This window comes from Euleptes europaea, chromosome 15, assembly GCF_029931775.1.
Source record: "Euleptes europaea isolate rEulEur1 chromosome 15, rEulEur1.hap1, whole genome shotgun sequence".
Taxonomy (NCBI): Eukaryota; Metazoa; Chordata; class Lepidosauria; order Squamata; family Sphaerodactylidae; genus Euleptes; species Euleptes europaea.
Window position 1 is genome coordinate 47,426,617 of NC_079326.1, and position 144,179 is coordinate 47,570,795.

Here is a 144,179-nt window from a genome sequence, read left to right on the forward strand (position 1 = left end):
AGAGGGCTATCCGTGGCTACTAGTCAACATGGATACTAGTCATGATGCACGCCTATTCTCTCCAGTATCAGAGGAGCAGGCCTATTATATTAGATGCTGTGGAACACAGGCAGGATGGTGCTGCTGTAGTCGTCTTGTTGTGGGCTTCCTAGAGGCACCTGGTTGGCCACTGTGTGAACAGACACAGGATAAATTGAACACATGAAGCTGCCTTCTACTGAATCAGACCATTGGTCCATCAAAGTCAGTATTACTCAGACTGGCAGCGGCTCTCCAGGGTCTCAGGCTGAGGTCTTTCACATCACCTACTTGCCTAGTCCCTTTAACTGGAGATGCTGGGGATTGAACCTAGGACCTTCTGCATGCCAAGTAGAGGCTGTACCACTGAGCCACAGCTTCTCCCCAGTAGCATCTTAGAGCCCAGGGTGTAAGCTTAGTAATCCAGTAGCACCTTGGAGTCCAGGGTATAAGCTTTCGAGAGTCAAAGCTCCCCTCCACAGACACAGGGAAAGAATGGTTGCAATCACCTGTGAAGGAACCTGACTCTAGTGACCATCAGTGGAAATTATTATGCTTTCTAATGCTGCCACCTAGTGTTTAAGCATTGGCTGCCCCCCCCCTCCATCTGCACGCAACACTTACCGCTGGACCATTATAGTCTCTTCCCATTAGGATAGGATGATGGATGGCCGCATTTCCAAGCAGCGTCTCTGTAGTGCTGATGGTAACTGTTAATGCTGCCGTTCTGAAAGTAATGGACAGCCGATGGGCAGTACTCTTGAGGATAGGATACGCTTTGTCTGCTAAGACTAATGTGCTGAACTAGTGATGTTACTGGTCCCGGTTGTCCTCTGCAAAAGCAAAGTGGGGATCGCTGAGCGAGTATCAGGTGAAATATGGCCACCCACAGACAAGGGATCTGCTGGGAGACTTCTTCTGTAGAAAAATAACGTTTTCCAATTTTAAAAAAGGAGCTCTCTTCCCCTTCTCAAACAGCTTGATGGAGACAGAATGATGAGCTGGCAAGCAGATGCAAAGTCACCATAAGCCGGTTGGGCATAATCAGAGACACAGGACTCTACTGTAGGGTTGCCAGCCTCCAGGTAGTAGCTGGAGATCTCCTGCTATTACAACTGATTGCCAGCCGATAGAGATAGGTTCACCTGGAGAAAATGGACACTTTGGCCATTGGACTCTATGGCATTGAAGTCCCTCCCCAACCCCGCCCTCCTCAGGCTCCACCCCAAAAACCTCCCGCCGGTGGCAAAGAGGGACCTGGCAACCCTACTCTCCCGCATTGCTGCAACTCCCCACAACAAACTTCTCTGAGGTTCAAGAACAAACATTACCAACTCCTACTGTGGGAATGTGGTCAGATGAAGATAGAATCAGAGTTGGAAGGGACCACCAGGGTCATCTAGTCCAACCCCCTGCACAAAGCAAGAAACTCACAACTACCTCCCCCACACACTCCCAGTGACCCCCACTCCATGCCCAGAAGATGGCCAAGATGCCCTTCCTCTCATCATCTGCTTAAGGTCATAGAATCAGCATTGTTGACAGATGGCCATCTAGCCTCTGCTTAAAAACCTCCAGGGAAGGAGAGCTCACCACCTCCCGAGGAAGCCTGTTCCACTGAGGAACTGCTCTGTTAGAAAATTCTTCCTAATGTCTAGACGGAAACTCTTTTGATTTAATTTCAACCCGTTGGTTCTGGTCCGACCTTCTGGGGCAACAGAAAACAACTTGGCACCCTCCTCTATATGATAGCCCTTCCAAATACTTGAAGATGGTTATCATATCCCCTCTCAGTCTTCTCTTCAGGCTAAACATACCCAGCTCCTTCAACCTTGGTCTCCAGACCCCTCACCGTCTTTGTTGCCCTCCTCTGGACATGTTCCAGCTTGTCTACATCTTTCTTAAATTGTCTGGGCAAATTCCACCAAAAACCTTTAGGAAGAAGCCAAACTACAGCACATGCACCGGAATCCTCCATGGACCAAAGACAACCTTTTCAACATCCCGGAGTGCTTTGGAGATGGCAAAGGAAATAAAAGCAGTAAAAGACAGCAGATACCATTTAATTACTTTATTTCTTCATCCCCCACCCCATCTGTATACAGTTTAGTAGTCCAAGTAACCAAGGTAATTCCATCTTAAATAGTTGAACATCTCAGGATCATTAAAAAAATACATCCAACACGCAAGATAGGATAGAAATATACACACTATATACATTAAATAAGTGCTTTGACATGGTTTAAGCCTGGTCTGCAGTATTTTAACAGGGTTGATCCTCGTAGTTCCCATTATGCGGCACCCCCCTCCTTCTGACCTCAAAAGGAAACTTGGGAGGGAGCACATTGTGTGAGGAGCACAGGCTCCCAGCTGAGCTATACAAACACAGAAAACACAAAAATATATTGGCATTTTCCATAATTAGCCCAAAACCCACCCAGCCCATGAAAAACACTTATCGAAGCGTGTCTGCTCCACAATTGTAAAAACTTCCTTACTCTATATACAACTCACACATGGTTTATCTGTACAGCAAAATTAAAAAGAAACACATTGCGCTGACTGGAACATGAACACTGTCTGCATTGTGTGCTTCTAGAATACTGCGTTAGCACCTAACTTCTACCGAGCGGGGTCAGGAACTACCGCACAACCTGTCTGGTTTGGGTGCCTGCCGCTACAGGTTTCGGATGTCAGCCGCTCTGATCACTTATTGCTTCCTAGAAAGTGGAGTAAGTTAGTATTGAAGCATCATATATGAAAGGGCAATATTAAATGTTAGCCATCCAGCGGAGAAAATGCATAGCAAAACGTGCTTTGAGTCAGGCTGTTACCGCACTAGGTATTCCCAGCGATGTATTAAGAGATTGAAAATGTTATAAAAAATACTGTTCGCACTTTGTTTGGCCCCTTTAGCTGTGAAGACGTCTTCCAACCATTTTTTAGCCGTAGCATCCAAAAACCCTTTTAAAGCGATGTTTTTTATAACATTTCCAAACTCTTGATACATCGCTGGGAATACCTAGTGCGGTAACAGCCTCAGTTTCCTTGGTGAAAAGCCCCAACTCCTACCCTTTCGGTAGCATCTACAATGTACAAAGGTAGGCTGTTTAACAAGAAAAAGAAGAAGCATTTTCCTACCCTAAACTTAACATTTCCAGGGCCGATTCTACTGTCCACCCATCTCAAGCCCATATACAGACATCCATCACACAGGGAGGGGCCGTGGCTCAGTGGTAGAGCAACTGCTTGACATGCAGAAGGTCCCAGGTTCAATCCCCGGCATCTCCAGTTAAAGGAACTAGCCAAATTGGTGATGGGAAAGACCTGAGAGCCGCTGCCTGTCTAAGTAGACAATACTGACTTTGATGGACCGAGGGTCTGATTCAGTATAAGGCGGCTTCATGTGTTTGATTTATCCTGGAAACAAATCCCTGCTGGTTTCAGTACTGTCACTTATGTTAAAGGAACAAAATATGCTGCAACATACAGCCAAATGCAATGGGAACGAAGTGGTAGAATGAAATAAACCACAAGGGGGGGGGGGAATAATTTCTAATTGTTCTTTCTACCTGCCTGCAAGCAGAGATCAGGGGAAGAGGGGCTTTGTGCTCTCTTCCCCAACAGGTTTGGGGAGAGGAGGGTTGTTGCAGAGTTTTTTTACATGAGGAGATATTGAAAAATGTCATTCCCTCACCCTCAGTTTGAAGTGTTACAATCCATTCTACTACTCGCAAATCCGTCCACCTCATTCCACCGCCTCCCGTCAACCTGCCCTGAAAATCTGCATCTTGTTTTGAATATACGGAACTTTCAAGTCTGAAATTGTACACAACACAATTATTGGCCAACAAGTGAAAAAATGAGCAAACAATGCTTCAGCAACAGCGACTGTCTTTTCCAAAGCACGCTGCGAGCATTTGCAAGCGAGGAGACTTTGAGAGAAGAAGAACCGGTCATGAAATGTCTCAGTGGCCTTCTGGATGGCTGAGTTAAGGCTACAGAATTTTTTTTAAAAGAGAGGCTTAAGTGCCTCAAGGTGAAGGATTTTTGCATCTAGGAAATCATCTGTGCAGCCATTTCCAAGGCACAGGAGACAAGTTACTCTCCTGCTAACTACCCAGGACACCCAAGCCTGAAATACAAGCATATAGGTAGGGCCCCGAGTTGTAGAAATCAAGGCTGCTTCTTCCAGGATCCTTTCCAGTTGCCATGCATGCAGTTTGAAAGAAAAAAGCTATGGTTTTATACCTACGTGCTCCTTTCAGAATCAGTGCTGAACACAAGCATTTCACCTTCAAGTATTTGAAACTATTTCCAGAAATCTCATAAGCAGCAATTCTAGGGAAAGCAGCATAATATCGCACCTCCCTTCTCAAATACGTGCAGGGAATCTGTTACGATCCATACTTTAAATCAGCCAAAGGTTAAACACTGCTGTTCTAAAGACATTCCTTAATTAAGGGGTGCGTCAATCGTGCTGAAAATAAAAGGAATAAATGCTAGGGGGCAAAGATCAGCTGCAACACCAGACTGAGACCGATCATCTCGTTTCACATTTAAAAAACTCAAACACTGCAGCTCTGAATGGACTAAAATAATAGGACTCTGGTTGAAGGCAAATACTTGAACTTTCCCATGTATACACTGAAAAGTATGACCAAACTGCACTCCTGATACAATGACTTGGCCGCTTATACGATGAATTTCAAACGCCTCCAAGTCAGGAATAAATATCTAGCTTTGCAAGTCTCTCGGTTCATGCTGGACGGGGCCCAACGTGCCCCACCTGGCCCGAGAAATATCAAAACAGCATCTCAGTTTTCAACAGAAAGCTCCACCCATTTTAAATACTACGATGGTGCTGCGTCTGCAGAGGTGGAGGATTATGGCAAGGGAGCATGATCGCAGGGCCGTCGTTGAGTGCTCGGAATGGGACAGTTTACGCCCCATTCAGGCTGAAGGCCCCCCCCCCCCTTGAAGAGCCATGAAAAGCTATTCATGAAGCAGGCTTAGAATTTCCTTTGCTGCAGTGAGAGAGAATTACAGTGCAATTCTGAACAGCGTTACACCCTTCCCAATCCACTGAAGTGAATGGGGCTTAGAAGAGTGTAAACTCGGTTTAGGATTACACTGTTAATTGGGAACCCTGGGATTTGTGATCTCTCCCGCTCTCTAGCCATTAAGAGAGAAAAAGTTAGCAATTACTTCTTAAATAAACACAGTCTCCTTTGTACTGGCCTTTATTATGTTCAAGCAAAATGTAAACTTTTCATATATATATATTTTTTAAAAAAATAAACTTTTCAGGTTGCGAAGACAGCCCCAATCCTCACATACCTGGTTTATTATACCACATACCATCTCGGTTCAGTTTGTGTTCGGAGCACCTTCAAAAACTGAAAATCAGTGTCCGTACGGCTAGAGCAGCTATTGCTCAACAGCCTTTTTTAAAAAGAGAGAGATTTGTGGAATGTAAATACTTAACCTGGTAATGAAACGAAAAGGAATCAAGTAGGCAGGACCGGCACTTTAAGGCCATCCTTACTTGAACGGAAGCATAGTGGGTCGGTCTAGAACCAAAATATTCATCCTCACAAAGACAACCAGGTACCCTCTCGGAGGATAATAAGAACAAGGAATGTAGGAAAAGCTGTGTGTGATGGTCATGTTCTCAAGACAGGCCTCGACGCAGTCAAGAGGCTTGCTCTTGAGAAAGCATGCTCGTGGACAGGGGATTTGTGTGTATGTGTGCGCGCACATAAGCCAGCTCAAAACAGATCAATTCCATTCACTGGTAGTGCACGGAAATCTGAGTTGGGGACCATGGGGGAAAAGAGGACCCGCGGTAAAATGTCTGGTTTCGTTTAAAAAAAGTGTCTTACTTTTAAAAGAAAAGCAGTGCTCCAAATGACAAAATGGTGCATCTATAAATGATGAAAATCCTCAAAACTTAACAGCTCACGGAAACCTGCCGAAGGACATCAGTGCATAACAGAGCAAGTTGCGCAACCATGCTTATGCTTCCCGGTCACCACAGTGGCAAGAAGCTGCTGCGTTAATCATGGGTTTCCTTCCCCCATCTTAAAATAAATCTCTGTCGCATCATCTTAATGGGCTGATTTGGGGGCCTGCAAATTCACTTGGGTTTTATATTAATGAATTGTGTAAAATGTGCAAGATTCCTAACGCAAGCCCCCCTTACGAACAGGCCAAGATTTGAGTTCAGCGTTTACAGTGGCCTGTGGGGGGGGGGGGGGACACTACCCTCACAGCTCTCTGTGTGATGGGAGCATTCTTCTCCCTGTGAATGAGATGGTCCAATCTGAACCTGATAGTAAGCCGTTCCAAACAGTAGCTCTCCCATTAATGTTCCTGCATCAAAGTGTGGGTTCAGACCAATGCAGTTTGGTGCAGCCTGAGATTCCTTTCGCTGCTACTGAAGACATCGGTGTCGAGGAAATCTGAAGAAGTCTCTCTTCCACGTCTCCTCAAGAGGTCCTTCATCTTAACAGTTCAGGCCCAGGCCTGTCCAGTGATCTGGCACCATCAGAAAATACTTGTCCATTGCTTCACAAAACCTGGTCCGATACAATTCTGGAGAAACTACGGTTGGCATTTTGCCTAACGATTTTTAAAATGAAAAAAAAAAAGATATATCTTAGAAGTTAATTCTGAGACAGCAAAACCACAACAGTTAAACATTTATGACAGCTACCTGTTCTGGTCAGGGACAGACAGAAGGGCCTCAAAACAAGAGATCAGATTCCCATAAAATCCATCTAACAAGAGAAAGGAACCAAGAACAATTTGTACCTCATTTACCAATGGCAACCATGCTTGAAATATTGGGAATTGTTCAAAAGGAGGCTTTTACAAAGGGACAAGGGCTGTAGTTTATGGCACTATTATATGAATTATCTTGTTTTTATTGCACAGTTCCCGCATTTCCGTATTGCACTTCTTATATCATGTGTTATACCAGGGGTCGACAAACTGCGGCTCCCAAGCCGCATGCGGCTCTTTGGCCCGTTGAGTGCGGCTCTCCGAACTTGGTTCGGAGCCCCTGCTCTCGTACCCGCTCGCGCCGGCAGCCGGGCTGCAAAGCCGGCGCGCCTGAGAGAGCGAGCACGAGAGAGCAGGCGAGCGGGCTGTCTCTCCCCCACCCGCCGTGGAGAATGGCCGGGTCCCCCTTTCCCTTGCCCTCAATGGTTGGGAGGCTAAAGCCTCCCCTCCCCTCTAGCCGCATGATTGCTGGGCGGGCGGCTCGGCGGTTCCTGGCCCGCCCTGCCCACCTATCAGTTGTTGGGCAGGGCGGGCTTCCTTTGGTAGACCTGGCCTCTGGCTGAGTCCCACTGGGAGGCCATGTCTACCCACTGGCTTTCTTGGCAGTAGACCTGGACTCCGAGGAGGGGGAAAAGTCCCCCTTCAGAGGCCAGGTCTACCAATTGGTTTCTATGGGCCTCCGGAGGCCAGGTCTACTGCCAAGAAAGCCAATGGGTAGATCTGGCCTCCCAATGGGACTCAGCCAGAGGCCATGTCTACACACTGGCTTTCTTGGCGGTAGACCTGGACTCCGAGGAGGGGAAAAAGTCCCCCTTCAGAGGCCAGGTCTACCAATTGGCTTCTATGGGCCTCCGGAGGCCAGGTCTACTGCCAAGAAAGCCAATGGGTAGACCTGGCCTCCAATGGGACTCAGCTGGAGGCCAGGTCTACCAATAGGCTTTTATGGTGGTAGACCAGGCCTCCAGATGAGGACTCCGGACGGGGAGGGGGAAATGGCAGGGACTTACCATTTAATTTTTATCAATAAATAAGATCACTATTAAGTATGATATCAAGTATTATTCAGTGTACCTATAGTTTAATTAAGACTTAAAACTTTAAAGCTTATTAAGTTAATAAACAGTGTACCTACCTATATAGTTTACGTTTAAGAAATTTGGCTCTCAAAAGAAATCTCAATCGTTGTACTGTTGATATTTGGCTCTTTTGACTAATGAGTTTGCCGACCCCTGTATATACTATGCTTATACTATGCTTATTGCACTATTTCCTAACTTTGCAATCCAATCTTATTACGCTCTTTAATATGCCTTATACCAGGGGTCGGCAAACTCATCTTATTTATTGGTAAAAATTAAATTGTAAGTCCCTGCCATTTCCCCCTCCCCATCCGGAGTCCTCGTCTGGAGGCCTGGTCTACCACCATAAAAGCCTATTGGTAGACCTGGCCTCCGGCTGAGTCCCACGGCGGGGGGGGGGGGGGGAGAGACAGTGCACCCGCTCGCCTGCTCTCTCTCGTTTGCTCTCTCTCTCTCTCTCTCTCTCTCAGGTGAGCCGGCTCCGCAGCCCGGCTGCTGGCGTGAGCGGGCGCGAGAGCAGGGGCTCCGAACCAAGTTTGGACAGCCGCACTCAACAGGCCAAAGAGCCGCATGCAACTCGGGAGCCGCAGTTTGCCGACCCCTGCCTTATACTGTTCTCATTGCATGGTTTTAAATTTCATCATCCCACTGTGAGGCTCAGCGAGAAAAGTCAATAAATGAATAAATATTTGCACAAAACTTGTGGGAAAGATGAAAACTGGAACCAAAACTGGAGAGCCAAGAGTCGCCTTTGGTCCCATGATGCTTATCCAGCAGCTGGAGTTTCCAGGTCCCCCCCCTGGCCACCGGCAGTGGATCGGGTGTGTGTGTGTAGGGTTGCTAGATTCAGTTTGGGAAGCTTCTGAAAACTGGGAGGTGGAGCCTGGGGAGGACAGGGACTTCAGTGGGGTGCATTGCCATAGAGTCCACTCTCCAAAGTATCCATTTTCTCCAGGGGAACTAATCTCTGTAGTCTGGAGAAAAGCTTTAATTCCAGGGGTTCTCCAAGTTCCACCTGGAAGCTGGCTTCCCACCCGCAGCTGGGAATGACATATTGACAAACAATTCCATCCGGCTGCCATTCAGACCCTACATGATCATCAAATAGGACAGGTATCCAGTTCCAGTGCAAAAAGAGCGCCTGTATGCAAATAAGCATTTAGGCATAACTTGATTATAACTTTCGGCGTTATCTTCGAAGCAGCCGTTAAATAATAAACTATGGGTAGAGTAACAGCCTTATCTTTACCAGACAGCAGATCGATTAAGCGGTAGTCGTGAGAACAGACAGGAAAGTGTGAAATCAATGGAGTAATAAAAGAAGATCCTGTAGAATATAAATCACAACTGAATAAAAAATGGTGCTTCGGCCTTTGCCTTGGCCACATGGGCAGACTCTCTGTTCGATTGGGGTATTTAAGAATCTGCCAAATAATTGGTTGAGGAGTAAGGCTTTATGTCTGGCCAAGAAGAAAAGTCTTTGAAAGGTTGGAATGATTAAGAATTCAAGATTTTCCACTGGGGAGAAATGGAAAAGATGGGAGTGCTCTGTCCCCAGGAGGGAGGATGGGTATCCATATTATTTTTGGCAGCATGGCACTGCAAACCGAGAGGTTGCCACTCCAGATGATGGTATTCCAAAACAGCAGGAAGATGCTCCCGTGCTAAACATTTAGGTCTAGGGTAGGCGCTAGTGGCTGACCAGTTCCAAACAAGCTGGATTGCATTTTCCAAAATGAGATCAGAAGAAGAGGAGTTGGTTTTTATATGCCAACTTTCTCTACCACTTAAGGAAGACTCAAACAGGCTTACAATCACCTTCCCTTCCCCTCCCCACAAGAGACACCCTGGGAGGTAGGTGGGGCTGAGAGAGTTCTGAGAGAACTGTGACTAGCCCAAGGTCACCTAGCTGTCTTCACGTGTAGGAACGGGAAAACAAATCCAGTTCACCAGATTAGCCCCCGCCGCTCATATGGAGGAGTGGGGAATCAAACCCGGTACTCCAGATCAGAGTCCACCACTCCAAACCACTGCTTTTAACCACTACACCACTCTGGCTCTCACTACACCACACTGGCTAAGGAATGATTCAGCAAACTGTTTGGGGACCCGCTGCCTTAACTCTTCCATTCAAACCTTTTCACCCATAATAGAACTAGGGAAAAGGCAACATTGTTCTTTCCCACTCCCCTGACCCCAATGAGGACAATAATTAGGGTTTGAAAATGCCCTCCCCCTTTTTGCACAGTAAAAGCATCTTAGGGCTTCTGGCATTTTAAGATGGAGTTTGTATGTTTATAGTTCCAGGAGAACCAAAGGTCAGTCGAAAACATGCACACAAGGGAAGAAAGAGAACTGAGGAAGGGGTGGGGGAATGTAGCAACGAATGTGGAGAAAGGCTCCTCCGACTCACCTTGGCCTCCCAAGATGCCTGTCGACTTAACCACCATTTCAAGCTTTTTGTCCCAAGTAAATGTGCGTATGTAATCTACAAGAAAAGGAAGGCAACCTGGGTTAGATATGCGGCCTTGAATGAAAGACCAGTTCCAGGGGACGTGGAAAATCTGTGCCACTAGCAAACACCTCCCCCCCCCCGCTTCAGAGCTCCTTCAGTCCACGTGGCATCCACCCCGTTTCCTCCCTTCTGCATCCCATCATGCTCCTCACCTGCCCCTTAGGCTAACCCAGCGGATCTTAACCTTGAATCCACCACCACTACTTGCCAATTATACAATATCATCACCAAACACCCCCCCCCCCATTAAAATCTCCGGGCATAAAAGCAGCTCACCAGCCAAGGCAGCTTCAATTACATGGGTATATGGAGAGCCAGCATGGCGCAGTGGTTAAGAGCAGTGGTTAGGAGCAGTGGACTCTGATCTGCTGAACCGGGTTGGTTTCCCCACTCCTCCACATGAAGTCAGCTGGGTGACCTTGAGCTAGTCACAGCTCTCTTAGAGCTCTCTCAGCCCCCCCTACCTCACAGGGTGTCTGTTGTGGGGAGGGGAAGGGAAGGTGATTGTAAGTCAGTTTGATTCTCCCTTAAGTGGTAGAGAAAGTCGGCATATAAAAACCAACTCTTCTTCTTACAATGGTATAGAATCACAAAGTAGGTGGGCCAATCCAAGAAGCACACCAACCGATGGAGCAGATGTAACATGGCCGCCAAATAACATGAAGTGGCCGCTTGTGGGACAGCAACCCCCTGGCTGTTTGGGGTCAAGGATTACATACCAATGATCCCGACCACCAGCTCGTCGGTGGTGTCATCTCGGCCCACCAGAAGAGAGTAATCAATGATGAGGTGGCTGGAAAGGAAGTGAGAGTCGCTGTGGATGGAAACCCTCAGGACAGCCTTGGAGTGCGAACGGATGTACAAGGGGTTGTCCCGCACCAGCTTCAGGAGGTTTTCATCCAGCAGGACCACGTCGCAGCTCTCTTTCCCGGTGTCTGTTTTCACATTTCTGTTCCGCAGGGAGCCCTTCAGGTCGAAAACCTAGTGGGAGAAGAGACAGCAGTTTTTGTCGCAGGGAAGTTACTTCAGGGCATTCTCTACACCATATTACAGGCTACCTCTTCCTCACAACATCACAACCAGTGTGGGTCATGGGACAGGGGACCGGCCTTGAAGCTACGTTCAGTTCTCTATTCTGGCACAAACCCAACTGGATGGCAGTCAAGTCATATACCTACAGGCCGGGTCTTTGTTCGTAAAGTGAAAGGAACAAAGGGCTTATTTCACAAGGTTACTTCAAGATTAAAGGCCATAAACAAAATAAGGAAGTGTTAATAATTCCTGAGCCATGAGAAGATATATCATAAATGTGACTCGTTCTGAAGCAGAAATAGTTCTGGGCAAATGTAGGAAGCTGTATTTTTTGAGCACAAACCAACTCAGCCCTTCAGCTAAAAGTTGTGGTGAAACAGCTGGATACACATTTACTCAAATACAAGACAAACCTATTTGTGTGTGTGTGTGTGTGTGTGTGTGTGTGTGTGTGTGTGTGTGTGTGTGTGTACACAATATCTGCCTTAACAGTGTTGCAATCAGATGTTACAAACGAGGTCAAACAAACAAAGGGATATTCAGCCAGGGGCATTTGGTCAGAATAAGATTAACACACATTTTAGTCAAGTCTCACGGCAGAATTTAATTGGGTGGGATCCAGTGACCCTTTTCAAATTGGCAGAGAAAATCCAACAAACTGGGATTTTGTTTTTAAACAGTGTCAGAAGTTAGCAAGTGTCACTTCCTTTGTTGGTGAACCTCCCAGTTCCAAGATGCGCTAATTTTAACAGAGGGAATCATAAAGGGGGAGGGAAATCAGCAGTTATCGTTGTACCCCATTTAAAACAACTTTGTGCTTTAACATATAGCAGCTACATAACAAAACCAGGCAACTCGCCATTCCCGTCCTTCTCCAGCCTGCTGTTCAAAAACACATATTTTAGTCTCACTTCTGTAATCCAGTCATATCTAATGAAGGCTAGGTGGAACAGCATGAAGTTTTGGAGTTCTGTCCTACGTAAGCCTTGGGTCAGAAGATATTCTTTAAGATCAAAGGCAGCCCCCTTGCTTTCAGAAGGGAGTGCTTATCTTCTCATGAAGCGCTATTTTGGCACTTCCAGAGATACTGAATAATGCACTTTCAATGCACTTTAGCGATCATTGGCAAGTGGATTTTGCATTACACAAAGGGCTTTTCCGCATTTCATCTTCCTCACTTGTAAGTTCCTGTTTCTTTGGCGGGTGTTCCAGTTCCGCATGTATCTTCCTCCCTCTAGTGGTTAATTCGATATCACATAGGTTTACATCCGGCATAAAAACCTGCAGTTTAAACCTGCAGGGAGATACGATGGACTTAAACCTGTGATATCGAGTCGACCACTATAGGGAGCAAAACACGTGCAGAACTGGAACCCCACCCCAAGGAAACAGGAACTTAGAAGCAAGGAAAATGAGAATGCAAAAAAGCCCAAAGTAAAATCCTGTTGCCAAGCGCATTGAAAGTGAACCCAAAGTGCATTATTTAGCATGTGCGAAAGTGCCTACGTTGTACCAGCTTTTCTGATTCCAAGGGCTTCATCATGTGCATCTCGAGTGCGCCAGGCTGTTGTGACAGCCAAAAGGGGCTGGGAGGGGCCACCAAAACCACAATGATTGGTCCTGGGGAACATGACTGACACAGGTTTAGAAAAGGGAAGGCAAGTATTCAAATGTATTTCCGCTACCTTAAGGGTGCTTTTGGCAGCCTCACTACCTCCACAGGAGAAACCCTTGCCCAAGAGTCACTTGCCATCCCAGCAGCTGAGATGTTAACTCACCTGAGCCATCTTCCTGCCATAGAAAAGATTTTCCATGACCAGCAAATCAAGCTTCTTCTCTGTGTTATTCTGGGAGTTCTTGAAACCAATCCGATATACCCCAAGGATCTTGGCCAAAGCTGTCGGTTTCTGAAACAGAGAATGCAAGTTTTGCTCAGCAAAGAGAAGTGGCTCAATTTTCAGTCATTGTGACAAATCTAGTGTCCATCTATATAACATTAGAACAGTGGCCTCCAACCCATCCAGACACCAGGGACCAACCTTTAACCACTGATGATGGCATGGTACCCACTGAGCAGCAAAGAGGTGACAGAAGTCATGTGACATGCCTATGTGACAGGAAGAGGAGGAGTCAGAATCTCTGAACCTGTTTGTACTAAAAAGGAATTTTCTCTGTGGCTAGGGGACTTTCCCTTGCTGTACTGCTGCTCTTCTTCATGTGCAGGCAAAGAGAAGCAGGAAATGTAGCACCTTTCTATATATGTGTACTAGCAGCAGATCCATAAAATAGCCAATAAAGGCAGCGCTACAGAGGCCTGGGACCCATGGGCTGAAGATCTCTGCATTAGATCACGGTTTTTCTGGGGGGTGGGGAATCAGCAGAAGAAAGGTAATATTGCAAAAACATCACCACATTTTTTAAACCAATCTTACTTAAAAATGCATTCTGTGTTGACTCAGACTACAAGTTAAGTATCCCTTATCCGGACATCCAATATCCAAACTGACCCGAAAATCAGACTTTTTGAGCTGGCATTACTCACAGGACCTCAGCAGCATGCCAATTTGCTTTCTAAGGGTTCAATGTACACAAAATTATTTAAAATATTGTTTAGAATTACATTCAGGCTATATGCATAAAGTGTATATAAAATGTAAGTGAACTTCATGTTTGGTCTTGTGTCCCATCCCCAAGATATCTCATTATGTATATGCAAATATTCCAAAATACGGAAAGATCCGAAATACAGACCGCTTGTGGTCCCAAGCAGTCCGGATAAGGGATACTCAACCTGTAGTAAGAAAGAATTCTTAAAAACAGCAGCCGTCAAGAGCAAAGCCCAGCCAGAAAGATTCTGCAAGCCTTACCTTATGCTGCACAGCATTAGTAATGTACGTGAAGTAGTGCGGGGCGAAGTCTAGAAAGGACTGGACCTCCAGGCGGGGCATCTGCTTCAAGATGAAACGGTCATCTGAAGAACAAGCATTAAATTATTGTACACAAATGACATAGTAGGGATGGCGGTGTGTCGACCGGCTGACCGATCCCGTCAAGCGTTGCCATGTAAATGGCATCAAGCACATGGAAACTGGAGCTGTAACCCGACTTGCAGCCCTTGGGGGTAAGAACGTTACCCCAGCAGGGTCCAAATGCATTCAAAATGCCAAGCCCAGCCTGCTGCAGCAAACACACTGAACCGACACTGATACCGAGGATGTGGTCTACATTACTGGGTATAGCTTGCTGCAGAGTTTCCCAAACCTTTTGAGTCATGGAGCACTTTTCAAGAGCGAAATTTGTCCCGGAGCACTAATTTTCACCTAGCACCTATATACTACACTGAATGACGGTAGTATTTCTCTTTCCAATCTCTTCACAGAGCATTAGGAGATGTTTCGCAGAGCACCAAGTGCTCCTTGGAGTACAGTTTGGGAACCTCTGACTTACTGTAAGTAGAATCCTACTATGTAATTTGTGATTTTTGTATTGTTTAAGGTATCATGTTAATGTATCATGTGAGAGCCAGCATGGTGCAATGGTTAAGAGCGGCGGATTGTAATCTGGAGAACCAGATTTGATTCCCCACTCCTCCACATACAGCCTGCTGGTTGACCTTGGGCTAGTCACAGTTCTGGCCGAACTCTCTCAGCCTCACCTACCTCACAAGTTGCCTGTTGTCGGGAGAGGAAGGGATTGCGATTGTAAGCAGCTTTGAGACTCCTTAATGTAGAGAAAAAAGGGGTATACAACCCAACTCCTCTTCTGCTGCTGCTTCTTCTTACTCATGGTTTGTTTCAGTTCTGCTTTTTAGACATCTGGTTGGTTCCAGACTTCTACAATCCTAATCCTATTTCATTGTTTATTGAACGTCCCGTCCTGTTGATCGCATTGACTCACTCTGTGTAATCCGCCTTGAGTCCCAGCGAGAAAGGTGGACTATAAATAAAGGAAATCATAAATAAGTCCAACGTTACCTTCAGTCACATAAAAAGCAGCTCCAGATTTGCCTCCTCGTGCCTGCCAGGGTAAAGAGTGCGAGAGAGAGCGGATGAAATCCTCCTCGCTGCTCCCGAGTATCACTTCACGCATTTTATGGAATTCTCCCGCGTAGTAAATCCGGCAGTAGAACTTGGCGTTTGCATCAGAGAATTCTGCAAAGGAAGGAGAAAGCCCTTCGTCAATAAAGGTAGTGGAAGGCCCACGTGTCAGAACGGATGTTTCAGGGGCAGACTCTTGTTTCTAATTCCACTAGACCTGTCCTCCTCGAGATGTTCCTCTTCTTAAAAAAACCATTTGTCACACCGAAAAATGCAAAAAAATGTCACACTCTTTTTCTGTGCATACAACACACACTCAATAAATAACAATCCCACCACTTGATATAATAACATTTCCATGCCAGCAAATTCCTGTGCCTAAGCAGATTGCTAGCAATCTATCACTTGGGGGCAAAGACAGACAGATCTCGGGTGTGGGTGTGTGTGAAAAGGGTCCCAAGGCCCTTCTAAAAACATAAGAAAAGTCATGCTGGATCAGACCAAGGCCCATCAAGTCCAGCAGTCTGTTCACACAGCGGCCAACCAGGTGCCTCTAGGAAGCCCACAAACAAGACAACTGCAGCAGCACCATCCTGCCTGTGTTCCACAGCACCTCACATAATAAGCATGCTCCTCTGATCCTGGAGAGAATATGTATGCATCATGACTAGTATTCATTTTAACTAGTAGCCATGAATACCCCTCACCTCCATGAACATGTCCACTCCCCTTTTAAAGCCTTCCGAGTTGGCAGCCACCACCACATTTTGGGGCAGGGAGTTCCAGAAAACAGGTTTCCTAATCTTGCCTCCCATCCTATCTGCAGATGTTCTGGAGGGTCTTCTGACCCTCTGGAGCGAGTTTACAGACACCCTCAGGGAAATAAAGCCAGAATCAGTAACCAGCTTCCCCAGGAGATGCATTGGGCTCCAAGGTGCCATCTACTGTTACAATTCTTGGTCTGACCAAGAAAGCCCTTCTTGGCTAGGATAGAGTCCGTATGGCAAATGTAGGCGGGCACATTTTCAAAAGGATGACAACTGGAGGACCCTCTTCCTCTAAGCCTCTTCTCAGAACTTGCAGTTCCAACCATTAAGACTGGCTTTGCTGAGAACATAATCTGGCAAGCAAGTACATTACGATTTCATGGAGTAGTTTTTTGTTTTGTTTTTAATGAGAGCCAGTTGGGTTTGGTGGTTAAGGTGTTGGATGTAGACAAGCTGGAACGTGTCCAGAGGAGGGCAACAAAGATGGTGAGGGGTCTAGAGACCAAGACCTATGAGGAAAGGCTGAAAGAGCTGGGTATGTTTAGCCTGAAGAGAAGACTGAGAGGGGATATGATAACCATCTTAAAGTATTTGAAGAGCTGTCACATAGAGGAGGGTGCTGAGATGTTTTCTGTTGCCCCAGACGGTCGGACCAGAACCAAGGGGTTAAAATTAAATCAAAGGAGTTTCCGTCTAGACATTAGGAAGAATTTTCTAGCAGTTAGAGCATTTCCTCGGTGGAACAGGCTTCCTCAGGAGGTAGTGGGCTCTCCTTCTCCCTGGAGGTTTATAAGCAGAGGCTAGATAGCCATCTGTCAGCAATGCTGATTCTATGACCTTAGGCAGATGATGAGAGGGAGGGCATCTTGGCCATCTTCTGGGCATGGAGTAGGGTCACTGGGGGTGTGGGGGGGAGGTAGTTGTGAATTTCCTGCATTGTGCAAGTGGTTGGACTAGATGACCCTGTTGGTCCCAACTCTATGATTCTACGATTCTATGGATTAGGAACTGGGAAACCCAGGTTCAAATCCCCACTCTGCCATGAAAACTTGCTGGGTGACCTCGGGCTGGTCACACACTCTCAGAAAAAGAGTTGGGTTTTTATATGCCGACTTTCTCTACCAAGAGAAGAATCAAACTGGCTTACAATCACCTTCCCTTCTCCTCCCCACAACAGACCCCCTGTGAGGTAGGTGGGGCTGAGAGAGTGTGACTAGCCCAAGGTCACCCAGCTGGCTTCATGTGCAGGAGTGGGGAAACCAACCCAGTTCACCAGATTAGTGCTTGCTGCTCCAAACCACCACTCTTAACCACTACACCACGCTAGCTCTCAGCCCCAACCCTGGCAAGTATTGGGATGGGAGACCTCTAAGGAATACCAGGGTCATGACGGGGAGGCAGGCAATAGCAAACTACCTCTGAACATCTTTTACCTTGAAAACCTTATGGGGTCGCCATAAGTCAGCTGTGACTTAACAAAAAAAGTTTTTTAAAAAAACAATACTGACTTCTTGGGCACATGGAGAACAAGGTTTCATTGCATGGGTAGATATCCTTATTTGTTTATTTCATTTGTAGCCTGCAGAAACTGTGCTGGATCACAGCCATTTTCTTCCCCCATTCAGGTTCCCTAGTTAGTTCCTACTTACGGAGCTCAACATGTGGATTGCCCAGCTGTCTCTTCTGCCCATCGCTTCCATCCGCTTCGTCTGAAAGAGGAAAACGAAAGATGCATCCGGGATGCCTTGCCAGAAGTCACACAGCAAAAAAACAAACACACTTATTCTTACAGAAGCCCCGTTCTTCTCAAGCAAAAGACTCAACGGTGACTGCTTTCCAAACGCCAAGCCGTGAAACTGCTAAAAGCAGCAAATCTCGCAACGAAACAAAGTTAACAAAAAGTTGAGAAACAAAAGTCAGCCGGCTCACTGATGCAAACTTCTCTCATGCACGGCAGAGCTTCCAAAACCTGATGCGAAAGAGAGGCTAATGAGAACATGCAGACTGCTTGCCAGAAACCCGGGGCACATTTTGCATCCCCAGGCACATTTTGTGCTACGCAGCCTTTCTTTGGGCAACATTTGAAGAGTCAGAGTGGAGCTTTCTGCAAGCACCTACGTCTCTGCTTAAGAAGGATTTCGAGTGGTCGCATAACCGCCCCCCACCCCCCGCCAATGCAAGCTTACCTGCAGCATCTGCTCCTTGGTTCTCCGCCCCTTCTTTGCCCGTCTGTCCAACCTGGTAGTAGGCACTGTCCGCTCCACGCAAAGTCTCCTTTTTCTGGGCAGAGAGGTCAGGGCTTTTCCCTCCAGTGCCCCGGAAGAAGGACAGCACACCATATGGCTTCTTTGCTGCAACCAAAGCGCGGAAGAAAAGGTTAGCCCCGGTCAACCGGACCGTCACTATTAAATCGTTCTAGCAAAACTGCCATCGGAAACAGCCTGCCATTTTGGTCTTTTGGCTAATTTATTCATTCTAGAGTTCCACACAGAGGAATTTCTTTATCAGCTGGAACATTCCGACAACCACCAGGTGATAAAACTGGCTTGAGGATACAGACACATGTCTGGTGCTACCAAACCCTCCCGCCCCTTCCTTTTTCTAATTCTTCAATAAATTCAAACTTAATTCATTTAATGGCTAAACAAAAAAGACAGTCAAATAGGAATGGGTTGCTATTCTTCTCGCCTGTACGCTTCAGATGCTGCTACTGGTCACATAGACACCCTTCAACATTGTCCATTTAGTTTTTGCCTGCTTAATGTGGCAAGAGAGAGATGGATAAAACCTTTTATTCAGGACTCTAGCTGTGAACTGGATAATTTGAGGGTTTTTTTTAGCAGGGGTGGATTTTAACATTACTTTGACAGTTGCAGATCATGAGAGGGAGGGCATCTTGGCCATCTTGTGGGCATGGAGTAGGGGTCACTGGGGGTGTAGGGGGAGATAGTTGTGAATTTCCTGCATTGTGCAGAGGGTTGGACTAGACAACCCTGGTGGTCCCTTCCAACTCAATGATTCTATGACTCTTGCGGAGGGAATGAAGCCCCTTCCTGGTGGGACTCCCTATCCCTGCCAACTAACACATCTCTCAGAATTCAATAGAGCAAGCCACTTCTGTTATTTCAACAAGCTCCTGCAGTGAGCATCACTTATGAACCACAAGTTTACATATTTATTATATACATTTATTTATGCCCTGCCTTTCCTCTTGAGCCAAGGTGGCAAAGCTTAGCATAGTAACATCTGGGACGGTCAATGGAGCAATGAAAACCTTACGGGGCAGCTTTAACAACTCACCAGACCAGTTTCAATGGTGTTACAATTGAATAGCATGCAGACTGATTTTTGTTTTTGCATCAATGTTGGCATTTCTAAAACCAGCAAAGCTGCAACAGAACGAAAATGTAAGCAAGCCTCAACTAGAATAAACCAAAGTTGGATTTCCATTATTTGCTTTCCTTGCTTCAACCTGTATTCTGAAGCAACACAAATCCTATCTCTGTTGGGGGAGGGGGGATTTTTTCTCTGCTCTTACGCTGTTCCGCCTCTGCCATTTGGTTTGTTGGTCCCGCGCTCGTCTCGGGCAGCCGGACTGGACTGCTGTTCTTTGCTCTGCTCTCAGCCAGGCTGGAACCAAAAGACATCGGTTTTAAAACCCACCATACGTAAAAGTTAATTCCAAGAGAACGTTCCATTCGTAACATACACGTTCTCCCTTCCTTCGGCAGTTTTCGAGGGCAGCTATAAAAAAGGGCCATGCTCAAATAGAACATGTGGTTGCTCACATGGCAAAGCTGGAACTATCGAACATATGATCATGGAGCATCCTATATTTAATGAGCTGAGGGCTAGTTTAATTACTCCTTTATTTAAAAATACAGAAAGGTCCAACGGGGCATCTGGCAGTACGAGGGCGCTGATAACGCAGTTACTAATAGATACAAATGATTCTGTTACTCAAACAGATACAAATGATTCTGTGGCAAAATTCATAGGGGCAATAATTAAATACCAAAAGAATAACACTAAGTAGGGCATTTTTTATTCCTTTATTTTCTGCTCAAGGCTATAGCTGTATGGGCAGTAGTAGATAGACATACACATGGTGCTAGACTACTGGCATGAAAAGTGCCAATTTTAAATAACTCATCTAATGCCAAAATAGGTAGAAACAAACAGCTGGTTAACAATCAAGCAGCAGACACATTGCCTATTGATCCTACAGCACAGATAATGAGAGGGAGGGCAGGAAGGATTGCATCAGTATTTGGCTCTCATGGCCCTTTCTTGCATGCCCAGGGTAGTGCCGATCACCACCTTGGGACCAGGAAGCAATTTTCCTCCAGGCCAGATTGGGCAGGGATCCTGGAGGGTTTGGGTTTTTTGGCCATCTTCTGGGCATGGAGTAGGGGTCACTGGGGGTGTGGGGGGAGGTAGTGGTGAATCTCCTGCATTGCGCAGGGAGTTGGACTACATGACCCTGGTGGTCCCTTCCAACTCTATGATTCCATGATGAAGTGAAGCTGCTGGTACTTCTCCAGGGGTACAGGAAGGCTGTTCCGAGCAGTCCTGTTTCAAGTTGCCCGCTCAGCAGATTATCAGATCATCACCTGCTGGTTTGAAGTCCTTCTTCTCCGTTGCTTTTCAAAGACGCTTTGGATAGTTCGTCTAAGGCACTTCTGTACTCCTTGCAACTGTAAATAAAAAGGACATGTGAACTGCCCACCATCAGAATTCCAACCGAGAACACCAGCCCCCCCAGACTAAAGGGTGGATCCCCACGGGAGGTCTCTGAATGCCCAACAGACCTTGCATGGGCAGCGCTAAAATTACTCCTCGCTGTCTCTGCTCGTGCTAAGCGAAGACGATCATGTCGAAAGCCGCCTTTTCCACATGTGGAATACATGGCACAAGGCGTTTATTTTGGTACCATTTCAAAACCAAATTCAACAAATCATCTGTTGCACAATTCCATGGCTCCATACACAGATTATGATTTTGTTAAAAGTATTTCAAGGCTGTGTGTGTTGCTGTAGCCATCACGCTTGGACAAGACGAGCTAGCCAAATATATTTGGGGAGGAGTCGTGGCTCAGTGGTAGAGCATCTGCTTGGCATGCAGAAGGTCCCTGGTTCAATCCCCGGCATCTCCGGTAAAAGGGACGAGGCAAGGAGGTGATGTGAGAGACTTTTGCCTGACACCCTGGAGAGCCGCTGCCAGTCTGAGTAAACAATACTGACTTTGAGGGACCAAGGGTCTGATTCAGTATAAGGCAACCTCATGTGTTCATTTTCCTTTCTGCGCATGCATTGCTAGCTCCAGTCTGGAGCCACACACAGTTTACACCTAAGTTCTCCCCTACATTATAAAAACCTGCTGTTTTTTATAATGTATAAGCAATAAAAAAACAATAGGTACAGGGCAATTAAGTTTGTCAGTAGAATGGGTACTGACATTTTGGCAAGTGTCTAAGGAAAGACCCAGGCTTCTCTCACGCAAGTTTAAAAAGGAGCCATGATGGGTTTTTGTAAGGGTTTAAACCAAAGTGGGTGGAAAAGATTTCGAATCTGGAACATCGCTCTCCAGTACATATAGAAGGCCATGGTGAGGTTTGCATTTCCATTTCCAAAACACAGAAGTCAGTCACACAGCAGAACTGGCCCATTTACCTGAGTGCAAAGGCAATGATGGAGCTGGGCTCCTTTTCGCAGACTGCAATGGGAACGCGCTCATGCTCGTACATCAAGTAATGCTTGTCAGGCTCACTGCGTTAGAAACACAAGAGGATTGTATAACTCTAGTATTTATTTTATTATTATTTTTGGTTTGCATTGTAAATCTGTGATCTGTTTTGGCCCTAACTTGGACGGCCCGGGCTAGCCCGATCTCATTAGATCTCAGAAGCTAAGGAACATCAGCCTTAGTTAGTATTTGGATGGGAGACCTCTAAGGAAATCCAGGATTGCCATGCAAGAGGCAGGCAACGACAAAGCACCTCTTATTATTATTATTTTATTTATACCCCGCACTCCCCAGCCAAGCTCAGCTAATCTCTTGCCTTGAAAACCCTACAGGGCCGCCGTCAGTCAGCTGCGACTTGACGGCACTTTACACACCATCAGTCTTGAGAATTCACGAGAAAGGCATACAATAAAGGCAGCCGCTAATTAATACTGAAGAGCTGTTCAGTTAGACAGGATAAGAGGAGGGGATTTTTTAAGACAAAGCCGGGCAAAAAAAAAAAAAGCAGGTAGATTCACTCACACACACACACACACGTCCCATTAGAAATTGTCTGATGCCATTTGCAGCATTGTTTCGTTTTTTTTATTTGATTTTTTAGTAATTTCTTTTCTTTTATTGTAAGATGAATGTTTATAATAAAAATTTTAAATAAAAAAGAAATTGTCTGATGCCATTACGTTTCAGAGGATGACAGGCCTACATAAAAAGCAAACACTGCTCATTTTAATTAGCAACTCTGGGATGCAGTTTTTGAACCTCTCCGCAACCAAGTGAGGCTGAAGTTGACCCAATCGCATCCAGTCACCTACCCTTCCCTCTCTCTCATACGGACACACACAGTTCTACACCATCATAATGATGCTCGTACATCAAGTAATGCTTGTCAGGCTCACTGCGTTAGAAACACAAGAGGATTTTATAACCCTAGTATTTATTTTATTATTATTTTAGATTTTGTCAGGCAACAAAATCTAAAAAACAGATTGTGCCTGAATATCAGTCCTGTTTTTCTACTCTGTCGTAACCATGATTTTACTCACAAAGGGGATGGGATGGGATTGTAGCTGTTTCCAGGTAAGAGATTTGCTAGGATAGCTTTCATAGTCGATTTCTCTTTCACTTGGCTGTCCGTGGAGCCCAGCATATGTCCATCAAACGGATCTAAAACAGAACGGCACTTCAGTTAAGTCACAGAACTCTGGTTCTTCAGACAATGTTCATTTTAATAGCAGAAAGGCGGGATACAAGCAAATGTAAACTGACAAAGAGCGAGTGTTCAAGGCAGCTTTACACAATTTAAATTCGCACACCCATAACTGGTTTTTTTTTTTAAAGAGGGCTTCAAATTGACAACAGCATAATGCAAATAAGAGGAGCAATTAAATATGCAGCAAGGCTGCAAGAGATGAAAACAAACCAAGATCATAAAGACAAGCAGTCAGCAAATCAAATCAACATCAAAACATCAAAGCAGCTGCCAGGACGAAGAAACAAAAGAAACTCTCAGGAATAAAATAGTTCTGAGAAATTTCAATTGCTGAGGGAACTGTGGCAACTATGATATTTTACAGATCCCCTTGAAAAAAGCATATGCAAAAGCATCAGGGTCTCAGAGCTGAATTCAAATTAATTCACCCGCTACCCCAATTTGTCTCTTTGTTTTTTTGCTCTTAGCCACAAACAGAAGCCTAGCTTTGTTTCCCTTACTAAAAACCATCTCTGGCAGAAAGCATGAAGAGTTCTGGAAACAATATGGATTGATTCCTCCGTTTTAACTAAGTCAGTTGCAAACAATAGCTCTTTAAAGTAATAAGAACCCCCGACTGAAACTTTCGTATTAGAACTGGGCTTATGATACATTTTTTTAAAACCAGCACAGTAGTCAAAGGGCTAAAAAGAACCTAACATGGAAAGAATCAGATATATTCCTTCTATGTCCAATCTGTGTATTCTACCAACCAGCAGACAAGCAAGTTCTGAACACACATGAAGCTGCCTTATACTGAATCAGACCCTTGGTCCATCAAAGTCAGTATTGTCTTATTCAGACCGGCAGCGGCTCTCCAGGGTCTCAGACAGAGGTCTTTCACATCACTTACTTGCTTAGTCCCTTTAACTGGAGATGCCGGGGATTGAAACTGGGACCTTCTGCATGCCAAGCAGATGCTCTACCACTGAGCCATGGCCCCTCCCCTCAACTGGAATCAGTGCTGGTGTTATTTCAGGTCATGCTTAAATTATAAAGACATCTAAAGAGCCAGATAATTTTATGAAACTACAGGGAGAAATCTTTTTAAATGCCACATGCTTAGGGTCATTGTGAGTTATTTTGGATTTTGAATGCTTGCTAAAGTCATTTCTAATACTGCTTTAAAATATGAAAACATGTATTGCTTGGTTCTTTCTTTATGGGTAGCCGTGTAAGAATGTCACCAGCAGTAGAAAAGAGCAAGAGTCCAGTAGCACCTTAAAGACTAACAAAATTTCTGTCAGGGTATCGAGCTTTTGTGAGCCACAGCTCATTTCTCGGTTCTTTTTGTTAGTCCTCCAGCAAACACGTCTATTTTTTGTCGCATATTCATATAGTCCGTGGCACTCTAAAGTCAGTCATTATTAAGAGAGGCAGAAACCCCGGCAATTGTCAAGATAATTCGTTTAACAGGCACGTTTCAGGAAGCGTTTTAGCAAAGATCTCGAAGAACAAAAAAAGGAACAAAAAAAGGAAGCTGCCACCGGGATATACCTTCAGAGTTGCTTGTGGCCTCGGGATCAGCCAGCGCGTTGGCAAAGGAGGTCCCCCCGGTCAGCTGGTCCGATACAACTTCAGGAGGGGTGGGAAGCTGGAGGAGGGAGGAACTTGTGGAGCTCTGGCTGGACAAGGTTGTCAGGAAACGGTCCTCTGTTAAGCGAACACAAGCACACAAGAGATTTACACTCCAACTTGCGCCATACAGTCAGAACATCTACGCGAACCCCCACCCCCACCTCTCCTCAGCTGGAAGAATTCTTTAACTTATTGCCGTTATATGGAGAAACGGGTTAGACTGTTTCGCTTTTTGGCAGGGCTTGTTAACAAAACGCAGAAGGTACCTTTGTCGCCATTCTGTAGCGCTGGAGAAACGTTACGGGGTGAGGCATCCATTGAACTGATCTGTGAATAAAAAGGGAAGACACTTGTAGTATTTTCACACATGCCGAATAATACACTTTCAATCCACTTTCAGTGCTGGATTTTACTGCATGAAACAGCAAAAGTCCACTTGCAAATGATTGTTAAAGTGCGTTGAAAGTGGATTGGAAGCGCAGTATTCAGCAGGTGTGAAAGTGCCCTAGGTTCTTGCTGCTGCATCAGACTGGCTTTTCTGCCCTTTCACCTCGATGACTATTAACCCTCTGTAGCCAGGATCGGTACCAAGAAGTTGCTTTGACTACTCAAAGTTTGGTTTTCCTTCTACCATAATATGCTGCTTAATTCCAGTGAACTACCCACTTGAAGATATTTGTTTGTACTGTGAATTTTTGTGGCCATGAACGGTGTGTAAGTAAATATCGAGTAGAAATTATTTAGCTCCTGCAGTGTGAAGAAGTAACTATAAAGGGCTAGTCAGCGTTCATTGTGCCAAACTCAAAGTTTCCCATCTGTCGCCCATCACATCGGCCCTATTTATGTTTTTTGTGTATGTAGTGACATTAATGGAGAAAGCAAAAATTTTGAATGAGATAAAACTTGATGCTTAACATACCCAGATGCTTAAACTACCTTCCATCATCAATACTACTGTCGTTTGGTTTAGTACATAGGTGCTAGGTGAAAATTGGTGCTCTGTGACAAATTATTCTCCTGAAAAGTGCTCTGTGACTCAAAAAGTGTGGGAACCACTGACCTAGGGCTTACAAGCTCATGCTCAGCAACAGGTACCAACGTTGTGGAGATAACAGCAAACTCTAAAAACAGCCATGCTGGCATCATGAGACTGCCTGACGCTTAAGAATATTAGTGATGAAAAGGAACATTCTGCATTCCCTACCTTGCTCTCTTCACCTTGCCTCAGTCTTCCGGGACTAGGGGGTACCGAGGGGCGCTTCCTGCCCTTCTCTTGTTGGAAGAGATCCTGTAGCCTGCAAATAGGATTCAAGTTATTGCTCCCATATATCTCACGACCACGAATCATAACAAGATCGGAAGATGCTTTTGTTTTCGGGGTATGAACTGTGGGGGAGGAAGCAAATCTAGCGGATCAAATCGATTCCCCCCTCCCCCAGAACTCATTTAGACACGTAAATTGTTATAGACGTGTTTCTATCAAGTGGTCTGACTACAATCTTCCTTTACTCCACCCTCCACCTCTTGGGCTCTATACAAGAAAGCTCACTGTTCAGTCTGGAAGAGACCCTTATTAACACTATCGCTCCACGTCACTGGCAATAACCATAGACACTGCGGAAGGGCCATAGCTCAGTGGTAGAGCATCTGCTTGGCATGCAGAAGGTCCCAAGTTCAATCCCCGGCACTTCCAGTTAAAGGGACTAGGCAAGTAGGAGACATGAAAGACCCCTGGCTGAGACCCTAGAGAGCCACTGCCGGTCTGAGTAGACAATCCTGACTTTGATGGACCAAGGGTCTGATTCAGTAGAAGGCAGATTCATGTGTTCATTTATCCCAGACTGAAATGACATTTACAATGTTTTAATTAAAATGTGTACTTCAGGACCTCCAGAAGTGATTCAAAGAGCTGAGTGCCTTTCTGTGCTTATGTTCTCCTGCTGGCTTGCAGCCCAATCTCTCATGAATTCATTCTCTGTACACTGGCTATTTGGTTAGGCAATGGGCTTTTTCTGCATGGGTTCCCTCAATTGGTTCTGGCCCCGTACTGCTTTGGTTTATCCCCTGATTTCTACATGCATTTTTGTGTTTTTAGTTTCCACTTCAGGTTTTTTGTCCCCCCACCTCCAGTATTTTTTTGGTTCTTCTGAGACCACTTTTACCCTGACCTGTTTCTGGAAGCTGCTTTTTAGTGGCCTTTTTCCTCGAGTGTGACATTTCTGGTGGTTTTCTTTGTCCCACCCGCTCCCACTTGTCTCCAGCCCACTTTTTGATTGCTGGGCTGCCATCAAACCACTCACTCTCCCTAAAAATGAGTGTTGTTTTTTAATGGCACTAACATTAATAATTAATATTAATAATAATAATAATAAATGAGGAGGAGTTGGTTTTTATGCCCTGTTTTTCTCCACCTTTAAGAAGTCTCAAAGCAGCTCACAATCGCCTACCCTTCCCCACAACAGACACCTTGTAAAGTAGGTGGGTCTGAGAGAGTTCGGAGAGAACTGTGACTAGCCCAAGGTCATCCAGCAGGCTTCATGTGTAGGAGTGGGGAAACCAACCCGGTTCACCAGATTAGAGTCCACCGCTCTTAACGGCTACATCATGCTGGCTCCCTGAAGGAGGTTCTCTGATTTCATTTAAAAAAAAGAAAAAGTCTCCTGCCCTTTCCCTTGCAGAAATATAAGGGGAAAGGCACATCACTGCAAAGGAAGAGGATAGAGCCTTTTTTTAAAATGAAAGCTGGGAATTCAGAGAACCTGCTTGACCTATCATTACAATGGTATATTGATACTTCAGTGTTGTTCTAAAAAATGTAGCCATGATATCGATATAAAGCATGTGCAAAAATCCTGATTATTCAAGGCACCAGCAGAGGAAAATAAACTTACTTCACAAATGTGAAAATGCAGGGGTGGGGAGGACAGACATGAGGAATAACCATGCCCAAACCAATTCCAATCCTTCTGGATCAGTCAAGAAAAGAAGGAGCAAGTCAGCCATGCAGAAAAGCCCAGTGTTTACAAAGAAATCTGGGGCATCATAATTGCCCATGATGGACCAACTGCAGGGAAATAACTCAATGACAGAAAAACAAATTCAGGGCAAACGCTGAAGTCTCCATCCATCCAGAACTATTCAAAGGGAACGGGAGGAAAACTGCCACAGATGCATATCACAAATGCTCACAGACTCAAGCACCCCCAAGAAAGTGAGAACCGTCACCTGTTATTCCACGCTTGCAGCATCTCACAGAGGTTCTGCTTTTTTGTGATCAGAGATTCAAAGACCGACTGCAGCTGCTGAGGAGTGTCCAGCGATGCAGACAGCATCCTCGCTTGAATCTTCTCGATCCAGTTCCGGAACTCGACTTCCTCCATCTAGCAGAGGAGACAGAAGGATGTTTTGGAAAAAGTCCGACTCCTTCTCAGGCAAAAGGACCTGCTCCTCCCCCCTACCCAGAATGCTCCTCTTGGGCCATCTTCCTAGGTGGCTACCAAGCCCAGATTAAATGCCGTTGAGTCTTGTTTTCCCTAACCCTTATAAAAGGTGCAGCACTGTGTTGTGCAAAATGGACACCTGTCCCGCTGAGCAAAACCCCTTCAAACTGCATTACTACAGGTGCTAGATGCCTCCAGCATTTCATTCGGTATGTTACCTCCTTTTGTGCAAAGAGATCCTCCATCTTCTCCTCCCTTGTTTTGCTAAAGGTATCTGTTTTCAGAGAGGTGAGGCGTTCGTCAACAGCTGCATACACAAGAGACACCCTGCAACAGGAGTTTTTCAGAAGTTAAACCGCAGTCCAAAATATTCTGAATGGAACCAGACACCAATCATATTTTGCCATACCTCCTGTTCCCTTGAAGTAAAAGGTAAAGGCAGTCCCCTGCCAAAGCACCAGATCATTCCTGACCCATGGGGTTATGTCACATCACAAAGTTTACTAGGCAGACTTTGTTTACGGGGTGGTTTGCCAGTGCCTTCCCCAGTCATCTACACTTTACCCCCAGCAAGGTGGGTACTCATTTTACCGAAGGATGGAGGGCTGAGTCAACCTTGAGCCGGCTACCTGAAACCGACTTCTGTCGGGATCGAACTCAGGTTGTGAGCTGAGCTTTTGACTGCAGTATCGCAGTTTACCACTCTGCGCCACGGGGCTTGAAGACAGCAACTTAATCCCAAAATGTAAGAATAAAATTATTCATCTGCTGAAAGACTCCTTCTGTAAACAAGCTATGCAAGGCAGCTTCACACACACAACCCATCTCACACTTTGAGGTATACAATACATTTTTGTCTGTACACAATATACACACACAGACCACTGTAATATGTCATAGCAAACCTGCGCATCATGGAGCATATGCCAGAAAGGGAGAGTTTGCCTTGGCTGGCTGCTGCATGCTACATGTCTTGGAAATTGTGGCAGCCTCACAATTATAGAACAACCTCCCCAGGATGGTGCGCCTGCCCCCCCCCCTTTATCGTCAATCTTCAGGAGGCAGTCAAAGTCTGTTTTGTTTAGGATCGCACTGGACTATTTCGTTTTTATTTACTGGCGGTCCCAATCGGAGTTTTTAAATGGTTGACTTTTATGGGTTTTGATAATTATTGTTATTATTGTGGTGTTTTTTAAAATAATATTTTGTTTGTATCGTAAGCCGCCTTGAGCTCCACAAGGGAGAAAGGCAGCTAATAAGTGTTTTAAATAAACAAATAGTGCGAATTTGAAAGCCAAACAAATGGCTGGTGCTTTTAACTGGGGGGGATACCATACACTCGGAAGGTTTTCAGCCAGCCAATTTCAGCTCCCTTCTTTGACTCAGCTGCTCTCAGCAGCCCAGCAACAATCAGAATGTTCCAAATTCTACCGTTGTGGGAGAGAGCAAACCCATGCCATTCCCCTTCTGGCTCCACCACTACACATTCCCCTCTTCTGGCTCCACCACTACTGATTTTGCCATTAGAAAATTGGGCAGAACTATACAGAAAAACCCTGAAGAAATAAGGGGAAAAGAGAGAGGGACCTTGGGAAAGAAATGCAAATGACTGTCGTGGCATTTAGTCCATGGGTTGGGCAGAGAACTCTTGCCTTGTACTGTGTGTGTGTTAAGTGCCGTCAAGTCGCTTCGGACTCAGGCAACCCTATGAATGAAAGTCCTCCAAAATGTCCTATCTTTGACAGCCTTGCTCAGATCTTGCAAATTGAAGGCTGTGGCTTCCTTTACTGAGTCAGTCCATCTCTTGTTGGGCCTTGTTTTACAGTTTTTAAAGTGCAGAGTACAATGGATTAAAGTGTTTTGATAAGGTAATTCCGAAGAAACCACATTGCAGCTTCAAGTTAGAAGTGTTGGGCTGGGAAGATTGGGGGTGGGGGGGGAAAGACACTTACTTTTGAGCAAAATCTTTCAGGTCTTGAAGGATGGTAACTTTTAGCGGAACCTGGCGTTTGATGTAGATCTTGGGATGTGGTACGCAAACCTCAAGCAACCGAATAGGAGAATAACTACAAAAAGACGAGAACAACCATCTTCAGAACTGAAAGCCGTCGGATCCCACGTTATGGCTCACAATTCAGACACTGTTCCGAGCCACTACTCCGGTTAAACCAAGGTTAGGCACAATACACTAACGGAGCTTGCGTGCTAAAGTTTTCCTCTGCTCTAATTATTTGTTTAGGGAAAAAAGACCTGCTCGAGGAGGCTTACAACTAGAACAATAAAACAAAACCGTTAAAGACAAGCCAGGATATTAAAAAAAAATCAGTACAGGAGGATGTCAAGTAGGGTTGCCAGCCTCCAGGTGGTAAACACAGCCCATTTGGGGATAGTAATCCTGTGTTATTTACTTAGCTATTTATAGCTATTAGGACAGATATATAGTTGCACTGTCATTGGTCCTGTTTTTCATGTTATGTAGCTTGTATCGTATTATATTTTGCACTTTGTGATACACTTTCGCTCCTGTGGTTTGCTTCCTTACATTCTGTACTTACACAGTGGTGTCCCTTTTGAGTAACCTCCAGGTGGTGGCTGGAGATCTCCTGCTATTACAACTGATCTTCAGGTGACAGAGATCAGTTCCCCAGGAGAAAATGGCCACTTTGCCAATTGGACCATGGCATTGAAGTCCCTCCCCTCTCCATACCCCGCCCTCCTCAGACTCCACCCTCAAAATCTTCAGGTATTTCCCAACCCGGAGTTGGCAACCCTGCTGTCAATAGAGTAGGCCTCTTCATAGTTTCTTCATCTTACTCAAAAGCTTTGGTTCCAGCATGAGGCCTGTAGAACATGGAAAATCCTGCTACTGAGCATTACATTAACCACTAGACCATGGATCCCCAACCTTTTTGAGCCTGTGGGCATCTTTGGAACTCAGACATAGGGTGCTGGACGCATAGGGTTCCCAGGTCCCTCTTTGTAAGGTTACTTAACAGCTAGCGTTGGTTCCTGAAGAAGGCCAAACAAAGGCCGAAACAGGGTGTCAACTGGACCCCTGTAAAGCAAGAACCGCACCCTAACACACAGGGGAAGATCGGAACCTCGAAGTTATGGACATTAAGAGCCACTTCAATACGTGGGAATTCAACGCGCTTCATTTCATGTTGTGCTCTAGTATTTAGTTTACCGTCAATGTTAACGGCTTATCATATCTGTAACTTTGTGATTCATTTTGGGGCAACAATGTATGCTCCCAAGTATATGATATGAATATAATATCATTCTCCTATCTTACATGCGCTATTGATGCATATTTTCTCTATAAGGCTCCATACTGCTGGTTTAATTCTACTACCTGGCAGTTGGCAACACCATGGACGCAGCAACAAAATGGCTGCCGTTTCCATCACAAGTGAAGATCCTTGTGCTGTGATGGCAGCTGCAGCCAAGGCAACTTAAAAAAATCTGCATAGCTGATCAAACCCCCAATGGCCAATCAGAAGACCGACTGGGCAAAAGCCCCACCTGGCCCCTGCCCACTTTCAAAAAACATTTGGGGGACACCACGTTGGGGACCACTGAACTACACCACCAACCCAGTCAACGATTCCTACCCTGTTATTTAGGTAACTGAGATACATCCCAGAGGATGCCATTCCCTCCCTCCTGAGAGGCTAGAGACCTCTACCAAACAAAAGCCAGCCTTACCTGAAAGAGGCCACCATCTGATTGTACGAAAAATACTGGTGATAGTCGTGGTGTATGGAGTGGCCACAGGGCTCGGCGTTGGCTCTGCGGGTGTACTGGTGCCCGTAAAAACGCAGCTCGAGGTATTTGGCAAATGACATTGACCACGAGTCGTTGGAAAGCGGGACGACTGGTGTCACCTGGAGAGGTCAAAACTGAATGAATCGCACACAAAATCCACTGAAGTCCCTAACCACACCCAGTGCCTCAGAAATTATTTGGCATAGCCAGGAATCTCAAGTATGCACCCGCTTGGCTTTATTTCTAGTAGAAGGTGAAGCTAAGCCTGTCTCCAGACAACAGTGTTAAGTGGGAATATTAATAGTGCATTGGGAATATTAATAGTATCTTGGCACGGGTGCAGCGCTTGGGTATGTGTTCAAAATATTTCACATACATTAAAAGGTCAGTAAAATGAGCAAGCACTGGGTCATTACTGACCCACAGGGTGTCGGCACATCACAAAGTTTACTAGGCAGGCTGTGTTTACAGGGTGGTTCTCCACTACCTTCCCCAGTCATCTTCCCTTTACCCCAGCAAGCTGGGTACTCCTTTTACCAACCTCAGAAGGATGGAAGGCTGAGTCAACGTTGACCCGGCTACCTGATCGAATTCAGGTCATGAGCAGAGCTTGGACTGCAGTACTGCAGCTTACCACTCTGCACCACGGGGCTCCTTCATATACATTATCTTGCTATAATTGACAACAACCTTGTAAGACAAGAATATTACCACCTCCCTGTTGCTGATGTGGGGCTAAGAAATCGTTGTTTCATGGGCAGAGGACACACTCAAATCAGGAACTTTCCAATCCGCAGTCTAAGCCACTACATTACAACAGCTCTTGCAGAACTGATCTCTACCTAAACGGGCATCCTTCGCAAAGGTATGTTTATCCGGCAGGGCTACCTACAGGGGTCTGAGTGAAATTCGTTCTCAACCTTTTTTGCTCCATTCCCTCCTTCCACCATTGTTCAGGATATAATTCCTCCCTTCCCCAAATAGTCTATCTCAAAAGGTGCATTCCAAATAATATGCCCTTTGCTGAACAGTGGTCCCAATTCCCCCCTGCAACCCTAAAATCCCCCCCCGGGGGGGAATTCCCCCTTGTTGAGAATCCCTGCCTTAGAGCTTAGATGGAAAGCTCTAGCCATGCTCCATGTCCATCTCGTGATCTAATTAAGCTTGGAGAACTGGTCCCCCCAGATAAGAGACGATCGTTACCTGCTTGCATATTCTACACCAGGAGTAGGTCAAGATCGTGTGCTGGTAGCCGGGCACCGGGGAGTCCAGCTCCTTCAGGATGATCTGTACGCAGCCTTGCCCATGGACGAAGCGACGGATGTGGTGCACCATGGGGGTTTCACAGAACATGCTGGGGCACTGGTAAGAGGGCCTTGACACAAAGAAAGAGCATTGTGAGGGAAGCGGGTTCCATCCTGGGCAGCCGCTTCAGTTTGTTCATTCTTGATACAACAACCCACCTCTCCTGTTTCACCTCATATTGTACCTCTGTGTGTGCAAAAAGTGCTGTCCAGTCACACATGACTTCTGGCAGCCCACAGGGTTTTCAAGGCATGAGACGCATAGTTTAATGCATAGTTAAATTGTGGAATTCCCTGCCTCAGGATGAGGTGATGGCTGCCAACTTGGAAGGCTTTAAGAGGGGAGTGGACATGTTCATGGAGGAGAGGGCTATTTATGGCTCCTAGTCAAAATGGATGCATACCTATTCTCTCCAGGATCAGAGGAGCATGCCTATTATATTGGGTGCTATGGAACACAGGCAGGATGCTGCTGCTGCAGTCGTCTTGTTTGTGGGCTTCCTAGAGGCTGGGTGCTGTATGAGCAGACTGCTGGACTTGATGGTCCTTGGTCTGATCCAGCATGGCCTTCCTTATGTTCTTATGGAGGACAGGGCTATCAATGGCTACTAGTCAAAATGGATACCAATCATGATGCATATTATGTCCAGTATCAGAGGAGCATGCCTATTATATGAGGTGCTGTGAAACACAGGCAGGATGCTGCTGCTGCAGTCATCTTGTTTGGGGGCTTCCTAGAGGCACCTGGTTGGCCACTGGGTAAGCAGACTGCTGGACTTGATGGGCCTTGGTCTGATCCAGCAGGGCTTTTATTATGTTCTTATGAGACTTACATAGGCGGTTTGCCATTGCCTTCCATACCTCAGGTAACAAAGAAACCCTCTATTACAATGGCAGATGTTGCATCTCCACAACATCTGTCACCCAAACTACTGATAGCCTTCTCTTTGCTGGCTTTCTCCCTGACTTGTGACTGTTTTAGTTATACAATGCTTCCTGTTATGGTTTGTATTAATATTGAGAGTTTAGTATTGATTTTCACTGAACATTTTGAGTTTGTTTTTACTTTGCCATTAGCTGACCTAAGCAGGACCCTGAGGAGGTGGCGGATAAACCTTCTAAATGAATGACTAAAATAAAGAGGGAGATAAATTGGAACCCTGACCTGGATGGCCCAGTTTATCCTGATCTTATCAGATCTTGGAAGCTGATTTAATTATTTTATTTATTTATTCTGTGATTTCTAGCCCGCCCTCCCCAGCCAAAGCCGGCTCAGGGCGGGTTACACCATCTAAAATTATACCAGCGATATTAAAACTTATAACAACAAAACCCAATTAAAACACACAAAATCCAAAGATGGTGCGACAATCCAGACATATTGGCCAAGCAAATAGGCTGGCATCCCCTCAAGTCGATCTGATATACACATAGGAGGAGGGGGGATGAGGGAGGCCAGCAGTTGTAATATCTAAGCGGGGTCAGTACATGGATGGGAGACCAGCATGGAATGCCAGAGTCGCTATGCAGAGGAAGGCAACGTTGAACTGATTTAAGTATGGTTTTCCAAGTTAACTTCTCATTTTGCTAGAATGATCTGCCTGCGATTGACCTGGAAGCACCTCAGTGGAGAAGCCGAGGAAGCCCCTAGCTTCCAACGCCATGGGAAGCTAACTTGTGAGGGCCAAACTGTTCTGCCTAACACTGTTTCTTCATTGTATTTGATCCGTTGTTAGCTGCCCTGCACCTGGCTCCGGCCAGGGATTGAGGGCCGGGTAAAAATCTAAGCAAATAAATAAATAAGCAGCACTTCTCTCTCTTTCCCATTGCCCAAGATCCTTTTAACTGGAGAGGCCAGGAAATAAATGTTCTATCTTGCGGCCCACCAAGCTAACACTCCACCATAGAGCTCTGGGCCATACCAGGGCCTAGATGAGAGGCTAGTGGGAGCGTCACACATTTTTTTCTCCTGACGTTTTAAAAGAAGGGGGGTTGTAATAAAATGAATCATTCCTATATAGGCAGACCAATATGAGGATAAAGTTAACTTTGGTACCAGACCAGACACACCCCTTAGCCAGAACTCCATGCTGAAATAAGAATGTGCTGGGGTGGATGCAACCATTCTCCACAGACCTTTCCTTCAGCTTAAGGAAACTTCCTCCAACGGCAGAAGAAAAGAGCAAAAATCCAGTAGGACCTTAAAGACTATCAAAATTCCTGGCAGGGTATGAGCTTTCAGAGCCGCTGAAGTTGGAAGGCAGCTTCTCAGCATGGCTGCCAACCTCCAGGTGGGGTCTGGAGATCTCCCAGAATTATGACTGGTCTCCAAATGACAGAGATCAGTTCGTCTGGAGAAAACAGCTGCTGCGGAGGGTGGCATTATATCCCATCAACGTCCCTCCGATCTCCAAACCCCACTCTCCCCAGGTTCCACCAGGAATTTCCCGACCCAGAGTTGGCAACCCTACTCCTCAGGCTGGAGTAAGGCTTCCAACTTTGCTCAGCAGAGTAGTAAGATTGGTCAGGATCCACCCCGTCCCCCACTGTCAAGAGAGCTATTAAAAAAGAATCTCACCTGAAGCAATACCGTTCGAGAAACACACCCAAAGTGAGATCATTCTTTCCATAGAATTCCATCGTCACAATCCTAAAATGATTGAGAACAAGTTAATACCCTTCTTTTTAATGGTTTGAAAAGTCCTGTAATACGCCTCCCTAGAATGTTCATGGGGGCTTCCACTTTGCCAAAAGCAGATGTTCTTTATTGAATATCCTTTATTGAAACATTTATATCCAACCCTTTTGCCCCTCAGGAGTGGTCTGAATCACCAATAAAATCCTGCAGCTACACATGGAAACAAAATCAGTACATAAAAGACCACCACACTTGCAGGTACACCTGATACCATGATAACATTCAGCCAAAAAGCTCACAAGACAGAAAGTTGCAAGACAGAAATACCTCAGGAAAGATAATTTCTTGGCCTTGGGTTAGATCCAGCAGAAGGAGCCTTCCACTGATGTAAGGGGCCTTCCCACCACAACCATATTTCACCAGGAAAAGGGGCTTTCTTGTGGAAGCAATCAACTCAGCTGGTGGAAGGGAGATGCAGGACCCAGCCCTCTTTGGGGAGGCTGTTTCAGAGCACCGGGCCACAGAAAAAGCCGTGGTACCTATCACGGTGCTAAGATACGGTACTGGCCAGTAAGAAGTGTTGAGAGGAATGCAGCTGTCAAGCCGGTTTATACAGGGAGAGACATTCCTTTTTAAGCAAGTAGGTCCAAAGTCCTGTCAAGGTTTTTACAGAGCCTTACGCTGGAAATGGCACATTCCTAGAATAACTTCCCCACGAATCATCAAGTATGAGCTATTTTCACTGGTGTAGCCACTGGCAAAAGTTGGACCGAGGTCAAGAGTTGCTCCTGCTCGACCTCGTTTGCCTCCAAGGTGGTAAGGAAAGAGTGTGGCTTCTTCATTTTCTCTTGCAGACGTGAGCGCATATATAGCAAACCCTTACGGCTATAGCTACATCAGATGCAGTAATTCCACTATCACTGGGGCCAGGGCAAACCCTGCCACGGAAGGGCATCTCCAGAAGTTCCTCAAACTTTATTTTATTGGATGTCCCACGCTCTGACTTAACTCTGTATAATCTCCCTTGAGTCCCGGTGAGAAAGGTGGACTATAAATAATAACAACAATAAGAGTTGGTTTTTATATGCCAACTTTCTCTACCACTTAAGGGACACTCAAACCGGCTTACAATCACCTTCCCTTCCCCTCCCCACAACAGACACCCTGTGAGGTGGGTGGGGCTGAGAGAGCTGCAGGCTCTCTGCATGTGACACTGAGGATTTCCGGGTCTTTTGACACCCTGCTGGGGGAAGAGGAGTCGTGCCACAAAGATGGCCCCTTCCCCTCCTTAAACTTAGGCTGGGGATACTGGAAGGCAGGCAGATTTTTCTTCTAAACCTGGAGTTCAGCCCTCCTTCAGATACTGGAGGGGTGAGAGAGGTACTGAACCAATTAGAGGGCAGTGGTCTTCCACCTTTCCAGACCCAGGGCCCACGGAGTCACAAGAAAGTGACTGGAAGTCATGTGAAATTACTGTCATGCAAGAGGAAGTGGGGGCAACCTCACTGGAATCAACACCAGAACTGTGAACAGTGGACCAAGAGAACTGAGAGTCGGAGAAACAAACTGTGCCCCAGGGCAGCTCCCACAGCATCAAACAGGGTCATGACGGAATCCTCTCCACCATAGAGCACTTCACTGTCGTTCTGATCATAACATCCCTGTCATCTTTGCTCTCTACGCAGTAGCTTCTTCCAAAAAAAAACAAGCAAAACGTCGAGGCTCTATTGGGGATCTTGACCCAATAGGAAGAAGCTCCACAACACATGCAAGGGTCACAACCCTTGGGTTCAAGACAAGAAAATTAGAGAGCTTGAGGAGATCTGTCTAACTCCTCGAGCATTCTCCTTCAGTGAGAGGACCCTAAAGAAGGTGCAAAGGAGTTTCGGCGTTCCCTCCCCCCCCACCCCAACTCTCCTCAAAAGCCCTGACCGGGATGACCCAGGCAAGCCTGCTCTCATCAGATCTTGGAAGCTAATCAGGGTCCACCATGGTTAGTACTTGGTTGGCAGACCACCAAAGAAGTTCAGGGCTGCTACACAGACACAGGCAATGGCAAACCACCCTTGTCTTGAAAAGCCCATGAGGGGTTGCCATAAAGTTGGCTGCAACTTGACAGCACTTTCCACCACCCAATCCTTGAAAGTGTTCTGATCTGAAGTCAAAGGAAGAACTGCAGAGTCTGCACCCCCCTTGTGTCCTCCTCCAATGCCCAGGGTCATACACATGCACTCCCATCTAGTCTTTATGTAGGAAGGAAAAATCTCCTTGGGGATTACAATGCATATTTAAGTTAACCAGGATGCATATTTAAGTTAACCAGGGAAGAAAGACAGACAGAAAGGAGTTTCATACCACGGGCTAACGCAGGCACTTGGAGCATTGCTGGACTGGGTCGAAGAGCTGCTGAACAGCACACAGAGCCTCTGATGATTCAGAGGGCTGAGGCAGTCCACCTGGCAAGGAACACCCAACAGGGAATTAATAAACCATTCAAAACTGCACACCTACTGCTGAAATGCAGAGGAGGAAAACCCTTTCCGTGAAAAAGGAGACTTTGGGCCCCTGATACGTTTTTAAATTATCTTGCCTGGCTGTTCAAGCCAAACAATTTCAGCTCTCTGGTCTAGGAAAAGGCATGGATAATGTTACAACAGACCAGGCGCACAGTTCTTTGGTACATGAAGTACAAGATACATGTGCAATGCATGCCCAAATCATCCCCCTCTACTTTGTTCATCCCCTTAGCAGACACTGCAAGGCCATGTGTAATACCCCCAACTTGGAAATACAGAGACAGTTCCCCCCTCTCTTTAAAGCTGTCCGATTCTGGAGCATTTGCCTTAAGGCAGAGGTCCCCAAACTTTTTGAGCCTGCGGGCACATTTGGAATTTTGACACAGCATGATGGGAGCAGCAACAAAATGGCTGCCACAAAATGGCTGCCGCAGGAGGCGGGGCCAGCCAGAAAAAGATTTCCACATTTTAACTTTAGTAACACAGTGCAGATCCGTGTGCTGTGGAGGCAGTTGCCGCCAAAGCAACATTAAAAAAAATCTGCATAGCCAATCAAATTTCCAATAGCCAATCAAAAGCCTTGCTGGGCAAAAAGCTCTACTTGGCCCCACCCACTTCCTAAAAACACTTGGCAGGAGCCATGGCGCCCACAAGCACCACGTTGGGGGACCCATGCCTAAGGTCAGTGCTTCTCAAAGCTAGAAGCTCTTCCCTCCCAGCAGCAAAGACTTAACATAGACGTTTTTGCTGCACACCATGCTAACAACGCACACTAGCAGAGTAACACTCAGGCCAGATCCCGATCACCGCAGCTCCTTCCCGTTCCACCTCCCCACTTCTTAGCTGGAGGGTTTTAGGAAAGAACATAACCTGCCTTGATATTCAAGGTGGGTTGCTGCATTAGTCTGTAGCAGCAAAATAAAATGGGCTTGGTGGCACCTTAGAGACAAACAGTTTATTCCAGCGTCGAGTCCTTGTGAGTCAGAGCTCCCTTCACAATGGAAACAGAGACAATATACCTACCAGAAAGATGTTACAAAGAATGGATATTGTTTTAAGCTAGCCTGTCAAAACAGTTGGATCGTGTTTTAAACTGGCTTAATCTTTGTAATATCTCTCCCCCACCCACTTTTCTGTCATAATATATGGATCAACATAATGGAGGCACACTTCAATGCACCTGATGAAGCGAGCTGACAAACACAATCTTGTGCTGGAATAAAGTCATTTTTGTCCCTAAGGTCTACATGCCCCAATTCTCTGATGCTTATCCACACAGTAAAATACAATTGTACATCTTCCTTTTTCAAAAGCAGACGACTGCCTGAAATTTAATGGGTGTATGGCATAAGGAAGGAAGGAAGGTCTAGTTTGACAGAAAAAACACTGCCCGTAGATCGAGCACCGCAGTTTAGTGTGCTATCCCATTTTCCTTATAAAAAGTATATGCTTTTCTTTCCAAGTCCCCCTATATGCAAACAAAGACAGCCCAAACACGTCCACTTACTTTATGAGCCCACAAAGATTCGTTCTGAACAAACCCTTTCTCACAGTCTTCCACTTTCGTACCAGGGGTCTCTTTCTGTTGAACAAATGGGTCTGAGCTCTTCTGGGCTATCCTCCCTCCCCTGGCCCGGTAGTCAGACAGCATCGTGGCCAGCACTTTGCACGTGCTCAGAGGCTCAGCGATTCGGCTAACAACCAACTCGTGGGGAGGCAAGATCTGAACGGGCTTGGCCTGGGTGCTTCCGTTCATGGCCTGCAGCCCACAGATGTCCCTGAGCAACTGTTTCTTCTTGCGGCTCTCCAGCTCTTTGCACTCCTTATTGAGAAGAGGAGACAAATAAACCTGCTCCGGGAAATACTCCCTGGTGGGGCACCTCATGCCCCTGTCTGTGAGCAGAAAGGGCTCTGGGAAGGTGATTATGGGGGAAATGCAGAGAATGACGTCCTGCAACGGTGGCTTAAAGGCTACAGAGAAGGATTTGAGGCGATCTTCTGAGGAGGTAACTTCTTCCATGATGTACAATCCGGTGTCATCTTGCAGGGGGTCCCTAAAAACTCTCGTGTGGCTCTTGGGCTCTGGGAGACTGTCCAAGTCCTGCAGGCTATCCAACTGGTCGCCATCTAAAATCCCCAGGTGGAGGGCCAACAGCGGCTCTGGCACCAGTGTTGACATAAAGGGGACTGCAGTTGAAGAATCCACGAGGTGGTGCCCTTGCGGGTCACCGACGTCATCTTCTATCAGAGTTTTTTGTTCCGAGACACTGACGTCATTGGAGGACACCAATTCCGAGATAACGGGCAGCTTGTCGGAAAACACGTCTGCGTCCTTTATCGTCGTGGCAGATTCTCGGTTCAGCAGGTTTTGATACCCATTTTCTTCTCCGCCCTGCTTTTCGGGCGGAGAGCGAAGGGAGCCGTTTTTGGCCAGCGTCGGGGGCATGGCAAACTCGTCCATGAGGAAGGAGATCTCCAGCTGGGAATGGTAAGCCACGCAGATCATGAAGATGAGGATCTCCTTGACCCGAGCCAGCTCGTATTCGCCGGCGCCGCGCAGCTTGATAGTGCAGCCCAGGTGCTGCGGACATCCGTCAAAAAACATCAGCGTCTTCGTTTGCTCTGGGAAATTAAGAGGGCACACAGGAAGAGAGGAAAAGACGATGGAGACGGGCAATTTTAGCACGAGGCAAATACACATACTGACCTAAGGCAGCTTGCATAATACACAGTCAAATTGTTTTAATTTAGATCACAATGGGTAGCCATGTTAGTCTGTCAGCTAATTTCTCCACGCCTACTACCCCTCTGCATATCACACCTAATCCAATTACGCCTGCTAATATCATTTGCTTGGGTGGGACCGTGGCTCAGTGGTAGAGCATCTGCTTGGCATGCAGAAGGTCCCAGGTTGTCCCCAGCATCTCCAGCTAAAGGGACTAGGCAGGTAGGCGATGTGAAAGACCCCTGCCTAAGACCCTGAAGAGCCGCTGACGGACTTTTATGGGCCATGGGTCTGAATCAGTATAAGGCAGCTTCATGTGCTCAACCATATGCCTGTAATCTACATGCTTGGGTTGTTTTGTTAGTGGTATGGTACTAGCCACATATTTTAAGAGTTTAACATTTGAATGTTAATATTTTATATTTCTTATCTGCTTTTATGTTCTTTTTAACTCATCTATACCGTTTTAATGTTGTTACTCTAATAAATACATAATAAATAAATGCACACTTCTGGGCAAACCAGGTCTGGACATCTCAGTTCTACTCACCATTAGGTAACTGGAACATCTGGATGTAAAATTTGTGGCAGGTTCCCAGGTGTGGCTTGGTCAACAACTGATCCATCGACATCACTAAGTCTCCCTGAGTCATTCGACTTACTCTGTCCAAGACTTGCTGTAAGACATTGGTAAGATCAAGAATGAGTCTCAATCTACATCTCACGTTGCGTGATGCAGGGAGAAAGAATCACAGGTTAAACTTTTGTCTATTATAGCCTACCAGTTAGATAACATGATGTTCAAGTGTCCTCCAACGCAAGATGACAATATTATTATCATTAATAACATAACAACAACAACAACAACAATATATTTCAACAATAATAGGACCACTCTAGACAAGACAACTTTAGGTAAAGGTATAATTATGACATATGCATAGAAGGAAGAAATAGGTTCTCAAAAGGAGTGCCAATGTTTTCTTTGTGCCCAACTAGCACTTTTTTTTGGAGAAGTGCCACCTCTTATTTTTCTTCTGGAAGCTCAAAACACACGGCCTCATGGATGGAGGAGAACAGGTGATGGTTGGTTGGTTGGTTTGCCCAGGTATGGATGGGGCATTCCTGTTTGAATCCCATTTGCTGCACACCGCTTCAAGGGCCATGGAGAGAAATCTAGCAGTTTAACCTCAGCTCAGGGGTGAGGCAGTATGAACCAATGCCTCCTCTGCAAGCTATGGGGAGAAGGCATCACCTAAAACCCTAAAAATTGCCCCTTGATACTTGAAGATCTGTATAGCCCTTGTTAAGAATCACTGGATTATCAAGACACAAGACTAAAACAAAGCTATTGACTAGTTCCCAACTGTAGGCGTAGGCTCTACCAAACACAGATCTGGCACTTGGAAATACAAACCTGCAACATTATACCACTAGTGAACTTTCCTAAATTTAAACAGCTACATTTCCCCAGCAAAAGCAGAGATAGAAACAGGGTAAAAAAAAACATGTTTACAGGTGCAGTGAGGAGAAGGCATGTGGGAAAGAGACAGGCGAGCAGTCAACTCTATGTCCTAGCTCTATGCTTGCAGGCAGCAGCATTCTTGAACCTTTTGCAAAGACAATCAGGATACCAGCCACTTTAAGAAAAAGCAACGGCATTTTTAAAAATCCTCATAGCGCTATGCAGAGGAGGAAAGCGCTATCGAGTTACAGCCCGTTTACGGCAATCCGGTAGGGTTTTCAAGGCAAGGGACATTCAGAGGTGGTTTGCCACTGCCTGCCTCTGAGCAGCAACCTTGGACTTCCTTGGTGGTCTCCCATCAAAGTATTAACCAGGCAGGACTGACCCTGTTTGGTTTCCGGGATTTGACAAGATCGGGCTAGCGTGAGTCACCCACATCAGTGCTATACCCACCATACGCAAACACAAAGATTCTTAAACTAAACAGTAACTGGACAGAGAACAGCCTATAAACTATTTATGCCTCCAAGAACATTTTCCTTTGTGTTGGTTCATATTTAAAGCTCAACCCACCCCACGCTCCACTGAGAATTCCAGCACTTACCGGCTTCACATTTGTGACTAGAGTAATACCATGTTCCAGCAGCAATTCCTGGGCGATGTGGGCCACCGTTTTTTCGACCAGGACCAAAGTAGGCCTGACGTCCACTATCCGCTGAACATAGTTCTTCAAAAACTCCCTCTCCTAACAAAGCGAGAAGAGGTCAGGTGTCAGTGTTGAGAGATCAGACAGCACTTGGAGGATTAAGTGCCTTTAAGGCAGGGGTCCCCAAGCTTTTTGAACCTATGGGAACCTTTAGAATACTGACACGGTGTCAGAAATGGCTGCTGCAAGAGGCGGAGCCAGCCCGCCCGCCACAAAATGACTCCTGCAGCTTACCTTCAGTCACACATTGAAGGCCCTTGTGCTAGTAGCTGCTGCCAAAGCAACATTTTTAAAAATCAGAATAGCCAGAAGCCTTGCTGGGGAAAAGCCCCATCTGGCTCCACCCACTTTCTAAACACACTCGGCGGGCACATGGAAAGGTGTTGGCGGGCACCATGGCACCCATAGACACGACGTTGGGGACCCCTGCTTTAAGGCTACAAAATGTTTAACTGGAAGCAATTCTTATTAAAATCAATAATTAGAGATGTAGCAGCCTTACCCCCCTCCCAACGTCTCTGACAGGAAAATTAGGAAATTTTGCAGAGCACTAAATTTTTTCCCCTATGGAATATTTTCTCTTCTTTTGGAATGCGTGAAATGCTTTAAGATAAGGGACTCTTACTCAAAATCTATGGCATGAAACATTTTTCTTAAGATAACCTACAGCATTAGGTAACACTAATCTCTGTGTACACAGTAGACATGTATGACATTTTTGAGGAACTTCTGTTAAAATGTAAGTTTGGCAACAACTAATATGCTACTGTGTGTCTAGTAAGTTATTCAAGGATTTAGTTTTTTCAGTGCTAAAAGTTTAACATCTACTGTTAGTCCTGCTATTATGACTGTATGAAACTGGTTCTGCCCAGATATAGCTTATTCTCTTTACTACAAAATTTGGTTAATTTCAACTATTATTTCTTCCTGCCTCTGAGATGGCAAAAATTAAGACACGTGTGCTAAGGCAGCATCAGGTACACCATACTGCAGCTCTTACATGTGCTGGTTGAATATGTTTCACATGAACACACGATATGTTTCACATGAACACATGAAGCTGCCTTACACTGAATCAGACCATTGGTCCATCAAAGTTGGTATTGTCTACTCAGACCGGCAGCGGCTCTCCAGGGACTCAGGCAGAGGTCTTTCACATCACCTACTTGCCTAGTCCCTTTAACTGGAGAAGCCGGGGATTGAACCTGGGACCTTCTGCATGCCAAGCAGATGCTCCACCACTGAGCCATGGCCCTTCCCCATAATATTTGTAATTTTGCTTGTAAGAGAACGAAGACACTGACAATTTTAAATTCCATAAATATGCCAAATTCATATGCACTAAGTTATAAACAAATGCATTTGAGCTTGGTAAAGCAAAAAAATAAGGCCAGATTTGAGGGGAAATATTGCATATTTAAATAATAATAATAATCCCCAAAATGGAAAAAGAATTAGTCCCCTGGCTTCAAAAGCTTTCAGAAACTTAATATTTCTACCAATAACTAACAGAGCTGAGCAACGGGATTTTCATACCAACAAGGCAATAAAAACTGAGATACTTGTGCCATGGAAATTTGCTGGATGAATGGTCAGCCTAACCCACCCCCCACAGGGCTGTTGTTGTGAAGATAAAATGGAGAACGATATTATAAGCTGCTCTGGGTCTCCACTGCAGAGAAAAAAAGTAGGGTATAAACATCTAAATAAATAAATACCGGGAAGGGATCCAACCACCCTCCAAGTAAATTCCCTCCAGCTAAAGCAGCTCCTCCAACAGAAGAGCCACTCAATTAGGAGGACAACTTCAACCTTGAGCCAAGAGGAAAGGCAGGTATAAATATTTAAAGAACCAAACATACTTTTATGCATGGAGTGGAAAGATTAGGGGTAGGATCCACCCCCACCCCAGAATACTATATTCTGCAAAGGTGCTTTAAGAAACAGTCAGATACTTTTTTTTTTTTTTTAGTTAAAACAGCTCTGAAGAAACATGCTGTTTGGAACAGGGTGCACAATCCTGAACAGCAGGACAAGGCAATGCTCCTGTGATAACGTCTTAGAAACACAACAGCCATGGAACTGGCTAGTCAAGTCATTAGGGCTGGACGAGACCCTACAAAACACAGACGAGAGAAAGATTCTACCACCTGACGGACTATGGGATCTATACACGTAAACTTCGTTTCTTCTCGGTAGAGGTATTCAATGGAGCATTTCAGCAGAAGAATTTTGGGGGTTTTAATACAGAAGTTCATCTGAGGGGACAGAAAAAACGAGACAAAGTTGTTAAAACGCAAAAAAAAATTACATATGTGTCTAATGTTCATTATGCAAATTTTTGACCTCCCTCCTGAAAATAGTGTCAGTGTGGTGTTAATAGTTAGAGTAGACAAAAAAGAGCACGGTGCAAAGTTGAGAGTTTATTTAGCTCTTTTAGATCCCTGCGTGTTTCGCAGTTTGTTTCATCAGGAGATCTTGTATAGAAATTTCTCAATTCCCACCTTGAACAACTGAATCCAATTGAATTTAGTTGATCAAGGTGGGAACTGAGAAATTTCCATAGAAGATTCCCTGACAAAGCAAATTACGAACCACGTAGGGATCTAGAACAGCTAAATGAACTCTCAACTTTGCACCTTGCCCTCCTTGGTCTTCTCCTGCCCAATGGTGAGGCCTTTCCCCCCCACACCTTTAATGGTTAGAGTGTCAGACTAAGACTGGGGAATTCCAGGTTCGAATCCTCCGCTCTGCCATGGAGGCTTGCTTGGAGACTCTGGGCCAGTCAAACGCTCTCAGCCCCACCTACCTCAAGGGGTTGTGAGGATAACATAGAGGAGAGGAGAACCATGTAAGCCCCCTCGGGCTCCCACTGGGGAGAAAGATGGGGGAAGAAGTAAACTTTTCAGGTTACCTGTGTGCGCAAGTGTGTGAATGTGCTGTTGACTCATTTCATATTGCTGTGAAATGTCATTCTAATAAAATGAAACATGTAACACAATTCTGCTCCTGTGAAGCATAAAACTCGCTAAGTACACGAATCCGGTGCAGTTGTTTTTGACATTTCAGGCATCCACTGGACCACATCACCAAGATGTGGTGGTGGGGATCCTTGTTCAGATCCTGCGCACACACGAACACCAGTATTTTGCCAAACAAACACTTCCAGAAGGTAGGCAAGGCGTGTGTAGAACCAGGGCAAAATAATACAACAATAATAATGCAAGTCTGAAGATATACTAGAGAGCATAGTGATAGAATCCAGGTCACAAGCTTTCTAGTATGAAGGAATGAGGAGAGTCAAGACAGCAAAACTCGGAGCTGCAGAACTGGTTCTTCGCACAGAAATGACAGGGAGCAAAGACATTTCTCTATATGAGCCTTTCCTCAAGGCATACAAAATCAGAAACAGCTGCAGCCTACCTTTTTATGAACTATGTTCTTGGTGCACACAAAACCGTTCACCATCATGGAGTCAAATTTTTTCCCGCCAGGGATCTGGCAAAACAGCAAAGATTGTTACATTTAACCCCCAAGTGTTCCAGTCACATATACTTTGAGTTAATAAGTGAAGCTGTTTTACAGCAAGGGCTTTTTACCATCACCATCAATAAGCCACACAGAAACAGGCTCTGGAGGACGTCACCAGAGCTCAGTTCCTTTGAACAGCCCGTGTGGAATGAAGAATTCTCTGCCTACACCAGGGGTCCCCATACTGGTGCCCATGGGTGCCCAGGTGCCTACCATTTACAGTGGTTTCAAAGGGAAACAATGGAGAACCCCCCAAAACACCGGTATAATAATCTGGTTCAAGGGCTAATCCAGGTCTATTCAATTTGTGACCCAGCAGCAATGCTCTGGGGGTTCGCCCGATGCTCAAACAATTATCCCCGTTTCTACAGACCAAAGGTTAAGTTGGCTGGCCAAAAGCCACACAATCCTGGACTAGTTTCGGTTTGTCATGGCAGAAATTCCCACAGTCCTTTTCCATTGTTCAACCATCAGCCTGACTCTACATTTTTTATTTTCTGTTTACAACTTACAAATACACCACATACATACTAACACCTACACACCTATCTACTAAACACTTACCTCACATCAAACATTACATGGCGCTTTAGTTTGGACTATATCAATTATCAAAATGTTCTCTCTCTCTACCACCTACTCCACTTTGTTTCTTATTTCATATTTTCTCAGTTAGTCAATTAATTACTCATTCTGTTTATGTTTCTCATTAGGATATAAGTTGCTTCACTATATCTCTTACATAGTTTTCTGAAAAACCTACACATTACTTATTACAGTTAATGCAGTTTCTATTAAAACCATTACTTAATACACTGTTATTTAATATAAAGCTGCATCTAGGTAACTGAACACATGAACACATGAAGCTGCCTAATACTGAATCAGACCCTCGGTCCATCAAAGTCAGAATTGTCTACTCAGACTGGCAGCGCCTCTCCAGGGTCTCAGGCAGAGGTCTTTCACATCACCTACTTGCCTAGTCCCTTTAACTGAAGATGCCAGGGATTGAACCTGGGACCTTCTGCATGCCAAGCAGATGCTCTACCACTGAGCCACAGCCCCTCCCCATCTATTGCTTCAGCTATTCACTCTTAACATATTACTTGTTACATACACTTATCCATTTATAGCATAAATTATCCAAATTGTTAAAGATTTACATGTTTGCATAATCATTATATGATTTCCACTTTCTTTCGAACTCTTCCATTAGCCATCAGCCTGAGTCTTGTTCTTTCTCTTTCCTTCCTCAGCTCCCGCCCCACTGACTCACTTTCTTGATGTGGACAAACTGGCGGATGTCCATGTCGTCGTCTCTATTCTTGACGTCGGGACGGACAGTCTGAACCACCTGGCAGACGACGGGCACGATGATGTCCCTCCAGGAGAGGGATAAGGATTCGCTGTACAGCAACTGCTGGAGCAGGGCCAGCATGTGGTTGTGATTGGCCGAGCTGCAGGGAAAGGGTTAAAAAAGAATCAAGGGGGGAAAAGGAACCCCACAGCTCCTGTTACAAAGGCTGCTGTTTCTTCATACTTCAACAGTTTCTATGAGATACATCCAGCCATCCAAATAAGATGTGAGGATCCGTCCCTTAGGCCCCGCCTCTTACCCCAGCGGCCTGGCCGGCTCGACTCCGAGGGTGCTTCCTTGGCCTCAGAATGGAAGTCGAGGAAGGACTTTCTCCACTCCTCTCCACCCCACGGCTGGTCTCTGCTCCACTGAGCCCACGCTCCACAGCAGACCGCATCTTCCTCCCCGGCCTCCGCGCCCCTCCCGGGTCATATAGGCCAGGCCCCCTGGGGTTCTGCCTCTTCCTGATACTCCCCTCCTGCCCTGCTGGGGCTCCACCAATCGTCCGCCCCCAGCATCTGTGTCCCGCCCTCCCCCTCAGCGGAGCCGCGGCCCTGGCTCAGCTGTTCGGCGGCTCCTGCCTCACCTCCCCCACCAGCGCCTGCCCGCCTCTCTGGCTTCTCCTCGCCCAGCTCTTTCCCCGCCGGGAGAGGCTACAGCTGAGCAGGGGGCCCTGGCGCGGCTCTCGGAGGCGGTGCCTCTTGAGCCCTGCCGTCGCTGGGCTGCGTTGCAGCATTGCCCGGTTCTACCCCCACCCCGGCCAGGAAGATGTCTCCCCCAGGAGTTGCTCGGGCGTCGGAACAACCGGCTCCGCCCCCGCGCCGAGGGACGGGCAGGAGTCCCACCCGGTAAGTGCTCTGCCGGGTAGGCCCGCCGCCGGGGCTTGCCCGGGCGCGGGACAAAAGGGCACATCGTTTACATCTAACATGTTCACCTCTGCCTGAAAAATGAACTTGTAACTCTAGATGTCAGGGTACCATGGCGAGCCTAATTACAAGCACAAAATTACTCTTCCTTAATAATAACTGGGTGCCATCAAGCTTCAAGGCTGTCAAAGATAGGACATTTTGGAGGAATTGATTCATAGGGTCGCCATGAGTAGGAAGCAACTTGATGGCATTTCACACACACATATGCATCAAGCAACCCCTAACTCATGGAGACTTCAGGGGCATGGGGTTTGCCAGGCAGGAGATGTTCCGAGGTGGTTTTCCATTGCCTTCCTCTGCGTAGCAACCGTGGACTTCCTTGGTGGTCCCCCAACCAAGTACTAACCAGGGCTGACCCTGCTTAGCTTCCAAGCTCTGATGAGATTAGGCTAAACTGGGCTATCACGCTGCTCCTTGCACCTCGATTAATCCTGATTTACCCCTTTCTGACCCATATGGTGCAACATTTGTGTGCAGAATTCATCCCAGTTTTCCTTACATGCAGAGGCATTTATCTGAAATTAACCCCAATAGGCAAAACTTGCTATATTACAGTCTTCAAAACTAGCATGTCATCTGATGAGAGATAGCCACTGATTTGTCACTACGATGTATTTCCACTTAGTTGCCTCCCCGTGTGATACAGGTTTTGTGCAACCATCTTGCTGCCTCTGATATTTATATCTGAAGAATATAAAATACATGCTAATAACAACAAAAGCTTCCTCTTCTACGGGACCCAAAACCAAGCAGATTGAAGGAAAAAGGAACTATGTATACTGCAGCATATTTTGCTAAGCGACACATACCTCAGTAATCTCCAGCACTGATACTGTAAGTATCGATGGCAAGGAAACAGAATAAGCCCCACCACCTTAAGAATCCATACAGTCCCAAGAAAGATACACCCTAGACTTCAGCGCTCCCACAACCCAACTTACAGCAGCCTCTCCATCGCTTGCTTTTCCCCATTTTCCTCTCTCAGCAGGTCGAGGTTGCTATGGTGCCACCCCAACGGCGTGAAGAAAAGATCTTTAGATTTCTCTTCCACCCGCCGATTGAACAACGACTCTAAGAAACAGCAAGGGAGAGGGAATTGTGAGATTATACTGTACGAACACATGATACTGCCTTATACCAAGTCAGCCCATTGGTCCATCAAGGTCAGCATTGTCTGCTCTGACCGGCAGCAGCTCTCCAGGGTCTCAGTCTTTCACATCACCTGCTATTGGATCCTTTTAGATGGAGATGCTGGGGATTGAACCTGGAACCTTCTGCATGCCAAGCAGATGCTCTACCGCCAAGCCATAGGCCCTCCCCAATTCCATGCGTTTTTTTCAAAGCTATTTTGCAAACAGCCATCTGAATAAAATCCGAACCGGATAACCAGTGTTAAGCTTGGATGGGTATTCAAATCCCCACTTAGACAAAATGCTCACTGGCGATCACACTCTCCCTGTTTAAACCTACAGCACAGGATGGCTGCATCGGGAAAGTGAACCCCTTTCAGCTCCTTGGAAGAAACAGGACTACTTTGTAGATGTAGTTGTTGAAACGACTGCATAAACCCAGGCTTAGCTTTCCAGATAAACAATTCTTACACTTTCTTGATAATATCTATTCTTGCTAAGCGGTTTTTAAACCTTATTCTCTCCCTGGTCCCCAATGCCCCATGGACAGGTTTCCATCAACTGAGTATTCAACTGAGAGGGGGTGACAATTAAAAATAAAACACATAAATAACAAGGAGGGCCAGTGACAGCGTGCCAAACAAAACTGAAAAGTCTTCACCCAATGATTGAGAGAAATCTCCCTGGAGAGAACGCGGTATTTATTGCCAAAAACCATGCTGCAGTTTTTACAAGAATAATTTCAAAACGCTTCTCAGTGTCCTTTTTTGCTTTTAAGGAACAGATCAAAAAAGGGACAGATTAAAGAACAGATTAAAAGTCATAGCCAAAGCTTTTAATGGCAACGGAAATATTAAGATATTATTTTATTGAAAAGCTATTATGAGGGTTGTTTTTTTAAAAAACCTGTGGAGAACATGGGTTTCTTATAGGCCCAAGTTGTTTGTCTCGCATCTGAGGAAGCCCAGAAGCAGAAACTGAACTTTGCTGCTATTACGCAAGGAAGAGGAACGTACAGCTGGAGCCGGTCATCAGTTTAAAAAGGAGCTTCAGGTAGCTTCTTCTGCGTGTGTACATAGAAATGTTTGCGTGGCACTCTCACAAAAGCTGATAACGTGCTCCACAGCAACAGAAGCCAAAGGGAAAGGACAGATGTGGTCACATTGACGTTTGCCTGCAGAGATTTCGTCAGGTTTCGGATGCAATCACATTTTTCCTGACGCAAAGCACAAACCTTTTCACAAACCGGGGTGGGAGGGTGGGGAAGAGAAATAACACAACTTTAAAGTGTTCACCCGACACTTCCACTGGCTGGAAAACAAATCCCACCCCTTCCCCTTTACCTTTGATGAAAGCGTCGCTTATGGAGATCATCTGTTGCCCTCCGTTGTCTGCTATCAGGTACTCTGAAAGAAGAGAGCGAGCAAAAATTAAAAAAAAGAATAATATATGGAGATGGGTGGAGAAGCCAAGGACGCGACAGGTTGGGTTAGTGCGGCTGCTATAATTATAGGGCTTACACACCCACTCCACGAGCAAAAGGAAAAATAGCATTACTCATGGCGTACGTTTGGCCCCTGTTGTACTAACAGCTCCAGAATGCAAAAGACTAGAATAACTTCGCCTTCTCTTGCGTCCTGTCGCTGTGTTGGCCTGTCTGCCAAATATTAAGGAGCCAAGTATTAAGGAGCTATAAAGCCAGACTGATCAGAAAAAGACAACAATGACAGAGAGCCCCTTTACTGATTCACACGGGTCTCATTCACCCAATGGCCGGATAACCTTCCAGCGGGAAGTTTCACACATCAAGAGAGGGTTCAGATAAGAGCAGCAAATAAAAAACAGGACTGTTGCTCACAGATTTTTATATTAATGATTCCCCTCCCCCACCACTCTCAACAAACAACTTATGTACAGCAGGAGGCTACGCCTTGGGATCTATTATGCGGCTCCCTCATTGTAGGTTCGCAGTTTGGTAAAGAGGGGCCCTTGTCTGGGACAATCGCGTTTTGTCAAGAGGATGGAAAATACTGGCGAGGGAAGGAAAAAAGGAACGTTGAACTGACTCTCTGACGTGAAAAGCCGGCTAATACTGCAGCCAAGAGAACCATATATAAAAAAAACTTTATGCTGAAAACTAAACTAAATCTAACAAGCCAAAATAACACCTAAATCAGGTTTAAAGGTAATCCCCTGTGCAAGCACCGGGTCATTCCTGACCCATGGGGTGACATCACATCCTGACGTTTTCTAGGCAGACTACGTTTACGGGATGGTTTGCCAGTGCCTTCCCCAGTCATCTTCCCTTTACCCCCAGCAAGCTGGGTACTCATTTTATCGACCTCAGAAGGATGGAAGGCTGAGTCAACCTTGAGCCGGCTACCTGAAACCGACTTCCGTCGGGATCGAACACAGGTCATAAGCAGAGCTTGGACTACAGTACTGTAGCTTACCACTTTGCGCCACGGGGCCCTTAAATCAGGTTTACATAATAAATATTCTTTCCATAAGAATGAAACCAATCAAATTACATCGTTACAAAACACTATGTGGGACCCATGCAGTATAGGAATCAATAGGGTCTACTTATCACAGGCTTTACACAAGCGGCTGAGTGAAAAATAAAGGTCTACTTAAAGCAAGCCTCGCTGAGGGGACTGGGAAGCAAACAGAACAGGCAATGCGGCAGGCCGGTACAAATACCCGTTTCGTTAGCAAAAGCCTCTTCAGCCAACAATAACAAATGTTCAACTAAACGTTTGGTCGATAACAAGCCATGATGAATGTACTCCCAATCTTTCTACGAGGTCTTCAGACGAAAAGCCAGCGAAGGCCTGTGATAAGTAGACCGTACTGATTCTTATACTGCATGGGTCCGCATAGTGTTTTGTATTGATGCAATTTGATTTGTGTAAACCTAATTTAGGTATTATTTTGGCTTGTTATGCTGGTTGTTTGGTTTCTTGGCCAAGAGAACCATCCCAGAACGATAACCCATCAATTCCGTTCTACGGTCTCCAGTTCACAGAAGTGATCACTGTCACGAAGAGACAGCGGAAGTATCTCGGTTGTAAAACTTGCCCTGTGACGGTTACGCCCAGGAAGGGAAGCGACAGCCTAAGGAGATCATCCAAACGCAACCACCCACTACTAGGCTGAGCGCGAGTATCTTTCTCCAAAGGTCCCACAGCCTGTGGGCTGTCCCTCAGCCTGACTCGGCCAGTTTCCCCAGGGAAGAAAAAAACAAAACAAGGATCTCTGTTTTGTCTTGTGTAGCGTCATGCCGAGAAGCTCTCAGGCGGCTCCCCAAAATCTTACTCAAGCCCTGCTCGAGGATATGACGGCCTTCCCCGCCCTCGCTTAACTTTCCAGCAGGTTAGGAAAAACAGCCACAAATACTTGACAGACCCAGTACTAGCCAGTTAAAAAACGGCTTTGCTCTATCACTCCCACTACAAAATGTGCACATTTTTTTAACATGCAAAGTCTCCCTTAAAACAGGACTGAAGAAGAAGAGGAGTAGTAGTTGGTTTTTATATGCTGACTTTCTCTACCACTTAAGGAAGAATCAAACCGGCTTACAATCACCTTCCCTTCTCCTCCCCACAACAGATACCTTGTGAGGTAGGTGGGGCTGAGAGAGCTCTAACAGAGCTGTGACTAGCCCAAAACTCCTACCGAACACATGTAAACAGAAGACCCCCCCAACCCACACTTCCCCTGTATTTCTAGAATGCTCAAAACCCACTTAAAAGCCCCATCAGTTCTAACTTGGTGCTAGTTTCCAGCACTGAAAATCTACATACACAGCAAACTCATTTCTTTTATCTACAGGAAACCAGAGTCTTTTCTTCCCCAAAAAAGCAACATATGGTAGGATTTCTCGTATCGGTTCTGCCTTCTTTGGGTACCTCACAGCACGCTTGGCTACCCCCCTTCTGTTCCTTCTCCTGCCTGTTCTAAGGTCTAAGCAGCTCCAATTTCAATTTACTATATATAATCCACATATCAGTGCAAGCTGTAAACACAGCCCTCCCAGAACTACTCTGAGCTGAATCCATCCAGCCTCAAAGATGTTTGCTTAGGGCTGTGAAGTTAGAGGCAGCTGTCAAAGAGGCTCAGCTTATCGGACACTGGGTTATATCGTTTGTAGAGGTGCGATAACTTCAAATTAGTGGCTTTAAGGAGTATGTGCTGCACTTAAAAAAAACCCACAGGAGTCTAGTGGTGCCTGAAAGTGCAATAACTTTCTTTCCAGTAGTAGCTATTCCGAGTCAGAGTTAGCTTCGTCAAATGCATGGTGTACTGCATGGGTTCCCAACATTTCTCTTCAATTAGTTACTGATTTCAAACTGGCCTTAATTATGTAACGTCTCCCCACTTCTGCCCATCTGTTGCTTCCCACTTCTGCCCTTCTGCCGCTTATAATTTTTATTTTACTTATTTTTATTTTCCCAATTTACTTATTAATCAGTCAAATTTGTGCCCTGCCCTCCCCAGCCAAAGCCGGGCTCAGAGCGGCTCACAGAAACATTAAAAGTACAATAAAACCAGGGTTAAAACATTTTAAAGCAACAATTAAAAAACAGCCCTATAACATCAGTGAATAAAGGATAGCATGTATCCGGTGGCGGCCTTGATTTACAGATGGCTACAGTAGGGCATGCCAGAGAATGACACCCCATAGGATGGCATAAGGGGTAAATGGGACAGGGGCGGGTAGTGGATAGATAGGCCAGCATTTGTAGAAAAAAGATACCATATTTATATTTATAACCTGCCCTCAATCCCCAGCCAAGGCCAGGATCAGGGTGGCTAACAACATAGATAATGCACAATAAAACCATATAAAATAAACAACATAAAAATATTATAAAACCAACCCCATTTCTGCTTTGATCAAAATAATTAATACAGCGAAATACAGATGGCACCAAACATAAACCCACGGCCTACAGGGCCAGGGGTGAACACATGAAGCTGCCTTATACTGAATCAGACCCTTGGTCCATCAAAGTCAGTAATGTCTACTCAGACCAGCTGCGGCTCTCCAGAGTAGAGTTGCCAGGTCCCTCTTCGCCACCGGCGGGAGGTTTTTGGGGCGGAGCCTGAGGAGGGCGGGGTTTGGGAAGGGGAGGGACTTCAATGCCATAGAGTCCCAACTGCCAAAGTGGTCATTTGCTCCAAGTGAACGGATCTCTATGGGCTGGAGATCAGTTGTAATAGCAGGAGATCTCGAGCTAGTACCTGGAGGTTGGCAACCCTATTCCAGGATCTCAGGCAAAGGTCTTTCACATCACCTACTTGCCTAGTCCCTTTAACTGGAGATGCCAGGGATTGAACCTGGGACCTTTTGCATGCCGAGCAGATGCTCTACCACTGAGCTATGGGCCCTCCCATGGGCTGGAGGGCAGTCAGGAACTTTGATATAGAATAATTGATGACATATAACAGAACTATTTTAACTATAAATAATTGCTATGGGTGTATTATTTCATGCACCTGAGATACTGATCTCTGACTCACAAAAGCTTGGGCTGGGATACATTTGGCAGGTATTTAAGGTGCTACTGGGCTGACATCTAATTGTGCTACTACAGGCTGACATCGCTATACCTTCTGGCATGAATACAAGAGACTCCCTCCCCTAGGACAACATCCCACAACTTCAGACGAAGAACATGAAGCTGAAATGCTTCCCAGCAAGCCCTGATGGCAACTCTTCCCATTCCTGGTCTTACACTTACAAGCTGGTTTACGTAACAGAACAAAAACCCAGCAATCACAGGTTACCCCTGGTCTGGTCTGACTCCTCTTGCATCCACTGCCAAGTTTGTGTGCATCACCCCAAGAGTCAATTGCCTCTCCTTCAAAAGGGAATTAAGACAGATTTGTGAAGGAGACGTCCAAACAGTGCTATAGATGCAGCCTCGTTTGGAATATGGTGTGCAGTTCTGGTAGCAGTATCTCAATAAGAAGAAGAAGAGTTGGCTTTTATATGCCGACTTCCTCTGCAGTTTAAGGGAGAATCAAGCCAGCTTACAATCACCTTCCCTTCCCCTCCCCACAACAGACACCCCGTGAGGTAGGTGGGGCTGAAAGAGCTGTGACTAGCCAAAGGTCACCCAGCTGGCTTCGTGTGTAGGAGTGGGGAAACCAACTCGGTTCACCAGATTAGCCTCCGCCGCTCATGTGGAGGAGTGGGGAATCAAACCCAGTTCTCCAGATCACACTCCACCGCTCCAAACCACCATGCACATAAGGACATTGCAGAGCTGGGGAGTAGGGTTGCCAACCTCCAGGTACTAGCTGGAGATCTCCTGCTATTACAATTGATTTCCAGCCAATAGCAATCAGTTCACCTGGAGAAAATGGCTGCTTTGGCAACTGGACTGTATGACATTTAATTTTCACTTGTGCTAGAGTTCAAGAGCATCATGGTAGCTGCTTGCACAAGTTCACTGTTTCCCCACTTGTGTTTCCTCTTGTGCAAGACCCTGTGCCACCCATTTCTGGAGACTGTAATATATATGCAGGCAAACTGTAGGCATTGTACAAGATCTCACGCAAGCAGGACTGCATTAAGTCTGTTTGTGTCTCTAAATGCAAACCGCTGGATCCAAGCCTCCGTTTGGTTGTCGGGCAGCTTAGCTTCAAAGTACTCTTTAAGTACTTTGGCAATAAATGTGTGTCAGCTGCCAGACCAAGTAACTTTGAACTGGGTTTTTAAGGATTTCCTCTGAAAAGCCTGGAAGACTGAACAGTTAAGCCTCATTCTCCCAATGAACTACATCAGAACTTTTTTTTGGACACATGCAACAGTATTATACAAAGATTAGGGTACTTCAAAGCACATGCCCGGATAAGCCTCGTTACTACAGTTACTCTACAGCGTTAGTTTGGCTACGGATCACTCCAGTCCAAAAAAGTTTTAGTAAGCAGAAGCTGTTGCGTATCTCAGAAAACTTAGTTGAGAATTACCTCTGTTACCACATGAGCGTGAGGGTGCATGGGTGATTTACTTTGTATAAACAACAAAAAAAGGGGGGGATCTGATGTAATTTTGACCTAATACACTGCTTGATATATCCACATCCTTAAGAGCCCGGCACACAACAGAAGGTGAGACAGTGAAGCCAGGTTTTAGCATATAAGAAGTAAATAAATTTACAGGGAACTTCACTGTACTAGAAGGGCTTTTAGATATCTCTTACTGCCTATTATGATATGTATTATTAGGATGTGTGATAAATTATAATTCTATACTGACAACTGAGGAAGGCATTTCCAGGCCAAAACACATCTGGTCCTTTCTGGATCTCATATTGGTAAAATGAAAGATTGTACATCGCAGTTGTTCATGTTTGTAAATACTGAATGTGTAAATTTCTGCTTTTACTAGGAGTTTCATGTTTTAATCTATATGTGCACCTTATTAAAATTTATATATTTGTAATTTTAGCATTTTCCAGCTCAACCTCTTTGGTTTGTGATTTACTTTGTATGTCCTAGTCCCTTTAAAATTAAAATAAAAAACAAAGGAAAGGAGCCAATCTAATTTCTGTAGAGGATGGAGTTGGAAAAATGAGGGAAATGAAAGAGAACAGAATGACCAAAATTAATCTTTCAGGATTTCGGTGTCTGCCTCCTAAAATGGTAACTGCTAAGGGAGAGGTTACCTCAGAGAAGTAGAGACGGTCACCAGCAGCATTCTGTTTTAATGCTTTTAAACAGAGAGGTCTGGTCCTCAGCTCTACGAAAGACAGGAGAGACCTGTGGAACCCTGAAGACGCACAGTTTTAAGGTGATGTCAGATTTCAGGAGCCAGTGCGTCCGGCATTAAGGTACCTCAGAATCTGGAGCAGTCCAACATGGCTACCCCTCAAGAAAACTTATTATATGTAGGACCGCTGTATTAAACATCTCAACACCCAATACAAAATAAATCAGCAATATATGTTAGGGAAAAGGTACTGATTTAAAACACACCATAAAAATCTGAATAACCTATAATATATGTGGAACAAAACCAGAACTAAAGGTGTAATACAACACTTACAGACATATCGGGAGACTTTAACGCTTTTCCATCAGTTGTCAGCCTAATATTACAATATAAATTAAAACTTTCTCCTTTATCAACAACTTTGTTTGAACAATTTATGGGGTTTGTGTAAGCTTAACTCTGCATCATTGAACATTCACAAAGTTACCACAAATTGAAATAACAGATATTAGCGTGAATTATCTGCGAATGTCTCATTACATCATGCGCAGCTTGTGTTCCGCTAGAAGTTTGTTTGCAATAATTATAGTGAAATCAATATTATAATCAAGTGAAGGTACTTGCAAAGTTACCCCAAAAAATAGGCATTTCAATTTTGTGGTAACTTTGTAACGTATATGGCCCCATAAATTGTCTGAACACATTGATATCGCAGGAAATTTTACCTTGTATTGTAACTCATATTAAGTTGACCACCTAATGAAGACGCATTTAGTCTCCTGGTTTATGTCTGAGAAATGAGAAAGGTTTTAAGCATTATTACCATGGCGAGATATTATTATAACCACACAATATTTTTTCTTTAGACTTTATGGTGTATTTGTTTTAAACCAGCAGCTCCATTCTGCCACATCAGATACAGACAGATTTACCATTTCAGGTGAAGATTTTTTCCATCTATTTTTTTCTAGGTTTTGGGTTGGTTATAGGTTTTATTGTTCCTTCCCCCCCCCCAATAATTATTTAAAGCATCTCAGCTTAGCTCTATTTTAGAGAAAGGGACCAAACCTTCACACCGTATCTCAAATGACTGAAGCCTGGGATATTCCGCACTGGCCTGCTACCTATGGTAGGACTGGTGCCTCATATGACTAGGCCCTAAGCAGGTCCGGTGTTGAATACATATGAAGCTACCTTATACTGAATCAGACCATGGATCCATCAAGGTCAGTATGGTCTACTCAGAATGGCATTGGCTCTCCAGGGTCTCAGGCAGAGGTCTTCCACATCACCCACGACCTGATCTTTTCAACTGGAGATGCCAGAAATTGAACCTGGGACCTTTCTGCATGCAAAGCAGATGCTCTGCCACTGAGCTCCTCCCCTCTTAAACTGGGACTGACTGGAAATTTCCACAGCCAGAAGTGATTCCTGACAGCTGGATATTATTTTTCCTCCCCCTCTTGCTACAGGCCAAAATGCTCCCCTGAAATAATGCTCCTGGGAGGCAGGGGGACTGCCCCCCCTCCCGGGAACACCATGAAGGAAGAATCCACTACAGTAGCGGTTCCCAAACTGTGCTCCATGGAGCACTTGGTGCTCCATGAAACATCTCCTAGTGCTCCGTGAAGAGACTGGAAAGAAAAATACTACCGTCCTTCGGTTTAGTATATAGGTGCTAGGTGAAAATTAGTGCTCCGTGACGAATTTCTCTCCTGAAAAGTGCTCCATGACCCCAAATGTTTGGGAAACCCGCACTACAGCATGGCAAAGCAAGATCCTGGGAGACCCAGGTTTGAACCCCCACTTTTGCCATGGAAGCTAGCTGGGTGACCTCGGGCCTGTCACAAACTCTCAGCCTGGCCTACCTCACCAGGTAGTTGTTGGGAGAAAATAAAGAGGAAGGGAGAATGGTGTTCTAAGCCACTTTGAGTCCCAACTGAGGAGAAAAGCATAATATAAATAATTACTAAATAAATGCAAATGCAAAACTGCACCTCCTCATTTTGTTGAGTGGTGGCTCCAAGCCTAACCCTGCAGTGATGTATACGGCAACCGATACAGGGGTTTGTTTGTTTGTGTAGGAATACCCTGTGGGAACGAAGGGCACTTTCTATAAGGAACGCCATGTGAGAAATTGCGCCCGCTTACGCAGATCCCCCACAATTCCAAGGTTCTTAAAAACAACAGGAAGGCATGTGGCCCAAAAGAATCAACCCAGGAAAAAGGGAGAGGAGGCTGCATTCAGATCAACAGCTCTCCGAGGAGCCCTGCCCTCAACCATGAGCAACTCCGGGGGGGGGGGTGTTAACCGCCTCCTACCTTTTTGGTCGGCAGGGTGAGGGGGCACGTGAGGGTACTTGGAGTGCTTCTTGATATGGAAGTTCACGTTGTCCAGCTCCACGTTCAGGCTGATGGAAGCGGCTGAGTCGCTGTCCATGGCAGACTGGAAGCTGCTGACTGAGGGACGCTTGCTAGGGCTGGCGGAATCTTTTGCGATTCAGGCGAGGGGGAAGAAAAAATACAGGGAGGAGAAGGGGGTGGGTCGGTGGGTTGAAATTGGGAGCGCATGGAAGATACCAAGGAGAGGAGAGAAACGGTCTTCAATTACACAAAGCCCACAAAGCAGAGAGAGAGAGAAAGACACAGTGTTTTTATTGACTCAAGGCCTGCCAGTGTAGGTCGCCTTCAGATGCAGTCTAAACACTAATTTGTTTAAATGAGGCAGCCGCCAGGCCAACTGGAGGATCTGCGCTGCTATAGCACAGAGGTATTACACTACTTCGGAAACCGGAACAAACGTCGACAGCGGGCCACATGTGGAATACTGCCTCGGCTTTAAAAAGAACTAATTAAAGCTTTTTTTTTAAGGACTACAACAGCTGCAGGCAAAGCCAAGCGGAAGTTTCACTGGTTACAAGACGGCTTTCCAATGTTAAAATCAAATAAATAAAACAGACTCACTGGTCATGTTATCGTCTCCTTCTTCGGCGATCTGTTCTGTATCACTGTCGTCGAACTTGATGTCTTTGAACCAGGACGGTTCAGAATGGCCTTCGACGGAGTTGACGGAGTCGCTGTCTGGAGAAGGGGTTTCGGAAAATTCTGTGCTCTGTAAGGTCACAACAGAAAAGAAAAACAAGTTTCCATCCTGGTTTGCCAGATTAGAGTCCACCGCTCATGTGTAGGAGTGGGGACTCAAACCCGTTTCTCCAGCTTAGAGTCCGCCGCTCTTTACCACTACACCATGCTGGCGAGGGAGAGCAAGCGAGCAGTCCAAGATCACCCAGGGAGCTGGGATTTGGACTCGGGTCTCCCCAGTCCTACACTTCAAACACTGCACCATGCCAGCTCCCACCGAAACAAAAGTCTAAGAGCAAACACAGTATAGAACCCAACAGAATCCCATGAGCGTTATGTACCTCATCACTTTGAGGATTCAGGAGCAGACCTCCTGATCAGCAGCACACGCTACTCTACTCAAAAGCCAGAAGAGTTGTATGTTCAGTGTGCCGGCTTGCTTTCATAACGAAGAGCATGATATAATCAAAGGCTTACAACCATTACAAAATAATTAAATCACCTGCCACTTTGTTTGAATTGGAAAGAGTCAGATAATTAAGTTATTGGGGGGAGGGGGCATGCTGTTTTTCGGCAAGTGCTGCAAAGACACTTTATGACATCCTACGAGGACATGTTGTTGACATGCTCCGAATCTGATAAGAGCCTGAGTCTCTTAAGCCTTTTTTATTTTTTATTTATTTAAAACATTTCTTAGCCGTCTTCCTACCTAACAGAACTCAAGGTGGTTTACAATGTGAACAAAACAATCACCGTAAAAATACATTTTAGAAACCTACAATTTAAAATCCCAATTTCAGACAGCCAATAAATCTTGAGTAAAAGAAAAAGAAAAACTTGGGTAAATTTTTTACCCATGACAGGAAACTTTTAAAACTTATTTTTCTTCCTCCCTCCTCCCCCCCCCCAAGGTGACATCCTTGTCAGTGAACGTGTCACCTCTCTCGTTAAACTTACTGACCTTCGTTGAATTAGATTAGTGACAATGATATCAGCTGAAGTCCTTTGGCATATTTTCCAAACAAAGAAAAAGAATCCCTAGTGGTAACATAATTAAATCACTACACAGGGGCAGAAAGCAGTAACTTAAGAAAAAAGGATGACTTAGATATAAGTCAGTACGAAATAAGATTCCTACCTGTAGCGGTCTGTAAAGTGCATATTCATCTCGGAAGAGCTGATCGTGATGGCTGACACATTCTAACCACCGGCCATCGACCAAGGCTTGCCCAATCGCGATGGCTTGAGCTCTGGAAACACACAACAGCCCAAACTTCAACCAGCAGGGACAGACAAAAAGGTTTCCTCCTTCAGCTTTAGCAAACTGGACTCCATGAACACCGGGGGGAGGGGCTGTGGTTCAGTGGCAGAGCCTTTGTTTGGCATGCAGGAGGTCCCAGGTTCAATCCCTGGCATCTCCAGTTAAAGGGACTAGGCAGGTAGGTGGTGTGAAAGCAGTCAGTCCAGCACTAACTGCTCCCCCACAGTGAGCTCAACATAAAACAGTGAATAATGATCCGCCAGGCCTATGGTTGAGGATAGCAGCGGTGTATATCATAGCTGGCCTCCATGCCCCTCCCTCTTTTTGTTTCTTTTTCCATCTTACTGATTCTTGGTGGGGTCCTGATTGCCTCCCCCCCACCCCGCTCACTGTGGCCCAGTGTGCTATTAACGTGCGCCAATTGGTTCACACGGTTTCATTGGTTTTACTGTTTAATTTTACTGAATTTTAATTATGCTGTGTTGTACTGAGCCCTGACCTGGATGGTCCAGGCTAGCCTGATCTCGTCAGACCTCAGAAGCTAAGCAGGGTCAGCCCGGTTAGTATTTGTATGGGAGACCGCCAAGGAATACCAGGGTTGCTGTGCAGAGGAAGGCACCGGCAAACCACCTCTGTTAGTCTCTGGCCATGAAAACCCAAAAAGGGGTCGCCATAAGTCGGCTGCGACTTGACGGCATTTTACACACACACACACACACACACGTGTTGTACTGAATTTTTTTATCGAATAGATGTTGGACTGTTAATGATTGTTAGCTGGCCTGAGCCCAGCCTTGGCCGGGAAGAGAGCGGGGTATAAATCTAATAAAATAAATGAATAAATAAATCCCTGAGCGCCGATGGGGAGGGCCACTACAAAATGTTCTCTCCACTAAAATTAAACCGAAGGGAGCTACACATTTCTCATGCTCATCAACGTTTCTCACGTACCGTGTGGTGATGTGGCCATTCCTCATGAGCCAGTTGACCAGCTCCTTTCCCACAATGCAGTTGGGATGCGTCCGCAGCCAATAGCGGTGATCCTGAAACTCCATCCCGCTGCTGTGGTGACAGATTTTCTTCCACAGGTCCTTCAACTGGACTGAGTCCTGTGAAGTACAGATGACTTTTTTTTTAAGATAGCGCATGTTTGAGGGGGGGCTTAAGTGTCTTCAAGGCACCATCTGGTACCAATTATTTACAAATTGTTTTTAGGCATACTGAAGACAAGGTATAGAAACCTTCTTACTCTATGCATCTATTCCTCAGAGTTGCTTTTAAAAATATGACTACAAGCACTTTAAAAAAATGAACTGGTGAACCACCTGGCTTGCAACATTTCTGTCCCGGGATTCTTTAAGTAAAGCAATAAAAAAATGACTCTTCTGGACGTTTTGTCCTCTTGAAACTTAGAGGCAACACTAAAAGAAATTGCAGTTGGTTTGGGGACATAGCAAGCTACATTGAAAACAACTACTTTTTTTAAAAAAATGAACACATGAAGCTGCCTTATACTGGATCAGACCCTTGGTCCATCAAAGTCAGTATTGTCTACTCACACCAGCAGCAGCTCTCCAGGGTCTTAGGAAGGGGTCTTTCACATCACCTACCTGCCTAGTCCCTTTAGCTGGAGATGCTGGGGATTGAACTTGGGACCTTCTGCACGCCAAAGCAGAGGCTCTACCGCTGAGCCACAGCCCCTCCCCATGGATTTAAGTAGCAGTACCCAAAACCACCTCAACCACAATACTTCATAATGGAGGCATTTTAAACGTTCTGCTCAGAGTTTTTGCGCTTGCATGCACACAAGGTTCTCATGCATGGAAGAAAAACTGCAGGGAGATATAATCTACATTAGGCTGCCATATGTAAAACATGTGATTACATTGTTTTATACCATGTACTCCTCTTGGAGTCTCAGTGGAAAAGGCGGACTATAAATGAACGAGAGAAAACAGCAAACACCCTCCGTGCTAACAACATGCTACCTTTAGCTGCAAAGAGTCAGCCATATTTAGGAAACCAGAAACGTTCTGTCTCCAGACCCACCTACAATTAGTTATTGTTTTTTAAAAAGGTAAAGGTCCCCTGTGCAAGCACCAGGTCATTCCTGACCCATGGGGTTACGTCACATCCCGACGTTTACTAGGCAGACTTTGTTTACGGGGTGGTTTGCCAGGGCCTTCCCCAGCCATCTTCCCTTTACCCCCAGCAAGCTGGGTCCTCATTTTACTGGCCTCGGAAGGATGGAAGGCTGAGTTGACCTTGAGCCGGCTACCTGAAACTGACTTCCGTCGGAATCAAGCTCAGGTCGTCAGCAGAGCTTTTGACTGCAGTACTGCAGCTTACCACTCTGCGCCACGGGGCTCCTAGTTATTGTTTAAAGGCCTTTAAAAAAATAAAAAGCAAGCTATGATTTAAGAACAGCTGGCATAGTGCAGTGGCTAAGAGACTGACAGTGCAATCCTAAACGGAGATATACCCTTCTAAGACCACTGAAGTCAGTGGGCTGAGGGAGGCATAACTCTGCTTAGGAGTGCATTCGGAACTACTCATTAGGGGGTCCTTGGTTTGAATGTCCCGTCTGCAAGGAAATCACCAGATAACCCTAAGCAAGCTGCCTTTACAGCTTTCCTCTAAAAAATTTAAGCGTTGGGATAATACTGATCTACCTTACAGAGCTGATACAAGCCTTACAAGATGATGAAATACACGCTTTGAAAACACTGTAGGAACAACCAATGTTACTATGATACAATAAGAGAATAATCGTCACCACCACCTGTAAGGAGATCAAGCACATGGAAACGTCTGCCAAGGTGGGCAATTAAATGAATGTATCATAATACAGGGTTATTAGGACAACTGAGCTCCATGAAGAAAGGACGGGACACAATTAGCAAAAGAAGCACAGCGCAGAAAACGGAAGGACAAGCTTCAAAGGCCAGAAGGGAAATCTTTGGCCTCTTCAGTCTGCTTGGCGTCCCTCCAGGGCATCGGGCGTGCTGCCACATGGAACAGGGTGCAGGACTAGATGGGCCACGGGTCCGATCCAGCAGGGCCCCTCCTTATGTACAAGACGGCCTGGCTCAAAACTCCAAGCCCCCAAAAGGTGCATGGCAGAGACCCGCTTCTCCCAGAAGGGCGCAACAGGGAAACAAGAGCTTGGCTCGTACCAGCAGGATTTTGCGCTCGTCTTCGTTGGCCTCCTTTGCGTAAGTGCGGTTCGCCTGCGGGCTGACTGAGGTCTCGTAGGGGGGCCCCATGGCAGGCCCAGAACGATCCAGAGACAGGTTCGTGATGCTGGATGACCTGGTGGGACAAATGGAACGATGGTCATATTCTGAAACCTTCTCCACCTTTTTTTGGAGAGAAAAAAATTAAACTTTAACAGGACCGCTTAGGATGTTAAGGAGCTTCTCCCTGTCACGGAATCACTCCTGTCGGGTATGCAGCCGTTTTTAAAAACCTATGACTAGAAGCAAGAGCTCTATTCAAATTAATAAAAACATAAGAAAGGCCCTGCTGGATCAGATCCATCAAGTCCAGCAGTCTGTTCACACAGTGGCCAACCAGGTGCCTCTAGGAAGCCCACAAACAAGACAACTGCAGCAGCATTGTCCTCCCTGTGCTCCACAGCACCTAATATAATAGGCATGCTCCTCTGATCCTGGAGATAATAGCTATGCATCATGACTAGTATTCAGTTTGACTATTAGCCACGGATACCCCTCTCCTCCATGAACATGTCCACTCCCCTCTTCAAGCCTTCCAAGTTGGCAGCCATCACCACATCCTGGGGCAGGGAGTTCCACAATTTAACTTAAATTTAACTTTAAATAAAGGCAGTAAAACTGAGCTAGTATTCCCACACGCAATTCTTTTGCCCATCTGTACTCTCAAAACGATAAACGGGAACCTGTTTTAGTGCCTCTTCCCCTTACTTAAATGAGGGGGGAATTGAGACCAGCTTTAAGTCTCGGGCACAATTCTCACCTGTGGAAAGCTCGCACTGGAGTTTATTTACAAACTTTCTACCCTGCCTTTCTGCCCTCACAAGAGCCTGCAAGGCAGCTGACAATTTAAAATATACATAATAAAAATCACATTTAAAAACCATTAAAACCAACTCCCTCCAAACATACATCATTAAAACAGATTCCTTGGGATGGCATGAAGGCCTCAGTTGGGTTCCACTCATGGGGAGGGGGGAGAGCAAGGCCTTGGCTCAAGCCAAACGGCCAAAAGCCAAACAGCTCTTGTCCTTTGGCTCCTAATCCAAGGGATGTAGGCTGGAGTTTGGTGGAAGACCAAGAGAGAGAGAAAGAAGAAGACCTCTTCACTCAGAAGCCTTTCCCCCCCCCACCTTCTGCTGTATTTTTTCCCTTCGTGTTCTAAACTGCTTTGGGTCCCCCAATTGACAAGCAGGATATAAATGATTAAATAAAAATGGAATTGTTAAAAATCACCAAGTATGCCTCCCTACCACCCCACCCCCCGGGTCATATACTCCATCAACTGAGGGGGGTGGGGCCCTGCTGCCTACCTCGGTCAATTATGGAATTTCGACACCACCTGAGATTCTGGGGGTTTATTTTAAATTATAATTTTGCTGTTTTAAATTCAGAAAGTAACTTTTAAACTGCCTGTTTTAATATTGTTGGCGTGTTTTAAATGATGTTAACCCGCCCTGAGCCTGAAGTTGGCTGGGGAGGGCGGGCTACAAATCGCAAAAATAAGAACAAATAAATATGTGAGAAATGCTGACACAGTTGCATCCAACTTCTGAGTCATCACTCAGTACTGCATGCTTCAACCGAAGGTTATCAGAACTCCTGTTTTTGATTATGTTTAAGGAGTGTCTGCTGTGTGCTGTATGTGTTGTTTTATGTTTTTTGGAAAATAAAAATTAATTTAAAAAAAAAAGAACTCCTGTTTCATGGCCAAGAGCATAAAAAGGGTCAGGACATACTAAAGCAGATCTAGAAATCTGGTTTAATACTATGCAAAAAAAGGAAGGTTTGCCTGGCTGGCTGGGAGAGTGTCTAGGTCTTCTGCTGAATGGCCACAGAAATAGTTTTTAAAAAGGGAAAGGTCTTTAGACTGCCAATAATCATGGGAACCTGAAATGCAGAAACTCCGCTTTGCAACAAGACTGTCTGTTTAATAAGCAAGGCCATAAGCGAGACTGGCCAGGCAGAAGGTCACTGTACAAACGTACACCTACCAAGGCAGGTTTGTTCAGCGACATCTATTAAGTTGCACAAGCACAAACATTCCTGGAACGTTTCTTGCTGTACACAAAGCCCCAGGGCCAGCTTTCTGGGAACAGATGCTCGACGCTTCCCCCAGGACTAGCAGCCACATGAGGAATTTCACAGTCCTGACATCTCTGGCGTCATTTTATCCAGCGCTCATCCCGAACTCTGGACTCCATACTGTGTTTGCAGATCTCTTGCCAACTGTTGACTATAACGCAACCTCTTCCAATGAGAAGACGCAACGGCGGGAGGCGGGGCACGGGAGAGGGTCTTTCCACTATCAAGAGGGGTCATTAGAAGAGCTCGCGGGCAGAAGTCACTTGTGTCCACAGTAACTAACGAGACCGGTAGAACACCGCCAGTCTGAATTGGGCCGGCTTACCTATTCCGAGCAGGAGATTTCCCTGCGTCCTCTTGAACGATTCCGAGCCGCGTTGACAAAGGGGTGGGGGAAGATTCTGCATGGATCAAGCTGCAAGTAAATTAAACTACATTTAGCCATCATTTGCACTGCGTTTCAGCATTTAAAGGCAGGTCACCATCATAAAAAACGTCAAGGCGGCCTGGCTAAAATAAGCATTTTTACTTTAGTTATTCAAATAATTTATATTCTTAACTCTGTAAAGTAATCCTCTCTCATCATCATCCCTTTATTGGCGTAAAAACATAATACAGAAGGGTACAAAAGGAATGGAGATATTAAAAAGTGCCCTTTACAGAATAGTTAAAAGACTATTACATTGAATAGCGCTGTTTGTTGATACTGCCATCTAATTAACTGTTTGGCGGGCTTTTAAAACAAACTTTAAAAACTGTGCCACGGTCTCCAATATATGGGGCGAACGATTGTTCAATAAATAGGAAACGTTAAAAGAATCTGAGACATTCTGTCTATTAACCAACAGGGGGCTTAAAAGTTCGTTACTAGATTCTGTGTAGAAACAACAATAAAATAAAGACATGAGCAACCATTTCAATACAATTGTTGCCTCAGGGGCAAAGCCTGTCAGAAAGAGGGATTTTCCGAAATCTGCCTTCGAGTAGCGCAGACGGCAAAACATTAAATCTGGCCAGAGAAATGGCTCTACGTTGAGAAGGATCACACAGGTGAGATAAGTATGGGGAGGGCTGAAAAAAGTCAAAAGATACCCCTACATTTGATGGGGAGCACGTTTTATTAGCAGCGCTATTTAGGTCTTGAAGTCCTATATCTAAGAGTCTGCAATTTATCCTTTGAAAAGCTTCTGTAATCCTCTCTCATAATTAAAGGGCTATGTTGTCAGGTGCTCCAGAAGTATCTTCTCTTCCTGCCAAGGTCTTTCTGTAAACGTGCGAAGCCCAACCATCATCAGTATCCAGAAGGTACAGAAGCTGGGTTTTTGTTGTTGTTGTTTGTTTTTTGTATTTCCACTCCCTCAACAACAACAAAAACATGAATAGGAACTTTTACGGCCAGGATTGCACAGAATTGTTTTTATAAGTGTTTCTTGGGTTAAACTCTAAAAGGAGCAAGATAGGTTTGCATATTCAAGTCATCCAGGATGTGGCCAGTATCAGGACTCCAAACTTGTTCGGGACTCCTTTCACCTCCAGGAATACGGACTCGCAGGGGGGGAGGTGAGAAGGCACCCCTTATAAAAAACTCCACTGCTTATGTATGTGTGAAAAAGGGACGCTCTACATGCTCAAGGATATTCCTCTCTATGATGGATCAACCCCATGCTCCTACTGCAGGGGTCTCAAAACTGCGGCTCCAGAGCCGCATGCGGCTCTTTGGCCCGCTGAGTGCGGCTCTCCGAACTTGGTTCGGAGCCCCTGCTCTTGCGCCTGCTCGTGCCGGCAGCCAGGCTGCGGAGCTGGCGCGCCTGAGAGAGACCGGGCAAGCGGGCGCACTGTCTCTCCCCCCCACACACCGTGGAGAATGGCCGGGTCCCCCTTTCCCTTGCCCTCAATGGTTCCCTTGCCTCCCCTCCCCTCTAGCCGCGTGATTGCTGGGCGGGCGGCTCAGCGATTCCTGCCCCCCCCCCGCCTATCAGCTGTTGGGCGGGCTTCCTTTGGTAGACCTGGCCTCCGGCTGAGTCCCATTGGGAAGCCATGTCTACCCACTGGCTTTCTTGGCGGTAGACCTGGACTCCGAGGAGGGGAAAAAGTCCCCCTTCAGAGGCCAGGTCTACCCATTGGCTTCTAAGGGCCTCCGGAGGCCAGGTCTACTGCCAAGAAAGCCAATGGGTAGACCTGGCCTCCCAATGGGACTCAGCCGGAGGCCAGGTCTACCAATAGGCTTTTATGGCGGTAGACCAGGCCTCCAGACGAGGACTCCGGACGGGGAGGGGGAAATGGCAGGGACTTACAATTTAATTTTTATCAATAAATAAGATTACTATTAAGTATGATATCAAGTTTTATTCAGTGTACCTATAGTTTAATTAAGACTTAAAAATTTAATTAAAGTTTATTAAGTTAATAAACAGTGTACCTACCTATATAGTTTAAGTTTAAGAAAATTGGCTCTCAAAAGAAATCTCAATCGTTGTATTGTTGATATTTGGCTCTTTTGACTAATGAGTTTGCCGACCCCTGCCCTACTGGTTGGAGAAGTATTTCTTCTCTTCACAACCACTAGAGGGAGCTTTACAGCTCCTCTTTAAAGAATTGAGAGACTGTAGGCTCTCCAGGCTCTCAGGCAGGGGTCTTTCACATCACCTATGTGCCTGGTCCCTTTAACTGGAGATGCCGGGGGATTGAACCTGGGATCTTCTGCATGCCAAGCAGATGCTCTACCACTGAGCCATGGTCCCTCCCCCTTTTGAAAGGAGATCAATGGCAACACAGCAGTCACTGTGTTGGATGCTTGCATTTCACTTTGCAAATGATAAAGCGCCTAGTGCAATCTCTGATGCACTTAACACTTTTCAGATAGGACACGAGAAAGAATAATTGTGTGGCTTGATCGATGGACTCAAGCCTTCGAAACCGAAGCAGACTCTTTGTGGATTTACGGCCCCGAAGCTACTTGGTACCTTTGCCAAGTGAGGTCTTCTTCCAGGAAGATGTTGCGGCTCGCTTTCCTGCTAGTGACCGGAGTCCGCGGCTCCCCAGGATCTAGCACCGACACGCAACTGGGAGAATCAGACAGCACGCTCAGGTCTTCTCCAATGGAGTTGCTGTCTGTGGAGTGTGCGTAGCTTAAGGCTATTTTACGACAGTATGTGCAAGCTCTGAGGTCACCTGAAGGACGAAAGAAGAAGAGTTGGTTTTTATATGCCGACTTTCTCTCCCACTTAAGGGAGAATCGTGTGTAGGAGTGGGGAAGACAAATCCAGTTCACCAGATTAGCCTCCGCCACTCATGTAGAGGAGTGGGGAATCAAACCCGGTTCTCCAGTTCAGAGTACAAACCACCGTTCTTAACCACTACACCACGCTGGCTCTCAAGAGGAATAGAATGGGAACGATTTTGGGCCCTGCTTTAATGAAGGGAAAGGTCTAAAAACAAGACTTTCTCCTCAGTAGTTTTTTACACAAACGCACCAACTCCATTTTGCAGACTCTCTCCAAGGACCAATGAAAAAGCTAAATTATGTACATGTTAAAGACAAGGTGTGAAAGAAAAGAAGCTATGCTCTTCCATAGGTAAAGGCAGGTAAAGGCAGTGACGCAGGAAAAAAAACATTTGCATGATTTAATTACTGAACTAAAAAAATGTCCTTTACTTTGCATGGAACCCATAGAGAAGTTCACATGGACACCATAGAGAAGCTCTAAGCTGATCCTGCATTGAGCAGGGGGTTGGACTAGATGGCCTCCATGGACCCTTCCAACTCTATGATTCTCTGATTCTATGACTACAGCTTTCATTTCCAGTGTGAAGAGGCTCAGGACAAGGGTTGTGTTTCAGTCAAAAAGCAGCTCTCTCCTCTCCTTGGAAAGCTGAACGTACGCACACCTTACCTGTGTAACCCATGAATTTCCCAGGGATTTCCTGGTTGCAGCATCGGCTGCAGAAGATCTGTCCGCATAACCGGCAGTGGTGCCGTCGCCGGAAGGTTGTGAATTTCTCGCTACAGTCGTAACACTCTTTGCACTGACTGTCCGGCATCCAGTATTGCTTCAGATCACTGTCCTGCAGAGTGAATCAAGCAATTTCAGCCACGCTGCAAACGCAAGACACCGAACCTCTCCGAAAAGATTAAACAATATCATGCGATGTTAGAAGACCATAATCAGATTACACGTCTTCAGCCACAGACCAAATTGGATTTTGCACAGAAAGAGCCCTTCTCAGGGCGGTTAGCCGCAGAATGTTCTTAGGGCCATCAATGAAAAGTTTGCCATCTGACAGACTGAAGGTCCATCTGTGCAAGAGATTTTTATCACACCTCTGACAATCCGCCTCCCAAAGACCCCTGTGCAAATACAGGTTGAGTATCCCTTATCCCGACATCCGAACTGATCCAAAAATCGGCCCGTTTGAGTCGGCATGCAGGCATTACTCACAGGCCAACAGCAGTGCCACTGATGGTCCAATGTACGCAAAATTATTAAAAATATTGTTTAAAATTACAGCCAGGCTATGGGCATAGGTAAAGGGCAAAGGTGCAAGCACCGGGTCATTCCTGACCCATGGGGTGGCGTCACATCCCGACGTTTACTAGGCAGACTATGTTTACGGGGTGGTTAGCCAGTGCCTTCCCCAGTCATCTTCCCTTTACCCCCAGCAAGCTGGGTTCTCATTTTACTGACCTCGGAAGGATGGGAGGCTGAGTCAACCTTGAGCCAGCTACCTGAAACCGACTTCTGTCGGAATCAAACTCAGGTCGTGGGCAGAGCTTTTGACAGCAGTACCGCAGCTTACCACTCTGGGCCACAGGGCATAAAGTATATATAAAACATAAATGAATTTCATGTTTAGACTTGGGTCCCATCCCCAAGATATCTCCTTATGTATTTGCAAAAATTCCAAAATATCTCAAAATACAGAAAGATTCGAAATACAGACCACTTCTGGTCCCAAGCAGTCCGGATAAGGAATACTCGACCTGTAAATTATGTTAGTGATGTAAACAGATGGCTTCTCTCTCCATTCACTACAGAAACATTTTAAACAGTTGGGGTTTTTTAACCTTGAATGGGAACACCATGTCCCAGTCATAAGAATTTTCCAGACCTACCATTCTGCGAGTTGTCATCATGACTAGGCGATTTGACTCAAATAAAGGCAGCAACAGAAAACACAATACTCAGGAAAAGGAACAAGGTTACCAAACTGGAAAGTCTGAAAATCTGGAGTTAAGGAACTCATTCGTCAATATTCTTCAGTTTCTCCATTCAGACTGCTTTCTACAGAATCCCTGGGCCATCCGATCGCGTTAAAATTTAGGCAGTGCAATACCTGGCTTTTTCCTTCCATGATTTCTTTGAGCCGTTTCAAGACTGTAGTGAGACTTCTGAGTTGAACGGCTGTCCGAGGATCATGACCGCCGAGAGGTGGTTCTTTTCTTCGACTGTCTGAAACGGAAAGGTTGCTGTTTGACATATAAATGATCTTTGCTACCTTTTACAAGGAAGTTTTTTTTTTCAGAACACACACATACACACCACTTACAGCTCTTTTCTGAAGTTCAAAGCAAACACTGAAAAAAGGCTTTTCAAAGTATAGTTTAAATCGGCAAGCCCACTCCAGAGCCAAGCTGCCTCTCCTTGTCAAGAAAGGGTACTTTCTAGTTATTCTGGAAAGAGGCACCTGGCAAAGTAAGTGTTTCACAGAACAAGGGAGACTTGATAGCACAGAATTGCAGAACTGAAAACCCAGCCAGACTATTTCAAGAGAATTTTGCTTCTAAGGAAGCACACTTAGAGATACAGCCTTCAAGTTTGGTCATGAACCACGATTCCGTTAAGTGCCATTATCTTTAACAAGACAAGTAATAACAAAAAAATCAATTCAGGAATATAGCCCCAATTATCTAAAGGCATTTTTTCGCAACACATTTGGAGTGCAGTAAATTGAAAGTGTACACCAGGTCCAATTAATATCACCTCACAGAAAAAAGCTCTCCCCACCGTCCAAGATCAAAGCATTTGATACAGATATGTGAATGGAATATATATATACACACACAAGTAAACCAACTTCCGCCCATTTCATTGAAACTTATTAAATTCTCAGAGGGATGGGGATTATCAATATGATGCCTGTGCTTATCACTGTCAGTAGAATCACAGAGTTGGAAGGGACCACCAGGGTCATCTAGCCCAACCCCCTGCACAATGCAGGAAATTCCCAACTACCTCCTCCCTACACCCCCAGTGACCCCTACTCCATGCCCAGAAGACGGCCAAAAAAATCTTCCAGGATCCCTGGCCAATCTGTCCTGGAGGAAAATTCCTTCCTGACCCCAAATTGGCGATCGGCATTTCCCTGGGTATGTAAGAAAGGGCCACGAGAGCCAAACACTGAAGCAAACCTTCCTGGCCTCCCTCTCATGAACTGCCTAAGTTGACAGATTAAGCCTTGCTGACAGATGGCCATCTAGCCTCTGCTTAAAAACCTCCAAAGACGGAGAGCCCACCACCTCCCGAGGGAGCCTGTTCCACCGAGGAACCGCTCTAACTGTCAGAAAGCCCTTCCTCATGTTTAGCCGGAAACTCTTTTGATTTAATTTCAACCCGTTGGTTCCGGTCCGACCTTCTGGGGCAACAGAAAACAACTTCGCACCATCCTCCATATGACAGACCGTCAAGTTTTTGAAAGTAAAGTAGACCTCACCAACATTAAGGGGAGTTCAACAATATGGAGTTAACTGAGCAACATTCAGGTCCGAGAACCTCTGGGCCGACCAAATCCAAGCCCCTAGCTCTTCCGCAGCCGCAATTTATGGGTTATCGGTTTCTGAAAATATACTGGCTTGGATCCACTGGAGTCTTTCTACAAATAGAAGGCTTTCTGCAGATAGCTCGCAACTTTTTCGCCTCTCCTTCCTGCTGCAGCCCAAAATACCCTCCCCGCCAAAACACCCCAATGGATCCAAGCCCCTCTTTAGATGAAGGACGACAACTCGGGGTCTGGGGAGGGGTTTCCAGCTGTCAGATAGGAGCTGTCGGGATGGGGGTAATACAAAACAGTCCACATCCTAGTATCTATACTTTGAGAAATATTGATTAAAAAGCAGTAGACTCAATGTTATAAAGTTAGGCCAGTATTTACAGGGAAGATAGCAAGAGGGAAACAAAATTTTATATGTCCACTCAGTTAAAACCTGTTTTAGTACATTTTAGATTTTGTATTTGTATTGTGCTGTTTGTGTACGTTATGTATTAGATTTTGTTATATCTGCATGTGTTTATGTTTATGCTTAAATGAAATAAAAATATTATTTAAAAAAACAGTTTACATTATAAAACAAGACTCCCAAATACATTGGGCCTGACAAGGGAAGGATAAACTGCAAATAAGCCAGGGACACGGGGCCCGAGGCATATGTTATCTGTTGGAGAAAGTGCAGAGAAAGCTACAATGGCCAGGTTCTCCCAGCAACTGTGAACCCGGCTGAAAGCGCAAACAGAAAGACAGCGAAGGGCCTGAATAGATTTTGGCTACAGGCAAATTGTTCTGTGAAAAGAAGCCTGAAAAGGGTGGTGGGGAGAGCAGAGCATTTGGCAAATGTTTGTCTTTTTTTATTTATTGTTGAAAACATTTCTACCCTACCCTTCTCTTCTAAGACTCCAGGCAGCAATCTGATCTAAAGCAAGAAGATTAACCATTCCCCGTAGGGTAATTTTCACAGCTCCACTAAAAGTCTGCTTCAGCCGCTAAAGTTATAGAGCTTCAAATGTACCATTTGATGCTCTGGCCATCTCACAAACACACACAACAAATATGTTGTGGGGGGGGAGATACTAAATTAAGCTTAAAGCCAGCCTGTAAAACAGCTTTGGCTAACCACAGCAGATATGAAAAAGCCAAAGAATCACTCACTCAAATGTCTTCGGCTACCAACAGCAGTCATAACAATCTGGAAAACAGCTACCCAGCTTCACTGTTCTCACTCTCCTCGAAAAAAATTCTTTTTTTTAAGGAAAGGGCTGCCTTTTCTACACTTCAAAGTTCCTTACCAGCTGCGCCACTCTCCATCGGACGCGCGCTCTGTTTTGCTCCCTCTTGTATAAGAGGAAACAAAACATGGCTTCTTTGTATGAACTGTTTTCTACATCACTGGTGTCAGCAAAAATGAGAGCGGCTCCAGAAAAAAATGAAAGAATGAATGCTGGCATGTTAACTGTCGATGGGCTTTGGACAGATGAGAAACTATTTTCAGGGCTTAGATTCCTTCCCATGCTCACTGGGAGACCACCACTAGCAAAGATGCCTGGCTACATACATTGCAGTCCTAAGCAAAGCTGCATCTTCTGCAGTGCGCTGAAGCCAATGGGCTTAGAAGGGCATAACTTCATTAGGACAGCGCTGTTAATTGCCTTTAAAAAGCTTTGTGACTTTCTACAGCAGGTTCCTTTCTGAACCTGCAGGGACATTTGTAATTCTAACACAGCATGGTGGGAGCTAGGGTTGCCAGCTCCGGGTTGGGAAATACCTGGAGATTTTTGGGGCGGAGCCTGAAGAGGGCGGGGTTTGGGGAGGGACTTCAATGCCATAGAGTCCAATTGCCAAAGCAGCCATTTTCTCCAGGGGAACTGATCTCTATCAGCTGGAGATCAATTGTAACAGCGGGAGATCTCCAGCCACCACCTGGAGGTTGGCAAACCTAGTGGGAGCAGCAACAAAATGGCTGCCGCAGGAGGAGGAGCCAGCCACAACATGATTGCCACAGAGCATTGCAATTATGCCAATAAAGATATGTCTATATGTGATTGCCACAGCTTAACTTCAGGAACACAGTGCAGATCCTTGTGCTGTGGCGGCAGCTGCTGCCAAAGCAACACTTCAAAAGATCTGCACAGACAATCAAATCTTCAATGGCCAATCAGAAGCCTTGCTGGGCAAAAGCCCTACCTGGCCCCACCCACTTCCTAAAAACACTTGGCGGATGCCAGGAAAGGTGTCGGTGGCCTCCGTGCTGCCCATAGGCAACCATGCTGGGGACCCCTGTTCTACGGCATACTAAAAATCAGCATTTTTTGTCATGCCTTACCTGCCAACTTCATGTTTTCGGGAAAACACTGAATGCAAAGTTTTCAGAGGCATTTATGAAAGAACTGCTATGCCACACTTCTGTGTCGTCTGTTGGGGATACCTCAACGGATTTTTATTCCACACAGTATGCTTGCAGTTTAAGATGACTTTAAACAAATTACTCCAAGTTGTTCACAATCTACTACAGGTTGAGTATCCCACATCCGAGAGGCCGGGCCACACAGATCTAACTCCCAGTCACGCCATCCGTCCTTTCTGAAGTCTGGAGAGGCCGGGCGGCGTAACTGCGAATCAGATCGAACTTCGGCAGCAGGGAGGCACGCTAAACTGAAGGCCGGGCGCATCCCCACCACCACAGCCGAACTTCAGATCCAAAATCAGGAACGGTCCGAACTGCGGACTACTCCTGGCCCCAAGCTGTCCAGCTATGGGATACTCAAACTGTTTGTCTTTACCTGGCTCTCCCTCAAGGAGTTTAGGGAGGTTCTCTCTCACTGTCTCTTCACAACACCCCTGCGAGATAGGCATGAAACAGATTAGGCCAAGAGACAGCAACTGGCCCAAGGTCCATCCAATAAGCTTAGTCCAGCAGCCTAACCATTAAACCACTCGGACTGTCCTCCTCAGCATTTCCAGCTTTTCCTTTTATGCTTTACGTGTCCCAAATCCTTTGCTACTCTCCTCGGGACCCTGTCTTGTCTGCGTCGCCTCCAAAAGCACACAAAGCTTCAGTGTAAATGAATCTTTAAGCCTGTTGATTGGATTAGAGAGCTCTTTTTAGAAAGAGCAACAACTGCATATCACACGATGGAGGGAGGTACTTTTCTAATTTGATTCCCCATGTAAGAGTTAAGACTAAATAGATACAGCTGTAAAATCTGATTGCCTCTTTTAATTAAATTATGGTCATTTGTGCAGTTTTTCTTAAAGAAGTTTGGTAAGTACTGTGCATTCTTGCACATAGCTGATAAAGCATTTGGGGGGGGATGGGGAAGGATAGAAAATCCAGCTTTTGCAAGGCGCTCGGTCTTCCACAAGGTACAAAAGATCCTTCCACAAACCAGTATAGCAGCACTGCTTCTCATTCCCACCTTCCTGGCTCATACTCAGATACTAATTTTTGTTAATATTTAAAAATGCTAAGCTGCAATTTGGCGCAGCGCTCAAGTGTCCAGTGTGGAGGGGCTGGAGAGCAAAGACCAGCTCACCATGTTGTCACGGTTATGCAATTCCTCACTCCCTGCAAAAAGGAACACACGCAGTGCCCAAAGCTAACAGCGCGGAGGCCCAACCGTTGAGAACCATATGAAAATGTGCTAAAAAAATCAAGATAGGTCAGCTGCGACTTGATGGCACTTTACACACACACACACAGGCAAGTAGAGCACCACTCAGCAGGCAGGTACACAAACGCTGCGATTACAAGCCAAGCAGCAATTAAGAGATTCCTTTCCCACCACTAGCCAGTTCTTGACAGCCTATTTCTCACTGTGCCACATCGCTTCCCATGCTAAGCAAATTCATCAGTGAAGGCGCATTTGCAGAACTACCGTGTTAGAAAGGAGGTTTTGACATATGTAAGGATTCTTTTGCAGGGACCCACATCGGCCCCACCTGCTGTGCAAAGTGGTACACCATGTTTAGACACATATTTTTGAGGCAACAAATTGCTCAACTTCTTGAGAACACCACAACTGCAACCAAAGGGGTTTATTCCATGGCAAAAAACCCGCCAACCTGAGTTAAGGTACCAGGGAGGCATTTTCAGATACTTCTTTCACTGACTGCTCTTGGTACGGTAACACACTCAGATCTCACACCTGAACCCCACCAAACTCTGTCCTATTATTCATGCATTCCATCGGCCACCCCTTTCTCAGCAAAACCCTGCCAGTCCCAGCTTCTGCCCACCTCCTTTATTATTTTCTTTCCCTGCATTCCATCCATTGCGGCCGATGCCCAAAAAGACATCGCGCTTTCAAGGTGGCAAACTGGCACAGCTTGTAAAGTTTGCATTTGCACTGGCAACAGCACAACGGTTCCACATGCATACATTTGTGAGTCTTCTGGAGCTTCCAGGGTTCTGGTTAGGAGACAGACTAGATGAAACCAAAGAGAAGAACTGGCAGGGTGGTCGACCCTCCAGGGCCTTTCAAGACTGGTGCTTCAAGCCCAGGGAAGTGTAGGAGAACTAAGCAGGCTCTGAGAAGTAGCTCTGAACTGCACAGAGGCAGGAGAAGTTCATGGTTTCCCCCCGTTTAATGTTCTCACAATTTTGACACGTAGGGCCAAAACCAGAGGTGACCAGGGAAAGACTGACAGGTATTCATTCATTCTTGGGCTCACCAGTTCACAAGTCAGGGAATGGAAACCAAAGCAACAGGAGTGCCCCCTGGTGGCAATTTGTCACTCACACACAATCCCCACATCCTGGGGCAGGGATTCCCACAATTTAACTATGCATTGTGTGAAGAAATACTTCCTTTTATCGATTTTGAATCTCTCACCCTCCAGCTTCAGCAGATGACCCCGCGTTCTAGTATTATGAGAGAGGGAGAAAAGCTTCTCCCTGTCCACTCTCTCCATACCATGCATAATTTTATAGACCTCTAATATGTCTCCCCTTAACCGCCTTCTTTCTAAGCTAAACTGCCCTAAGCGTTTACTTGTGTTGTTGTTTTTTAAAGCAAAGATCTCCTTAAAGCAGGGATGGGGAACGTCCGGGCCGGGGGCCGACATTTTCAGTGGCCCTTGGGAGCTCCAGGGCCCAGCCGCGGCGGCACAGCACAGTGCGGCCCTCCCCAAGGTGGTGTGTGTTGGGGGAGGCGGGGAGCCTGGGGCCCGGTTGCGTGGGGCCGGCATGTGTGTGTGTGGGGGGGGGGGAGGCTTTTCTCTCTTCCTCTTTTTCTGTCACTCTCTCTCCTTTCTCCCCCTCTCTTCCTTGTCTCTTTCTTTGTCTGTCTCCTTCCGTCCTTTTCTCCCCCTCCATTTCTCTGTTTTCCTTCCTTCCTCCCTTCCTTCCCTGAGGATCGGCTGCGGGTTGCGCCCCCCCGGCGCCTCATTTGCTTGGGGCCCACCGCTGGCTGCCCTCCCGCCTGGGAGCGGGCGTGCCCTCCAGGCCTTCTCTGCATGGTCTCCCCTGTGGTTGCCAACCTCCAGGTGGTGGCTGGAGACCTGGCAACCCTAGCCTCTCCCCCCCCCGCGAGATCTACACCTGGTTATGGCCCCCGAATGATGTCATAAATGAGCAAATGGCCCTTGGCAGGAAAAAGGTTCCTCACCCCTGCTTTAAAGCCATCTCTTGAGCTGAACATTGTTTGGAAATGTTTTTGAACCCATGACAGGTAAGCCACAGATGCTACTACTTTTAACGTGCAGGTGTCTTACCTAATGACGCTGAAGACCTTCTCTGCAGCTCCCCAGCAATCTGTTTTTTGTAAGGCACCGGTGATCTTAGGGACTGCGCTCTCAAGGAGTGTTGCGGACTCGGCCAGTTTGCATTCAGAGGCGGCTGGTCACCGTGCCCAGTTTCCGCTCTATCCGCAGAGGGAGCAAGCCGGCCATCGTCTAGAAAAACAGAGCAGAGGTTAGTCTTGATGGATTAAACGCTGGAGCCTAAATTGATTGACAGTGGGTTCTGTGCTCCTCTAGAATCAGCCCCTCCCTTCTGGTGACAGTTACTTGTAACCAATTGACGCTGCCAACTGTCATTCACTCTCAGTATCACTCTGTGTTAGCTCTCTGCCTCACACTCTCTCTAAAGATGTCACAATGTTTCAGCTAAGATGAGGTAAATGTTATAGGAACCTCTCAAGAAAAAAGTTGATTATTTTAAAGGACTTTATAAACAGTTATTAAAAACAGTTCTCTTTCATTTTAAAACGTGTGCTGTTCATTTTCCTCCGCACACATAGTTTTTGGCTGTTTTGAACTCTGCTGCTTGAAACGGGTGGAATATCCTGCACCGAGTGAGTGCTGGGATATTGCCCCACATAAGGGATTGGATAAATTTCCATTTCCCCCCTACAAGTCTTGTACAATCAAAGTTTACAAATGTGAACAAACTGAAACCCAGCTGAATGGTTTCCACTCCTCTCCGAGGATTCGTTTAGGCATGGATTTGTTCACGCAGTCAAGATGCAGATTTAAGAAAGGAAGAAGTAAAGGAAGAAAGACCTCTTTCTTCACCTGGGCGCTTGCCTTCAGGTGGAGAGATTGTAAATAGTACCACAGTACCAGGCAAGCAAAAGTGTACCGTTCATAGCAAGCACGCAAACATTGGGCTCTGGCAACAGAAAATGACAGCATATGCGGTGATGGCCAAATTAACCAGCATGCTGAAAGGAAAAAAGATGGAAGAATTTCAAAAGAAATGGGAATGTTATTTTGAGTATGCTAACTGGAAAGTATAGGATAAGAGGTCCATAGGGTTAAAAACTAAATGAAGATTTAAGAGAATAGGCAATAAATGTGCAGAGAATATATAGAGTTTAAATAAGAGACGAAGTAAGAGTAAAATAGAAGTATTAGATATGTTTATAATGTTAGTAATTAAAGCCTTGGAATTAAGAATTGGAAACAATTAGAGGATGTACTAATTAGCATTGTTAAGCATATATGTTAGGCATTGACTAATTGTGGTATTATTCAAAAATATTAATTGATTTCCCTGGAAGAAGCCCAATTTGTAAAAGAATGGGTGTGTGTATGCTGTAATTTTTCTTTAAAAAAAAACACATTTTTATTAGCATTTTTAAACAAAAAAACATTGGGCTCAACTGCCCTTATTCAACTCTTTGAGGACATCCTGACCATGTAAACAAATGGGACTACTCTAATGACACCAAATAACTGCTAGCTTCTCAAACTACAATGTGAATGAGCCCAGGGGAGCAGAAATCTTTAAACATTTTAAAACTAAGGAGGTTTATTCTGTACGTAGATTGTATATAAACTTTGGACATAGAGGTCAGCAACTGGAATTTTAAAATGACTTTTAAAAATGACTACATAATAGATTGCAAGCCCCCCCTTTTCTAGGTCATGACCACTTATTAGCAATATAAAGGAGAATCTGATTCACACAGATCAACTGTGTAAATAGGGGTGGACTGGTTGTGTAACACTTGTTAGAACAGAACTTTTCAGTCTTTGAACCCAAGACACAATAGCTTCAACAGCACAAATGAATGGAGATGCCGCCTGCAACAGTCTGGCTAATGTTTTCAGAAGATTTCACTAGCCATGTTAACTATTACATGGACTGTACACACGCAACTACTTAAATGCCATTTTCTCCAGTAACCTCCATCTTGCAATGAGCTCTCATGAACACATGAAGCTGCCTTATACTGAACCAGGCCCTCAGTTCATCAAAGTCAGCATTGTCTACTCTGACTGGCAGTGGCTCTCCAGGGTCTCAGGCTGAGGTCTTTCACATCACCGACTTGCCTAGTGCCTTTAACTGGAGATGCCAGGGATTTAACCTGGGACCCTCTGCATGTCAAGCAGATGCTCTACCACTGAGCCATGGCCCCTCCCAGTTCGTCAAACATTTCCTTAGGAAGTCTCCTTATGGAAGAGCTGTTCTTGTTCTTTGCTAGAACGAGATCCCCACAGCATTTATTTACTTAATTTATACCCCAACTTTCTCTACATTGGGGACCCCAAAGCTGTTTACATCCTTCTTTTCCATGTTATCCTTGCAACAAACCTGTGAGGTAGGTTAGGCTGAGAGCACATGAACTTGTAAAGCTGCTAAGGAAACACAACCTCTTCTACAATTCTTTGTGGGGGCAGAAAGAAGAAGAGTTGGTTTTTATATGCCAACTTTTGCTACCTTTTTGAAGGAGTCGCAACCCGACCGACAATCCCCTTCCCTTTCTCTCCCCACAACAGACTCCTTGGGAGGTAGGTGGGGCTGAGAGAGTTTGGAGAGAACCATGACTAGCCCAAGGTCACCCAGCAGGCTTCGTGCGGAGGAGTGGAGAAACAAATCTGGTTCACCAGACTGAAGTCTGCCGCTCATGTGGGGGAGTGGGGAAACCAACCAGATTAGAGCCCACCACTCATGTGGAGGAGCGGGGAATCACCAGAATAGAGTGATTAACCACGCTCTTAACCACTACACCACGCTAGCTACATAAATTTTGTAAATAAATAAAAAAATAACAATCCAATGAACTATGGAATATTCACAGACCCTCAAAAGCTGCGAGCCACACTGCAGTTCCGCCTCCCCCCAGCACACACAAAAACTGAAAGCAAAACCAAGTTTAGAGCTTACCTTTAGAGAAACGGAAGAGATTCACGAAAGAACTGTAAGCGGATTTAAAAGCCGGCTCATCTTGGTCAGGAGTCAAAGGCTTGAAGTGCGTAAGGTGGGAAGGACTACCGCCAGGGGAGGAGGGCGCCTCGCTTGTCGAATCCGGTGTCTGAGAGGGCTTGTCATCTGTGGCCATCTCATGGACCCCCGGGAGACTGGAGATACTCTCACGACGCCTTGTTCGCTCGTCCCAAGGACCGCACAAGACAACATCCAGATCTCAGAAACTCTTCTGGGCCAATCTGATGAGATACCGAAGGAAAAGATGTCCAATTTAGGATCTTCTTTGTGCTAATATGAGATGTTTGCAACATGGATCCAAACCATGTTTTATCACTATCATTATCAGGTAGCAGATACGGGCATAATATTATATAGCATCGCTCTGAAGAGGGGCAAGCAGTTTGACACCATTAAAAGACGTGTGCATGGAATTTTACCACCCCAACACTGAATCCTTCTGTGGCCATTTCCCCTTTGTACAAGTTACATGGGTCAGTACCGAAAGCATCTCCATTATGAGTAATTGGGTTGGATCCAACCAGCTTTTCCACTGGTGATAAAGGGAGGAATCGAACATATTCTATGTGATTGCCCTCTATATGAAACACCTCGTAGAAAATGGTTAAAAAACTGGTTACATCCCAAGTTTTATCTGTCTAATAAAGTTAAATGTCAATTTCTAATGAATGATTCAGCTCCAGAGGTTACTGTGGATGTCGCCAATTTTTTAGTAGAAGTGTTAAATGTCCAAAAACGTACAACCTCTGATATCTGATGTTACTGGCTATGATTTTATCTTATCGGTTTTAAGATTTATGACCATTGTTCGTATAAATTGTAACAATTTATATGCCATTAAAGGTTTATGAATGAATGAAAGGATAAAGGGAGGAGGGTGTTCTCTCTGACCACCAAAAAAGGCTTTGCTGGGGACCATGGACCCTGCATGGACAAAGGTTATGCAGAACAAGGACTGTAATAAAGGGAGGAAATGGGTGAGACAGTGAAAAAGCTGACAGGATCCAACTCATTGGTACAAAGGTACCTTGGGTCAAAATTGAAATTGTAGACTCCTTGGAGGCAGGTTTCAGTGTTACGGTATTTGTACAACATCTACTTCAGGGGTCCCCAACCCTTTTCAGCCTGAAGGCAACTTTGGAATTCTGACACAGCATGGGGGGCACAGCCACAAAATGGCTGCCACAGGAGGCAGAACCAGCCACAAAATGGCTTCTGCCACAGCTTACCTTCAGTCACACAGTGAAGATCCTTGAGCTGTCATGGCAGCTGATGCCAAAGCAACATTTTTAACATACTGCACAGCCACATTCAGTGTTTCATTTTCCCTAAACATTTTGTAGGGGGGTGATAGTGAAGTAGGACGATGACAAACCCTAAAGGCAGGATTCAAAGTGAGAAGGGTGTCACCCCATTTCTTTTCGGGGGAAACCATCCCAGGATGCAATATGGTCATGCTAAGCTTAAGACAAATAGCTAATTAGCCCATGGTAGTAGCCCATCTTCCTACCTATACTCATATAAATCATTCATAGCCTTATCAACAGCCTGAAAAGAGCCACTTCTTCAAACTTACAAGATGTTTACTGCCTGAAACAATTTTTTATTATTATTACCACCATAGGCAAGTAGACAATAAGAACAAAGAAAAGCCATGCTGGATCAGACCAAGGCCCATCAAGTCCAGTAGTCTGTACACACAGTGGCCAACCTAATATAATAGACATGCTCCTCTGATACTGGAGATAACAGGTACACATCATGACTAGTAGCCATTTTGACTAGTAGCCACGGATAGCCCTATCTCTCCATGAACATGTCCACTCCCCAAGATGGCGGCCATCACCACATCCTGGGGCATTTAACTATGCATTCTGTGAAGACCACTAGAAGCTATTCACAAGACTGGGTTAAAGATGAAGATCTTGATTTTCAGCGACACAAAAACAGCACCACATCTTGACAGTCAGCAACACAAAAACAGCATTACTAACTGTGACTAAATCAGAAAGCAGGAAGGAAAAAATGTTTCCAACCGAGCGGATCATTGTCAGTGAAGCTTCGAAGTTACTGAGTTGGATCCTAGAGTGCTGTTTCATGAGCAGACGAGCAGGTAGTGATTTCCCCCTCCCCTCTGCCCCACATGCTGTTCCCAAGGGCCCCTTGAACCCCAAGAACAGAATATGGGCGGTGTGGGGGTATCATGAGCTGCTGCAGGAGCTAGGAGATAGAAAAGATCCACTGTGCAGACTTCACTCTGTAGGTATTTTAGGATCCAAACCACTACCATCAAATGGACATATCCGGCACAGTAACTCAACTCAATGATAACAAAGATTTCAACATTTATTCTCCACGCTATTAAGTATTCAAAGGGCTGTCAAAAACAGGATGGTGCAGAGTTGTTTTCTGTTGCCCCAGAAGGTCGGACCAGAACCAATAGGTTCAAATTAAATCAAACCAGTTTCCGGCTAAACATTAGCTGAGGCTTGGCCTTGTATAAAATGAAGACAGGTTAAACCCAATGGAGATCAGACATCTGTTACATGTCAAATCCTTTTCCATACATCATTAAGTACGCAGTAGCAAATGGGTAGATTTATTCCAACCTTGAGTACAGATATAAGAGAAACACTTGGGAGATTAGAAACAAAGAATAGAGTTTCTGTTCCTTTAATAGCAGAGCAGATTAGGAATCTTGAACACATGAAACTGCCTTATACTGAATCAGACACTCGGTCCATCAAAGTTAGTATTGTCTACTCAGACCGGCAGTGGCTCTCCAGGGTCTCAGGCAGAGGTCTTTCACATCACCTACTTGCCTAGTCCCTTTGACTGGAGATGCCGGGGATTGAACCTGGGACCTTCTGCACACCAAGCAGATGCTCTACCACTGAGCGACAGCCCTTCCCTCTTCAGCAAGTTATAACTCAGGAACCCAGGCCCCTTTCAATTCTGGTTATATTAAGTGCAAGTGTACATACAAAAATCTGCACTGATGGGCAAAAGTAAAGAATCAGGAGCGGGGAAGGAATTTCAGAATAATCAGTTTTTAAAGCACGTGATCATAAATCCATGCTCATTCCTCCACGCTATTAATGCCACTACAATAGATTTAGTAAAGATTAAGACTGTCAGTCACTTAGGGTCCCTTGGTATTTAATTGATTAACCAGTTAAGATACAAACTTGATATATATTATACGGTCATACGCATCCTACCTTAAAGAGCCACTTACAAGCAGTAAGAACATCATGGCAAAACCATATCAAAGCACAAGATGCAGGTGACATGAAGTGTGAACTGCACCTATGAGTTAACATCAGCAACCACTGGGACAGGACCAAATGCCACCATCCACTACATTCAAGGTGCCTGCCCATGCAATTCTATCCATATGGTGTCCACAATACCTTGCAGGAATTGCCCATCAGCAATCTATGAAAGGCAGACAGGCTCACATTGGAGGAATGATTCAATGGACATAAATCTGATCTGAAAAGGAAAAACCAGTGTAAGGATCCTGTGAGTGAATCTTTAATCTCCCTGGCCATTCTGTACAAGAAAGGAGAAGATTGAATTGGAATTGCTAGGAACAGAGTTAGCCCAGATATTTTGTTCTCTGCCCTATAACTATATTACATTTTTGCCTCGAGATACCATGGAAACAAGTCCCCTCATATGCTAAAGGGAAGCTGTAAGCCTATCTTTGCTCTGTCTTGATGTATCACCTTGCATCTACCATCTTTTAATAAACGCCACCATTTATCTCAAGCAACTGCTCTCTCTTTGGGTATCCCCTGAAACAGCGCAGAGCCTGGCTGGCCCAGTCTCCAAAAGTAAGACAATATCTCAACAGGATGCTCGTACATACCTACACATACGCTAACAAGAACACTTAGGCAAGTTTTCCAGGGAAGGAGAGAGGATCGCCTCATATCGCAACCCCAGCTTGCAACTACCTTAAAAACAGCAACTCAATCCAACTATACATCAAACCACGGATGCTTTCAGATCAATTTCTGGCAAGTATCCATAAAAGCCCTCTTTTAAAACAAAAGTTTGAAACAAGGGATGTAGGAGGTTTGTCACAAGTTAGCATCTCCTCCTGTAGCAGGCCACTGATCAGGTACCTCAGAAAGCCATTTGAACAAAGAGAAAATAAACATTCTTGCCACATGCCTCCCTGCAACATCAGTATTGATGCTAGACCAGTTACCATTGAAGATGTTCTAATCTACTGTTTTGAAACAAATGCAAAACTTTCAGCGGTAGCAATGCAATTGTTGTATTGCTGATCCCGTGTTTTCAAGTAGAGCAGCCTCACACGTGTCTATCATCACAAGTCACAGAATAACAAGTTGTGGAGTTACAGCTCAAGTCCTCTTCCAGATTTAGCCAACTGGATGATCATGAGAAAGTTATCCTCTCTCAGTAGCAACTCCCCAACTAAGAATGAATTACTGTCAGAGTTTTGTTTTTGCCATCTAATCACTGCTGACTTTTCCGTCTAGACATTAGGAAGAATTTTCTAACAGTTAGAGTGGTTCCTCAGTGGAACAGGCTTCCTTGGGAGGTGGTGAGCTCTCCTTCCCTGGAGGTTTTTAAGCAGAGGCTAGATGGCCATCGCCCTGACCTGGATGGCCCAGGCTAGCCTGATCGCTTCAGATAGCAAAAGCTAAGCAGGGTCAGCCCTGGTTAGTATTTGGATGGGAGACCACCAAGGAATACCAGGGTTGCTGTGCAGAGGACGGCACTGGCAAACCACCTCTGTTAGTTTGTTGCCATGAAAACCTCAAAAAGGGGTTGCCGTAAGTCGGCTGCGACTTGACGGCACTTTACACACACAGATGGCCATCTGTCAGCAATGCTGATTCTATGACCTTAGGCAGATCATGAGAGGGACGGCAACTTGGCCATCTTGTGGGCATGGAGTAGAGGTCACTGGGTGTGTGTGGGGGGGAGGTAGATGTGAATTTCCTGCATTGTGCAGGGGGTTGGACTAGATGACCCTGGTGGTGCCTTCCAACTCTATGATTCTATGGCGACCCTGCAGGGTTTTCAAGGCATTTTCAAGACGTTCAGAGTTGGTTTGCCCTCACCTGTCCTACATGAGTGAGAGATGATGCACTTGCCAAAACTTCCTCTTTGCAGGAGCTTCATCACCTCTGGCACCTGGTTAGCGCAACAGAAAATGACTGTGCAGTCATAGGCCCGGTTTAGAAAAGCATTGCATGACCCCCCCCACACACACACATCCAAAGCCAGGTTTGTGTTTCCTAAACAGTAGCTCTTTGTGCTACATGCCAAACCACCTATAAACTGAAAGCAGCGTTCAAAAGCGAATTGTTACATTGCAAGGGAGTAAAAAAAATGAAATGGGTCTCAGGCACATCTTCAGAACTATTCCACTTTATCTTCTCAGCTATTCAAGGAAAGACCACCAACGCGTGCCCCAAAGAGATGCTGTTATTACATACACAAGTGAATTCCATAAAGAGCACCAAGACAACTTTTCAGGGAAATTATGGCTTCTACCACCCATACGGGATAAACAGAGAAGCACATGACTTGCCCTCCCCCCAAAGCACACAAAAGATACATGGAAGAGAGCTGGGAAGACTAGAATGTTGATCCACCCTGGATCTCCCAGCCAACGCTCTATCCACCAGACTTTACTGTACAAAAAGCTAACTGCTGATAGACTGAAAGAGGGTAGGGAGAAAGAAAGGCAAGGCACATTGTTCATTTTAGAAAACGTCGCAGCAAATGATCCTTAATTAAAATATTGTCGAAGGCTTTCACGGTCAGAGTTCATTGGTTCTTGTAGGTTATCCGGGCTGTGTAGCCGTGGTCTTGGTATTTTCTTTCCTGACGTTTCGCCAGATGCCTGCCACAGCTGCTGGCGAAACGTCAAGAAGGAAAATACCAAGCCCACGGTTACACAGCCTGGATAACCTACAAGAACCAATGATCCTTAATTAACTTGGTGCCTTTACAGCCCCCAAAGCTGTAATAAGTTAATCCTCCAGGTGAACACATGAGAGACACTGTCCTTCAGTGTTACTCCTCTGAAGATGCCTGCCACAGCTGCTGGCAAAACGTCAGGAAAGAAAATACCAAGACCACGGTTACACAGCCTGGATAACCTACAAGAACCAATGAACTCTGACCGTGAAAGCCTTCGACAATATTTTTAACATGAAGCTGCCTTATACTGAATCCGACCCTTGGTCCATCAAAGTCAGTATTGTCTACTTAGACCGGCAGCGGCTCTCCAGGGTTTCAGGCTGAGGTCTTTCACATCACCTGCTTGCCTGGTCCCTTTAACTGGAGATGGCGGGGGGCGGGGGGGATTGATCCTGGGCTTTTCTGCATGCCAAGCAGATGCTCTACAAACTGAGGCACAGCCCCTCGCCAGCAGGACGCGCTCCCAAATTAAGCGTGCACCCGGAATTGCAACGGGAGAGTTGCGAATCGAAGCCCTTCCCAGCCTCATCCATTTCCTAGCAGTCCCAAGATGGAAATAACAACAACAACAACCGTGGCGCTTTGCATCTTCATCTTACCGTCCCTCCTCCTCCTCCTCCTCCTTCCCCGGGTCCCGCTCCCAGGAATGCTTTCCAGCCTCTGCTCCTTAGCGGACCGAGTCCCACCCCCCACCCCTCCTCCAGGCAACAGCAACCGGGGAGGCGGACGGTGCCCAGCGCCTCGCACCGCTTGCAAGCTCTTCCTCCTTTGCGCCCACTTCCTGTTTCCGCTCCCGGGCGGGCAGCGGGCGGAAGGAGCCACCGCGGCTGCAGAGCTCGCCGCTGCCGGTCTTCCACAGGCCGCGCAATCGACGCCGGAGAGGCAGAGCGACAGCAACCCGGAAAAACAGTCCGGGCTGAAGGCGTAGGCTCGGCTACACAGGTAGGCGTGAGCAATCGAACGCCGCCGACGTCCACCCGTTCCATGTGGAAGGTCAAGGTGTCTTGGAGGGCGGGGAAGCGCCCTGTAGTTGCAACGGAGGTTTGAAATGCAGCAATGGGCAGTGGAAGCTTTCTGGGGTTACCGCACTTTGCATTCCCAGCGATGTGTTAAGAGTTTGAAAACGTTTTAAAAAATACTGTTCGCACTTTCTGTGTCTTCCCAGCGATGCATTAAGAGTTTGAAAATGTAAAAAACATTGGGTTACCGCACTTTGTATTCCCAGCGATGTATTAAGAGTTTGAAAATGTTGTAAAAAAACATCGGGTTACTGCACTTGTATTCCCAGCGATGTGTTAAAAGAGTTTGAAAACGTTTTAAAAAATACTGTTCGCACTTTCTGTGTATTCCCAGCGATGTATTAAGAGTTTGAAAATGTAAAAAACATTGGGTTACCGCACTTTGTATTCCCAGCGATGTGTTAAGAGTTTGAAAATGTTGTAAAAAAACATCGGGTTACTGCACTTGTATTCCCAGCGATGTGTTAAAAGAGTTTGAAAACGTTTTAAAAAATACTGTTCGCACTTTCTGTGTATTCCCAGCAATGTATTAAGAGTTTGAAAATGTAAAAAAAACATCGGGTTACCGCACTTTGTATTCCCAGCGATGTATTAAGAGTTTGAAAACGTTTTTAAAAATACTGTTCGCACTTTCTATGTATTCCCACCAATGTATCAAGCGTTTGAAAAAGTAATAAAAAATACTTTTCGCACTTTGTTTGGCCCCTTTAGCTGTGAAGACGTTTTCCAACCATTTATAAGCCGTAGTATCCAAAAAAATTTTTAAAGCGATGTTTTTTATAACATTTTCAAACTCTTAATACATCGCTGGGAATACAAAGTGCGGTAACCCCCATCGCTGGGAAAACAAAGTGTGGTAACCCCCATCGCTTTAAAAGGGTTTTTGGATACCATGGCTTATAAATGGTTGGAAGACGTCTTCACAGCTAAAGGGGCCAAACAAAGTGCGAACAGTATTTTTTATAACGTTTTCAAACTCTTAATACATCACTGGGAATACAAGTGCTGTAACTCCTGAATGAATAACTCCTGAATGCTTACTTTTATGATACTGGTCATATGGCCAATTCAGCCCTGAGCAATGTCACACTAAGACCAAAATAAAAAGGAAAAAAAGGAACTATCTAAATAACCATAAGGAAATTTGTATTATTTTTTTTTAAATCTTAATTGACTAGGAAAGAAATTTGGCGACTGCCAATGTAATATTAAAATCCACCCCTGCTAAAAGAACCCTCAGATTATCCATTTTAGGAAATGAAGATAAATAATGTCACCTGGTATTTGCTGCATATCAAACAGATATTAAAGGGACATCTAGTCCGTCACAAATGACATAAGACCATAAGAAAGGCCATGCTGGATCAGACCAAGGTCCATCAAGTCCAGCAGTCTGTTCACACAGTGGCCAACCAGATGCCTCTAGGAAGCCCACAAATAAGACGGCTGCAGCAGCACCATCCTGCCTGCGTTCCAAAGCACCTCATATAATAGGCATGCTCCTCTAATACTGGAGAGAATAGGTATGCATCATGACTAGCATCCATTTTTACTAGTAGCCCTCTCCTCCATGAACATGTCCACTCCCCTCTTAAGATATGACAGAAGATATGACCTCAAAGTTACTATTTTCAGATTTTGGCAGGGTTTTTTCCCATTCCTCCAAGGAGCTCAGGGCAGTTCATGTCATTCTCTCAATTATCCTCACTACAACCTTGTGAGGTAGGCTAGGCTGTGAATGGCTAGCTCCCAAATCACCTACCAAGTTTCATGGGTTTCCCCTCCCGCCCTGTCGTTGTAGGTGACCTAGTGGCTGGGCCATGGTCACCCAGTGAGTTCAGTGGCCACTTGGGGGCTTCAACTTAGCTCTCCCAAGGATCAGTTTTGCAACCTGATCCAACATGGCTTTTCATATGTTCTTATGGAGGACGGGGCTATCAATGGCTACTAGTAAAAATGGATACTAGTCATGATGCATACCTATTCTCTCCAGTAACAGAGGAGTATGCCTATTATATTAGGTGCTGTGGAACGTATGCAGGATAGTGCTGCAGTCGTCTTGTTCGTGGGCTTCCTAGAGACACTTGGTTGGCCATTTGTGTGGACTGGATGGACCTCAGTCTGATCCAGCAGGGCTTTTCTTATGTTCTTACGGATACTAGTCATGATGCATACCTATTCTCTCCACGATTCGAGGAGTGTGCCTGTTATATGAGGTCCTTTGGAACACAGGCAGGATGATGGTGCTGCAGTCGTCTTGTTTGTGGGCTTCCTAGAGGCACCTGGTTGGGCACTTGTGTGGACTTTGATGGACCTCAGTCTGATCCAGCAGGGCTTTCTTATGGATACTAGCCATGATGCATACCTATTCTCTCCAAGATCAGAGGTATATGCCTAATATCTTAGGTGCTGTGGAACACAGGCAGGATGGTGCTGCTGCAGTCGTCTTGTTTGCGGGCTTCCTAGAGGCACCTGGTTGGCCACTTGTGTGGACTTTGATGGACCTCGGTCTGATCCAGCAGGGCTTTTCTTATGGTCTTATGGATACTAGTCATGATGCATACCTATTCTCTCCAGGATCAGAGGAACATGCTATTATACTAAGCGCTGTGGAACACAGGCAGGATGGTGCTGCTGCAGTCGTCTTATTTGGGGGCTTCCTAGAGGCACCTGGTCGGCCACTGTGTGTGCAGACTGCTGGACTTGACAGGCCTGGGTCTGGCCCGGCGTGGCTTTCCTTATGACCTTATGCACCCGCCCATCCAGACTGCCGGCGTCCGCCTCGACTGTCTCTCCCTCTGCCTCCTTCCTGCCGTAGGTGGGAGGCTGGAGCGCCCCCCTCTCTCTCTCACTAGTGGCCATTTACTCATGGGAGGTTTGCATTGGGTTTGCCACTCTTTAGATGCACATTTTCCCTATCCAAATTCTCAAAACCCAACAGTAAGCCCCCATGAAAAGTTTTGAGAATTCATATGCATTGGATAATGAAGGTATACATTAAGCAATATATTGTTATTTACTGATATATTTACTGATAAGCTTTTTGAAATGCCGAACAAGATGGATTGTATCGTTATGGGAAAAGTAATAAAAAATATTTAAAAAAAAAACAAATTCTCAAAACTCAACAGTAAGCCCCCATGAAAAGTTTTGAGAATTCATATGCATTGGATAATGAAGGTATACATTAAGCAATATATTGTTATTTACTGATATATTTACTGATAAGCTTTTTGAAATGCCGAACAAGATGGATTGTATCGTTATGGGAAAAGTAATAAAAAATATTTAAAAAAAAAACAAATTCTCAAAACTCAACAGTAAGCCCCCATGAAAAGTTTTGAGAATTCAAATGGGGGGAAAAGTGCATCTATACAGTGGCAAATCCAATGCAAACCCTTCCATGAATAAATGGCCTCTCCCTCCCTCCCTCTCTCCTCCTGCGTGGGAAGCGCGCATTGGCGCAGCGCGCCTCCGCCCTTGCAGGCAGCCTCTCCTCCGGGCGCTGCTCCAGAGCAGGGGAAGGCGGGGCCCGGAGAAGCCCTCCGACCCCCCCTTTGCAGATTTTGCAATAGGAGCCGCCGCAGCCGCCCCGGTGGCAGGAGAGATCCGCCAGCAGCGAGAGCCGCAGGACCTGTCTCTGGGGCCCCCTTGCACCGCTCTGTGACTTCCGTCCAACCGGATCAGGTAAATCGACTGGATCCCGACTTCTTTTGTCTTTCGCCCTTCGGCGTTCGTGGCTGTGGCGGCTGTTTCCTTATTGCTTTCATTGCAAATCCCTGGCAGTTTTTGTGTTGCTTTTTGCAAGTGGAAAGAATGGTCTCTTTTATGGTTTTCTAGGGTTTTCTTTGGTGTTTTTTTTTTTTTGCATTTTTGCCCCTCCCCGTTTTTTGCTCGAATCTCCCTTGTCTCCTTTGTCATGGACGGACTCAATAAAGGAAGCCACAGCCTTCAATTTGCAAGATCTGAGCAAGGTTGTCAAAGATAGGACATTTTGGAGGACTTTGATTCATAGGGTCGCCATGAGTCGGAAGCGACTTGACGGCACTTAACACACACACACACACACACACCTTTGTCTCTCTCTCCCCCCCAATTACAGCAATCAAAATGGAATTGAAACCCTCTTGCCCAATTTAATGGGGGTTAAATCTGATCTGTCGCGATCCCTTCTCGCTCATGGCTTCCTTCATCACTCGCTTTAATAGTAAAAGTAATAAACTGCTGAATTACAGCTGATATTCCAACTAAAGTCAATGCATTTGCCTGGGCTGAATAAAGACCTTGCATTCATGGCTCATGACCAATGCTGATTTCTCCACACCCATCTCTCCCCTGGACATCACAGACTCTTCTGCAGACCACCTCTAAGCCCATCACGCCTGCTATTCACATTGACATACTGTGAACATTGACATACTAATGCTTGCCTGAATTCACTCTCCTCTACTTAAAGACAGATGGATTCACGTCCTAGCTGTATCTGAAGAAGCGAACTGTGGCTCACGAAAGCTCACACCCTGCCAGAAAATATTCTTGTTAGTCTTTAAGGTGCTACTGGACTCTTGCCCTTTTCTAGTAATAATAATAATCTAGCCATGGCTTTGTCTGCACAACCAATAGGGGAAACGGAAGGATTTCCCCACCCCGTCTCAGCTCCTATCCCGTGGTTATTGTGGCTTAATGCAATGCAGCTACTCCAAATGCATCCATGCAAAAAATGCAACCGCATGACCCGCAATTCTTTTCGGGTCGACGCCGATTTAAAACCCCGCTGCTGTCGTTTGGAGCGGGTGGTAGGTAGGTCCGCCTGAGAGATCTACCGCCCTACTGGATTGACGCTGCAAAGCGAGGATTTCGGCGTTACGGTCCGGGTGATCCGGGTGTGCGTGTGGAAAAGGCTGCCTCTTAATCCGCTTTGACGGCTGTGCCAAATGGCCATTTATTCATGGAAGGTTTTGCATTGGATTCGCCGCTCTCTAGATGCACATTTTCCCCATCCGAATTCTCAAAACTCTGCATGGGGGCTTATTGTTGAGTTTCGAGAATCTGGATGGGGGGACAGTGCACCTAGAGTGGCAAATCCAAGGCAAAACCTCCCATGTATAACTGTCAAGGCGTCCCCTAGCCTCCCCCCACCCCCCAAAAAACTGCCCCCCTACTAGAAAGATCTTTGACCTTTAAGCAGTAATATCCCTTTGCCCTCTGCAAACACAATCTGTTTGCTTCGAACGTGATCTGTAACCTCTTTCGCTATTTTACTAGCACAAGCCAAGTTTTCAAAAATACCTATTTTTTTGAGCGGCTCCTGAGCTTGGGGGACACATGGCAGAGAAAGTGGGATCTCTGCTATGCTGAGAAAGGGGTTATTTCCTACCTTTCTGCCTCTTTATCCATGACTTCTTTCTCTTCTCTCTTGGCATCTCTCCAAGTGAGTCTGTATTGGGTGTGTTGACTAGCAAAAATCCTTAGTAGTACGCAGCTGGTATGACTAACTGATCTGTGGTCACTTCCACCCCAGCACCTTCCTTAAAACGCTTCAGCCTTGATTCCCTCCTCCCAATTGTATGGAATTTGATTCTGCTTATAGGAAGAAGAAGAGTTGGTTTTTACACCCTGCTTTTCTTGACAGTAAGAAGTCTCAAAGCAGCTTACAATCACCTTCAACCCCCCCACGCCCCCCAACAGGCACTTAGAGAGTTCTAGGTGAAGAAAATCTAAGTGAGAATAAAGTTAAAACAACCGATAAGGAGCAAGGTTGCAAAGGAAGGTAGAGGAACCGGTTATTTTTGAACCCCAGCTGTTTCCAGAGACCAAGATCTTTTTAGGATCTGTAGCCTTATCTAGCTGCAATAAATTGGGAAGTGTTCGTTTTCCATTTTGTGAGAAGCCAAGCTGTATAGTTTGTATTTACAATATTTATATATTTCTGTTAGCTAGGAAGGGTTTTCAAAGAGACGGGGGTTTTAAATATTCCATCTTTCTTCCATAATGTCACGAGCCAGTGTGTGTGGGGTTTCCAAGGATGCCTCCCCCCCCCGCCCTTAGCAGCCTGCTTAAGGTTGCTGTGTTCTGTGCCTACAGGCCATACTCTTCCATTTGAAACCTTGGAAGAACTGATTGAGACTATAGGCCTGTTTGTAAGTTACAGTGAAACCATGCACAATCTTTGTACAGTGTACACTTGATTTTTTAAAATATGCTTGTTCAGTGATTTTTCATGTTACATTCAATGCACGTGCAGCTGAACATTTTACACAAACACCACATTAGTCCAGGTACCGGTGCCTGGTTTTGCCTGCAAAGTGCCCCCAATAGAGTTGGCCCTGACTTACAAACAGGTGTGTATGCTCGTACATGCAGTCTATACGTGCATTCACTGTGACATGTGAATAGGGTCTATGAAATATGGTAAAGGGGCACCTGTGGAATCTCAGAAAGGGTTGGTAGCAGGAAAGGAATTGGTTAGCTCCACTAGGCGTTCTGAAACAAAAATCTGCTTTGCGAAAGAATGGAAGAAAGGAAACAATGGGGGGAGAATGAAATCGAAGCCCTTGAAGAAATACAGCTTGTTACTTAAGGTTCTAAAGAAGCGGGTGAAGCCATGCATGTTGGTTCTGGAACAGACTGATCTGGTTGAACTAATCTACTTTTTTACATTTCTTTTTCAACTGGGGAACAACGTTTGTTTGCTTTATGTTCAAAGCAGCTCCTTCACCAAGCATTGAAACAAAACCTATTTTCAGTTCTCAGCATCAGCTCAACTTTCTTTCTTAAAGATGGACAGATTAAGGACGTCGAGCCGGGTGATTCCCAGTTTTGTGGTTGGACTTGGCCATGCTTTTTCTTCTACCCCCTTGCCGAAAATGCATGGAGCCACGTTCCTTAACTTAAATTAGTCCCCCCCCCAAAAAACCCCTAAGATTCTAAACCTGGATTAAACCTCAGTTTAGAATTCTTGGGCGTGCAGAGCTGCATGCTTGCATTCATACATCACAGATAACCCAAGTTAGTTTTTGGCAAGGATATTTCTATCATGGTCTGCATGAGGTCGTCGTCAACAAGCCAGCTTCATGAACATTCAGGCTTAATGTGACATCTGAATACAGCTGTAGGAAACCCGAAATTGCTTGGCTAGCTATTTTTTGTTTAATTTAGTCACTACTTTTCAAACAGTCCTGTTTAAGGACGGAGTTAAGAGAACTGGATATGTCAGGTTACAAAAAAAACAAAAAACCTTATTATATCTATGTTTATTTAAATTTTCTTATGTATATGGTGATAGTTGAAGAAATGCTGAAAGAGTGACTAATAATTATGTCCTGCTCTTTCTCCAAAAAGCTCAGAGCAGCCTGCTTGGGGTTCCCGCGTGGTTTTCTAGCCACATTTCTGCTCAGGCCCAGGTGGAACCTGATCCAGTGCCCTGAGTCTGGGTATTCTGTAGGGTTGCTAGGTAGGGTTGCCAGGTCCCTCTTTGCCACCGGCGGGAGGTTTTTGGGGTGGAGCCTGAGGAGGGCGGTGTTTGGGGAGGGGAGGGACTTCAATGCCATAGAGTCCAATTGCCAAAGCGGCCATTTTCTCCAGGTGAACTGATCTCTATCGTCTGGAGATCAGTTGTAATAGCAGGAGATCTCCAGCTAGTACCTGGAGGTTGGCGACCCTGCTTATCAAGGCCACATGTCTAGAGAGGTTTACTCTGCAAACAGAAAGGACCCCCTTTTTAAATGGCACGTTTGAAGGGACGACACCTTAGCGGGTCAATTGCAGACGCTTGAGTTAGTTATCCTTGTGATTGAAGTAACGGACCGGATGCATGATGCACAATTTGTAATGTAATGCTACCAGATCAATCTAATTAACGGCGGGCTGATGAAGCCATCAAAACGTGATATAGATCGATCCCACTTCACAAGTCCATAGACTTGTAACGTCACAAGTCCATAGACTTGTAACCGTTACTAAGAATGACTTGGAACTTAGGAATGTTATATGTTTAGGAAACGAAATTTATGTTAGAATATGTATTAGATATATTTAATGTAGGAATATTGTGTGTTGTAACAGATAGGAACATTGGGTGTTGTAACGGATTATAGCTTCTCTTGGGAACTCTGAATTTCGGGCATGATGTTCAGTACCTGGAGGCTGGCAACCCTACTTACCAAGGCCACATTTCGAGAGAGGTTTACTCTGCAAACAGAAAGGACCCCCCCCCTTTTTAAATGGCACGTTTATCCCCCATACACCCCTCTTGATCCTTTTGCCGCTGGTGAGTGCATGCGATCAATGTAGGGGAAAGGTACTCCCTCCCTAAGCTAGCAGAAGCTGTGATGTCATGACTGGGGGGTGGAGTCCCATATTGTGGGAGGGGGTGGTGGCAGTGCCTCTCTGTGTCCACGCTGTTTCTCCCTCGAGGGTCCGTCCCCAGGGAGACTGGACTGCTTAAGCTCAGGGGTGGGGGAGAGCCCGTTTTCCATTTTCTATCCTCACACAGTCTTGCTAACTGTTGTATGTTTGCATGTCCCCTAGAACTAAATTAGGAACGGAAGAAGAAGAGTTGGTTTTTATATGCCAACTTTCTCTACCACTTAAGGAAGAATCAAACCAGCTTACCAATCGCCTTCCCTTCCCCTCCCCACAACAGACACCCTGTGAGGTAGGTGGGGCTGAGACGGCTGTGACTAGCCCAAGGCCACCCAGCTGGCTTCCTGTGTAGGAGTGGGGAAACCAACCCGGTTCACCAGATCAGCCTCCGCCACTCACGTGGAGGAGTGGGGAATCAAGCCCGGTTCTCCAAATCAGAGTCCAGCACAACACACATATACCCTGCTACAGTACCTTCATATTCATATGTATACACACACATACACAGAGATATATAAAATTTTGCCTGGGGAGACACTAAAACTTTTTTTTTAATCTAGCTTTAAAATTAACGTACAGATCATTTCTTCTGAAGAAAAATGGCCCATAATCACTCTTTCCTAGCTGCCTGTAGCTGCCAAATGTCCCTTAAGGCTTAAAAGTTAACTGGGGAATGTTTTACAACTGTTTATTTGTTAGCAAGGACCAAAGTACAAGCGAGAGCAATAGAATTTGCTTTTTTTCCCCCATTTATGTGAATGTCTGGCTTACAATACTTACGCGAGGCAAAGTTCTGCGAAGTAATCATGTAGGGCTGGTTAGTGTTACTTTGGAGCCGTGCTCTGAAATCCTGGGAGTCGCCTACCTGTATGAACCGGTAACCTGCCCGCTCCTGGGTCACACATCTTAGTTACAATCACTTTCACAATCTGGAAGGCCTATCATGGAGCAGGGAAAATTGCAGGCTTCGCTGCAGTTTAGATCTGTGAGCTCTCTGTTCACGGAGAAGTATCTTGTAAATCTGAGTGTCTGTATGAATAAATAAATGATTCTGATGTTTCACAGAATTGCAGTTTTGGATTTCATTGCTTTGGAGAGGGCCACCTGCTATGCCGTGTATAAAGGATAAATCTGGACTGGAATATCTTGCAATACACAGTGTATTCTGTGGCTGCACTGAACATATGAACAGGGCCAGTCTGTCACCTAGGGTTGCCAACCTCCAGGTGGGACCTGGAGATCTCCCACTAGTTCAATTAATTTCCCTATGACAGAGACCGTGGAGAGAATGGCTGCTTTGGAGGGTGGACTCTATGGCATTGCACCTGCTGAGGTCCCTCCTCTCCTCAAACCCTGCCCTCCCCAGGCTCCACTCCCCAAATCTCCAGGTATTTCCCCATCCAGAGCTGGCAACCCTACTGTCACCTGGCTTTTAGGCAGAGTTGACAACTTCTGAACTGAGCCCTTTAGCTGTCTCTTTGCTTCAGAAGCAATTATCCATGGATGTTATTTAGCTCTATGCCCTGAAACCATGAAAAGTTTCATCAGCCCATATGTGCATGTTAAACCTCTATTAAAAAGATGGGACACTTTTTCCCCCTGGCCGTTTGGCAACCCTACTGGTAGGAGAGCCGATCTATCCTTACATCCTTTTCTGATTCCTTTTTTGTTCTTTTCCCTATTGCCTCTGTCCATTGTACATGAAACAAAAGATAATGCAGGTAATTCTCTCCCCCCCCCCATTTGAATCAAATGAGGAAGGAGCCGTAATTACTTTTTGTTGCAAATTGCTGAAATCTCCTGTGTTGGTTAGTGTGAAATAATGTTTGCAGATGGTGGGAACAGGCAATTGCATGTTCCCACAAGAGTTTTATATACACGCAAAGGGCAATTTGGAACAATGCTGGATTGGAACCCTTCCCTTACAATGCTTGAAGCACAGTTTTTAGGAATGCAGATTTGCTGGGAAAAAATTATAAATCAACGTAATATATGATGGTTGGTAAATGTGCTGCAGGTTCATACTTGCTTTTAGTATGTTTGCTGCTCATCTGGCAGAACTTTTTCAGAGATTTTGAGAGATTCTGTGAAATATTTGATTTCATCAATCGTTTAAAATATTACTGTTCTAGTTCTCATGGTTGTGGGAATGCATTTCAAAACACAAAGGCAGTCTCTGCCACCATATCCTATATTCAGGGGCTTTGCTCCCATGCGGCACGCATGGCTGGCTGGATCTTATTTCTGAGTTTGGCATATTCTAACTACAATCCCATCCTCACGCCTGTCATTCTACCACCATGGGGAGGAGCCATGGCTCAGTGGTAGAGCATCTGCTTGGCACGTAGGAGGTCCCTGGTTCAATCCCCACCATCTCCAGTTAAAGGGACTAGGCAAGTAGGTGCTATGAAAGACCTCAGCCTGAGACCCTGGAGAGCCGCTGCCTGTCTGAGTGGACAATACTGACTTTGATGGACCAAGGGTCTGGTTCAGTATAAGGTGCCTTCATGTATTCACCTTACCACACCCTGCCCAAAGACACTACAAAGAATTCCAGTTCAGATTACATTCTACCAACAGTGCAAGTGTCCACATGTTCAATATATGTGTGTATGTTTGATTGATATGCCTAATTTAATAACTAATTTTGTTACAGAATTTGAAGTGGGATTGGGTTACAGTGGGTTAGAATGTGGACTCTTGCTTTTAAGGTTTTTTTTTGTTGCTATTACAGTTAATGTGTAGTATGTCTTTTCTGTTTGTTTTTCTGTTAGCTCACAATGTCTAAAAAAATCCATGGCGGGCCTGTTGTCGAGATGCAGGGGGATGAAATGACTCGCATTATATGGGACCTGATTAAGGAAAAACTCATCTTCCCCTACGTGGATCTGGAACTCCACAGGTATATGGAGTATCTGGAACATCTGACAAATCTTCCCAGTAGTAGGAAATTTGCCTTTTCTTTGTCAGATGATAATTCATGAACCTGATTCTGCCCTTGTTTCCCTCCCCCACCCCCATTCTTGGGGCCAATTCACACATCTCCATTGTTTTTTAAAGCATGCGTACTTTTAAATGTGTTGTTTAATAGAGGCAATGCTCCATGATTGTCTTCTCGCATTTTACACAGAGGTCATTTATGCTTGGTAATTAGTAGCACGTTAACGCAACCTTTTGTGTTTGCTCCGCCCCTGCTGCGAAGAATCCCCTCAAGGAACCATGCAAAATCACAGCTGCTTGTTAGCTATGCACAGGGCAGCTGGTAATGGCTATGCAAACAGGAACAAAGGAGCAGGCGATTGGGGGGGGTGAAATTTCTCCTTTTGTATCCGGACCATGAATAGGCATTTTAAAGGTTGCATTTTTAAAAAAAGCTTTGAGTGAGCATCAAAATTGACCCTGCATAAATGGCCAGATTCTCAAAACTATAGGTTGGATCTAGCTGGCTTTTTCACTCCCTCTCCCCTAATTCCCTTCCTTGCTCCACCCACATTCCACATGGCTTTTGTCCATGCAAGTCTCACGATCCCCATTGAAGCATTTTTGGTGGTCAAAGAGGATCCTCTCCTCCTGTTTTCACCAATGAAAAAGCTAGTTAGATCCAACCCTATATCCGTTGTCCACCTTCGTTAAATAGTACATTTCTTGCTCGGTGAGCACTTGGTGAATGCCTTGGAAGATAAACTTCCATATATCTGTTGGCCAGCCCCAACTCTAAGTCTCAGGAGCCGTGTAAATCAGGGATCCCCAACCTTTTTGAGCCTGGGGGTCATTTGGAGCTCTGACACTGCACGGTGGACGCAGCAGCAAAATGGCCGCCGGGGGAGGCAGAGCCAGCCACAAAATGATTGCCACAGCTTAACTTCAGTAACACAGTGTAGATCCTTGTGTTGTGGTGGCAGCAGCTGCAAAGGTTTCAAAAAAATCTGACCAGCCAACCAGAAGCCTTGTTGGGCAAAAGCCCTACCTGGACTCACCCACTCTATGACATGACACTCCATTGAAGTCCCCCCCCCTCCCCAAACCCCACCCTCCTCAGGTTCCACCCCCAAATTCTCCAGGTATTTCCCAACTGGGAGCTGGCAACCCTATGCAGTAGAGGAGCAAATGCCTGGGAGCTTTCAGCACAATCTCCTGCATGTCTACTCAGTAGTAAACCCCATTATGTTCAGTGGTACTTTCTCCCAGGTAAGTAAAGCAGAGGCTTGAAACTTTAGTCATTCCGCACTTCCGCTAGTCGTCAAGGCCATTGACAAAGAACCCCTGAAGGTATTTTTGGGAATCCAGCGAGAGCTTTTCATGGCATCTGATGTCTGGTTAACCCAGGAGTCTTTGGCCTTTCCCCCAATCCCAAAAACTCAGCAAGTCGCCTAACCAGGTGAACTAGTTTGCTCGAGCTGATGCTGCCAAAGCAGAATCAACCGTTGATAGCTCTGCTGATTATTGCCATGTATGCAATCACAAATGTAGGACCTTTGACACACTTCCATTCTTTAAACAGAAATGTTGGCATGCAGACATTTTTTAAAAAAAAATTAGCTTATGTCCACACATTTGCTTTGGGCTCTTAGCAGCAGCCAGTATTAGCTTCCCTTCCCAGAACTCCACATCGTTGCCCAATCCCATGCAAAGTAGCTTCCTTCTACTTAAGTCACGTACAAATTGCAGGCTCAATTGAAAATGCTTAAGTTGCATCATAGTTTGGCTATAGGGAATGACGTAGGGGTACAAAACAAGGAATCATTCGTTCAGAGGTGGACAAATGGCACCTCTTATTTTGGAACATTGCTTTTCAGTGAATTTTTCATTAAACATTTTGCAGGGGACAGTATATGAATCTGAGAGAAGTGGGACGCTTATGCTGTTTTTGTCCCATGCAGGTTTGCAAGGCCATTCTTTTCAAGTAGGCCTTTGGCTGCTAGTTTATAAGGGGGGATTTCCTAGAAGGCAAGTCACTGTAACTGGTGTCCCCACTCTTAAGTCCTTCTGAGCTGTCATGGTAATCAGGAAAGGCAGCATATAATAAATTTTTACTGAGTGTGTTGATTTCTCTCCACCTGCCTCCATGTTTTTAAAACATATTTCTCATCCCACGCTTCTAGGGCAGGGACATGCTTTCAATAACATTTTGGATAAGTTGTTCAGGCCCTAACAATGGTGTTTTTGGTGGCGGGGGGGTACAACTTGCAGCTATGACTTGGGTATAGAGAACCGCGACGCAACAGATGACAAAGTCACCGTGGAAGCCGCCGAAGCCATCAAGAAGTACAACGTAGGAATCAAATGTGCCACGATCACTCCCGATGAGAAGAGAGTAGAAGAATTCAAGTTGAAGCAGATGTGGAAATCTCCAAATGGGACCATCAGAAACATTCTGGGGGGCACAGTGTTCCGGGAAGCCATTATCTGCAAAAATATCCCACGTTTGGTATCCGGATGGGTGAAGCCCATCATCATTGGCCGTCATGCATTTGGAGACCAAGTGAGTACTTTGAGTTGTACCTTGTATGTATAGACGTATATTCATTTGTTTTCTGTGCCTCCTCTCCAGAGAACCTGCTTAAAGTGGCCATGGCTCAGTGGTAGAGCATCTGCTTGGCATGCAGAAGGCCCCAGGTTCAATTCTTGTTATTTCCAATCAGGATCACATAAACACATGAAGCTGCCTTATACTGAATCAGACCCTGGGTCCATCGAAGTCAGTATTGTCTACTCAGACCGACTCGGCTCTCCAGGTCTCAGGCAGAGGTCTTTCACATCACCTACCTGCCTAGTCCCTTTAACTTGAGATGCCAGGGATTGAACTTGGGACCACTGAACCACAGGTGATGAGAAAGACCTTTGCCTGAGACCCTGGAGAGCTGTTGCCAGTCTTAGACAATACCCACTGTGATGGACCAAGGATCTGATTCGGTATAAGGCAGCTTTGTGTGCATATGTGTTCAAGAGGCTAGAAAATAAAGCACAGTAAAATCATAACAGCATAATGATTTTAACATAAAAGCATTAAAATTCACTGCCATTAGAACCCCAGAGAATAAAAACCCTGTGTGTTTGGAGCTGCTGTTCTCATTGCTATCATACATCAGAAGTTTTTGTTTAAGATAAGGGAGAAGAGAATGCAAATAGAGCAGAGTTGTCTCAAAGCGTGGCTGTTAAGAAATTTCAAATTACAGATTTTAGATATGGTACCTTGTGATACACACCGTAGATAGCTGAGAAAATGTTGCAATCTAAATAGGTGGAGTAATGTGCAATTCTAGATCTGGTTGAAGGAAATGTTTTAAAGCAAGCGCTGTGATTCCCCACTTTGCCACCAACTAAGGGAGAAACATGGAAATCTGATATCACACAGGCATGACAACAGAATTCTAGCAGGATGGATGCAAATATGGTTTTTCTAGTTTGTACTGTCGTCCATAATCCTAAATCAAAGCTGCCCATTTTATTTGCTGTTCTTCTCTTGCAGTACCGAGCCACAGATTTTGTCGTTCCTGGCCCTGGAAAGGTAGAGATGACCTACACGCCAAAGAATGGAGGAAAACCTGTAACTTACACAATACATAACTTTGAAAGTAGGTATTTAAGGGGCTGTGAGCATCTTTTTGTACGTGTGAGAAAGAGAAAAGAGAAAACAGTTAAACTATGTCAGCCGTTGTACAAATAGCAATATTGGAACCCTTTCTAAGAAGGCCTAGGCGTCAAATGGGCATTGGACCCTAACCTTACACTAGGAGTAACTGGAGGCTGTCCACATCTCTCTTGAGTCTCTACACCCCACCCCAGTTGCTGACCAGGAAGCAGGGGTTGGATGCTGTGTGACAGCAGGCCTTGCTAGCCATCTACTCTGTGATATTGAGGATGCAGGGCTGCTGTTCTTCCTCAGAGTGGCTCTTCCATAAAGCTAGCTGCTGACCAGGACTACAGGAAGTATGTTTTGAATTCCTGGTTCTGTCAGCTGCAGCCACTGTGACAAGCTCCGTTTTTTCTTGTGCCAGCGGCCAGGGCGTAGCCTGAGAATCCAGATGATCCAAAACTGCCTTAATAGTTGCACAACTGGTTGTGAAACCAACTTCAGGGTTTGTGAAATCTACTTGGGTTGACATTTAATTTAAAAAGTGATACCCAGGATGGAGTTAAGGTGGCGTTTTCTTTCATTGTCTTACAGTGCAGTCCTAAACAATCCAGCGTGGTGAAGCGGTTAAGAGTGGTGGTTTGGAGCGGTGGATTCTAATCTGAAGAGCCGGGTTTGATTCCCCACTCCTCCACATGAGCAGCCGAGGCTAATCTGGTGAACCATGTTGGTTTCCCCTACACATGAAGCCGGCTGGGCGACCTTGGGCTAGTCACAGCTCTCTTAGAGCTATCTCAGCCCCACCTACCTCACAGGGTGTCTGTTGTGGGGAGGGGGAGGTGATAGTAAGCCGGTTTTATTCTTCCTTAAGTGGTAGAGAAAGTCGGCATATAAAAACCAACTCTTCTTCTAAGTTCATGGGTTTAGAAGGATGTAACTGCCTACAGTGGCACTGCATATTACACACATTTTTTAATCATTTTAAGTTCACTCTGTGAGAGAACATAATGGAGCTTGTGTTATTTCTAGAGCTTTTTTTTTTTTAAGCCAGTCCTTCCTTAAAAGAGTTCAGGCATACATGGTTTTTCGCTGCCCATTTTTATCACAACAACCCTGTGAGGTAGGTTAGGGATAGCCATCAATATCTTGACCTAATCATCCATTTAGCTTCTTGGCTGAGTGGAGATTTGGTGGCTCCTGTTCCAAAGAGGTTCAGGCTCGTGCTCGGTACAAAATTACTACCAGCTTCCTTATCCATCCAAAGGGGAGGCCAAGAATGTTTTTAGGCCGTGGAGGCAGATTTGTCTCAATAACTTCAGGCTACTCAACTCCTCCGGCATGGTTTGGGAAAGTTGCTAGGAGACTGTGCTTGTGTGTAGATTAACAGAGTTAACGTTGTCTGGCCAAACAAGAGGCTTCATTCATTAGAACCCCTGCCTCTGAATATTGGAAGGGGGGAGAATCGGTCTGCTATTTATGGCTTGTTGGCATTAGCATAGCTGTGTTAATGAACGTTTCATATTCAGTTGTGCAGGACAAAAATGACGGACGGCTTTAGTATGGTCCTTTAAAAGCTGTCTGGGGCACTGCTATTGTGTGCAATTAAGATTTGCATTCTGGCCGTGTCTCAACCGTGGCTGTGTCCCAACTGTGACAAGTGGAGGCTGGTGACTCGTTGGAAGCCGTTCAACCCAGTGAGGTTCTGGCCTTAATTCCCAGCTAACACCATTTCAGTCCTCTCAGCGCATTGTTTTTGCGCTTCAGCTACTTTTTAGAAACTTGAGGAAACCTCCAAAAATAATCCTTACAGAAACTTGTACGGTAGGACAGTATTATTTTCTCCCATGTTTCAAATGGAGGGGAGAGAGAACATTGGTTTGATCGAGAGTGGCTGACTTAAAAAAAATATATTATTAAGGGTACAGAAGGTGAAAGGGGAAGGGGAAACAGGGTATCCATCAAGAAATAGAGGAGAAAAAGAACACTTCCTCTTGAAAAAATTGGTCGAGCAGACTACGTTACGACTGTTGTATAATCTTTTGAGTTAGCTATTATCCGGGCGAAAATATAAGTACATTAAAAGAACAAACCTCTTACATTTCTTATTTCTTATCCAAACAGTTTTCCGCTCTAGACTAAAAAACACCAAAAATTGAACACTATATAACCATAAGAGAGTGGCTGACTTAAGGGTGCCCAGTAAGCTCCATTGCTGAAATGCTGAACTGAGAACTCACTCGTAACTCATTTTCTTAACGGTTTTATAGTGCATCGACGGGTCGTGCAAGCCAGCCAGAGGTTGTTTTGTTACCAGAGCAATTTTCTTTTATGAGACATTCAGTCATGAGACATTTCTGTCACGAGCCTGCTGAACTTAACAAATTATGGATATTAAATCGTTAAAACAAGTCTGTTGTGCTTCTCAGTGAAAGGTCCTGGTTAACTTGTAAAGGTCACCCCTCACCTTTGTTCCAGCAAGGCCCTTTATGTGGTCGAAATGTTTCATATACCACTTCCTCACAAAGAGATTTGTGAACACCAGTACTCCAGAATCAAGCCTGTGGTTCATAGAGCTGTATCTGAGCCGTTTGTAGTGTAGCGCTTAGAGGGCAGGATAAAGACCTGGGTTCAAATCCCCCTGTGTCGCGAGGTGGCGTAAGGCCAAAACACTCAGAACCCAATCTCCATGGTACATTTTATTAGGACCAACCAAATGACATCTAACGGTGTGCCAGCTTTCAAGTTCACTAGAGCCCTTTGTCAGGCTGGCTGTTATAAAAAATGTTTAAAAAGAGAGAGGAAAATTCATCAGGACATGACGATGAGACCTGGTCATGCTGCTGTGAATTATGCTGGCTTCAAGTTATACCCAGCTCTTTGGGGCAAGAGGCAATAAAACAGTTAAACTCCACAGGCATTAATAAATCCCAACAATTGTCACTAATTAGACTCTAAGCCAGTGATATGCCTTTTCAGGATGTGGGGCGTAGTGCTGGTCACCTTCTCTCAGCCTAGCCTACCTCACAGGATTGTTGTGAGGATAAAATGGAGGGATAAACCATGTGTGCCATGTTCAGCTCCTTGAAGGAAGGGAAGAAAAAAAAACCACAGTAAAAGTTTTTAAAAGACATTTCTCCGTTGGCATCAGCTTGGAATCTGCAGGGAGCGCCCTTTCAGGAACCAGTGTCTCCCATCATTGGATGATACTTGGCTTGGAGTGCCCTAAAACGGTGCCTGTTTGTTTACTTCATTTATTCTCCGCCTTTCTCTCTGGCGGGGACCCAAAGCAGCTTATATCTTTCTCCTCTCCTCCATTTTATCCTCACCACAACCCTGTGAGGCAGTTCAGGCTTGGAGGGTATGACTGGCCCAAGGTCACACAGCGAGCTTGAGCAGCAGACTGGAGATTTGTACTGGAGTCTCACAGATGTGAATTGGACACTAACCGCTACATCACAATGGCTGATGTTCATAATACTCCAACTTCTTATTAAGAGTATTCGGGGAGGGGCTGTGGCTCAGTGGTAGAGCATCTACTTGGCATGCAGAAGGTCCCAGGTTTAATCCCCGGCCTCTCCAGTTAAAGGGACTAGGCAAGTAGGTGATGGGAAAGACCCCTGCCTGAGACCCTGGAGAGTCGGTGCCGGTCTGAGTAGACAGTACTGACTTCGATGCACCAAGGGTCTGATTCAATATAAGGCAGCTTCATGTGTTCATGTGTCTAAGGGTGTGTGTCACATGGACTATTGTGCTGCTCAAAAAACAAAGTTTTATTGTACCTGAACCCTGTTTTACTTTGCTCTTTCTGTGGTATAGACTGTGGAGGTGTGGCTCTGGGAATGTTCAACCTTGACCAATCCATCAAGGACTTTGCTCACAGCTCCTTCCAGATGGCACTGTCTAAAAGTTGGCCTCTGTACATGAGCACCAAAAACACCATTTTGAAGAAATACGATGGCCGGTTTAAAGACATCTTTCAGGAGATCTATGAGAAGTAATCAATAACATTTTGTTATTTTATTTTCATTTTGCAGGTATAGCTGTGTTCAAGGAAATTATACCCTTTCTTGCTGATTTTTGAACAGTGCATTCTTGAATCTCAAAATCCTTCCCCCCCACCCCCAGGGCCAACCCTCTCCTTCATTTTATGCTCACAACAACCCTGTGAGGTGGGTTAGGCTGAGAGTAGATGACTGGCTCAAATTCATCCAGCAAGCTTTCATGGCAGAGAAGGGATTTGAACTTGGCTCCCCCAGATCCTAGTCTGACACTTTAACCGCTACACTACACTTGTGTTCAAGGGCTTTAGGGATTCAAAATAAGTTCATAATATGCACCAAGCATAAAAACAGGAAAAAAGATAGAACTCAAGGTCCTGGAACTCAGTCTGGTTCCCAAAACCTTTCTTTCTTTTCCTTAGTCTATTCCCTGGTACCAAGGACACCTTCGCCCACTTTCCCATAGGCAAAGAGCTCTTCAGCCTTCTCTTTTGCAATGTGAACATCAAGAGAGGCCTTGACAAAGCTATCCCTTTGTGGACTTCAGCTGCTCACTCCCCTGAGCTAGTCAGGGAGGAAAGGCAACATTTAAAGAGTGTTGTGCTAAAGCTTCTGTTTCAGTTCATGCTTCAGAAGAGCAGGTCTCCTTTGCTTATAGATGAAGACAGAGTTGACTTTTAGGGCATTAGGTGGCTGCCATTGCAATGTACTTTTTTCCTTGAGAGTAAGTCTCCAGCCCTTTTCGTTGCAGAGATATAAGGGGAAATATACAGGCAGTTTCTGTCCAGATTGCCTGAGAAAGAATGGGATGGGGAACAGGCCTGTACCTAATTCTTTGTTGTAGCTCATGTCATATTTCCCCCCCCCCTTTCCACTTTATGCAAGATGTGAGTTACTTTCCATTCTTCTTTTGGTCTGTACCTGTAATCGCTATGTTTTACATTCAGTTCTCTTTGTTCTCCAGGGAGTACAAGTCAAAATTTGAAGCCAAAAAGATCTGGTACGAGCATCGGCTCATAGACGACATGGTGGCGCAAGCACTGAAATCTGAGGGAGGGTTTATCTGGGCCTGCAAGAACTACGACGGTGATGTGCAGTCTGACTCAGTTGCACAAGGTATGGGCCACCCCTTTTATTACAACACTTTGGGAACCTGATTGGCCAGCCGACATTCCTGTGGCAATAGGTAGGCTGGCTATCAGAAGGACCTTGCAGGATCCTACAATTAAAATCCATCCAATCCAGTGTAACACTTTTAGTCTTAATAGAGCCAGGTTAATGGTCACAGGATTGTGGATGCCCCGTTCTAAACCTGAACAGCGCTTAAACAAATAACGTTTATTAAAAGGTGAGGGAATCAGCAAGGTCAGACTGGGAGCTTTAACAAACGGTATGAATAAAAATTATAACGGTAGTCACAAACTTTGGGCAAAAAGAGAAGAAAGTCTTCTAGCCACTTTTCCTCACAGTCACTGAGAAGCCACACTCTCAGGCCTGAAGGCACACTCCAGAAGATGGCTGCTTCTCTGCCAACTGCCTTTTTCAGTCCAGGCTGTCTGGTTTCCTCAGGAACCTCTTTAGAAATTGTCCACATCATCATGAGGAAAAACACCCTTGCCAACTTGGCTGCCCACTTAGAAGACTTGAAGAGGGGAGTGGGCATGTTCATGGAGGAGAGGGCTATCCATGGCTACTAGTCATGATGCATACCCATTCTCTCCAGGATCAGAGGAGCATGCCTATTATTTTGGGTGCGGTGAAACACAGGCAGGATGGTGCTGCTGCAGTCGTCTTGTTTGGGGGCTTCCTAGAGGCACCTGGTTGGCCACTGTGTGAACCGACTGCTGGACTTGATGGGCCTCGGTCTGATCCAGCATGGCCTTTCTTATGTTCTTACCTCAGCTTCTTCTCTGGCTACTACTCACTCTTGGAGTTTTTTTCCTTCCTCCCCCTGCCCTGCTGCCAGGCAACCACCCACCTGGCCTCCTCCAAAGGAAGCGCCTCCCTCTAGAGGTCAGAGTTTCCAGGCTAGAGACAACTATGCAGGTGAAAACAGGCAGCCCCCTTTTTAATAATAGATAAATATTGGAAAGAAGACACGATCCCAGATGTGGCTGAATGGATCAGTACACTATTTGATTTTGCTTTGATGTGTTTGGTAAAATTGATGTGTTTGATAAAAAGAAACTCGACAGATGATTTTAAGCTGAGATGGCAACCTTTATATGAAAGATATTCATCTAATCTTAACCTTGGTTTTTTAGAAGACATAGACTGACAAATGGAAATATAGAATAGGTAGAATTAAACAAACCTCATGGATATAATATAGAGTACATAAAGTAAAACAATATAATGTCAGATAAAAAGGTAAAGGTCCCCTGTGCAAGCACCAGGTCATTCCTGACCCATGGGGTGACGTCACATCCCGACGTTTACGAGGCAGACTTTGTTTATGGGGCAGTTTGCCAGTGCCTTCCCCAGTCATCTTCCCTTTACCCCCAACAAGCTGGGTACTCATTTTACCGACTTTGGAAGGATGGGAGGCTGAGTCAACCTTGAGCCAGCTACCTGAAACCAACTTCCGTTGGAATCGAACTTAGGTGAGCAGAGCTTTTGATTGCAGTACTGCAGTTTACCACTCTGCACCACGGGGCTCCTATAATGTCAGATAGTAGACTAGAAAATATCAAATAAATACCTTTAACTTTCTGATATATTCTTAATCCTTTGACAATAACTCAGAGGAGATAACGACTGACGAAGGGTGCTATATGTTTGTATGTAATGTTTTAGTATTATTTGGACACAGATACAAAATCTTCATTATCATTTCCCTACCCTTTCCCCTTTTTCTTTCTGTACCCCAATTATAAAAATTTATTTTAAAAAAATAATAGGTAAATATTTTTTAACAAGGCTTGCACCAGTACTGTGTTTCCAGCCAATCAGACGCCTCTGAGACGATCACAAGCAGGGAATAATGGAACCTCCACGTTGAGAGGCAATCTGTTTGGGCCCTCCCCTCTCCCATAATGTGTTAATAAAGGCTGTTAAGAAATTGGTAGTTTTTGTTTTCTTTAGCTGTGGCAGATTTTTGTGCAGAGATCAGAATTTCAGTGAAAGGCATCTCCCACTTTTTTTCCCCTGTCCAGGTTATGGCTCCCTGGGAATGATGACCAGCGTCCTGATATGTCCAGATGGCAAAACAGTGGAAGCCGAAGCTGCGCATGGCACAGTCACCCGCCATTATCGCATGCACCAGAAAGGCCAAGAAACGTCCACCAACCCTATTGGTATGATAACTTCCTGCTTTGTCAGTAATATTGAGCATCTACACGAAATGCTGAAGCTTGCTTCCTGTACCTTCTTTCTTCTTGCTCTCCTCTTCATGGATTGCGGAAGCGGTCCTCCACTGCGGAATGCACTTTCTCTGGCACTAGGCACTTCCGCTCATGGAAGACAAAGGTCTTTCAAGGAGCAGAAAAGTACCTAGTGTGAGAGGAACACGCTTCACAGTGGAAGACCACTTCCACCACAGATAAAGGGGAGCGCAAGAGAAAAGAAGCCATAGAATCCAAGCCACGGACCGGCCGAACTGTCACGGCATATCCCCAAGGAACTCTGGAAACAATAGTTCTTTGTTAAGGCCTCATGTATTAGCATGGAACGTTGTACCCTTATGAACAGGACTGTGCTGTTGGTGGCGCAGACGTGCCCAAGAAGTACGAGAAAATGAATTCTGCGCTTAGGAGGGATTCTTCCAATTGTAAGCACTCCCCAAACATATTATGAAATGTTGCACAGAGGGAATTATTGTCATTTAGTGGATGGAATCCAGAACTGAACAAGCCATAGATTACTTCCATGGAATCATGACACACGCTGTTACTCACTGTGATACCATCCACGGATCCCTGGCAATGAACTTTCTAAATAGACACCTGGAGATATCAAAGCACCATCTCCAGCTGAATCCAGAGTAAGAATGCATCAAATGTTCAGGATACAACAATTAGCATAATTAAGAGATGATAGTTGGTTTTTATATGCCGACTTTCTCTACCACTTAAGGAAGACTCAAACTGGCTTACAATCACCTTTCCCCACAACAGACACCTTGTGAGGTAGGTGTGGCTGAGAGAGCTCTAAGAGAGCTGAGACTAGCCCAAGGTCACCCAACTTGTGTCATGTGTAGGAGTGGGGAAACAAATCCAGTTCACCAGATTAGCCTCCGCTGCTAGAGTCCACCACTCCAAACCACTGCTCTTAACCACTACACCATGCTGGCTCTAGTTATTGATCTAGTTATATTGTGTGACTAATTAAAACTATATGTTTTATACAATGCTTAATATTTAGAATTAATTAACATATACAATTAGATTCTTGTAGGCTATCCGGGCTGTGTGACCGTGGTCTTGGTATTTTCTTTCCTGACGTTTCGCCAGCAGCTGTGGCAGGCATCTTCAGAGGAGTAACACTGAAGGACGGTGTCTCTCTGAAGATGCCTGCCACAGCTGCTGGATGGTGTTACTCCTCTGAAGATGCCTGCCACAGCTGCTGGCGAAAAGTCAGGAAAGAAAATACCAAGACCACGGTCACACAGCCCGGATAGCCTACAAGAACCAATGAACTCTGACCGTGAAAGCTTTCGACAATATATACAATTAGAGTTAAACACAGAAAGATAGAATATATAAGGTATTATTTTCTCAGAAATATAATATCTAAAACGTATAAGGAGTGATGTCAAGTTATGCAGGGGTAGCTCAGAAAAAAGGGAAGCATGAAAGTAACTATAATATTTCAGGTTAAAAGTAGATTTTGTAGTAAATTCAGTTAGGTTATCAATATTTCACACTTGTATGTTACAAGTCTGTATTTTGGGGGTGTTTTCTATTTTGTACTTTTTATGTTTTTTATTCTGTCTCTGTTAGCAAATAATAATAAAAACAAGTTTAAAATAAAAATAAATGTTCAGGATACACAAGAAGAAGCAGTAATAAAACTAAGATAATGTTTTAGGAAAGGGGATTCCCAGATATCAAGACCTGCAGGGAGGCTGAAAACAACCCAGTATGGGGAAGGGCTAAGTGAGTCATTTGCTTGGTCTGCGGGTGAATTCAAAATCAGGTTATTACATAGGGGAGAAACTAGCCTGCACATTCATTTGTTATTTCCATGGTGGGCTGACCTTTCTTTCTCTCCCTCCCCCCCTTTGCCAGCCTCTATCTTTGCCTGGACCAGAGGTCTCGCTCACAGAGCAAAATTAGATAACAACACAGAGCTCCAGAAATTTGCCACCACCCTGGAGGAAGTCTGCGTAGAGACGATCGAGGCCGGCTTCATGACGAAAGATCTGTCCGCTTGCATTAAAGGCCTTCCCAAGTAAGTATGCAGGGCTGAGAGGGATATGAAAACAGCTGGCATTTTAAAGGTCAGGAGGAAAACTAAAGCTGTTTCAAAGGAGTCTGGTCGGTTAATACATAAAAATATCATCAGGAACTTTTGGTTATAAATTGCCTCACTCGGTGTCTGTTGAATTACGAAGTGGGAAGTCATAGGTTTTTTCCCGGGAATTACAACACAATTCTTTCCCTGTGCTAAGAGCAATATTGACTTGCATATTCTTGTACTGATACTTTCATAGTTTGGACTGCTATGGTTTGTTAAGCTTTCCCCCCTCTTTACCATTCGGCTTCAAACAGAAATTTCCCTGCATCAGTAAGATACAGTCTCTGTTTTACTAAAAAAAATAATAACTTGGATTTTGTGTGCTTGTCTATGTAGCTTTCTGTTTCCCTGGTATGAAGGCCTACCTTTCTTTTATCTCCCTCCTCTGTCTCCACCCCCCCCCCCAAAAAAACCTAATGAAAGTTAGATCCAGTTTTGCAGCTTTTCCAGGAATGCATGAGAATTTGCTTTAGGCTATTTGGCTGCCAATAAATTATTCATGAAGCCAATGTCTAGGCATTCCCAAGACCAGAATGCTTGTCCAGAGATGCAAAAATTCAATATGAACTGAATCAAAAGGTAGAATCATATAGTTGGAAGGGGTCACCAGGGTAATCTAGTCCAACCCCCCGCACACTGCAGGAAATTCCAAACTACCTCCCCCCCACACCCCCAGTGACCCCTACTCCATGCCCAGAAGATGGCCAAGGTGCCCTCCCTCTCATGATCTGCCTAAGGTCATAGAATCAGCATTGCTGACAGATGGCCATCTAGCCTCTGCTTAAAAAACTCCAGGGAAGGAGAGCTTACCACCCAAGGAAGCCTGTTCCACTGAGGAACCGCTCTGTTAGAAAATTCTTCCTAATGTCTAGATGGAAACTCTTTGCTTCTGCTAGACGGTGCCACCCTAAGTTATGCCCTTCTGAGCTGCAATGGACTAAGAGAGGTGTAACTCTGTTTTAAGTTGGCACTGTTAATCTTCTTAAGGCTGCAAATCCACCCAGGAGCCTTGAGCTTGAGCTTGGAGGGTTTTAAGAGGGGAGTGGACTTATTCGTGGAGGAGAGGGGTATTTGTGGCTATTAGTTAGAATGGATACTAGTCATGCCGCATACCTATTCTCTCTAGTATCAGAGGAGCATGCCTATTATTTTGGGTGTGATGGAACACAGGCAGGATGATGCTGCTGCAGTCATCTTATTTGGGGGCTTCCTAGAGGCACCTGGTTGGCCACTGTGTGAACAGACTGCTGGACTTGTTGGGCCTTGGTCTGATCCAGCAGGGCCTTTCTTATGAGCTGTAGGGTTGATGTGAATGCTCCTGAAAAGAGGCTTTTTAAGACCATAAGAGCCCTGCTGGATCAGACCAGTGGTCCATCTAGTCCAGCATCCTGTCTCACACAGTGGCCAAACACTGAGTCTGGATGGCCAACAACAGGGCATAGAGGCTGAGGCCTTTTCCTGATGTTATGGCCTAGCACTGGAATTCAGAGGTTTACTGCCTCTGAATGTGGAGGTTCCCGTTAATAACCATGGCCAGTAGCCACTGATAGACCTCTCCTCCATGAATCTGTCCAGTCCCCTTTTAAAGTGGCCTATGCTTGGGGTCATGGCCACATCCTCTGTCAGCAAATTCCCCATTTTAATCACTTGTTGAGTTAAGAAGTATTTCCTGACGCCTATCCTGAATCTACTGACCATCAATTTCATTGGATGCCCTTGAGTTCCAGTATCTTGGAGGAGGGAGAAAAAGTTATCGCCGTCCACTGTCTCTGCCCTTGTGCATAATTTTATCAACCTCTATCATGTCCCTCCTTAGTCGTCTCTTTTCTAAATGGAGAAGTCCCAGACTCTTCAGCCTTTCCTCATAGACTGCTGCTAGTTTGTATGTTCTGAGGAAAATTTTGAGCCTTAAATTCTCCTGTCGTACTCCGGCAGGAGTGTAGCGTGCAGGCAGGAACCAGGCCGAAGGCTTGGCCTCTGGTTTCAACAACAGCAATTGGAGTGCTGTGCCGACCAGAGCCTGACGCAGGCTTTTCTCTTCCCAGGGATCAGGCTAGCCTAAGGTAATTAGCAGACAAAGCACTTACCAGCTGTATCTCCTTGTTTCTCCGATCAGACTGCAGTTTGCACGCCGGTGTGAACTGAGATAGCTTCAGTTGCTTGGAGCTCCTGTTTGCGTCTCAGTCACTGGCCTTTTATTAGCCTATCAGTTCCAGCTTATTCCACTCCATCCTGATTAGGCTTAATTGTCTCCTTTCTCTCTCTCAAGGCCCACCTGGCATTTTGCCTTCTTTCTCTTAATTGAAGCCGGGCCCTGATTCTCTGCTTCTCAGCCGCTTGGGAGAACTTGCAAGCGAGGAGTCCTGCTGCCCCTTCTGCTGCTCTGTTTGCTGCCAGAAAGAGCAGCCCTCATCTCCTGTCGTGGGTCCTGGTGGCTCTAATGCCTGCTCCTGCTGTTCCAGTGCGGTCCTTGGAGGACCGCACCCAGGTTCCCACTCCTCTTCCTCAGAGGAGGACGACAGCTCGGGCTGGCCTACGACATCTCCATACTCCCATGAGGGCATTCAACAGCAGCAAAAATTGTACCAGGTGCTCCAAAGCCTGCACTGAGAAAAGGCCAGTTCCATATAACCTGCGTGAACTGTGCAAAAACTTTCCTCGTGGCTTCCTGTTTTGCTAGTTTGGGGGGATATTCCTGAACTTGATGCAATCTCAGCATTGACACCTTCTGTGTTTCTTTCCCCATCTCAGTGTGCAGCGCTCCGACTACTTGAACACATTTGAGTTCCTGGACAAACTTGCCGAAAACCTGAAGGCGAAGCTTTAAAGAGCTGGTCTCGACAGCTGCTCAGAGAAAGAAGGTTGCCTGCCAGACAAATGAATGAGTCCCTCTGCCGTGTGGCGTAACACTGCACGGACTGAGGAGAAATCAAGCTGAAAATAGAAACGTACCTGGACTCTCTCACCCCTTAGGCTCCCAAGTGATTTATTGTTGTTGTTTTTAAGGCTGATGGAGCAGCAACAGATTAAACTGTTGGTCCACCTGACAGTCAAACTCTTCCCTTCTCCAGTTTTTACAGTGAAGCTGTTTTGTTTTGGGTTTTTTTTAAGTATAAGAAGTTGCAGACTCCTGCAGTGTTCACTGGCTCCAGGTCACCCACCGATGGACCACCGTAGCAATGGAAAATACTTTTTTCACACCTTCCAGTGAATTTTGCAAACAGAATCAAATCCGACTAAAAGGGGTGGGGAGTACTTATTCTCAGAAGCGTCCAGAAAGATAAGGTCCAGTCCTTTTCTGTCATCATGTCTTATGCCTGTGCTGAAAAAAGGAAATTTCCCTTTTCTCTTCAGCTGTATGTCAGTCAAGGTGCAATTACTCAAATCTGTTTCTCATTAGCCGTCTGAACAAGGTTATCGAGTTCAAAATAAATTACTGATTCCCACTCCTGTCTCTCCTGTTGTCTCTGAGTTGCACAGAAACAAAATACCATCAGGTAGGATTCTCTGCCCAGCATCATTCTGCCACTTGTACAGGTGTGCAAGAAGAAGAAGGAGAGCTGGTTTTTATATGCCGACTTTCTCTACCACTTAAGGAATAATCAAACTGGCTTACAATCACCTTCCCTTCCCCTCCCCACCACAGACACCCTGTGAGGGAGGTGGGGCTTCATGTGTAGGAGTGGGGAAACAAATCCAGTTCACCAGATTAGCATCTGCCGCTCATGTGGAGGAGTGGGGAATCAAACCTGGTTCTCCAGGTTAGAGTCTACCACTCCAAACCACCACTTTTAACCACTACACCATGCTGTCAAGAGAAGGGGTGGTTAATTGGCAAGCCGGTCAGTGCTTTCTGTGGAATTCGAGTGGGGGAATCAAATACTTGCCTGATGGCAAGTCCTGCAAGAAAAGGGGGAGGGGCTGTGGAGCCTTGGTGAAGCATCTGTTTTGCATGTAGAAGCTACCAGCATCACTCTCCAGTTAAAGGGAGCAAATAGCAGATTACATGAAAAACCTCCACCTGAGACCCTGGAGAGCCACTGGCGGTCTGAGGAGACTATATTGACCTATGTGCTCAAGGGCTGCAATGTCACCCTAGAAGAAGTCCTCTGAAGTAACTGTAGCCCCCGGGAAAATGGAGAAACTTGACCTCTCGGCTGAGTGCCCAGACCTTTCTCAGTGTCCGGTGCTGACCTTCCCCACACCCCTGGCTTCAGTTGCCCATCTGTTCAATGGGAATGACTTTATGAATGAGTTACTTTATGAGTAAGGCTGAGAGCGAGAGACTGTCCCAGCTGAGATAATACAAAATAGAGACAACAATAAGTTAACTCTAAATGACTGAAAGACCACATGTGGGGAAAATCAACTTTCTTAACATTTCTGAAGCATAATAAAATAAAAAGACTTGTATTTTACCTGCCTGGCTGAAAATGCATCTTTAATAACTATGCACAAATCTTAGAAAGCATGGATACATGGGAATAATCTGTTGACAGTTTTAGGCAGAATACTGAAAAGAAATATGAAAAGGTATCTTGTTAAAGATTCCTGTACTTAGAAAGAGCCTTGACATTCCCCTCCTGGGAATGGGTCCAAGATTGAACATCTTGGCACAGCCTGCCAGAGTGTGCCAGAGACTGGACACGACGCAGGGCCGGATTTAGGTTTGATGAGGCCCTAAGCTATTGAAGGTAATGGGCCCTTTATATGTCCAGCTGTCCTTTGTCAACAACAAATTGTCACAGTTTTTTGTATTGAATATATGCTGTATGGTAATTTATGGACCTAATAGGTATCTAAAGCCATTTGCACATAACAAAATATGTATTTTATCAAAGTAATTGTTGAACTGAAATACAATTACTTACATCATAGGAGCCTACACAACACAAAACACTGTTTCTGTATGTAGGTTTTATTTTATTTGTTTTTTTATCTTATATTTTGGAAATGTACATCCAGGGTTTTTTTTCTTTTAAATTTTTTTGGGGGGCAAGAGAGTGGGGCCCTAAGCTATAGCTTGTTTAGCTTATACGTAAATCCGGCACTGCACAGCAGTCTTGACACACAACACCAATCCAAGCTAATAGCTTTATAGATCTCTCTGCAGCCTGAGAATTTTATCTTTTCACCCAATCAGGATTTAGTGATGCAGGCTCAAAGGCCGTTTAGTGATGCAGGCTCAAAGGCTTTTTCTTCGAGGTCACCCTGCCAACTTCTTCGGGGCTTTGCCTTGATTATGCAGGCATTTTCATGTGGAAGGAAGATTAATGAAGGGAGAAGAGAAATACAAAAAGCTGTAGAGAGGGTTGCCAGCTCTGGGTTGGGGAAAACCTGGAGAAATTGAGGGTGGAGCCTTAGGAGGGTGGGGTTTAGGGAGGGGAGGGACCTCGATGGGGCATAATGTCATGGAGTCCACCTTCCAAAGTGGCCATTTTGTCCAGGTGAACTGATCTCTGTCACCTGGAGATGAGTTGTAATAGCGGGAGATCTCCAGCCACCACCTGGAGTCTGGCAACCCTAGCTGGAAACAGGATGACAGATTCCTTATCTGAACTCCATCCTCCTATGACACGGGGGGTTCAGAGCCAGGCAGTGCCAAGGCAAATGTTTGGGCCTCAGGTGTACTTTCCCCCTGGCAATTACAAAACAGTATAACATACCTAGCTCATGCCCAGTCTTACATAAACTGAAGTGCTTCAGAGCACATTGTTTTCAGTGGGCTTGGAATAGGGTTGACAGGTACCCCCCCGGCTACTGGCTGGGTATGGGGCGAGGGGTTGGGTGTAGGGCTGCCAACCACCAGGTACTAGCTTGATGTCTCCTGCTATTACCACTGGTCTCCAGCCAATAGAGATCAGTTCCCCTGGAGAAAATGCCCACTTTGGCAATTGGACTCTATGGCATTGAAGTCCCTCCCCTCCCCAAACCCCACCCTCCTCAGGCTCCACCCCAAAAACCTCCCGCTGGTGGTGAAGAGGGATCTGGCTACCCTAGTTGGGTGGCCAGATCCAGGTTGGGAAACTCCTGGAGATTTGAGGATGGAGCCTGGGATGGACAGGGACCTCAGTGGGGTGCAATGCCATAGAGTCCACCCTCCAAAGCATCCATTTTCTCCAGGGGAACTGATCTCTGTAGTCCGGAGATGAGCTGTAATTCTGGGGGGTCCTCAGGTCCCACCTAGAGGCTGGCATCCCTATCTTGGAAGCTCGGCTATAGCATGGCCCTCAGGTGTCTTCTGGAACTTCTCAACTGCCTGCATTTTTCCTCTTGCCCTAGGGTTGCCAGGTCCCTCTTTGCCATCAGCAGGAGGTTTCTGGGGCAGAGTCTAAGGAGGGTGGAGTTTGGGGAGGGGAGGGACTTCAATACCATCGAGTGCAATTGCCAAAGTGGCCATTTTCTCCAATTGAACTGATCTCTAGTGGCTGGAGATCAGTGTAATAGCAGGGGATCTCCAGCTTGTACCTGGAGTAGGGTTGCCAGGTCCCTCTTCTCAACCGGCGGGAGATGTTGGGGGCAGGGCCTGAAGAGGGTGGGGTTTGGGGAGGGGAGGGACTTCAATGCCATAGAGTTCAATTGCCAAAGCAGCCATTTTTCTCCAGGTGATCTGATCTCTATCGGCTGGAGATCAGTTGAATTAGCAGGAGATCTCCTGCTACTACCTGGCAGTTGGCAACCCTAACCTGGAGGTTGGAACCCCTATCTTGCCCCCTTTTGATTTAAGTGATTCATAACACAAAGGGATACATCCACCATAGGAAGTGATAGGCCAGGGACCAGGTCTTCATTATCAGCCAGCTGTCAGTGTTTAGAGTAAACCATTTAGCTGTGAAATCCAACGCCTGGGCATGTAAACAGATCACTTGCAGTCTGGGCCAGGAGCACAACCCAAGCTGGCTGTTTTTCTCTTTCTCCAAATTTCAGTTCTGCAGCACAGTGTTTCTAAGCAACAGATAAAATGCTTCATTCTTGTGCTTCTCCTGAACAGGAGCGTCGCTCCCATTAGCAGCACAAGCCAGAAGAGAGGAACATCATCATCTGTTTCTGGACTAAATGCTTTTCCAGCGATACTCAGCCAGAGGATTTCCAGAGCCTGTGCACCTTTTTTAATGCCCATTGCGTAGGAAGCCTCAAAGGTAAGGAGACTATTTAATCTATTACACACTATGCTATTCATATTTCATGCTCTTTTTTTGTTTGTTTGGTCTTTCTGCCAATGGATCTGCTTTCTTACTGAAAGGTAAGCTGTGATTTTCCCGTTTTACTTTCCAAATACATACATTCCCTTTAGTAATGAATAAGATACTCATGGATTTAGAACGAAGGGACCATCTTGAACGATGTGGGGATGCCAGAAGGAAATGTGCACCCTCCTTCTGGGGACAGAGCACCCCATCTTTCCCAGTGCTCCCAGATTATCTTGAATTCTTAACCATTCCCACCTTTCAAAGACTTTTCTTCTTGGCCAGACATAATGCCTTACTCTTCAATTAATTAACTGGCAGATTTTTAAATACCCCAATCGGACAGAGAGCCTGCCTGTGTGGAAAGGCAAAGACAGAAACACCCATTTTTTTATTCAGCTGTGATTTATATTCCTCTATAAGATCTTATTTTATTACTCCATCGATTTCACACTTTCCTGTATGTTCTCATGACTACCGCTTAATCAATCTGCTGTCTGGTAAAGATAAGGCTGTTACTCTATCTGTAATTTATTATTTAACGGCTGCTTTGAAGATAAGCCGAAAGTTATAATCAAGTTATGTCTAAATGCTTATTTGCATACAGGCGCTCTTTTTGCACTGGAACGGGATAAACAGAAGTAGCTTGTGAGACCTTTAACTCAATTCGTTTCGGTTTTGTGTGAGTTTAACAGACTGTGTTCAGCATTCCTGTTCCATTATGGGGAAACCATGGAATTTTTCTTTTTCTCCAGTGCGGTGTAGTGGTCAAGAGCGGTGGTTTGGAGCAGTGGACTCTGATCTAGAGAACCGGGTTTGATTCCCCACCTCTCCACATGAGCGGCAGACACTAATTTGGTGAACCAGGTTGGTTTCCCCACTCCTATACACGAAGCCAGCTGGGTGACCTTGGGCTAGTCACAGCTCTCTTAGAGCTCTCTCAGCCCCACCTACCTCACAGGGTGTCTGTTGTGGGGAGAAGAAGGGAAGGTGATTGTAAGCCGGTTTGATTCTCCCTTAAGTGGTAGAGAAAGTTGGCATATAAAAACCAACTCTTCTTCTTCTTTCTCATATGTGGTAAGTGTCAACATGATCCGTGTCTAAATGGAAAAGTCAACGGCCAGGCTGAAAAGCTCTCTATTTCTTCTGTGGTTGTTTCTTATAAATGTACTCCCTGGCGGTGAAAGAGAGATGTTGCCAAAAGAGATGTTACCAAGGGAGAGACTCTGTAAGTCTTCCGTGGAAGAATTTCACATTGCTGGATCTTGGAAGGGAGGGAGGGTGGAGGGTCTTTGTAAGGCAGGCGGTGAATTATGTGCTGAATTTCTGACCTGCTCACAGTCCACAAAGCCTGAATGGTGACTTGGGAGGGTGAGCCTTGTGCTTTGGCCGACTGGTGTGGACCGCAAAAGCAGTCTGAGTTTGCTATGTATTCGTCACGCCACAATTCAGCTTCATAAGTTGCAAGTCAGGCAGGCCTATAACTGCACAGATTTCCCAGTCCAACTTGACAGTCTAAATCTGTTCTAAGGGCTGAACTGGACACTGGAGGCACAAGGATGCTATCATTTTGCACGAGAAGGGTTGCCAGCCTCCAGGTAGTGTAGGAAATAAGCACCACTGTGTACACTTAGATATTAGCAAAAATCCGACACAGTTTCCAACCACAGTCTTTCAAAAGTATAATTGTATACTTAACAAATTGTCCAAAAGTAAACTTAGACAATATAAAAATGTTTCAAACAATGTACAGTGACCACATTGTCACAAAATAAGCAGGTAAGTCTTGAAGTTGCTTAGGTGTTGCATTAAAATGTTTTGGGAAGATATTGGATAAGAAACTGAGGAAGAGTTGAAGAATCGAAACGGCTTGTATAGATATTGTTTTGAACCGCATAACACAGATTACTGCATGCTTATTTTGTGACTGTACATTATTTGAAACATTTATATTGACTAAGGTTACTTTTGGACAATTTGTTAAGTATACAATTATACTTTTGAAAGACTGTGGTTGGAAACTGTGTTGGATTTTTGCTAGCCTCCAGGTAGTAGCTGGAGATCTCCTGCTATTACCACTGATCTCCAGCCGATAGAGATCAGTTCACCTGGAGAAAATCGCCACTTTGGCCATTCGACTCTATGACATTGAAGTCCCTTCCCAAACCCTGCCCTCCTCAGGCTCCGCCCCCCAAATCTCCAGGTGTTTCCCAATCCGGAGCTGGCAACCCTATGTACGAGGGATTGTTCATGCTTCAAATGTTCCAGCACCTGAACACACACCAGGTCCCCACCTTTGCCCTCCTGGTTCCCAGCCACCATCTTTTCCCCAGAGTGAGATTTTGCCTGCCCTAGGACTATCCGTGTGTTGAGACCTTCTTGGGATCTTGTCAGGCACGTGGCCTGTTGTCCTTGTTCTCCCCGTTTTTTGGATTACCTAGCTCTCAGACACCTGGACCCCTGCATTGGTATTGAACGCTTTGGTGGGCCCCAGGTAGGCTTGTAAGCGTCCAGGTGGGGCCTGGAGATCTCCTCAAATTACAACTGATCTCCAGACTACAGAGATCAGTCTCCCTGGAGAAAATGGCTGTGTTGCAGGGTGGACTCTATGGCATTATATCCTCTTGAGGTCCGTCCCCCTAACCTCACCTTCTCCAGGCTCCACTCCCAAATCTCGAGGAAGTTCACAACTTAAAGTTGGCAACCTTACCACTACCAGATGGATCTAGAAATCTCAAAAGAAGAGAGTTGGCAACCATCTGCTGGCAATTAACTCTTCATTTTGGAATCAAAAGCAAAAGCAGAACTTGTGGTTGGGTTAGCAAGATGACATATCTGTAGGATTGTCAACTCCAGGTTGGGAAATTTGTGAAGATTTGGGGGTGGAGCACGGGAAGGGTGGGTTTTGGGGAGTGCAGGGACCTCAACAGGGTATAATAACATGGAGTCTACCCTCCAAAGCAGCCATTTTCTCATGGGGAACTGACCTCTAGTCTGGAGAGCAGCTGTACTTATGGGAGATCTCCAGGACCCACCTGGAAGTTGGCATCACTATGTTTCTGGCTTCTTAATTATTAAACTAGGTTTAGAATGGGGCCTGCATGTTTGCATTATTACTGTAATAAGAATTTTTAGAAATAGAGAAAACAAAATGGTGATGATAGTTAATAATTTCAGTACTGTCACTATCGTGGTACTTTACAGAGTAACACAATGTTCTCCTTCCAGTTTTCCTTCACTGACTTTCTGGCCTGAACATCTTCTTTTGATCTGATGTGCTTCTAGGTCTTGTTTGACTGGGTCTGAAGTGGGATTTCACTGTGGGCCATTGGTGTAGCTCCATGGAGAGGAAACGCTTGAAAAAAGAGATAGGAAAGCTTTTGTAAGTAACTTCCTGCCAGTCAGCACTTCTCTGCAAGGTACTTAATATCAACACATTTCTAAATTGCTGCATTTGATATAGTGTACTAGTATCCTCAAATTTTTGTTAACTTATTTTAGGCGATACCTTTTCTGAACAAAAGGGAGAGATAAATCTGCATTCTGCAGGGGTCAGACGTTGTCCTTACAACAGATCAGTGTACAGAAGACGAGATCCTGAATTGACAATGATAATGAACAGTGGGAGCTGTTTAGCTGTTTAGCCAGCGTGGTGTAGTGGTTAAGAGTGGCGGACTCTAATCTGGTGAACCAGGGTTGGTTTCCCCACTCCTACACATGAAGCCAGCTGGGTGACCTTGGGCTAGTCACAGCTCTCTTAGAGCTCTCTCAGCCTCACCTACCTCACAAGGTGTGGGGAGAGGAAGGGAAGTAGATTGTAAGCTGGCTTTATTCTCCTTAACAGGTAGAGAAAATTGGTGTATAAAAACCAACTCTTCTTCTATAATTGACTGATGTAAAACAGATAGGGTTGCCAACCTCCAGGTACTAGCTGGAGATTTCCTGCTATTACGACTGATCTCCAGCCGAAGGAGATCAATTCACCTGGAGAAAATGGCCGCTTTGGCAATTGGACTGCATAGCATTGAAGTCCCTCCCCTCCCCACACCCTGCCCTCCTCAGGCTCTGCCCCAAAAACCTTCTGCCGGTGGCAAAGAGGGACCTGGCAACCCTAAGAACAGAACTGGGATATTTGTATTCCAGGATCTGCCCAGAGAACGATACCAGCTCCCATAGTCTGAGGACAGGCTGAGATAGGATTGCCATCCTCTAGGTACTAGCTGGAGATCTCCTGCTATTACAACTGATCTCCTGCCAATAGAGATCAGTTCCCCTGGAGAAAATGGCCGCTTTGGCAATTGGACTCTATGGGGTTGAAGTCCCTCCCCTCCCCAAACCTCACCCTCCTCAGGCTCTGCCCCAAAAACCTCCCACCGGTGGTGAAGAGGGACCTGACAACCCTATTCCTTGTCCAGGGTTGGCAACCCTATAATATAGTTACCCTCCTTGCATTCTTGTAATTGGGGAGAGCCCGGCCTCTCCACAAACTTGCACAAAGAAATCATAACTGGTTTTAATTCCAAACCACTCTTTTGCTTGAAGGGGAGAGTACGTTGGCATCAGACTTCGGGAAAATGCATTTGATCCACAGGGAAAGAAGCAGACAAGCTTCCTAGATGACTTGGTAAAGTGATGTTTTATTGTTATTCTATTCTCAGGCTTTGCTGAGAGGTGTTTTTTTTTTGTCTGAAACATCCTGCAAACAGAAATTCTTGCTTTTTGCTCAGTTCCATTAGCCTTACTAATCAGAGTTAAAACTGGGAGCCAAAACACTGCAGTGGGTTGAGTATTGGACTAGGATATTGGAGATCCACATTCAAATCCCTACTGTGTAATGAAGCCATTGGGTGGCCTTGCGCCATTCACTCTCAGCCTAACCTACCTCACAGGGTTGTTGTGTGGCCACAATGAAAGACCGTGTAAGTTACCTTGAGCTCCTTGGAGGGAAGGTGGGATAAACATGTCATGGGTAAGCATAGAATCATAGAGATGGAAGGGGCCAGACTGGCCGTCTAGTCCAACCCCGTTTAATGCAGGATCAGCCTTGAGCACCCCTGACAAGTGTTTGTCCAGCCGCTGCTTAAAGGCTGCCAGTGAGGGGGAGCTCACCACCTCTCTAGGTAGCTGATTCCACTGTCGAACAACTCTTACTGTAAAAAGTTTTCCCCTAATATCCAGCTGGTACCTCTCCACCCGCAATTTAAACCCATTATTGTGATGGGAATAGGAAAGCTATGCTCTGCTGCCAACAGGAACAGCTCCCTGTCCTCCACTAAGGTGCTATTTACACAGCCTAAATAATGCACTTTCAATCCACTTTCGCTGCACCTTAACAATCATTTGCAAGTGGATTTTGCCAGTTCACACAGTAAAATTCACTTCAAAGTGCATTGAAAGTGGATTGAAAGTGCATTATTTGGGCTGTGTAAATAGCACCTAAGTGACAGCCTTTCAAATACCTAAAGAAAGCAATCATGTCCCCCCTCAACCTCCTCTTCTCCAGACTAAGCATTCCCGAATCCCTCAGCCTTTCCTCATAGGCAATGCTCAAAGCTGATGATTTCCCGCTTGGTATGGACACTATACTTCCTCTCTGCTAAGGGTTAATATGACCTTGTTCACACTGCCTGCTGGCAGAAATGTCAATTTCTTCCCATTATAATCAAGTCAGACCGCCCTATTTCCACCAGGGGGATGGGGATGTTACTGGTAAGAGATTCAAGCTGTCTCCTCAAGCCCCAGGCATACATAACCAGAGAAGGTCATGGGGTCATGATTGACAGTTTTGTGACTAAGGAACTTGGATGACCAAAGATGCCTTGTGTTAGCCAGCATGGTCTGGAACCACTTTCCTGGCATGGGACAATCCACTTACAGTTTGGTGCAAATCCCTCGAAACAAGGAAGCCAGAAGCTGGCCTGGCAGAATCTCTGTTCGAAATGTAGATAGGCAAGGCAAAGCAACACCACACATATACAAACAGTGGTAAGATGAATTGCAAGCAAATGTCAGCGTTTGGCAGAGTATTTTTATATGTTTTTTTTTTCAGGCTCACTATGACTTGGCCGTCAACATCGCTTTACCTTGGCTCAATGATTCAGAAGCCCAGATGTCTTTTGGAAAAGAAAAAACGTAAGTGAGAGGAACATGAAGACTTTGATCTTGTGATGGAGATACCATGGGCCCAGTGCAGATGGATTCTGATGTCAGCCATTTAAGAACTCACCTTTATGCTTGTTAAGCTCTACTGATTGGGATGGAGTTATGCCCGAGTAAATCATAGCACCACAGAGCTGGAAGGGGCCTTCTAGTCCAGCCCTCCCCCCTTCTTAATGCAGAAAATTCAAATCAAGAGCATCCCCAACAGGGAGAGCTCACCATTGAGGGGGCCATGGCTCAGCAGTAGAGCATCGGCTTGGCATGCAGAAGGCCTCAGTTCAAACTGTCACCTGGAGACCAGTTGTAATCCCAGGAGACCTCCAGCCACCACCTGGAAGTTGGCAACCCTATACTTCCATGATGCCCAAACATTAAATAACCAAAGTACTACTGTCATTTTTCTGTTTGGAAAGAAAGTTTAGCTGGGATCCCTTGGCCCATGTAGATTTTGAGGGATTTCCTCATCTTTAGGTTGATTACACAAGTGTAGAAAGCTGGACAGTGAAGAAAGCTGATAGGAAGAAAGTAGATTCCTCTGAAATGGGGTGTTGGAGGAGATTGTTACGGATTCCGTGAACTGCCAAAAAAACAAATCAGTGGGTTATAGATCAAATCAAGCCTGAACTGACCCTAGAAGCTAAAATGACTAAACTGAGGCTATCTTATTTTGGTCACGTCATGAGATGACAAGAGTCACTGGAAAAGACAGTCATGCTAGGAAAAGTTGATGGCAGCAGGAAAAGAGGAAGACCCAACAAGGGATGGATTGACTCAATAAAGGAAGCCACAGCCTTCAATTTGCAAGATCTGATCAAGGCTGTCAAAGATAGGACATTTTGGAGGACTTTCATTCATAGGGTCGCCATGAGTTGGAAGCAACTTGACGGCACTTAACACACACACAGAAAGGTGACACAAACACTGATTTGTTAGATAAGTCTACTTAATTATTCCATTCCCTTTTTTTCTGGTTTCATCTGGACAGGAAATTGCCGCTATGTCACAAAGTTCTCTCTCTCAACCAAACTGAAAGAGAAGCTCTGATTTTATCATCTTATCCTGGGATGCTCATGGTATGTATGCATTTGAAAACTTTTTGCCCTGATTCGTAACAAGGGCTATTCTAGGTGGTTTTTACAGAAACTCTAAATACAGAAAAGAATTATGCAATTAATTAAACATTAACGCTAGGAACATTCAAACCAACAGAACTTGGTTCACAAAATCAACTCATTAGGCTGGATCATAAATTACTGCTTTGCCATGATCTCAGGCCTAAGGCTAAAGATTAAGCTGCCTATAGGCCTCAAATTCAGTTTGCAACCTACATTTCCCAGTAGGGCTGCCAACCTCCAGGTGGTGGCTCGAGATCTCCTGCTATTACAACTGATCTCCCGCCGATAGAGATCTGTTCACCTGTAGAAAATGGCCGCTTTGGCAATTGGACTCTATGGCATCAAAGCCCCTCCCCAAATTCCACCCTCTTCAGGCTCTGCCCCAAAAATCTCCTGTCGTTGGCGAAGAGGGACCCTACAACCCTAGGTGGCAGAGATCAGTTTGCCTGGAGAAAATGGCTGCTTTAGAGGTTGACTCTGTGGCATTATATGCCACTGAGGTCCTTCCCCTCCCCAAACCCTGCCCTCTTCAGGCTCCACCCCCAAAATCTCCTGGTATTTCCCAACCCAAAGCTCACAACCCTATTTTCTGTCCCTGGCCCTCAAACCTGATGATCCCTTGGGTAGCTTGTTCAAAAATGAGGACAATGGCAAACTGATGCTCACCACTGTGTCTGTGTCTACAGAACAGCATTCCCGTTGAAGATGTCCTTGGGATTTATGAGGCAGGTCCTACAGCTTCCCACTGTCGGAACTCCCCAAAAGTAGGTAACAACTGCATTCTTGCCTTTGAGGCCATGGTGGACCAGCATGCTTCTTCCGATGCCCCATCCTTTCCCCTCTAGATTCTTACATGTTTCACAGTTTGCTTTTGTTGGTTGTTACAAGTTTCATGCCTGAATCAGGTTTATGTCCTGGCCTTCCTTAAAGGAGCTTAGGAATTACGGTTGCCATCTGCCTGGAGGGGAAAAAAAGTATTGTCCCTTTAATAGAGGCCTTTTATGCAGGGACCGTTTCCCCGTGGTCACACCTGCTGACTGCTTTGTGGCTTCCTTTGGCTTATGCAGGCCTTTTCCAACAGTCTGAAGTCGCCTCGCTCTCCCCCACGCATTTTGCCAGTGTTTTCCAGATGCTGTTTTAGCCAGAGTCTGGAAAATGCCGGCAAAATGCGGGGGGAGAGCAAGGGGACTTCTGGCTGGCAAAAAAGGCATGCATAAGCAAAAGGAAGCCCCGAAACAGTAGGTGTGTGTGTGTGTGTGTGTGTGTGTGTGTGTGTGTGTGTGTGTGTGACCACAGGGAAACGTGGCATTGAAGTCCCTCGCCAAACTCCGCCGTCATCATGCTCCACCCCAAAAATCTCCCGCCGGTGGCGAAGAGGGACCTGGCAAGCCTATCTGAGAAGGTCTTTGTTTCTGCATAGTTTCATTTAACTTGCATCTTCTTGCAGGGCTGCTTGTTCCATCCTCGTAACCTCTCGCTGCATCCTTTTGCCATGCTGACAGCCCCCAACGCTGTGGAACATGCCTGGAAACAGGGTGAGTGGTTGTTCCTTTGAGCATGGAACTCCTAAGATGGAGAGTCCAGACCTCTGGCTTGTTCCACCTACTACTCTCAACCTGCAAATGCCCCTTTATCTTTCTTGCTTCCCATCTGAAATAATGGGGTGAATGAAAATGTAGGATTTGGGAATTTTCAAATGTCCAGCGATGAAAGAGTGAATAAATTAATATGCTTTGTTCTTTCCCAAGGTATCAAGGCCCACAGAGCTTCTGCAAACCGAAATCCCTCCAGTAGTTCAACAAAAAGAACAGGCACCAATGATTAACCAGGGGGACCATTATTTTCAAGAAAGCAATATCCTTGGAAAGTAGGTTTGAAAAAAAATCAAATGCCAGCAGATTCTACTAATAATCTCTTGTGGCCCAATCCTGTGCACGTTTACTCCTTGCATTCATTGTGGGACTTATTCACATGTCAGCATACATCAAGCTGAAGCCTTAAGGAGAATTTGGGAGCAAAAATCAGCGCCAGAGTCCAGATTGTAATCCAAGAGCAGGAGATGAACGTTCTATAATATGATACGGTGAATACAATGCTAAGTATAGAGTCAGTCTGGTGCAGTGGTTACAGCAGGGGTCCCCAACATGGTGTCTGTGGGTGCCATCACCTGCTGACACCTTTTCTGGTGCCTGCCAAGTGTTTTAAGAGGTGGATGGGACCAGGTGGGGCTTTTGACAGCAAGGATTCTGATGGGCCATTGGAGATTTTATTGGCTGTACAGAACATCAAGAAGACAAAAGTAATGACTACAGGAGAATTACACAACTTTAAGGTTGACAGTGAGGAAATTGAAATTGTTGAAGACTTTCTATTCCTTGGCTCCATCGCATGCTTGACCCTTTTAAGGCTTCAGCTCTTGAAAAATGTTATAATATTTTTGCCTTGCTGTTTGATACAAGTATCCCCAAAGTTATATCTTTGACTTCAGAAATCATGCCAAACTATAATTAAACTTTGTTTAATTTAGTGTTGATAGTTGAGCCCTTAAATTTGTGTTCTTTGTGCTAATGTGCAGTTTTCAATATGGCCACTAGAGGCCACTGCTTCACTTGCTTCTATAAGAAGCTTATTCCTGACCTGGGGATGTCCCAGGGCTCATTTTTCTGTTGGGTTGGGTTGAGATCCATGAGATTGTTTTCTTTAAGAAAACTTTTAAATCGCTCTTTGGAGCAGGTCTTTGGTTGGTCTGCCTTTGGATGGTCACTATGCCGATGCAAAACTACTTGACAGTGGGTTGAGGGGGGCAGTTCTGCAATCTCTGGTTCCAGAGCCGCATTTGACTTAGTTCGGAACCTAGTACAGCCCTTTAAAAAGAAATCCAAACATTTATGGTTAGGTATATTGAAGGGGTAGGTGGGATGCTGGAATAACTAGGATGTGAAGAAAATAGCAGGCAAAAAAATTAATGGAACTAAAGGGTGGTTGTTAAGAGAGAGCCAGCGTGGTGTAGTGGTTAAGAGCGGTGGACTCTAATCTGGAGAGCCTGCTGGGTGACCTTGGGCCAGTGACAGTTCCCTCTGAACTCTCTCAGCCTACGCTAGGGTTGCCAACCACGGGTCTTTCTGCAGCACCACTTCGTGGGAACCTTCATGGGACCACTCCTTATACGGTATTTGGACTATTGATGATTGCACCTGTGTGTTTACGTTCATTAGGATAGTTCATTAGGATGTGTATGAATGGCTAATTGATGTTTAGTGTTGTATTTGTGTGCTATCTATATAAATATTGGCACTTCGTTAATTACCTTCGCATCTGTGCTGATTTCCAAACCCCGTGGTACTAGCACAGGAGTGTCCTTTTCCTACGTATCACCTGGAGGTGGCGCTTGGGGACAGTCCCTCAACTCTCTTACAGGGTTCCCTCTTGTCGTCCTTGATGTTTAAAATCTACATGAAACTATTGGGGGAGATCATCTGGAGATTTGCAGTGAGGCATAATCAGTACGCTGATGACACCCGCTGCTTTTCCCCCTTGTCATCTGACTCGATGCCTCTTTACACATTGCAGAATACACAAACTGTGTTTGGGCTCCCACCCTCTGTCAGCATAGTTGCTAGCTCCAGGTTGGAAATACCTGGAGATTTTGGGGGTGCAGCCTGAGGAGGACAGGATTTGGGGAGGGGAGAGATCTCAGCAGGATATAATGCTCACCCTCCAAAGCAGCCGTTTTCTCCCAGGGAACTGATCTTGGTAGTCTGGAGATCAGTTGTAATTCCCGGAGATTTCCAGGTCCCTCCTGGAGGTTGGCAAGCCTATGTGTCAGACATAACACAGTCCCACATTAGTTGTGGGTTCTTCTCAGTTTTTGCACATGTTGTGTCCAGTTAGGATCAGGGTTGCGCAGCTCATGAGGATGCACATGAGAGCCAGCGTGGTGTAGTGGTTAAGAGCAGTGGTTTGGAGCATTGGACTCTTATCTGGAGAACCGAGTTTGATTCCCCACTCCTCCACATGAGCAGCAGATGCTAATCTGGAGAAACGGGTTTGATTCCCTACTCTTCCACATGAGCGGCAGACTCTAATCTGGTGTACCAGGTGTTTCCCCACTCCTACACATGAAGCCAGCAGGGTGACCTTGGGCTAGTCACAGTTCTCTGTGAACTCTCTCAGCCTCACCTTCCTCACAAGGTGTCTGTTGTGGAGAGAGGAAGGGAAGGAGATTGTAAGCTGGTTTGATTCTTCCTTGAGTGGTAGAGAAAGTCAACATATAAAAACCAACTCTTCTTCTATCTAGCTTATATGTTCTAAGTGAAAGCCTTTATAGGCATCTTGCTGATTATATAACGTCTGGCCTTTTCTTCTTTGCTTGTCACCCTCTGTGTTCAAACTGCTTCCTCACCTAATTGTCCTAATTACTGTTTGTCTCCATTGCAGCTATATTAATTAATCATACCGAGTAAGGCTCCCCGAACAGTTTTAAAATGGTTATTCACTGCTGTTTCCTGTATTGCTTTTAATGGGTTGTAATACACTTCTATGCTTCGTTGTAGGCCTTTTCGGGTATCCTTTGGGAGAAGCAGCTAACATCTACCTTCAATAAACAAATCAGTGCATTAAACCATGTGCGTCTGTGCTTTCCGTTGACGATAACAGGCAACCCAATGGTTAAAAAGAGGCTCTGGTTCGTGGCACGAGTCCCAGTGTTTTCAGAGGTGTCTGGCTCAGATCCTAAACAGGGCTTGTAAATGCGTGTTGTTCCTATATGCCTTCTGTATTGAGGGATACAGCTGGCGTAGAGACAGTAACACAGTACCCTGCTTACCAGGTGAGGAAGAGAAAGGCCAGCTTTTACCGAAAAACCATCTTACTCTGAAGACCAGATCTATTTACAGCCCCAATTTGTTTCCGTGCGTTATCTTAGAGGGCCTTAAGCAGGCAGCCCAAATCTCAGCAGCATAGCAAGTACCTGGAAGGGGGGTGGGAAGAGGAGGGGGGAAGAGGAGGAGGGGGGTCTGGGGAAGAGAGACATCACCATGGAGATAGATAAGCGCAAATGGCTGTACCATCAAAAGGAAGGGAAGGAAGCGAGGGAGAAGACACAAATAAAAGGAGAGATCTCATTAAACCCAACACTAATTTTGTAATCAGAGAAATAAAGGTTCCCTTGAAAGCCTCCTGCCCGGAGAGAGGATACAACAAAGAAGCGCCAAAGGTTGCCGGCAGCCAGGTGTGGAGCGCGGTTGGACTCACGGCTTCGTCTGCTTTCTTCCCAGATTGTCCGCCTTTGCGGTCCTCCATCTAATCATAATATTCAACGGCAGGAAACGGAGCACAAATTGCCTTATTTTGTTAGGTGGCTGAAAGAAAGGCAACTGTGCGTGACAGAAGGGTCTCCGAAGGAGAGGACCGTGGGGTACATTTTTGGGGTTCCAAGGTCGTAAGGCAAACTATGGGGGGGGAGAATTCCAAAGGCTTTAATTTTTTTATTGCCCCAAAGAAGTTTGGAGCTCTGTTCTTTTATTTTATTTTTAAAAAGCCCTTGTGCCTCATGACAGAAAACTAGAACAGGTTCCCTTCAACTATCTTGTATTCAGGTTTCTGTCAGTCTTCACACAACCTTGGAATAGGTTTAAAGCACTGGTTCCCAACCAGGGGTCCGTGGACCCCCAGGGGTCCGCGAGAACTAAATTAAGGTCCGCGAAACAAAGTTATAAACCCATAATAAATTAATATTTTCAATTAAAAGTTCTCTATTATAATATATATATATATTCAAATATAATTCTAAGTTTAATGTTTAACTAACAGTTATGATTAAAGTTTATTTTCAAATTCTCAGAATTTTTATTTTGAACCTTGGGGTCCCTGCACCGAACAAAAAAGTCCTAGTGGTCCCTGGCCAAAAAAAGGTTGGGAACCACTGGTTTAAAGGAAGCAGAGAATTGCCTGGCAGCCTAGTGAGGGTGAAGTATAGGAACACAAAGAGAAGGGTCCCTTGCAGACACCTTCGCAATTCTCACACACCTTGGTGGGCGCAGCCACAAAATGACTGCCACAAAATAACTGCAGCAGGAGTCAGGTTGCCAACCTCCAGGTGGTGGCTGGAGATCTCCCGTTATTACAACTGATCTCCAGGTGACAGAGATCCATTCACCTGGAGAAAATGGCTGCTTTGGAAGGTGGGCTCTATGGCATTATACTTAGGGTTGCCAACTGCCAGGTAGGTCTCCTGCTAATTCAACTGATCTCCAGCCGACAGAGATCAGATCACCTGGAGAAAAATGGCCACTTTGGCAATTGGACTCTATGGCATTGAAGTCCCTCCCCTCCCCAAACCCCACCCTCCTCAGGCTCCACCCCAAAAATATCCCGCTGGTGGTGAAGAGGGACCTGGCAACCCTAATTATAACCCATTGAAGTCCCTCCCCTCCCCAAACCCTGCCCTCCTCAGACTCCACCCCCCAAAATCTCCAGGTATTTCCCAACCCAGAGCTGGCAACCCTAGGTAGAAGGCAGAGCCAGCCACAAAATGACTGCCGCTGCTTACCTTCGGTCTAGGGTTGTCAGGTCCCTCATCACCACCGGTGGGAGGTTCTAGGGGCGGAGCCTGAGGAGGGCAGGGACTTCAATGCCATAGAGTCCAATTGCCAAAGCGGCCATTTTCTCCAGGGGAACTGATCTCTATCGGCTGGAAATCAGTTGTAATAGCAGGAGATCTCCAGCTGGTATCTGGAGGTTGGCAACCCTAGACTGTGGACCCTCACGCTTCATCCGAATGCTCGCCTTCCTCGTACACCTTCGAAATGGCTCTTCTAATAACACTTTGTTCTGCATGCTACAGCATGAAGCATTGAAAGGGGGAGGGAGTTGTCACATGTGCGTAACCAAACAAGGCCACACAAAGTCAATGGATAAAGAACATCAACAGTTTGTCAAGGCTGCTGCATGTTGCTTCGTTAAGACGAAAGCCAAGGAAGTGCGGAGACAAAGCTGTTAAGTGCTTGTTTGCCAAACGAGAGAACTCTTGCAAAGACCGATGCCCTCTTCCTCTCCAATATTTCACTCATTGTACCAGTCATAATAGCTTGCAAACAAAGACGTTGCTGATTTGCTAAATGGCATTCCTTGGCACTGTTTCTTCGCCTCCCCCGCTGCCAGATTTCACTGAATAAAAGAAACAGCAGGGGGTGGGGGACACAGTGTTTTATGTACTGTTTAGTGAACTTTGGGCACAAATTTTATAGAGTCTCAAGCTGTACTCGGCTAACTCTAGGGAAGCCGCTTCATCGATTTGGGTCTGTGGGGATAAGGCTTGTGTCTGGCTGTTCTAAAATTCCAGAGGTAAGTATACTGTGACAAACCATTAGGGAAACCAACTATTTTGTTGGACACTGAAAATTTGCTGTCAAAGTAGGGTTGCCAGGTCCCTCTTTGCCACCGGCAGGAGATTTTTGGGGCGGTGCCTGAGGAGGGCAGGGTTTGGGGAGGGGAGGGACTTCAATGCCATAGAGTTCAATTGCCCACGCAGCCATTTTTCTCCAGGGGATCTGATCTCTATCGGCTGGAGATCAGTTGTATTAGCAGGAAATCTCCTGCTACTACCTGGCAGTTGGCAACCCTATGTCAAAGCCACTGGGCAAGGGACTGGCAGACACACTGGGAATAGGGTAGCCAACCTCCAGGTGCTAGCTGGAGCTCTCCCACAGTTGTAATAACGAGATCTCCTGCCACCACCTGGAGGTTGGCAACCCTAACCTTAGCCCATGGTACTGCGCGCATTTGAGAAATCCCAGCCCTCCCCATTTTCACCCCTCTCCTGACAGCCTTGATCTCCTCGCTCATTTATCTTTGCTTGACTGAATCATACTTGGCAAAATCCCAATCGTCTCTCCCCTTGGGGGAGATTTACTTACAACAGTATATTTTTCGACTTGCATCGGCCAGGGGGAAACAGCTGAGAAACACCCCGATGCTACAGGTGGGGAAGATGCTTGAAGGCTACCGCAGAGATGGGCCTTTGGGTCCACAAAAGTTTTCACAAAGGATATTATGCCGAAGGGTAACTTATGGCTTTGCTGACAGTTCCCTTAAAGCCACCTCTTCTGACAAGAAGGAGATAGGGGAGAGGCTGAAAGGGGGAGAGGGAGTGAGCAAGAAAAAGAATTTCATTTGGAGCCATTAGCGGGCCCCTCCCTCTACAACCCCATTAGTGAGCATTATTAAAGCAACCCAGACAAAGGAGAGAGATGCCCTCCTTAATGGAGAGCCTCCGATAATTACTTGGCCGGCCCGCTTCTTTTGGGGCCTGAATGGTCTTTCAATAATGTTTCTCTTGCTGTGGCCACAGACAATGTCCTAGCAGCCTGCTCTAAACGGTGCCAATCCCATTAGCAGAAGAATAGCAGGCCCTCTCTCTGGGGATGGCGGGGATGTTTGTTTGCGGTGGCGACGGCAGCTTTCCAGTGGGAATGAACTCCGTGCCCACTGCCCGCTTGCTTCTCCAATGTGGCGCAGAAGCCGTGCCAGGAACAGCTCGTTTGAAAACAACCTCTCCGGTTAAAAGGACCGGCGCTAAGTGGCTTGGGAAAGACGGGGCCTGCTGGCCAAAGGGCCCGTGGATGGGAACATCAGCTCCTCTAAAGGGGACATAAAACATAGCTGATTGAATGTAAAAGAAAAAGTAATTGCTGGTGTGTCGGATTCCAGTGGGTGGTTTTTCTTCTGCCTCCTGGGCCCAGTTCCAACGCAGTCGTTTTTCTTCCAAGGGAGTGCTTTGGAGTGATTCCTATGAAAACAGACACAGGAGACAAGATTGATGTATTGCAGGAAGTGTATGATAAATGGTATTTATTTATTGGTGATTGGAGGGAATACGGTCTATGCGGGGAGTAGCAGAGTGTTAGACTTCCCGCGGGCTTCTGCTTGCGGATCTTGATGGCATGATGCAAGCATATTTGCTGTTCCAGTGCGATTCCCCACCCCCATTTGTATTCCTGGTGCAGGAGTAATTCTGAAGCACTCCCATGGAGGAAAAACCTTTAATCAGAGACGGTCATCTAACAAATCAGGACACCTGTGAAGTAGTCAAAGGTCCCCACCACCACCACTCAGATTTCATAACCAGGCCATCCGTTTCTCGGATCCCCAGAAGCATTAACTTCTTCACAAAGCATCTGATTTCCATCCTGCCTTTCTTCTACCAAAGAACTCAGGGATCTCCCATCTATACCCACCCCTAGGGTTGCCAACGTCCAGGTACTTGTTGTAGAAAATAAAGTACACGCTCGATTGCTAAACAAATCCACGAAATTCACACTTAAATGAAAGGCAAACCACAAGATTTTATACAATGTGCGAATATAACAAACAACATGAACATACAAATGCAAACTAACGCTAGATACAATGGTCTAACAGCCTCATAAACAGAAGAAGATGTTTATATATACAAAACTACTGACAGTGGCATAAAAGCCTACTTTGAGCACAAAGATTCTTCTGAATAACATACAACAATGTATCAAACAAGAAAAGGCGAAGCACCAAGCACAAAATCTTGTGCTTTGCTTTTCATTTAAGTGTGAATTTCGTGGATTTGTTTAGCAATCGAGTGTGTACTTTATTTTCTACAACTAACTTACTAGTACCTTTGATATTATTTCTGTTCAACCTCCAGGTACTAGCTGGAGATCTCCTGCTACTACAACTAGGGTTGTCAGGTTCCTCTTTGCCACTGGCGGCAGGTTTTGGGGGTGAAGCCTGAGGAGGGCAGGGTTTGGAGAGGGGAGAGACTTTGGCCATACAGTCCAATGGCCAAAGTGGCCATTTTCTCCAGGCGAACTGATCTCTATCGGCTGGAGATCAGTGGTAATAGCAGGAGATCTCCAGCTAGTACCTGGAGGTTGGCAACCCTAGACCAGGGAGATCTGGACTTTCCTATCCATATGAATGCTAGTCTGGCTTCGCCGCAATAATTCCCAAAACATTGCAACAAAGCCAGTTTGGGAAAGATCGCAGGAAAGATGGAGAAAACCCAAGAGGTGCATGGAAGCACCATGATGCTTTGGAGATGTGTGTGTGGGGGGCACTTCCAAAGAGCATGCAAGTGAGGGCAAACAACCCATGTGTAACTCACCCCAGGCGATTAGCTTCTAAAACTTCCTTTCTATCTTTCTAGTCCATGGTAAATTCTGGAGTGGTTTAGCACATGATTGGTTCAATACTGGCCTGGACTTTGGAATGGAGTCATTACAAGCATGGCTCAGAAACGTTAATAAATATACAGAAACGTTAATAAATAAATGTTAATGAATATACTGGCTCAGAAACATTAATAAATATACCATGTGGCAGTGCGCCTCCTGTCTTTTTTTTAATCTCCAAAATCTTTTGTTTTTTTGCAAAACCACCAAACATGCATAAACGTGCCTTTTTCAATTCCACACTTCCAACATAAACCCTTATCGTCTTTTTTCATTTTGCTTAACAATACCGGGGTTATATACCATCTGTAAAACATTTTATATAAATTTTCTCTTATTTCATTAGTGCGCCTCCTGTCTTGATGCCTGACCAAAAAATGCTGGTGATCACACCCATGCTCACATGTTGGAATCATTTCCCTTTTGTGTTTGTGTTGCTACTGAAGATTCAATTTTTTAACTGTGGTACCAGCCCCTAGCAAGATCAGACAGCTGTCAACCAAGGTTCCTTATCTACCCTCCATGTGGGCTTTCCTCACACTCAAGAGATCTGTGAATGGATTAAAGATCGAAGGCAAATACTTGTAGGCCTCCATTCATCAGTAGGGTTGCCAGGTCCCTCTTTGCCACCGGCGGGAGATTTTTGGTGCGGAGCCTGAGGAGGGTGGGGTTTGGGGAGGGGAGGGACGTCAATGCCATAGAGTCCAATTGCCATAGCGGCCATTTTTCTCCAGGTGATCTGATCTCTATCGGCTGGAGATCAGTTGAATTAGCAGGAGATCTCCTGCTACTACCTGGCAGTTGGCAACCCTATTCATCAGGGAAAGGGATGCTGCCTGGAGACAGTTACATCCAGGTCCCTCTTCCCCACTGGTGGGAGGTTTTTGGGGCAGAGCCTGAGGAGGGTGGGGTTTGGGAAGGGAGGGACTTCAATGCCATAGAGTCCAACGGCCAAAGCGGCCATTTTCTCCAGGGGAGCTGATCTCTGTTGGCTGGAGGTCAGTTGTAATAGTGGGAGATCTCCTGCCACCACCTGGAGGTTGAGACAAAAAGAACAGCACACAGACTCTATATCTCTATACACCTATTTAATGTGATTATGTATACTAAAGGAAACTTATAGAAATGAAGCTTATAGAAACTATTGCACCCTACCTTAACTCTAAATGTGGATACTAACCATAAACCTAACTAAGCATCTCTAGCAAACTACAATCTCTAATGCCATATACTCTAACCAACAACAAGTTAACAAGTAATGCCATATACTCGAACCAACAGCAAGGATAAAGTGGGGGGAAGGGAGAATCACGTGCACTTCCTGAGTGAGTGCCTTGGAGGATAAGGGGAAAAGAGTAAAATGTACTCCACAGATTCTTTGAAAAGGGCATGTCTTCAGGAATTCCACTTCCTCTGCATCTTTGCGGGATTCCAGGACAACTTGACTTGCTGTACCTGCTTGCTTTCTTGCGTAAAAACCAGGCAGGCACCTGAAAACAACAACAGCACTCAGTCTTTTCTTTCTTCCTCTCCCCTGCCTGCAACAAACATGATTTAAAAATGTACCCTAAAAAGGAAAAGAGAGCCTCACACCTTCAGTGAAGATAATTCACAGTGGGTCGCCGTGTTAGTCTGTCTGCAGTAGTAGAAAAGGGCAAGAGTCCAGTAGCACCTTCAAGACTAACACAAATATTTTCTGTAGTAGAAAAGAGCAAGAGTCCAGTAGCACCTTAAAGACTAACAAAAATATTTTCTGGCAGGGTATGAAAGCTCATGTGTGTGTAAAGTGCTGTCAAGTCGCAGCCGACTTATGGCGACCCCTTTTTTGGGTTTTCATGGCAAGAGACTAACAGAGGTGGTTTGCCAGGGCCTTCCTCTGCACAGCAACCCTGGACTTCCTTGGCGGTCTCCCATCCAGATACTAAGCAGGGCTGACCCTGCTTAGCTTCTGAGATCGGACGAGATCAGGCTAGCCTGGGCCCATCCAGGTCAGGGCATGAAAGCTCATACCCTGCCAGAAAATATTCTTGTTAGTCTTTAAGGTGCTACTGGACTCTTGCTCTTTGCTACTACTGCAGACAGACTAGCACGGCTACCCACTGTGAATTATCTAAAAATATTTTCTGGCAGGGTGTGAGCTTTTGTGAGCCACAGCTCACTTCTTCAGATAACTTCAGTGAAGAGAGCCGCGCTTAGCTCTTGAGATCTGCTAATACAGTGGTTCCCAACCTTTTTTTGACCAGGGACCCCGAGGACTTTTTTGTTCGGTGCAGGGACCCCAAGGTTCAAAATAAAAATTCAGAGAATTTGAAAATAAAACTTTAATCGTAACTGTTAGTTAAACATTAAACTTAGAATAATATTTGAATATATATTTTTATAATAGAGAACTTTGAATTGAAAATATTAATTTATTATGGGTTTATAACTTTGTTTCGTGGACCTTAATTTAGTTCTCGCGGACCCCTGGGGGTCCATGGACCTCTGGTTGGGAACCGATGTGCTAATATGATGGGGGGGGGAAATACATTGATTTTTGTTTTAAAGGGCGGAATCTGCTTGTTATTTCCTTTTGTTCCCACACGCCCTCCAGATCTTGTCATCATAGGAGATCTACTGGATAGGATGTTCTTCTCATAACTGGGAACAGGGGGATGGGGGGGGGGAGAGAGGCTGCAAACCGGAACCTTTTCGCCGGGCTTCCGTTTCCCCAGCTGCTGGCCGGAGGGGTTTGACCCGAGCACCGTCACCGACACATTGTAAACAGAGCAGCGAGCAACGGCCGAATGAGGCAGCCGGTCTGTTTATTGAGGGTCCTCGGAGGAGAAAGAGGAAGGCGAAGAGCAAAGGAAGGATCACCTGCTGGGAGTGAAGACGAAGCATTGCTTTGGGTAGGGAGGTCCCGCGAGCCGGGTAAATGCCCTCTGCGCTTGCAATTTCTTCCCATGTTATAGAAAAGGGCAAGAGTCCAGTAGCCCCTTAAAGACTAACAAGAATATCTTCTGGCAGGGTATGAGCTTTCGTGAGCTGTGGCTCACGAAAGCTCATACCCTGCCAGAAAATATTTGTGTTAGTCTTGAAGGGGCTTCTGGACTCTTGCCCTTTTCTACTAAAGTCTACTAAAGCTCATACCCTACCGGAAAATATTTGTGTTAGTCTTTAAGGTGCTGCTGGACGAAAGCTCATACCCTACCAGAAAATATTTGTGTTAGTCTTTAAGGTGCTACTGGACTCTTGCCCTTTTCTACTAAAGTCTCCTAAAGCTCATACCCTACCGGAAAATATTTGTGTTAGTCTTTAAGGTGCTACTGGACGAAAGCTCATACCCTGCCAGAAAATATTTGTGTTAGTCTTTAAGGGGCTACTGGACTCTTGCCCTTTTCTACTATAGTCTACTAAAGCTCATACCCTACCAGAAAATATTTGTGTTAGTCTTGAAGGGGCTACTGGACTCTTGCTGTTTTCTACGACTGCAGACAGACTAACACGGCTACCCGCTGTGAATTATCTTTCCATGTTGTTATGTGCTTCGAACAGACAGGTGTGCCTGAAATATTACCCCGGTTTGCGTGTAAATCACCCTATGATGCTCCTGAGTAGCCGGCCCTTGTGACATCCCAAGTGTATTTTATTTATTCTGCATGGACTTGTATCCAGTTACCCTGTGTTTTTACAGTGGGTCGCCGTGTTAGTCGGTCTTCAGTGGTAGAAAAGGGCAAGAGTCCAGGAGCACCTTAAAGACTAACAAAAATATTTTCTGGCAGGGTATGAGCTTTCGTGAGCCACAGCTCCCTTCTTCAGATACAGCTAGAATGTGAATCCATCTGTCTTTAAGTAGAGGAAAGTGAATTCAGGCAAGCATTAGTGTGTAAATGTTAAGAGTCCAGTAGCACCATGAAGACTAACAAAAATATTTTCTGGTAGGGTATGAGCTTTCATACCCTACCAGAAAGCTCATACCCTACCAGAAAATATTTCTGTTAGTCTTTAAGGTGCTACTGGACTCTTGCCCTTTTCTACTACTGCAGACAGACTAACACGGCTACTCCTGTGAATTATCTTTCCATGTTGTTATGTGCTTCGAACAGACAGGTGTGCCTGAAATGTTACCCCGGTTTGCATGAAAATCACCCTACGATGCTCCTGAGTAGCCGGCCCTTGTGACATCCCAAGCGTATTTTATTTATTTTGCATGGACTTGTGTCCAGTTACCCTGTGTTTTTACAGTGGGTCGCCGTGTTAGTCGGTCTGCAGTGGTAGAAAAGGGCAAGAGTCCAGGAGCACCTTAAAGACTAACAAAAATATTTTCTGGCAGGGTATGAGCTTTCGTCCAGGAGCACCTTAAAGACTAACACAAATATTTTCTGGCAGGGTATGAGCTTTCGTCCAGGAGCACCTTAAAGACTAACACAAATATTTTCTGGCAGGGTATGAGCTTTCGTCCAGGAGCACCTTAAAGACTAACACAAATATTTTCTGGCAGGGTATGAGGGAGACCCAACGAGAGATGGGTTGACTCAATAAAGGAAGCCACAGCCTTCAATTTGCAAGATCTGAACAAGGCTGTCAAAGAGAGGACATTTTGGAGGACTTTCATTCATAGGGTCACCGTGAGTCGGAAGCGACTTGACGGCACTTAACACACACGACGTGGACTTTCGTGAGCCACAGCTCACTTCTTCAGATACAGCTAGAATGTGAATCCATCCGTCTTTAAGTAGAGGAGAGTGAATTCAGACAAGCATTAGTATGTAAATGTTAACAGTATGTCAATGTGAATAGCAGGCGTGATGGGCTTAGGTGTGGTCTGCAGAAGAGTCTGTGATGTCCAGGGGAGAGATGGGTGTGGAGAAATCAGCATTGGTCATGAGCCATTCAGCCCAGGCAAATGCATTGACTTTAGTTTGAATATCAACTGTAATTCAGCAGTTTCTCTTTCCAATCTCCCTTTGAAATTCCTTTGTAAGAGAACTGCTTAAAACTGCTACTCT

General features: G+C 45.5%; 3 protein-coding genes across 3 annotated transcripts; 2 read left to right on the forward strand and 1 right to left on the reverse strand.

Moving 5' to 3' along the window:
* Positions 1 to 6,508: 6,508 nt before the first annotated feature.
* On the reverse strand, positions 6,509 to 80,312 carry PIKFYVE (phosphoinositide kinase, FYVE-type zinc finger containing). Its single transcript, XM_056861126.1, has 40 exons — positions 80,182 to 80,312; positions 73,036 to 73,151; positions 71,595 to 71,766; positions 70,665 to 70,872; positions 68,027 to 68,116; positions 65,560 to 65,695; positions 63,335 to 63,492; positions 62,261 to 62,372; positions 61,006 to 61,153; positions 60,364 to 60,531; positions 51,659 to 51,721; positions 50,127 to 50,256; positions 48,176 to 48,356; positions 46,792 to 46,866; positions 45,519 to 45,626; positions 43,267 to 43,407; positions 41,748 to 41,874; positions 39,980 to 41,094; positions 38,312 to 38,412; positions 35,897 to 35,968; positions 33,218 to 33,389; positions 31,955 to 32,133; positions 30,199 to 30,312; positions 28,465 to 28,573; positions 28,032 to 28,186; positions 26,011 to 26,101; positions 25,073 to 25,133; positions 24,726 to 24,881; positions 23,023 to 23,143; positions 21,907 to 22,002; positions 20,848 to 20,931; positions 19,773 to 19,864; positions 18,421 to 18,585; positions 17,884 to 17,943; positions 15,405 to 15,581; positions 14,298 to 14,401; positions 13,209 to 13,337; positions 11,118 to 11,379; positions 10,297 to 10,371; positions 6,509 to 6,642 (listed from the first exon to the last, which is right to left on the reverse strand). Exons 2-40 carry the CDS (start codon positions 73,051 to 73,053, stop codon positions 6,527 to 6,529), a joined length of 5,841 nt encoding a protein of 1,946 aa, XP_056717104.1. The 5' UTR covers positions 73,054 to 73,151; positions 80,182 to 80,312; the 3' UTR covers positions 6,509 to 6,526.
* A 20,956-nt stretch (positions 80,313 to 101,268) lies between these two features.
* On the forward strand, positions 101,269 to 117,349 carry IDH1 (isocitrate dehydrogenase (NADP(+)) 1). The gene is made up of 8 exons (XM_056861108.1): positions 101,269 to 101,395; positions 103,684 to 103,975; positions 104,963 to 105,068; positions 108,884 to 109,061; positions 110,030 to 110,181; positions 112,221 to 112,361; positions 114,294 to 114,456; positions 117,274 to 117,349. The coding sequence occupies exons 1-8, from the start codon at positions 101,274 to 101,276 to the stop codon at positions 117,347 to 117,349; spliced, it is 1,230 nt and encodes a 409-aa protein (XP_056717086.1). The 5' UTR covers positions 101,269 to 101,273.
* A 7,701-nt stretch (positions 117,350 to 125,050) lies between these two features.
* Positions 125,051 to 130,808, forward strand: C15H2orf80 (chromosome 15 C2orf80 homolog). The gene is made up of 7 exons (XM_056861205.1): positions 125,051 to 125,091; positions 126,252 to 126,333; positions 127,759 to 127,841; positions 128,854 to 128,941; positions 129,670 to 129,747; positions 130,431 to 130,518; positions 130,732 to 130,808. Exons 1-7 carry the CDS (start codon positions 125,051 to 125,053, stop codon positions 130,806 to 130,808), a joined length of 537 nt encoding a protein of 178 aa, XP_056717183.1.
* Positions 130,809 to 144,179: the final 13,371 nt, after the last annotated feature.

Coding starts and splice junctions, on each gene's coding strand:
- IDH1 (XM_056861108.1), top strand. CDS start 101,274: ATGTCTAAAAAAATCCATGGCGGGCCTGTTGTCGAGATGCAGGGGGAT. Junction 103,976..104,962: donor GTCATGCATTTGGAGACCAA/GTGAGTACTTTG, acceptor CTTCTCTTGCAG/TACCGAGCCACAGATTTTGT. Junction 110,182..112,220: donor GTCTGACTCAGTTGCACAAG/GTATGGGCCACC, acceptor TCCCCTGTCCAG/GTTATGGCTCCCTGGGAATG.
- PIKFYVE (XM_056861126.1), bottom strand. Junction 48,357..50,126: donor CAAGCGATGGAGAGGCTGCT/GTAAGTTGGGTT, acceptor CTTTCCCTGCAG/CTCGGCCAATCACAACCACA. Junction 11,380..13,208: donor ATGGCAGGAAGATGGCTCAG/GTGAGTTAACAT, acceptor TTCTCCCACTAG/GTTTTCGACCTGAAGGGCTC.
- C15H2orf80 (XM_056861205.1), top strand. CDS start 125,051: ATGGAGAGGAAACGCTTGAAAAAAGAGATAGGAAAGCTTTT. Junction 127,842..128,853: donor TCTTTTGGAAAAGAAAAAAC/GTAAGTGAGAGG, acceptor TCATCTGGACAG/GAAATTGCCGCTATGTCACA. Junction 128,942..129,669: donor CTTATCCTGGGATGCTCATG/GTATGTATGCAT, acceptor CTGTGTCTACAG/AACAGCATTCCCGTTGAAGA.